Source organism: Mytilus californianus, unplaced genomic scaffold (genome assembly GCF_021869535.1).
Source record: "Mytilus californianus isolate M0D057914Y unplaced genomic scaffold, xbMytCali1.0.p SCAF_2, whole genome shotgun sequence".
Classification (NCBI taxonomy): Eukaryota; Metazoa; Mollusca; class Bivalvia; order Mytilida; family Mytilidae; genus Mytilus; species Mytilus californianus.
The window spans coordinates 24,122,203-24,266,381 of NW_026262668.1; the positions used below are offsets into that span (position 1 = coordinate 24,122,203).

A 144,179-nucleotide genomic window follows, 5' to 3' on the forward strand; every position below is an offset into this window, starting at 1 on the left:
AATTTACCATGGCAATTTTCTATTCACAAATTATCCTTTTTGGTCATATAGCTCTCCAACTGTTTCGGTTACCTATATATTCTTGGCTTTCAAATATTCGGCTTGGAGCGTGCCTGATTAAGGCAAATCCAGAAAAAACGCTTCGGATGAATGACATTTATGAAGTGTTGTTTTTCTTTAATTTTCTATGGTATTAGATGCATACTTTAATGGTTTTACACGTTTGTTACACATGAATTTTTGTCTCCTAGTTCATCAAAAGCAAAGTAATCAGTGATTAAAAAACAAATTGTATCATGTTTTGAATAAAATATGATGGAATAATTTAATCTCAATTTCTAATTTCCAACCCTATACAGGATGAATGTGGACATCTTTATCCGAATTAGAGTTTTATTTTTAAACAGCTCAATAGTCAGCGCTTCGATACTGGCATGGTTTATAACTTACTACTCCTAAACTCTCTGTTGAACATCGATGAATGTGACTATATATTTTTTTGTTTTTATTTGGTCATAAGACATTTTCACTATTTTCGGACTAAATACATCCTTGATTTCCTAATATAGTTTTGATTGTTCCTGATGAATTTAAACAAGAAAGGCGCTTTGGGCGTACTAAATTGACAAGCTTGACAAAAGCAGTCATCTCCGTTCCAGAATCTATGACAAACGAGACTATTCTAATTTTGAAATTATATATCGCCCCATCTCAGCAGCAATATTCCAACTACACTTGCATACGAGATATACATTTCCCAACTCATTCGGTATTCAATAGCTTGCAGCTGCTTCTCAAACTTTTTAAACGTCACCAGTATCTGAGCAGAAAGTTGATGAATCAGGGTTATGTCAAGGAAAGTCTCTTCCTTTTTCTAAAAACAAAAGTCATAGGAAGATACCAAGACCTTGTTGCTATATATTTCCCATTAACTTCACAAATAATACACGATTGTCTTGAAGTATAGATTCTAGGTACAGGCGTTGTTTGTCATCTTAATTACGTGTCATAGATTACTTTTTATTACTTTGTATATTTTTAACCTTTAATGTTTAGTCCATTTTTGGTAATATCCTTTTTGCGTGGCTCGGTATTTATACATCCCGCCATTGTGTTATTGTAGTATGGTCATTCTTTGTATTCTTTTCATTCATTTTTGCTTATGTGCTTAGCTATAGAGTGTGTTTATGCCATTTTGTTTTCCTTTGTTGGCATAGTTATTTGTTTTTATATTGATTAAGATGATAACACAATGTTGATTGCTGTACCCAAATTTTGGACATTTTTACCTATTATGTCTTTGTTTTGCTCACACTTTGTTGTCAATATAATTGAATTCTATGCGACTTTCATACAAGTGAGAGGTTTCGTATAGGAACGTGTATTGACGTTGTGTTAGCACTCAGTTATGTGTCTTAGATTACTTTAGCCGTATTTCGCACAACTTTTAGGAATTTTGGGTCCTCAATGCTCTTCAACTTTGTACTTGTTTGGCTTTCTAACTATTTTGATCTGAACATCACTGATGAGTCTTATGTAGACGAAACGCGCGTCGGCGTATCAAATTATAAGCCTGGTACCTTTGATAACTATTTAACAATATATTTATTGTTGTTTGCTTAAATTCTAGGAGCAAAATATTCATGACAATAAAAAAAATACTAATAACAATTAATCTAATTGCTAGGTTATCGAGGGTATCACCAGCCCAGTAGTCAGCACTTCGATGTTGACATGAATATCAATTATATGGTCATTTTTATAAATTAACTGTTTGCAAAAGTATGAATTATTCGAAATACTAAGGATTTTCTTATCCCAGGCATAGATTACCTAAGCCGTATTTTGCACAACTTTTTGGAATTTTGGGTCCTCAATGCTCTTCAACTTTATACTTGTTTGGCTTTCTAACTTTTTTGATCAGAGTGTCACTGATGAGTCTTATGTAGATGAAACGCGCGTCTGGCGTATCAAATTATAAGCATGGTACCTTTGATAACTATTTACAAAGTGAAGAGAGTGATATTGAAGGGGGGGTTGTCTACTGCAAAAAGGGTATGTATGATAGAGGCGTTACTAAAGATCACCTTAGATCACTTCAAGAGCTGTCACAGGGTTTTTTGAAGTACAGAAGGAATGGCACTCTACCAAAGCGAGGAGTTAGATTAAACGTTCACATTCCCACTAGACGCGACTGCATGTTAATACATCCCGTTTTCCAATCAGACACCCCTCTGTATTACTGGTTTCACTACCGTATGTGAGGAGTCCAAGATAACTGATTGACTGGTGTATGTTATATTTACCGGTTCTATAATGCAACTCTCATAGGTGAAAAAGTGTTTGTCTCGATTTGTATTTTCCTTGATAGTGTACGATAAGAGTTGCAATCAACAACTAACAGAAATTAAAGCTGAAGGGAAGCTACCTTAAATAAGACCTCATTTAGAAACACAGAATATTACAATCTGATTGGAAAACTGATCATGTGTCCACTCTACGCTTATAAAGATCTGACAACACTCCGTCCTACTGCCTCGGAATTTTTGAGGAGTGTATCATAACATTACGACAAAACCGGAGAATCCAAAAAGGGCGTTTCAACAGAAAGGAACATGGAGCGTTTTCAGATCCTTGTAAGCAAAGTGTGAACACATGTATTTTTATCATATTATAAAACATAATATATTTTGCAACAAGCTATTTCTCAAACAACTATAAATTAGATACCACTGGCTTATAGAGAAATGACAGCATTAACCATTGCGTTGCGTTGCGATAGCCTTATCAACTCTTTTATTAAGGGTAGACCTGGGTTTGAGGAGTAGGAAGTCATGAAATCGGTAAGGAGTTTGTAATAGAGAGTTTTATCATTGCTTTGTAAGCATCAATGTGAAAGAGAATTAAATCAAAAGAATCTGAATACTTAGAAGCTTTCGATATACTTATGAAAATGGTTATATACCAGTAGTTTTTATCAGTTCTGTACCTTAACATAGTTTCTTCTTTTGATAACGTGTTAAAACTGTTATGTTTTATGAAAATTATTGTATTGTCAAATCAAATTATAAAACAAATGTTAGTTTATTGAAATGAGTAATGTTAAGCTTATAACACTGATGCTGTTGTTGGATTTTATATTTGTTTTACAAGTATAAAGAGCAGTTGCATTCGCATATTTGTTAACGTTGTGACGTTTTAAGCTACCATTCTTCATATATATGTATGAGCAAATAAGTATGAACAATTAGTAAATATTTTGATGTTTTAAGCTATTGTGCACCACATTCCACATTGCGATATATGTATACGTATAAGGAGTATGAACAAGCGCATTCATGCTGTTATCTAAATCAGCGAGTCCGATATCATTGCAAACGAGTTTAAGATGTAAACCAGAATGTTACATCAGTATTCAGTGTACCCGATTCCCAGCAGTATCAGTAGACGTTTTGTTTTCTGCACCAAACGACATTAGACATTGATTAATCTGATAACAAAATATCATATATTCTTGCACAACTGTTGATCTTTTACTTGTTATTATGTTTGCGTGTCGATGTTCATCAGTCAGTTGTAAAACCAAGATAATTGTCACAAATTTAAAATAATATGTAGTAATACAAGCAGGTCATGGATAAACAGTTGAAAATAAGGTCAATAGAGCATTGAGTCCTTCCATGTTTCCATAATTCAAACAGTGTGTGATTATTTAAAAGGTTTTGGAGAACAATTATATATGTATATACTATCTATCTTTTTTGCAGTGGCGTAACAGTCCGTACCAAGCGCTGTCATACATCACGTACTTAAATGCAGAAAATTAAATCGAATCACAACACCGTTACTTTTTTACAGTTTGAAACGAGAGAAAAATCTGAACAAACAAGCAAACGAAATACCCCAAACAAGCACAAAAAAAAATGAGAAGCTAATCTGGTTTTACGATTATCATAGAATTTGTAAGAAAACTCCGATTCAAACACAAAGTTTTCGTACGATAGATTACTGTCGTATGATATCAACAGTATAGGTGTCTACCACAGTGAATTGCGTAAGAACATAGTAACTGTCACACATATAAAAAAAAATTAAGCTTAAACTTGTATAGACACATTTTCCTAAGAAAATCACAAATGATACATTTATAAGTGAGTATTCTAATTTTTAGAACCTATACATAAATAAAATTATCATATACATCACTCCAAAAACAATATAAACTTCTTGCACACCTTTTTAGTTGTATGCCACGTTTACTATTGGAAGTACATGGGGCTTCAAACTGTCATCTAAATCCCATTTTGTAAACAGATCGACACCTTAAGTCGCCCATAATCAATCAAAAACATTTTCATAAATTTTGTTCATTCATTCCGTTGGTTAATAAAGTCAAACTTTCGACTTTGTACGTTTTTCTGGACTTCCCCTTTTTGAATTTATCTTGGAGTTAGTTTGTTTTTGTTATACTATCTTCCTCAGAAATCACTGTGGCAATTTGATCTAAATCAAAAGTAGTCCATCATCAGATTTTGTCTAGTCAAAGAATTGATTCGGATATTTACCCTCGTCCAACCATCATGATCACCGTTATCCTAAAAACGAAATCGTATATATGTCGAAAATAATCATTTCATAAAACGTCATTATAATGAGGCCCCTCATGGGGGTGTGCAAGTAATCACATAATCACAAATTTTTTACCAATATAATCACATAATCATTAATTATTTTTTTAAACAAGATAAATCAAATAATCAAAAATACAGTCCTAGGTTATCAAATAATCAAATAGTCATGAAATATTTGGTCTGGTAATCAAATAATCACTATAAAAACGGCCAAGTAATCAAATAATCAAAAACCCCACGAGGAGGCTCTATAATACTTTTATTAAATAAATACAAATATTCTAAAACTTTCTTAAATAAATAAATAAATACAAAACGAATACCACGCTCAAATGTCAATTCATTTTAAGCACAACCATGATGGGCAACAAAAGTAACAAAAACCCTGGACTGATTAGAATGATAAGTTTCAGTATCATATTTTTATGTGGTAAGATCAAATATTTTTTTATTGAAATTAACACGATTTCATTTCCTTACACTTTATATGTTTGATAAGATATCCTCTATATTGTAGTTCTTTGAAATATTGATAAGCATTGATTATGTCGAATGCCAATCAATGTATGAGCGGTTAAAACTAACAGTGCAATATGAAAACAAGTTGCGTTCTTTAAAAAAAGAAATGCAATCGTGAACCTAAATGCCTGTTTGGAATGAAAGATCAGATAATTGTTTTATAAAGATTTTACGTCATTTCTTTTTTTATATAAGATGTAGATAAACTGACATGGATTTTTTATGAAACTGATGGTCTGCGTGGACATAATTTTCTTGTTAAAGAAATAATTTCTCTCTCTCTCCCATCCCTCAGTCGCTTCCAATAGATAACATTACAACATGATAAATAAGAGGCAACCACTATATGTTAATTCCTTTCAGATGTACTATTTTGGGAATTAGAGGTAGCTTCCTGGCTGAAGTCTTAATGTAACTGTGAAAACAGTCTTTGTTGTAAAGAAGTTTAATGAAATGAATCATGATTATTAGTTGTTTTAGCCTGTTTGAAAATAGTTCAAACCCCTAAGCTATATTCTTATTTGTTAATCCCGAACTAAAACCATTTTGGAAAACCAATTACTATTGGTCATTGGCAAGCATATACAAGATATGCTTGATCTCAATTTATTTATACTCCAGGCAACAAACTCCAAGCAGGTATTTAGAGAAGAAACAGTTTGAAACCTAAACTTTATACTTAAATCAGTTTGTTCAAACAAATCTCATTTTTTTCATTTGATAACATGTCCTTTTGTTAATTAGCCAAATTTAAATGAAGTTGTTCATTTGTTGTTTTTATACGAGTGTCCGACAGACAGAGGGAAGCAGGAATAATAGTGTTTAGCTCATGTCCAGTACGCAATTTAAAAATCATGAGTTTGCAATCGCATGTCCATTGAATACGGATATTGATTTTAAGAAAAAATAACTTGTTACTAAGTTGTGCTATTTTTTCTTATGAATACAAACGTTTTTGTATTGTCTAATTTGTTATTATATCGTTCTATTTTGTAGCCAAAAACGCTGTGGGCCTCTGTCTACTAGACACTCTAAATTCGCTTATGAATACAGATTGCCTCGACTTCTTGAAAACAAATTGGCGGAATTCCCAGAAACTTGCACTGATTCTTCTTTAGGGTGGACATGAAGTTGTGCACCAACTACTTCAACTTTAAATCTGATTTTTTTATTTAATTGGGGGGGGGGGGGGGGGGGAGTAGGTTGTTGGGGGAGGGTTACATACCAACAACAAAATAATTGACTATGCCATTTATATCTATATTTTTTGGAGAGAGTAGTCGACACACATTCTTTGGAAAACTCGCACATTTTCCTATAAAAAATTAACATACTCATCTCTAATTTTAAAAATAATCTGGAATAGATAATATTAATCTTCTTGTTATTAAAATTCTTTGGACAATTGCTAATATTTTCGCAGTCACATACCGTTAGTAACTTAAGTATAATATTTTTCAATCCAAACATCGATGAATATATCAGACCTCATTTTCTTATTTCATAGACCATACGTTTTAAATGAATAGAAAATCATCACCTCAACTCCAAAGAATATCACTCAGTGTCTGTGAATCGTTTCTTATCTATAGAATTATTTTAAGGACTCAAACGCATATTCGCTTATGAACTATTTCTGCATTTAACAAAACTAAAAGGTGCCTTTAAATTTCGTCATAATTTCCAGGGTTGACTAGTATTTTGCAATAAGATTAAGTATGGTTTCTTTATATAAAAAAGAAGATGTGGTATGATGGTATGATTGCCAATGAGACAATTCACCACAAGAGACCAAATGACACAGAAACTGTAGGTCACCGTATGGCCTTTAACAATGAACAAAATCCATACTACATAGTAAGCTACAAAATGCCCCGAAATGACAAATGTAAAACAATTCATATGAGAAAACTAACTGCCTGATTTCATTGCGTTGTCTTTTATTCTAATTGCTTTTCCCCCTTTATTTATATTTAGGTTTGATACAAATGTAGAGCCTTAATTAATATAAATAGAAATTCATTATCTTATCTCTGACTGTATCTATCATCACACTGACCCTGTATTAGTATTTCATTCCTGCTATTGTATAATTTATGCATAATCAACTTTTCTGTTATCCGTCATCTCAGATATGAAGCCTTAAAATTTGATTATTCTTTCAGAATCCTCATCATACCGATGAAAATATTTTAATAAGTTAAATGATTATCAAAAATGAAATATCTCATATCTGTATTTCACACATCTCAACGATTCCTTAAAGTACAGTTTGTTTTTCTCTAATTTATTTTCTTTTTATTTCAATTTGTATTTTGATAATGATAAAAGATATTTTGTTCCAATATTTTAGCTATTAATACTGGTTCTCTGTAACAATTTAAACTCTTATATAGGGAGTGTGGCACGCATGGTCATGGATTTTCTTCAAACTTCACACACTTACTAGTCTTGATGAAACAAACCAAAAATGGCAAAATTTTGGTTGCTAAGCATATCGGTTGCCATAGCAACTGATGACCAGTTTTACCTCTTCTGAATATCTATGATTTTAAGCTGAAAAAGGCTATTTTCAACATAATTTTTCATAATAAATAATCAAGAGAATGAATATTGTTTTATGATTTTATTAAATATATGCATTCTATTAATGTAATTTAATAACTGATATTTTCATATTCTATTTCAATCATAATCACATATACCCCCCTTTTTGTGTGGTTTGCATTAGGTAAAAAATACCCTTTTGAGGTAATTTTTGAATGCTCACCATAATTGTTTGCGGACACCTGAGTTAAAGTCAACCATGAATTCATAAATATCATAGTCTTATCTTATCAATGATGCGAAAAAGTAATGGGGAAGTATGTCTCAATATTTTGTTACCATGGATACAAAATGCTTAGTTTTCATTTTTTCAAAAAAATGTTTTAAAACCTAATTATGCAGTCAGAAAAAAATAAATAAATATACAATATGTAGAAATTATTGTAATCATCAAAATTTTAAACATATTCATACATAACGGTATTATAGTTTAAACTGTGTTGCTATGAATACAATTTTATTTTGATACACAAGTTTAAAACAATTTTGAAAAAAGTTTCAGTTAGTTTCTTAAATGTGCACAAAAGTAGGAAAACTAAAACACTTATTAAGTTTCACTGTATACACACATGTGTATATATAAATGATTTTGCTAGTACAGTATTTCGATAATGGTGTTACCACTTGAAAGAAACAAACACAATTTCTCTATTCTGGTGGAGGGTAAGATTTTGTAAAAATGAAATGATCGATAGTTATGGTTTGCTTTGTGTCCAGTGTCAAATATCTCATGCATATTTCAGAAGAGAACAAAATCAATAAATTTAATAGGAACATTGTTGGTCCAGTGCTAGTCTACTGACCCAAAATTAATTAAAGGCAATAATGTGATACACTTCAACACAATAAAAAATAGAACAAAAAGAGTCAGACGTTGGTCCTCTAAGTAAATGATAATTGACCATCTAACCTTTCTTTCTATAAAGGAAAAAATACCTATATTATGAGCTGTTTATTTTTCTTATTCATTATTAAACTCAATGTTGAAATGGCAAAACATGTATAGCTTTACGTTTTGAATATTATGGTATAATTGGATGATGAGTATCTACATGAAGATCATTTTTGAGGTGAAGTTGAAAAAAATAGACAATTTCAAAAAGGTCCGGCAATATGGGTAGGCTGGGATGAAGGCGGACAATTTGAAAATCACTGGAAATCGGGATCAATTGGACAAGGACAGAAATTTCAATAGGTCAACTTGGGTGCCCCTAAAAGAATTAACGCAAGGGTTCTTTAGCAAACAAAGGGCGTAACCAACAAGGGCGGGTAATGTCGGCCGTTGACCCGATGGTCCCTGCTATCCATCCGACACATTTCTTGTTTGCCGTTCTGTCCGGGGTGGAATTTTCGAGATATTGTAAAAAGATTCGTTTCCCTACGAGGACCCGCGGAAAATCTGTCAGATGGTGGCTGCGGGTCGTAAAACGAGCAGTGGAGGGAAATATACCATCTGGACAATTTTCATATAACGGGTCCCACTGACTGCCTAAATAGATGGCCCGCTACATTTATGCTTCAGTGATTCCATATGTAATCAACCAAATATTTCCAATAAATAAGGAGGGGACGGGCCCTCAGGGCCCCTGGATCCGCCTATGGTAGCACTATCTTAACATTAGTATTAGGCATTGGATGATTGAAATTTGAGAAAATAACAATTATCTTAAGTTTATGGATTTTTAGCAGCAAATTAAAAAATATTGACCATAAATTACGATAACTCTTTACCGTGAAAGGATTACTTTAAAAGAATTATATACATGTACATATAATTTGATTTTCACTGAACATTCTGAAAGCCCATTACAGAAAGATGTTTCTCAAAATTAGTATATTGTCTTTCTTTTAACAAAAAAAATAGATTTTACTTTGAAACAGGACTCAATGTTTATAACATATAATACATGTGACTTTTGTCCTTGACTTTTTGTCTGTGACTTTCTGTCCTATATTCTGACCGTTATCATGACCAGGAAAAAGGACTTTATACCTATTTATATGTAATAGGCTTTGCATCAAATTTATAGAAACACTTAGATTGAACCATTAATTTTATCAAATAAGAAAATATAAAATGCTTTTCAAACATGTTAGCAAACGATAAATGTATTGACTTTAGAGAACATTTGGCATACCTCAAGTTAAGTCGTTGAATATGTTTACTTATATTTTATTAGAATATTTTAAACTACCAAGATATCGTGCATGCAGGGGTTCGGGCATACCTCAAGTAGTCCGCGAAATGTTTATTTTTTTTATGAAAATATTTAAAACTACCAAGATATCCTACACAAGGCTCGGGCATACCTTAAGTTGTACGTGGAAATAATTATTTACTGTTATGAAAATATTAAAAAACAATTATATTGGATTTATCAACTTACATGTATTTTTGGCCTACTTCACACCTTTTGTGTGTTACTTTATATTTGTGATCAAACGTGTCAAATTATAACCGGTAATATACAACATAATTTACAACACAGCAAAATACAATATACTACTCAATACCATAAAAAGTTTAAATAACCTGGTGCCCGTCACAGTACCCTAAACTGTTTTTCCCAGTTTTTTTTATTATTTGATAAAGACTTTACCATTCAATCTTAATGGTTTTTTTTATATAAATTTTAAGCAAATCCTATAAGATATAAATAGGTATTATGTAGTACAACGATCAGGACACAGTCAACGTTGGTCATGTCAAGTTTTTTTTTACCCAAAAACATATATTTTCCCCCTTTTTTTAATGATACAAAATAGCACAGAAATTTTCATCGGTTAGGTCGTTGCTGTTGTTGGTCAGGTCATTGTCAACGTTAGAAGGGTCACGTTTTCGGAATTTTTCGGAATTTTTTAATATTTTTTTCTTTTTTTTTCATACAGTTATATATTAAATGATCAAATTTTATTATATTTCAAATTTAACATAAATCCTTTAAGAAATAAAAAAAGTAATGACCATTTTCATTTGGTCCTGTCATTGTCAGCGTTGGTCAGGTCACGTTTTATGAAGATTTAAAAGTTTTCTATATTTTTTCTTGTATTTATGTATTAAACGGACTAAATTTATAGCAATTCAAATTTGACAAAATTTTTAAGAAATAAAAAAGTTATTAACATTTTCGTTTTGGTCCAGCCATTAGTGTAACCCGTCAAAGGGAGATAATTCGTATTGTGAGGAATATTGCACAATAGCCATTTTTTAGAAATTAATTTCAGATGTTTCTAGGTAGATTCCCCATAACTTTTTTTGATTTTTGATAAGAACAAGGTTGAAATTAATTGTTTTTGTGTTTCCTTTTAATAGATGTAGCCGCATAATTTCACAACACTACACCAAATATTGTATTTTTCTCAAAATTCCCAACTTTCTCCGCTGTTACCATGGTAACCAACCAGTATATATATCGGTTGGCATTATTTTTCTGACTAGGCTAACAGGATATACATATCAGCCAATTTTCAGAAAGATCGGTGACTATGTGTGCTGAAAAAGTTTAAGTGGTTACAGAGAATGAGTATTAAATAATAGGATTATAATAATTCCGTTTTTGCTATTTTAATTAAAATAGTAACATTTTTTTTAAAAACTCCTTAATTACTGCATAAACGCTCTTTTTTAATTTCGCTAAAATGGCTCAGTTTTAAAATCTTAAAAACGCCTAACCATTGACGATAACTTTTTCGCTTAAAATCTAATGTCCAATGTTTACACAGCTTGTATTTCAGAAAACTTAACATATGGGACTTTAATTTAGTTAACTACTGACACTTATCTCTATAGCAACTGTTAGACGCTATACATATTCATTAGGTAAATTAATTACCTATTACGCAGGTGGCCATAGAAAAGATCAGATGTATTCCGAAAAGACAATAGGCATTTCCGGTATTCCGAAAGACTACAACATCAATCAATATATATGCGCAATATTCAGTTTATTCTGAGACATAATATATTAGTATACTATTCCCAGATTTATTCCCACAATGCACAATGCACAATAGCACGTTGTATTAAATACTACACACACAACGCACACAGGGGCCGTCTCAAAGCATGAATTATATAATTGCGTTATCATTGTACTTGATATTTAATAAACATTCTGATTATGTCGCATTATTAAAAACGCATTTGTTCTACCAAAAGGCAAGTAGGTGGCAATATACAAATGATTTTTTTTATTGCAATCGAGTCTTTTTTTTTTTTTCATTTTCCGATCTACAAATGAACTTCGATTATTGAACTATACAATGTCACGTGGTAGCCTATCCATAGCGGGATCGTATCAAAGACATAAACAACTACCTGTATAAATGATCGAATGGCCCATATAAGCTTCCAAAACTCGTCAATATATAAGCGTGAATCCCTCAGGGGGTTCACGCAAAAAAATCAATGTTTACCAATGTTCTAATCTCATAAAGAAGATAAAAATAGAGATACACAAGACAGAGGGAATCGCATGAACTCCAGATGGAGCTAGCCCACTTGTGGCGACAGGGTGAACTCATCGAAGATACATGGTTTATAGCTTAGGACGCAAGACAAGCGTTTCATCTACATAAGACTCATCGATGTCACTCGAACCAAACTAGTTGGGAGGCTTACTGAAATACGACATTGAGGAGCATAAAATCCGATATTTCCGAAAAGTTGTGCCAAAAACGAATAAAGCAATTTATGTCTAGTGTAGAAAAAACCTCGTGACTTCATTGAACAGTTACCACTGTAAACGTCTACGATGGGCGCCAAGGCATATGAGGAATAATTCAAAAGACTTTATTCCCTTGGTTGAATATGTTTTACTTCATAGTTTTCTTCCTAATAATTATCAAATGTTTATTACTAGCACAATACCACCTTTTAAGTATGTAATGAAAATATGGAAATCAACAATAAATAATATGTTCTACAAAATTAGATATCATTAGGAAAAATGGATTTACCAAAAAGAACCCGAGTGTTTATTCTCGAAAAATTGGTAGAATCATCTCGCTTAAGGTACTTCAGCAATCGGTTTGAGGGTTTATCAGTTAGACTAAATTAACAGGATGTGCTTCTTAGGTTAATAGACATTTTCGAAAACTCGTCTACACAGACACTTACACCGAAACCGATACCTACACGGACTACAAAAATATAGGGACCGTATCAAAATGTCGAAACAAACTGAATGAATGACCTCGTAAAACTTGGTTGCAGATATCAAAAATACATCCGATTCTTTATTCGGAATCGGAGCTAGAAACGTCGAATGCTCTCACTAGTTTTGAATTATTTTAAGCAATGAATTTGAGATATTACATCCTGTTTTTTTTATTGTCTCCGTTTGCAACAATTCAAATGGAATACACTGTTGCCGTAAATTATACAATTAGAGAATTGAATTGCTAGAAAGCATTCGAAATCTTATCTTTAATTTCTTATGAAGCAAGCGTTTATTAAATCAATGTAAATCAACAGGTCTATTGATTTGTAATGGACGTTTCGGTGACTCAAGCATAAAATAAAAATGGCTGTAGTGTAAAATTTTACCAAAAATAAAATGCCAAAATTAAAAAAAGTAAAAACGAAATTCAAAAAGTAATAAACAAATTCAAAAATTGCAAATAAAACAAAATTTTGCCAAAAAATGTTGTTGTCGAAATTCAAAATGCAATTTCCCAAAACTAAACATAAAAATAATATTTTGACACCCCTTCCCCCCACCTTTACAAAAAAAAAATCCATATGTATATTTAAGTTATATTTGACAACGCGCAGCAACACCCGTGTTGAATTGTGAAGTGGATATTCCTTATAAGAATTTTTCAATTTTATACCCAGGTATGAAAAGTAGAAAAGGAAGTTTTATGAGAAATGAATTCGTTTTCTTGGTGTTATCAGGGGTGTACAGAATTTTACAATGTATTTTCAATACGTTCCGTTTCACGCTTTAAAAGACTCGACACGTTCCTGTTTCTGATGTAAAGTTTCACTAATTTTCTTCCGAAGTACAATATTAAGATCAGTCAATTTTCAGCTACTAAACAGAGCTAATAAAGTAGCAAATCATTCAAAATAAAAGTTTTATACATTATCTTATATTGTATAAAATGTAAATTAGAAAAAAATACAATATACATTTCTGTGGTCGTTGTACCTATTGAGATGACCGCTTCTCAAAAAGGTTACCTGTAGGCATAGGTGTAGGTGTAAGCGTCGGTATCGAATAGTTTTCGAAAATGTCTAATAATTAACAACCGAAATCGACACTACATCGTTAGGAGTTATTGACCGATACGACTTGTCCTATTTCTCAACTTCCAAGAAACATGTTTTCGGGGTCTTTGGTCTTTGGTCTTTGAAAACTCAAAAAAAGTCTGTATATTTACCGACATATTGTTTTTTTCTTTCTCTAGCGAGAACGTTAGACTTATTTTGGATTTGCTTTCCAATTGATGCATGCATAGAAGGAGACGCTTGCCCTCTTACTTTATCAACGCATCCGGTTTCGCTCCGTTTTGCAGTTCCCTTAGTTTGTGTTATCTTGATTGTGTATATTCGAAACCTGTAATCTAAACTTCTGCCTCTTTTCGTGCGAATTTCGTAAAAATTCCTGTCCTGTGAATTCTACTACAAAATTAAAAGACTGAGTAGCTGATATGTATGATATATAAAGTACAATTATGTGTTTGCTTAATGCGATTAAATGTCACCTTTTTCGTTATATTACTTCAATTAGGTTAGTACTGTACTTGAGGACTTAAAGTTCCTTTTTGACCTTTTCGTCAGTGGCCAATTTGTTTATATTGGCCTGTTATTAAATAATACATTTTGACTGAACATTCAGTTTATGAAAAACTAATTTTCACTTGCGTATAAAGTTGATCCGTATGTCATGATAGACATTGTGTATGCCCTTATATTTTACAGTTATGGGGTTTTTGCTTGTGAGAGAGCTGTCAACTAATAGTTTTTATTATGATTTTTTTTTATATCTTTAAATTTAAATTTATGTTACATACACTTCATTTGAACTTTGGTGGATAGCTGTCTCATTGGCAATCATACCACATCTCCTTATTGTTATATTATATAATTCATATGTTGTGATCCAACCAAATTTTTTTTTATCCATAGAAAAATGTTGCTACTTTAGTAGTGATAACTTAAAACAGTCATGTCGAATTCGCAGTATTAAAAGTGTTTTTCTAAACCAACGTTTAGTAAGAACACTTAAAAAAAAAATGCCGAAAAGACTCAGACTTATGCATGGTAACGAAAGTCACATTTGTATGACGTACAATACCATGCATGTTATTGCAATGAAAACATGTTTTCATAATGAAAAACGTTTATCTCATGAAATTAATAACTGTATAATTTGAATATTTGTGACATTCATTGGTGTTACTTGGAGGCTGTTAAATGTATTATGAAAATCAAACGGAGTTGTTCCAGCAGTGCTTGCATATAGAATATATATCTCCAGGTTGATACAATATTTCAGATCGTGCGTTTCCCATCAGGATTTTTTCTTGACAACGAATTCTTGCTTACACGGAAGCTATTCAACAAACAGTACCGAGCCGTAAACCTGCAGTATTTCCTTTGAAAGGTTTAAGAACCTAATCATGCTTTGGTTGATCGTAAAGGGTACCTTGATCAAGTTATAGATGACCACAGATATTTTACAATTGACGTCGCCACAATTCAGTCTTATTTTCCACGACTGGCATCCCCGTATGCGACTTGTCACATTATTTATGCTTGCCAGGAGCAACATCACGGGTGAAACAAGCGAAACCGAATCTGCTCACTCTTACATAGCACCTTAGATCACCCCCGGCAATATGTTGGAATAGTGATGCTAAGTCATTATATTCAGCGTAGTGTTGTGTAGACTGTGGCTTGTACCGTCAAATCCACAATTGACATGATGTAACCTAGAAGTAAGCTGACATATTGAATTTGCTAAAATCTAGTATACACTTCAATTTTTATAAACTATGAAAACAAAACGGTTCTATTCATATCTAGACAAAAAAAAAGAGGAACAATTTTTATAATATTATTTTGTCAATTGTTATTTGATTTTGTTGTCAATTGTCATGTCACATTACATGTTTACCATTGCCAAAGTCAAATGTCAAATGACAAAATTAAAGTAAGTATTACTTTAATAAAGGCAACAGTAGTATACCGCTGTTCGAAACTCATAAATCGATAGAGATAAAAACAAATCCGGGTTACAAACTAAAACTGAGGGAAACGCATCAAATATAAGAGGAGAACAACGACACAACAAAAACACAACATTAAAATGTAACACACACAGAAACGAACTATAATATTACAATGGCCATTTTTCTGACTTGGTACAGGACATTTTAAGAAAAAAATGGTGGGTTGAACCTGGTTTTGTGACATGCCAAACCTCCCGCTTTTATGGCAACGTCAAACACAACACCAAAACGACAACATCACATGACAGGACCACAATACAAATAAATGGGAGAACATATAGGACAAAGAAACACACGAATAATAGTTAACAAAAGGTACTAGGCTTAAAATTCAAAACGCCAGACGTGCGTCTCGTCCACACAAGACCAACCAGTGACGCTCAGATGAAAAAAGTTTGAAAGCCAAAACAAGTACAAAGCCGAAGAGCACCGAGGACCAAAACTTCCAAAAAAGTTGCGCCTAACACGGCCAGGGTTTTCTGCCTGGGACAAGAACATCCTTATTATTTAGAATAATTTATAATTATGCAAACAGTAAATTTTATAAAATGACTATATAATAGATATACATGATAAAACCGAAGTGGGGACTAACTACAGAATAAAAACGGATACATTACATAAAACAACTAAATCCAACACATAAAAATACACAGCCGAGTTAGCCAAAGCCTCAACGCACAAAGTGACGTCACATTTGAAATTCTAAATAAACACACAAAGTGACGTCACATTTGAATTTGTAAAAATATTTCCCAAAAATAATAGGATTAGGATTGATTCAAGATTAGATTTGTAATACTGACATTACATTTATTAATAACAATGAAAATAATAAATTTAAAATATATAAACCATTTTCTGTTTCAAAACTTGCACTCTATTTATGGATTTATTTTTTACAAAGTCTTCTGTTGATTGAAATATACAAACTCGTGCCTATTGTGACACGGAGATAACCATGTCTAATATACCATCATTTATCCAATATTTTTTTCATAAATATGTTCCTATGAAATCACTTGAGCTATTTGAAACAAAAGTAGCAATAGTTATCCATTTTGTCTGTTTCAAAATTCAAACGGATATCATGCCTCCCAACAATCATGACTGTCGTTAATATAAATAACTCTAACGTAGCGGCAAGTTAAGACGACGGTGGTATACCGATGTTGAAATATTATAAGTCTTTTAAGAAAAGACAAATCAAGATAACAAAGAAAAACTCAAAAAGGAGCAAGACCGGTTGCGTCGACAGATCAAACGTATCTGAATATCTAATTCGTCTTTGGCTTTATCTAAAACCTCTTTGAATCAATAAATACATAGGAAATAATTACTAAGTAATATGTCAGTTTTGTTTCAATACATTGTTGGATTTAACTGCAGTCACACACCATGAAAATGATGATTTTTGTCATTATAAACCAGATAGATGATTATTAACTTAATCAATGCCATTTGATTTTTCAATATGCAACGGTTCAGAGTCCCTCGCATGATAATCCAGCAGTGGACAATGCTTCGAACTTATTCGCAGTCCATGCTCTACTATTACCATCAGACTTTTGCTCGTGACGAGTAACAATCTGATCATGTCACTTGGTAAGAAAGTATGGCGAATTGCAGCTATAACTAATGGAACACGCCCGTTATTATCTGTGACACGGATATTCAATATCAGTCAACGAAATCACGATGGTGTTCATAAAAATTTCATAAAGCGGACTGCAACTCTACTAATAGGAAACTTAAGCCTCGCGCGAGCTTTTACCCTGTATCAAGGAAGTCCTGACAGGAAACGCAAGCCTTGAACTGATTGCAAGGGGATAAACATTTAATTATTTATTGATATATATATGTTGTACCCTAAGTCCCCGTGTTTGTGTCTTAAGACAAATATTGACAAAAAAAAATGAACTAGAAAAAAATGCCAATATCAATAAAAGTATTAAATATTAACAGTATTCGGCACTTTTTTTAATACACCTTTTTATTCAATTTCAGTATCCATTAATGTGGCTAGATCAAATGTGTTTTTCTGTTGAAATGAACACGATTACTTCTACTTTTACTTAATATGTTTGATAAAATATCCTTTATATTGGTTTTCTCTGAAAAATTGATGACCATTAATCCTGTTGACTGTCAATAACCGCGTCGATGATTGAAAATGAACAGTAAAAACAAAAATACAAAAAAAATATGTTCTGCAATGCAAAATGCCTTCAAATAAAAAAACGCATTTATGTATTGATATAATGAAAGCGAACTATAGTTTAATCATTATAACAAAAGATGATGTTTATCATTGGAATGAACCTTATACAAACAAGAGTAGTGTTCATTTCTTCTCCCGTGACGTAAACAGCTCCAATCACACCTCTCAATCTCTATTGTTGTTGCGAAATCATAGGAAGACTTAATTGCCCGTTATATTCATAAAAATAGAGATGGAAGATACGAAATGAAAACAAAAGTTTGTTTAAAATAATCACAAGCAAACAAATTTTGAACTGAAATGGTCATTCTGACCTTAACAACTTTTAAAAGACTGAACAATATTTCATTTAGTAATTTTCAGCCTTTCAGTGAATTTTCATATCTATCTACTGCGGTAAATTCAGTACTATTCAGAAAATTCGCTTGCAGTTAATTTAGATCTGCTCAGTCTCTGGTCAGACATTTCAGTAGTTGTTAATTTCCTGTACACAATAACGTTTCACTGAACTGTCTGAAAAGCTAATGAGCCGTATACTGCACTGACTTCAATCGAGTTGTCTGAACAATACTGAATTTACTGCAGTGGATAAATCTGAAAATGGACAAAGACTTTCTTTAAGTACCTGTCCCGAGTCAGGAGCCTGTAGTTCAGTGGTTGTCGTTGGTTCATGTCTGTTTGACTTGTTTTTCGTTAATTGTTTTGTTATCAATTAGGCTGTTAGTTTTCTCAAATGAATTGTTTCATAATTTTCATGTCGGGGCAATTTATAGCCGACTATATGGTATGGGTTTTTCTCATTGTTGAAGGCCGTAAGGTTGCCTATAATTGCTTACATCCACTTCATTTGAACTTTGGTGGATAGTTGACTTATTGGCAATCATACCACATCTCCTTATTTTTATATATGTATGAAAGACTGAACATGCATGACACATCTATTGTTTGTTTTCACTTTGGATGATGTGAAGATCAAAATTGGTTACTAGTGAATAAAATTACTAAGGCAAAAGACGAATCAAAAGTCGACGAGAGGTCAACAAAATCATAGTAAAAAAACGAAAAAGGACAGAAATACCAAATACTGTCTACAAAACACAACATAAAAATAAGCAACATGAACCCCAGCGAAAACCGGTGTTGATATCAGGTCCTCCGGGAAGGTAAACATACTTGCTCCACATGTGTCACCCGTCGTGTTGCTTATTGTAAATACAGATCCAATGTTCAGAATGCGTTTAGTTTCCATGCTTCAATAAGTTGTTGTGCAAGCTGAGATCAATATAATGCGTACATTAATTAGAGAAACCGACAATTGACCAAACATACAAAAAGAGGGAGAAATGCCCTGAACTAGCTAAATCGGGACTTTCATTTGATTTCAGCTTCACTTCCAAATATTGGTAAAAACTCATCAAAATTAATATAAGATGGTTTATAATTTTGTAAGCCAGACATGCATTTTGTCTACATAAGACTTGCCAGTGGCGTTTGAATCAAAACAGTTGATAGGCCAAATTAAATAAGAAGTTAAACAGCATTTTAAACCGAAAAATCTAAACAGTTGTGCCAAAATACAGCTAAGCCAATATATTCCTGTTGATATAAAAACCTTAGTATTTTGAATTATTTAACATTTTATAAACAGTTAATTTGCAGAAAATAACATTTCAATGATATTTAATTTCAAAACAAAAGTCCTGAACACTGTGTGGTGATACACTCGGGGACGTAACGTACACCAGCAGTGGCATCGACCTAGTGTTTGTAAAAATCATCACAGATGCCAGGCTTATAATCTGGTACGCCAGACGCGCGGTTACTACTTTACGGAGAAGATATAAATAAATGTCTACGATGTCTTTTGAGATTAAAGACGTCAAGTTGTTGTTTCAAATTATATATTAAAAAAATCCACGAATATATATGCAATCGTGCAAACATATATCTTCAAAAACCCAAATTTTGTTGAACACCTTGTAACCTACATTTGGTTTGTCTATAAATTTTAGACGAGTCGTTATAGATTCAGGGGGGGGGGGGGGGTATCTATTAAAGAGATAATGAACGTTGAATGTTTGGTTTGTTACTTGTTTTGTTTCCGAAAATCGGAGTTTTATAACATTTTAAAGTTGTCGGGAAATTTCGTCGTTCTTCTTGTCAAGATGTAATGCCTTCTGTCATTGGATATTCTATTTGCCTATATTCACCTTCATATTTCTATTGACCTATATGCACTCTCGTCTTTTCTCATCGTATTTCTATTGTCCTATATGCACCTCCGTATTTTTTTGTCCAATTTACGTTTTCGTATTTGTATTGCCAAATATGCACTTTCGTCTTTTCTCATTGTATTTATGTAAGCCTGAGGCCATATTAACAGGCAGATATTGACCCACAGCCTAGAACACTCGAGCCCCGAGTAACGTTAATTAAAATAACACTTTATTGAATTTGTTCCTCCAAACTATTTTTTGTGTAAGCCTGGTTTATTTTATTTTTATTCGGTCTTATTCAATAATACTCCATATCATCCTGAATGTGTATCTTACATTTCATTGCAGGTTAATAGATGATACAGAACGATAGAAACATAATTACAACCACTAGTCCATCGACACAATAGTTTTCTGCTTCAACCTGAGTTTTCCATGACTCAAATTAATTTGAAATGCATTCGACCAATCAAAATTTAGCTTCTTTGTGGATAAAAAAATCTACACAATGTATGTCTTAATTATCACAGTTTAGTTTCCTGTCATTGAGAATTTTGACAGCATTTGATTTCTCAATTCAGGTAAAATAATTACTCGTGTAATAAATTAACCACCTGGATTTTCACAGTGGTTTATCTTATATCATCAGACTTAACTCTGCAGCAACAGAAAACATTATCGTTTATTTACCATCCAGTTGTCATTACAGTGGCGAAGGTCCATTTGTTCTCTGTCACGTGACCTAATTGAACCGGGAATTTAAAGGAAAATAAATGTTGAATTTAGAAGATCCAAAGAAATAACGGAAATTGTTTTAATTAAATAAGAAATATCCATGCTGAGCGTAACCAATGATCATGTTCTTCCTCAATTTGCAGAACGGTCCCAGAATTGTTTTTGCTAACGTTTTCTCTCATGCAGTTTGTTGAAAAAATAAGTGCATCCATTTGTTCATTAGTTAATCAAAGTTTAATTATTGTGTCAACTATCTTCATCAGGAACATGGTGGCCCAAACATTGAGGTAGAATTAGATGGATAAGTACACAGAGAACTCTAGATAATAAAACGGTAACAAAGAATTGACGACAGAAAAACTTATAATGTTTTGAAGATTGTTGACAACTTGAATACAAATTTGATCAAAATAAGTACATATATATCAACTCCTTTTAAAAGACATTTAATGACATCACAAGTCAACAACAGTTGCAAATTTGAAACTAGAGTTGGGCATGTACAGGTATCGATCTGAAAAACTAGGAAACTGTATCAAAGATTAGTAGAACTGTGTTTGCAATTGCACTAGATGAAACCGTAAATGTTACTGCTTGATAATCATTTTAATGCATGTATTTGATATTGCGAATCTGCAAACATATACCGTTGTCATGGTTGTTCGATGCTAGACAATGTGTTTCATCTCCATAATTTAATTGATCTTAACAACAAAATTACGAATCATATAAGTTTTACTTTTATACTTTTTTATATAAAGTATCGAATCATCCCTTATTACTAACTAACTACTATATTATTAACAATGTTTGCTATCGTGTTTGAAAAGAAAATCTTTCGTTTTCTTCTGATGATCTATGAATAAGAAATATCCATGGTGAGCGTAACCAATGATCATGTTCTTCATCAATTTGCAGAACAGTCCCAGAATTGATTTTACTAACGTTTTCTCTTATGCAGTTTGTTCAAAAAATAAGTGCATCCATTTGTTCTTTAGTTAATCAAAGTTTAATTATTGTGTCAACTATCTTCATCAGGAACATGGTGGCCCAAACATTGATATGGAACGCCAAAACTGTCTTATAATGCCCATTTACCTTTATATGATGTGCACTTATCATTATATGATGTGCAAACACCTTTATATGGTGTCCAGTTGACTGAGGTAGAATTAGATGGATAAGTACACAGAGAACTGTAAATGATAAAACGGTAACAAAGAACAGAAGAAACTTATAATGTTTTGAAGATTGTTGACATCTTGAATACAAATTTGATCAAAATAAGTACATATATATCAACTCCTTTTGAAAGACATTTAATGACATCACAAGTCAACAACAGTTGCAAATTTGAAACTAGAGTTGCGCATGTACAGGTATAGATCTGAAAAACTAGGAAACTGTATCAAAGATACGTTGAACTGTGTTTGCAATTGTAATTGATGAAACCGTAAATGTTACTGCTTGATAATCATTTTAATGCATGTATTTGTTATTGCGAATCTGCAAACATATACCGTTGTCATGGTTGTTTGATAAAAAACAATGTGTTTCATCTCCATAATTTAATTGATCTTAACAACAAAATTACGAATCATATAAGTTTTACTTTTATACTTTTTTATATAAATTATCGAATCATCCCTTATTAACAATGTTTGCTATCGTGTTTGAAAAGAACATCTTTCGTTTTCTTCTTATGATTTATGAATTGTGCATTTAACATCAAGTTTGAAGATTGATTGATTGATCTATTGGTTTTTAACGCAATTTGCAGCGCTATTGTCTATATCGTGGCGGCCAGCGTTTATTGGTGGACGAGATAGGAGTGTCCGGAGAGAACCAACGACATTAGACAGGACAACTGATAATCCTAGTCAATGAAGATTGGCCTGCCACGTGGGTGATTGGAACTCACAAACTCAGTGTTTGCAGGCTAGTAAGTTGTAGAACTACTTAGACCACTCGGCCACCATGGGACTTCAAACCTGTTCAAAATGTAACAATCAGGCAAATTATCAGGAATATGACGGTTGTTATCCATTCGTTTGAAGTGTTTGAGCTTTTGATTTTGCCATTTGAATATGGACTTTCCTTTTTGAATTTTCCTCGGAGTTCAGTATTTTTGTGATTTTACTTTTTAAAACCCAAATAAATAAGAAATTTAATGTTGATAATTCTTTTATTCAGTATAAATACTATACTGCTGTATTATTGCGTATTATTCCACTCAACTTCGTCATTTACCAACAAACTCTTATATTTGGATAACAAACACAGATATGTCCGCAATAATGAGCCGCTAGCATGTCTAATGAAACAAATTCTTCATATATTCCTGGTGGCAGAATACTTCAAAATAAAATATTTGATTTATAAGAAATATTCACTAAATATGTTGACAAATTCGTTATATATTTATCTCTGTTATAAAAGCGTTACAGCAATGACAATGACAATAAAACGCATAACCAACCAGCTTAAAGTTTGACGAAGTCTTTTATGAATACGGAGATCATAAAATTAACTTATTTTCTCCGAGATTGTTTCGGACGAAGGAATTGAATTTACAAAATGAAACGAAGTGCCAACTTGCAGCTAAAAAATAGGCATATTAAAAGTAAAACAAAATCTGTGGTAGGGCGAATTTCTTCTAAATTCGTTTCTATCTCAGGGTAAAATCTGACACAAACATATGAAGATGCTATATCATGAATTTTAGTAAAGATTGGAAGACTTTCGTCAAATGGCACCGGTGTGATATAATTTCAGCGGAAATTAGTCCTACGTCTGTATTTTTGTAGTAAAACCGAAACGATAAAAGATTGAACAAGAAGAACACCAATAAAAAGCAAATCTTAGCATGATAAGAAATGTTAACTAAAGGTTTAATGTATAAAAATAAAATTTCTCTCCTCTACCAACAAGTTTAATATATAACGTGGACATTAATGGTACAAAAAAATCAAAATTAAAGACAAAGCTTAGAATTAAATAATATTTTTTGTCGAGACTGGTGGCATTATTAAACTGACGATTTCGTGTTAAGAATCCATCAATTGTTTCTTCATTAGAGGAATAACAACATCTACAACTCAAGGGAGTCTGAAGTATTATTTTTTACAAACAGTTTCATACTTAAAGTTATCCCTTTCTATCTTACGATAATTCTTTTTATCCTATTCGAATTAAGCTATTCCAATAAAACAGTTAAACATGTATTTCGTTTCAACCTCGTTTTGGACTAATTGTTTTTGTCTTAATATCCAGTACACTCATCATAGATACCCGGTTTAAAATTTTGTACGTTAGACGCGCGTTTTGATCGTCTCCAAAAGACTCTACACTGACGCTTGAATAAAAAAGTCAACATTCTTTTTCATAAATACAACACGTGCTTTTCTAAACATAGGAATCAGTTGCTGTAGTAGGTGGTACATATATTAATGATATTATATCATCACTCGACAAACATCTGCCTTTATCTGAAATCTCAGACATAAAATCATCAATTATTTGTTTGCGGTCTGAATGACCATAATGCAATTCGAAACCGCCATATTTCAGACCAGCTCGACAACGTTGAAATATAATATACTTTTTGATACTGTATCCCTTTTATGCAAAAGCTTTTCACTTCAACACTTTGTCGTTATAAATCCGAGTGATTGATTAACCTAGGATTTTGTCGACTAAAGTATTGCTGATAAATTTACTAGGTTGTATACGTTTTATTCTGACTATCCGTTTCTTCACAATGCTTGTCACATAAATTTGTTTCGAAATAAAGAGGAATATTTCAGAAGCTTGTCATGATCCTTGGGGATTAAATGTCATAATAAATGTATTGTGACAGATAGGTCAAAAACGTTGTGTCATCCTCATGCATATCATTATTTTGGGACTTATGTTCAGTTGGGATCTATCTAGCGCTTTGTTAGCGCATTTTAAGAACTAATTATTCTGTCCGTTCGATCAGAAATTTTAAAAGCTGGATATTTATTTTTTTCATATTTTATTTAGAATAAATTGTGAAATAAAGACCGGTCTAATCTATATTATAATCCTGATATTTATGATGAGTTTATTTTCAATCACTGAGTCAATGCCACTGTTGGGGGTTTCCTCCCCAAGTGTATCGCCAACTCAGTAGTCAACATGACATGAATTGTCATTGATATGGTCATAATTATTAATTGACTGTTTACACACTTTGAAGTTTTTGTAATACCATGGAAGAAAATATCAATATGATACTTCTATGGTAATACTAAGTATTTTTACCCCAGGAATAGATTACCTAAACGGTATTTGGGAAAAACTTTCGGAATTTTGGGTCCTCAGTGCTCTTCAAATTTGTACTTTATTTGGTCTTTTTAACTTTATTGATTCGAGCGTCACTGAAGAGTCATTTGTAGACGAAACGCGCGTCTGGTGTAGAAAATTTTAATCCTGGTATCTTTGTTGAGTTTATTGGCCGATTGTGTCTAATTCCCTATTATGACACCTTGGACTAAATCTGTGTTCGCATAGAGGATGATGCATGCATAACAGGAGACGCTTACCAACATAGAAATATTTTGTTTAAGGAAGGGACAAATAATCCTTTGTACAACTAAACCTTTGATTCGAACAAAAAATTTCTAAAACGAAACTGCATGACATCTTTATAATGCTTGATTTCTAGATTGACAACATATTTGTTACGTTTGGTTGACGTGTTTTTCTACGGACAGTCGGCATTTCTATGGGAACTAACTAGGACCCTCTTTCTGTCGCCTTGTTCCGTTACTTGTACGAAGCAGAATCTATACCGGAGCTTCTGAAGAATATTAAAACTAGCATTATAATTTAACTTCACGTTCTGCTTAATATAGAATAACCTCTCATGAAGGTCGATCGGGAGCTAAATTTTACGACACAAATATGATCGAACCCATGATTACTGTCGATAAAGTTGAAGCCATCATGATTTGGTTGACTACAGATATGTTCCTTTTGTCGAAGCCACAATTCCGTCCGCTTTCCCCGATAATGACATTTCCGAATGTACCACATTATTACGTGCCTAAATAACCACGACGATTGATACTGGAGGAAAAGGAACTGCTTACCCTTCTGGAACATATCAGTGCATCCTTTTTTTCAAAATTGTTCATGTTGCTTTTGCTAATGATATGTTTAAAGCGTTTGATTTTGCTTTTTTGGGAGGAGGGGTTCAATTTTTGTGTTGTGTTAATCTGTAACAGTCTTTTCGGGGACTTTTTATTGCTTGTTGTGCGGTATGGATTTTGCTCATTGTTGAAGGCAATATGCTAAAACCATCTTCGTCATTTGGTCACTGGTAGAGAGTTGTCTCATTGGCAATCATACCACATCTTCTTATTTTTTTTTTTTGTCTATCCTTTGTAATGGAAAACCTAATTTCATTTCAAACGTTCAGTTTTGGTAAAGTTTTAGGGTGAGAGAGAATGTATTGATGTTTTCTGAATTTGGTCATATTTAGGGTTAGAGACATTTTCCTTTGTATAATACTAGAATGGTTTCCATATTCCAATTTGATTTGCAAATTTAAAACATTAGACAAACTATGTAGCCTCTTGTTTATATTTACCAGTCGTACATTTTTACCCCTTCCCATCGCTTGTGACATCGGGTCCCTTATCTGTGTGTGTTTTGGTTCTATACTAACCGTCTACTTTTCGATGAATCATATGAAAGCTTAAACAAATGTTAATGCAGAAAACATGGTACCCTCCCAACACGTCTTTTTGGATTTAACTTAAGATGACAGCGTGATTTTTGTCCAAGCACAGCTAAATAGAACTCTTTTTCATCTTTTTCAAAGTTATATACCATAACGGTTTCTTAGATATTGTATATAGTTTAAATGTGCCTTCATTTTTACATGTTCAATATTATAATGTTATTGTCGCCCAACAAATGATAGTCTTTAAAGTATAACTTCACTAGTCATCGTATTTAATTTACTTAATATACTTATACTTCATATATATTGAATAACAAAAGATACGGTGACGATGATACACATGAGACAGACACATAAAGTATTCTCTTTGTTTGCCGAATTGTTGAGAAGTCTTAAGATCTTAGTGAAAGTAAGGGCTACAGATTGATTGGTACAAGTGTCTTTCCTTTGATACGTAATAGTTTGTGTTGACTTGTCATTGTACGACTATCTTGCATCATTCTTTCGGGGGGAAAAGTTTAAAAAGAATTTTCATCACTATTTTTTAAATTCAACTCTTTTATTCTATATCAAATGTTTATGAAAACATCAATACATTTATACGCGTATAATCAATGACTCATCAGATTCCAATAAAAATAATATTCTATTACTAAAAAAGGTTTTACAACAAGGATAAAGATATCATAAATTGATCAATAATTTTACTTACTGTTATCATAGAAAAGTCACAGGATTTGAGAAAAGCAGGTACTGTGATTTTCATATCCATATTTTCATGGAAATATAATTTATCAAGCACATTGTCCTTTAAATATTTTCGTCTGTCCTTACAAAATAACAATGGGTACGTGTTAAGTTTGGTGACTATGTTAAACGCTTCTATCCAAAAATTACCACTGATACATTTGAGTGTGCCTCATATCTTGGCTTTCATTTAGAAAGTGACAAATGAGGGTCGGTTAAGAACAAAACTTTATTACACTGGGATGATCGTTGTCGTGGTGTTGTCAATTTATTAAAAAATGTTGTCGTGGTGTTGTCAGTTTATTAAAAAAAGTTGTCGTCGTGTTGTCAGTTTATTAAAAACCGTTGTTGTGGTGTTGTCAGTTGATTAAAAACCGTTGTCGTGGTGCTGTCAGTTTATTAAAAACGTTGTGGGGTTGTCAGTTTATTAAAAATTCTGTCGTGGTGTTGTCAATTTTTTAACAATTATGTCGTGGTGATGTCAGTTTATTAAAAAAAACTTTGTCGTGGTGTTGTCAGTTTATTAAAAAATTCTGTCGTGGTGTTGTCAGTTTATTAAAATATCGTTGTCGTGGTGTTGTCAGTTTATTAAAAAAAACATTGTCGTGGTGTTGTCAGTTTATTTAAAAAAAACGTTGTCGTGGTGTTGTCAGTTTATTAAAAAAACGTTGTCGTGGTGTTGTTAGTTTATTAAAAAAAAAAACGTTGTCGTGATGTTGTCAGTTTATTAAAAAAAACGTTCTCGTGGTGTTGTCAGGTTATTTTAAAACACTTTGTCGTGGTGTTGTCAGTTTATTATAAAAACTTTGTCGTGGTGTTGTTAGTTTATTAAAAAAAAAGTTGTCGTGGTCTTGTCAGTTTATTTTAAAATGTTGTCGCGTTGTTGTCAGTTTATTAAAAAACGTTGTCGTGGTGTTGTCAGTTTACTAAAAAGTGTTGACAGTTTCTTAAAAAACGTTGTCGTGGTGTTGTCAGTTTATTAAAAAGTGTTGTTAGTTTATTAAAAAAAAATGTTATCATTGTGTTGTCAGTTTATTAAAAAAAACGTTGTCGTGGTGTTGTCAGTTTATTCAAAAAACGTTGTCGTGGTGTTGTCAGTTTATTAAAAAAAACGTTGTCGTGGTGTTGTCAGTTTATTCAAAAAACGTTGTCGTGGTGTTGTCAGTTTATTAAAAAAACGTTGTCGTGGTGTTATTAGTTTATTAAAAAAAAAACGTTGTCGTGGTGTTGTCAGCTTATTAAAAAAACGTTGTCGTGGTGTTGTTAGTTTATTAAAAAAAACGTTGTCGTGGTGTTGTCAGTTAATTAAAAAAACGTTGTCGTGGTGTTGTCAGTTAATTAAAAAAACGTTGTCGTGGTGTTGTCAGTTAATTAAAAGAAACGTTGTCGTGGTGTTGTTAGTTTATTAAAAAAACGTTGTCGTGGTCTTGTCAGTTTATTAAAAAAAAAACATTGTCGTGGTGTTGTTAGTTTATTAAAAAAAAACGTTGTCGTGGTGTTGTCAGTTTATAAAAAAAACGTTGTCGTTGTGTTGTCAGTTTATTAAAAAACCCTTTGTCGTGCTGTTGTTAGTTTATTAAAAAAAAAAACGTTGTCGTGGTATTGTCAGCTTATTAAAAAAACCTTGTCGTGGTGTTGTTAGTTTATTAAAAAAACGTTGTCGTGGTGTTGTCAGTTAATTTAAAAAACGTTGTCGTGGTGTTGTTGATTTATTTAAAAAAAAAGTTCTCGTGGTGTTGTCAGTTAATTAAAAAAACGTTATCGTGGTGTTGTTAGTTTATTAAAAAACGTTGTCATGGTGTTGTCAGTTTATTAAAAAAAAACATTGTCGCGGTGTTGTTAGTTTATTAAAAAAACGTTGTCGTGGTGTTGTCAGTTTATTAAAAAAATGTTGTCGTGGTGTTGTCAGTTTATTAAAAAAATGTTGTCGTGGTGTTGTCAGTTTATTAAAAAAAAAAACATTGTCGCGGTGTTGTTAGTTTATTAAAAAAACGTTGTCATGGTGTTGTCAGTTAATTAAAAAAACGTTGTCGTGGTGTTGTTAGTTTATTAAAAAAGGCGTTGTCGTGGTGTTGTTAGTTTATTAAAAACTTAACAATGCTTTTAGATTACTATGTCAATTGGAACTGCTTTGATACATAAACTGCCCTTGAATGTTTACTAGAGAACATTTTTGTTCGATATTGAGATTCCGTATATCGTCAAGTTATCGGAATTCCAATGAGAACTAACTGTGCACCACTTATTGCGGACCTGTTTCTGTATTGTAATGAGTTACAATTTATGACTAAAATCAGCAAAGACCAATCGAAACAACAGCTGATACAAAAATTTAGTAACACTTTTAGATATTTGAATGATGATATATTGGCTCTCAATAATGACGACTTCAGTATGTATGTACACTAAAGAGATTTATCCTGCTGAACTGACTTTAAATAAAGCTAATACTAATAATGAACACTGCTCTTTCCTGGATCTTGAAATCTATGTTTTTAACGTAAAGCTTAATACTAAAATTTACTATAAAAGAGATAATTTGTTATTTCCTATTGTTAATTATCCATTTTTAGATGGTGACGTACCTTGGCACCATCCTATTGTGTTTATATATCTCTATTTGTTCGATTCGCTCGTGTATGTAACAACGTATTTGATTTAAACGAAAGAAAAATCTGTATTACTTAAAAATATCACAAACTTGTCAAAACATTTACTAAATTTTATCATCGATACAAGTAAATCATTCGTAATTATAAATCACCGTGCAGACATCTTAGACAATTCACTTGGAAACTCAACATATACCCTCACGACACTTACCAAAGAGGAAATCCTAGATAAGCATAGGTCTGTTCTATGTTCCTTTGGAATTTCAACCAAAGACGAAGAACTGGATCTTCCATCACTGTATTGGATACCTAAACTACATAAGTGTCCTTACAAACAACGGTATATTGCTGGGTCTTCCAAGTGCTCCACGAAACCTCTTTCTAAATTATTAACATCTATTTTATCAGCAATCAAAGCCGGGCTCCAAAGTTATTGTGAAACTGCCTATTCTAGAGGTGGCGTGAATCAGATGTGGATACTAAAAAATTCCAAAGATCTTTTAGAGTACATACAATCTAAGACTCTCTCATCTTGCAATAGTATTAAAACATTTGACTTTTCTACACTTTACACAAGTATTCCCCATTCCAAACTAAAAGACAAATTGAAAGAGTTGGTATTACTTTGTTTCATTAAAAAGAATGGCGAACGTAGATACAAGTATCTTGTCTTGGGGAGGGATAAATCCTACTTTGTAAAGAATCACTCTGATTCAAACAAAAAATTCTCTGAAACTGACATTATCAAGATGCTTGATTTCTTGATTGACAACATATTTGTTACGTTTGGAGGACGTGTTTTTCAACAGACTGTCGGAATTCCAATGGGAACCAATTGTGCCCCTCTTCTTGCCGACTTGTTTCTTTATTATTATGAGGCTGACTTCATACAGGAGCTTCTTAGGAAGAGAGATAAGAAGTTAGCAATATCCTTTAACTCTACGTTCCGCTATATAGATGATGTTCTCTCACTAAATAATACAAAATTTGGTGACTATGTTGAACGAATCTATCCCATCGAACTAGAGATAAAGGATACAACAGATACAGTTAAGTCTGCCTCATATCTTGACTTACATCTAGAAATTGACAATGAGGGTCGGTTGAAAACAAAACTTTACGACAAAAGAGATGATTTCAGCTTCCCAATTGTGAACTTTCCATTTCTATGTAGCAACATTCCAGCAGCGCCTGCATACGGAGTATATATCTCCCAATTGATACGATATTCCCGGGCTTGTGTTTCCTATCATGATTTCCTTGATAGAGGATTGCTGCTCACAAGGAAGCTATTAAACCAAGAGTTCCAAATGGTGAAGTTGAAGTCATCCCTTCGTAAATTTTACGGACGCCATCACGAGTTGGTTGACCGTTATGGAATAACCGTTTCACAGATGATATCGGATATGTTCCTTATGTCGTAACTACAATACCCTTCCCTTTTCACGAATGTGACTTACCAAATTAGACTATTTACCGGATTTGTAATAACATAAGCAACTCGACGGGTGCCACATGTGGAGCAGGATCTGCTTACCCTTCCGGAGCACCTGAGATCACCCCCAGTTTTTGGTGGGGTTCGTGTTGCTTAGTCTTTAGTTTTCTATGTTGTGTCATCTGTAATATTATTTGTCTGATTGTCTTTTTATTTTTGGCCATGACGTTGTCAGTTTGTTTTCGATCTATGAGTTTGACTGTCCCTCTGGTATCTTTCGTCCCTCTTTTATAAGTTCAGGTATTTCACGTCCAATCTTTTATGGTAATATTCTATACAAAGCACAAAAATGTCGTCATTCACCTCAAAAGCTAACCAAACCTTTAAACAGACTTATTCAGAAGGGATATAGTTACGATACTGTTGTCAGGTCATTAAAGATGGCATATTTGGAATTAATATTGATTCACTCATAGAGTTTTTGCATCGGAAATAAACACATTTATTCTAAAACCAGTTGTTGGCATGATACGGGTAACGTTTTTCTTGAGTATTTTATGATGGTTTAATACTAAACCCCTAACGGGAGGGATTGTGCTTGATTTTCACATGATGAAGACACAATCTTTCAATCAGTTTGATTGAGGTCTGGAGCTGGCATGTCAGTAACTTCTAGAATTCCTTTGTTAATTTATGTTGATTATTGTCATTTTGCTTAGTTTCTTCTGTTACCTATTCTAACATCGGACTCGGACTTCTTTTGAACTGAATTTTACTGTGCGTATTGCTGTGTGTTTGTTTATTCCACATTGGCTAGAGGTATAGGGGGAGGGTTGAGATCTCACAAAACATGTTTAACTCCGCCGCATTTTCCCAAGTCAGGAACCTCGACTTTGTTAGTCTTGTATGTTTTTCTTTTTTGTTTTGCTTCATTTATATGTTTGGGAGTTTAGTGTGACGTCCATTAGCTGAACTAGTATACATTATTGTTTAGGGGCCAGCTGAAGCCCGCCTCCGGATGCGGGATTTTCTCGCTGTGTTGAAGACCCATTGGTGGACTTGGGCTGTGTTCTGCTCTTTGGTCGGGTTGTTGTCTCTTTGACGCATTTCCCGATTCCATTCTCAATATTATTATCTTATCAGTTTATCTTTGTATCTTGTATCTTCCACGTATTCTTTACTAATAAAAAGAAAATCTTAGAAATAATTGAACAGTTCTTTCATAGATAAACAAGAGCATTTTCCTTCCTTTTTTGGACCTGTTTTAATTTAAACCATTTTTTATTTAATTTTCATAGCAATTTTGCATTCATTGCTTTTATCTGAACTCATTTTATCAGGATCTCTGCTCCGTATCTCTAGATCTTGTCATTTCACCAATAGAGGTGAAAAATATATAACGTTTGAATACTCACAAAATTTATTTGATACATGTACTAGATATATAGTGCTTGATATATGCTAAAGACATGGATTTTTCTGAACTGATTTTTATTTGGAGCTCTGCTCTGTTTCTCAATTCAAATTCACAAAATTAATTAAATACATTTACTTGATATATAATGCTTGACATATGCTAAAGATATATGTTTTCTGAACTAATGTTCATTTGGAGCTCTGCTCTGTTTCGCTTGTCATTTCACCAATAGAAGTGAAAATGAGGACGTTTGAATACTCACAAATTACTTTAATACATGCACTTGTAATGTAAGGCTTGACATATACTGACAGCATATCTCTATTGTTTATTATTTTATGATACCTCTGGATGGGTTGTGTTGTTGTGTTTCCGTCTCATTGACGCATATTTCTAATTTCTTTTTTTTTCATTTATACCGTTTTGTGTTTTTTTTTAAATCTTAACTTTGTTTTCTGAATTTGTCGTGCGTCAAACACAAATATGAATGCATACAGATAAAAATATTCGAATGAGATGTGATTGTACAAACACGAGAGTGTTTTGATAAAATGGCCATTTTGAGATGGTTAGATTCGAATTATTATGTTTCTTAGTTTTGATTTGGTTTTCTGTGATACAGCAAAAAAAATTAAAACAAGTGTCGGTATTTTCTGATTTGATACATTTTGCAATTGGTGCATTTTACTTGTGTCTTTTTCTTTCTTCAACTGATAGAAAAAAAATCATTTACTTGGCAAAAGATGAATGGATTTTAAACGTTCATTGGGTAATTTTTCTAAAATATTTAGAAACGAGACCATGTTAAAATGGTATGAATGTGAATCTTATTTTTTTTATAGTTTAGAGTTTTTTTTACTTGGTATTTAATGAATCCCATGTTACTCTGCACATTTTGGTTATTTGAACGACCCCCGTATCTTCAAGAAAGTGCGGCGGCGGATTTGCAAATGAATGTTTTGCAAATTTAAAGTGTTCAGTGTTATATGTCAAATTATACTTTATAATAATCTTAGTAAAAGTCCGCTTGATAACATCTCAATCTATGGGCCCTTACAGATTATTCCGATCCCAAGTATATATGGCATTACCCTATGCCTTATTGCCAAATGATAGGCGAAAATTTGATATTTATCAAATAGCAATGTTTCTCAGTTTGACTTGTTCAAAGCCACAACTGCCGGATATCGCACTCGATGTGATATCAGGAGGGGAACACTGTAACTGTTCATAGCCAAAGGAACAGTTATTTGATAAGAAAATGAATTGCTATCGCTATTAATATGCAGGAAAATTTTCCTTAAAAGCATGAATATGATTAAAAGGAAATATGTGTTATATGTCAATGAAGATGTCAATGAAGATAACAAAATCATACAAAAATATGATACTTCCTGACACTATCTTGATATCATGTCAACATTCACGCGTCAAGTAAAATGGACTTACCTTTTATTACAGAAGCGCTTCAAAATAAAATAAACTTAAACCTAAACTGGAAAACAATATAATGAATATTTTATTGAAGAATTTGGCAGAAAGTATGATAAGAGTAAATGTTTTCCGTAAACAACGACTATTGTTTCTCTTGATTTCCTAGACAATTCGTATTTTTTTTAGATATTCCTTGAAAGGATCATTTGATTTCCTTATCTCCTCTTTCATAGAATCTAACGAAAGATGTTTGAAAGGTAAAATATGAAAGTTTACACTTAAGACGGGGTATTGACAATCATACCACATCTCCTTACATTTATATACATTTAATGCATGCTGATTGAAAGCAGAGATGTTCAAAGATTGCATACCACCACCCGAAACTTAACCGACAAAACACGTGCATCGCATTGATTCTTTACATGCAACAGATATATAAACTTCTACTGGTGATAAACAATGGGGACTTCGTTTAATTAAACGGACATTATTACGAAAAACCTACACGAAGCTAAGACAAAAAAACAAAGCAAACAAACACAATTTTACAGCACCAAAAGTAATATATAATACCAGTTCAAACAGTGCAAATTTGAAAACTTGATCTTTTTATAATGAAATCTTCCTATTTATACTCAAATATTGGCCACTGTATTTTGTTTGTTTTCAGTATTAGCATCTATTCAGTCAACTGGTGAGAACCAAAGTGCAACACCTTTATATATTCAAAATGTTATCAAGTGAATTCAAGCAAATCGAACACGAAACTGATGATATGAGCATGGCGAAAAATATAATTTCGACGTTTCAGAATCCTAAGAGATATAGGTAACTATATTGTCGGTACACTAAAATAAATAAAAAAAACAACGCTTTAACCAATCACAACGTTTTGGTGCACGTTTTTGAAAATATTCTCAATAATGTATTTAGATTCTGAAACGGTCAATATAAGACGAATGTGGTCATCACAATCATAAAATAGATTTATTGGTTTTGTGCAAATGGTTTAGTTGGTTCTTTTCCAGAATTTGACTTCAAAGAAACAGATAAGACAGAAAAAGTATGGAACTGCATACGTTATTCTTAATTCTACAAAATATAGCTTTTTCAGACAGAATGACGAATGTAAATTAGGAAAACATAAATTTCTATTCTAAATTGACAAGTCTAATCGTGGTTTCTTACAACTTCAAAGAGGTTATGAAATATAAGCATCTTGTAGTAATTTACTTAAGATATATTTAATGTCTGTGTTTATTACGTTATTATATTAATTTATTTTCATATCATTTTATAATTAATTATTCCCTATTAATTAATTTTATCTTGTTTTAATCATATACTATGAAATAGACTTGCGCAATGAATTATGATACATGGAATGATTAAAGAAAAATTATCAATTTAAATTCAAATCGTGCTACATGTATCAGAAGTCATTAAATCGAAAGACAAAATGAAAAAAAGACCAAGACAACAAAAGTATACACAATAATAAGTCTTTCATATCGGATATATGCCCGTGTGCTCCGGGAAGGTATAAGCATTACCTGTTCACTATACCAATATACAGACCCTGCCAAATTACTCGTTCATGTTTAATCAAAAGATATGAAACAAAGATAAAAAGAGACGGAAGGATTATGGCTGACGACAATAATGGTAATTTCTATATAAACTATTGATTCCAAATGTGGAGCATGATCTATTACCCTTCCGGAGTATCTGAGATCACCCCGGCTTTGGTGGGGTTCGTGTTGTTCAGTATTTAGTTTTCTTTGTTGTTTTTTGTATACTGGTGTTTGTCTTTTGGTCGCGTTTTGCTTTTTGCCATGGCATTGCTAGTTTGTTTTCAATTTATAAGTTTGAATGTCCATGCATTTGGTATCTTTCTCCTTTCGTTTTGAAGCGATGACTGCAGTGCCTCTAAGGACCCTTGTTTGAGTAGTTTCCTGGTAAGTAACCATCCTTTTTAAAGGAAGATCTGTCATAAAACTCAAGCTCCGGAATATCGTATTTACTGAGAGCTATATATATAGTGAACTCCAGGTGTTGCGGGAATCCTGCTGTATTTAAACGGAAAGTTTACAATTAGAATATAGAAGTCAATTTATTTTATATCGTAATGTTTTGTTGTAAACCTGTCCACGCTTGAGTTTCATATGTACGTTGAAGATATGAAGAAAGCATAGTTTTATCAGATATATCCTTTATTGCAAATATTTATATAAAAATAGGCAGATGTGGTATATTGCAAATGAGACAACTCTCCACAAGAGACCACATGACATAGAAGATAACAATTATAGGTCACCGTAGGACCTTCAATAATGAGCAGAACTTATATCGCATAGTATAAGCTATAAATGGCCACGAAATGACAAATTTGAACCAATTCAAACGAGAAAACTAAGTTTTCTTTATGTGAAATTATCAATGTAAATAGTAGTTTAAAAGCACATGTGGACTCCATAAAGAAGCCAGCATACGGTTATCTTAATGCTGGACAGGCGTCCATAACATGACTTAAACTAGTCTATACAGTTTGGAAATAAATTCAAATTAACAAATATGAGGTGAAAGTAAACTAATTTTGTATTGCTTTGTGTTATCTTAAAATACTGATAAATAAAGAAATTCACCTGTATTGATATTTTTTTGTAATTTAAAAGAACAAACTTTCTAAAATTTTAACAAAAATCTACCGTTTCCTTTTCTAATAATTCTGATTAATATTTTCAAAAGCGTACTTTGTGATTGGCTAACAACGATCTAAACAATGGAAATTCAACCTATGATGTCACGATATTTTCATTTTGGGAAACGGACAATGAAATGACCAATAGTTCTTTAGATTCTAAAACTACGAATTTTGCGTCGTTTATACGCAATTCTTCTTTTCGTCATATGTGTTTGGAATGATTATCATTTTTTTATAAAAACTTCTTCAATTATTCTGTTTACAGTACCATCTTTTGACGTGACCACAATACTAACAAATACTACGTATACAAATGCTAATATTTAAGGTTGCTTGACATAACTACAGTAAATGCACTTTGACCTCTTTTATATAAAACATGCAGTCATTTCCTGTTTTTGTATAGTATTTATAGATATATATTATGTATATTCTTTCCGTATGCTATTATCCAATGAATCACATAGAAAAGTAATTAGATTCCTTCAAGCTACTGACAATGTAATTGTTCATAAAAAAAAATATTCAGAAACTGGACTAAAAAGTTTGTTTTGAAGTTGTATAGTTTACTTAGAAAATATGTGAAATACCTTACTTACTTCAGTACATTTCTAGATATCTGATTGTTCGCTGCCTTGGTTGATGAATGAGTTTCTGTGCACATAAAGCAGCAAACAATCAGATATCTCGAAATGCACTGAAATAAGGTACTCCACAGATCGAAAACCTGCCAGGTAATCGGTTTTGTTTTCATTCATGTATATCGTATACTGTCTTTATCTCAGAAGGGTGCATTTAGAATTATTCCGATACCATTCTATGATATAAGGGGTAATGTGCCGCTTATAGCATAGATAAGAAACATTATATCATTAAAGACATATTAATCATTACACGTTCGTTGGAGCTATGAAAGATAAGTCAGAGAACCTTAGGAAATGGGGTGTCGTCTCGTTCGAGTAATTATTGATGGGTCTGTAGAGTAAATCAGCACGGGTATTTTCACTCTCCATGTCAATCTTGAAAGGAAAAATCTATCAAATGTTATACTTATGAAGAACCTCTCATATTGATAAATGCTATTTAACAGTGCGTGTTCTGAAATCAAAGGAAAAAATATAAGTTTAGGGATATTTTGTATTGACATATCGATGGCCTTTCGTCTACTGTACTTTAATTTGGAACGCGAAACGACTGAGAACTATCTAACGTCTCGCCCGATTCTTTTATTTTTTTAGATTTTTTTAGAGTGATGATATTGGTAAATATGTCTAAGAATCAGATTTTATCATTAATTGTAATCGGAATAGGGGCAAACTAACTACAAACTACATGACATACTCCCGTACGTAATGCAGTTACAATAGTTCGTAGGTTGATTAAAATGATAAATTTCGAGCGTTGTGTTTGACGACCTCTTCTTATTTTCATATGAGTCGGAGTTCCTTCAGACACTTGTCAAAAAACAAGAAGTTCATAGAAGCCAGATCATTTAATTTCACATTCAGATATATTGATGATGTTCTTTGCATTATTAATCCTGATTTCTGATTGGGTTCCATTAATATATACTCCAGAACTAGAAATTAAAGAAACAATAGACACGGCTTCCTCCGCCTCATGTTTATGCTTATACCTCGAATTTGACACCAATCTCCGGCACCGAGTTCATATCTGTTCCGTACATGCTCCACAATACTACACTAATATAAGTGTAGTGTTACGTAGTATCGAACGGAACGGATATGATCTCTGCGCCGGAGATTGATTTGATATAAGCGGTCATCTCAGTACCAGAATCTATGACAAACGAGACCATTTTAATTTTATTAATAATAGATTTCCCCCACCCTAGCAGCAATATGCAAACTTCACCTGCGTATGGGATATACATTTCCCAACCCAGTCGGTATTCAAGAGCTGCTACTCAGACTTTAAAAAACGTCACCAGTGTCTTAGCAGAAAGTTGAAGAACCGGGGTTAAGACAAAGAACGTCTCGTTCTTTTTCTAAATAAGTTCATCGGAAGATACCAAGACCTTGTTGATGAATTTTCCGTATCTACCTCACAAATAATACATGATGGTCTTGAAGTATAGATTCTAGGTACTGACGTTATTTATCATCTTAATTACGTGTTATAGTGTTCTCTTTATTTGTCTTTATATATTTTTAACCTTTATTGTTTAGTCCATTTTTGGTACTAAGTAATATCCTTTTGGCGTGGCTTGGTATTCATACATCCCGCCATTGTGTTATTGTGCTATGGTCAATTTTTGTATTGTTGTCTTTCATTTTGCTTTCTCTATAGAGTGTCTATATGCCGAATGTAGAACAGAAAGTGACAGGACAAAAAGTCATAGACAAAAAGTCACGGACAAAAAGTCACAGGACAAAAAGTCACAATTCAGTTTTGAGATTATATTTTTTTAAACAAGAAAACACTAATTTAAAAAATTAAATTTTTGTTTTTTCTTGAACTATTATATGTGAAGCAACTTTTTAATTAAAATTTATTCAATAAATATCAATAATGATCAAATAATTGTTATGAAAACAAAATGTCAAAGTGGCTTGGTACTTAAATGGCTTCATTGTGCCAAGAAATATTTCATTTGCATGATTAAAATTTAATAAATTTTCATTTATCAAGGCTTATGAACAATTTCCTAAACTTAAAAATGAATATATGTAATAAAAAGAAAATATTTCAAGATCTTTCTCTTATATATTCAAACAATTGTCAACAAATTATTTGTGACTTTTTGTCCTATCAAATTTGTGACTTTATGTCCTGTGACTTTTTGTCCTGTAACTTTCTGTCCGTTTACCTATATGCCATAGTGTTTTTCTTTGTTGAAATAGTTATTTGTTTTTATAGTGATTAAGTTTATAACACAATGTTGACTGCAATATCCCAATTTTTGACATTTTTACCGATTATGTCTGTTTGTTTTGCGCACACATTGTTGTCAATATAATGGAATTATATGCGACTGTCATACAAGTGAGAGGTGTAGCTAGCTATAAAACCAGGTTTAATCCACCAATTTCTACTTAAGGAAATGCCTGTACCAAGTCATGAATATGACAGTTGTTTTCCATTCGTTTGATGTGTTTGCGCTTTTTATTTTGCCATTTGATAAAGGACTTTCCGTTTTGGATTTTCCTTGGAGTTCGGTATTTTTGTTATTTTACTTTTTTTTATAAGGTCATGGAACTAATACTGCCATATACGTTGTTTCCGCATTGTCCTTCTCTTTTGTAAAGATGTGTTCCTTGCTCTTTGGCTTTGATACTTTTCTATGTCTTATTCGGTAAAAAAAAACTGTTTAACCTATGAAAAGGTTGTAGAACAAGAGGCGAACAAGAAATATTTAAAGAAATACGTTTTTGTAGTTAAGTTTAAAATGGAAGTCAATTTCTTTTGGTAGATCCATAAAAACGATTCGGGTTCCATTACATATGATTTTGTCGTACATACTATGATGACTATTTGATGAAATATTTATGTCCCTTTATATATTTCTAAAGTATTTCTGTAATTTTTCATCATTATTTCATCTTATTTTATGAATAGATTTAAATGATGATAATTTAATTTACATATAATATGTAAGTAAACAAACAAAACAGTAACGTTTTCCATTTTATCTTTTAAGTTGTTCCGTTAATCGGAGATGAGATGGCTGACAATCTTCCGCGAGTCTTTTCCTTTCGTCCTTGTAGCAGTCCGTAATTTTTCCTCATTCTAGATTCATCTCTGGTTCTAGCGCGGGTACTTCGGCTGCAGGGCAGCAGATGTGGAGCAGTAATTATTGACCAATTTGGGAAACTGCAGTGTTGTCGTTTATTTGTCCTTTTGGTATTTCAAACTTTTCTTACTAACAGTGTTTATCAATATGCCTCACGTACTTAAGAAGCTAGTAAAAATGCCAGTTCATTTTTTTATCATCTGCCACTTTCAAGTAGATATAGGAAGATGTGGTATGAGTGCCAATGAGACAACTCTCCATCCAAGTTACAATTTATAAAAGGTTTACAAATTGATTCAAGGATGAAGGCTAGAATATAACTATTTCACACTATTTAAAATCTCCAAAGCAATTTTGTATTTATTTCGGCAGCATGTGCATTTGCAGTCCTTGATTGTTCCGATCAAGTACAGAAAGGAACTTAAACGCATTCAGTTCGAAAAACCAATCAATTTTAACTAAAATTAATGTATTTTTCTACATAATCAATTTCTCTTTCGTACTTTTATGTTTTCGGGATCTTAGAGTTTAATTAAACTGTCGTAGAATTATTATTAACCATACAATGGAAATCAATACTATATCTTATTATGTGAAGAAAAAAGTCTTAATACAAGATTTTCCATAAATTTAAATTGGGAATTGCGAAATCAACAAGAGACCAAATTCATCGCATAAGTCACTTTATCTGTGAAATTAATCCTTATAAGCCTCGGTTTGAGTAACATTTCCTATATATCACTGACAGACATTTTTTCGCAAGAATACACACTTCTTATCGTATTGTTGTGCCAGCTACCAACTCTCTAATCTAGTAAAGCATTTATGAGGCTCACGAAGGGATTTAAGAGTAACACGTCATTTAGTTATGATTGTCCTATTTAAAATTGCTATCAACCGTGTCGAATTAGGAACGAACGATAGGATAGGAATTAGGACCAAAACAATATAAAACACGTGTCAACATAACAAATGTACCCTAAAGAGTTTCATTAATAGGTTTTCTACCAATGTCTTGTTTCATTTAAATTGGAGAAGATACCAATGAATGACAACAACTCATTATACAGCCAACACCATGGTTTAAAGAAACCCGTGGAAGACATAAAACAGCCCACAAAATACTACTGAAATACTGATAGCGCAGCACAAACCTTGTGTGACCTCCAGTGCAATGGAAGGGCCAATAGTTATTGCTCCACTGTTGACGCCTGTCGTGTTACTTCTGTGAAAATACGTTGATATTCGATGATTACGCATCAATGTGTTCGCTTTTCCTCGACTGTGGCTTCACCGAATGATTCTTATCACCGGATATTTACTTACCATTAGCAACAAGATGGGTCTCACTTGTGGAACATAATCTGCTTACCCTTTTAAATTAACAGAAATCAACCCCAGATTTAAAGTGGGGTTTGTGTCCTTTGTATTTTATGTAGTGTTATGTAAACTGTTGTTTGTCTCTTCGTCGGTTTTTTTTTTCATATGGTTTTGTCAGTTTCTTTTCGATTATTAGATTAATTTCTATTGGCCTGTTGGTATCTTCCACCTTTTTATACAATAGCAGATTGGTGAATATCTTTTCTCTTACAAAAAGACAAACCATCAATTTCAAAAACCAATGATAAAAGTATATTCTCGGATCCCAAAGCTTGACCAATTTGAAAATTATAAATGAAAACACTTTTTATAGGACAAAGGATATACCACAGGTATACCGGAAGAACAACACAGACTATAAAAAAAATAAAAAGGACAAAATGTAATACTGAAAATTTAAGCAAAGGAAACCAAGGAACACTTTAAAAAAAAATGAGGCGTGAACCCATGTACTCCGGAAAATACTGCTTCTATGACAATCGGAATATATCCGTGGTCATCTGTGAGAGAGATTTTGCATAACAGTCAACCAGATTCTTTTGTTAACCTTCCAAGGGATGGCTTCAACTAACTAATTTTTATGAACCCTTGTTTCAATAGTTTCCTTGTAAGCAGCAGCCATTTATCCAGAATATCATGATAGGATACGCAAATCCTTGAATATTGTACCAACTTACAGACATATCTTCAAATCATATATAGGTGCTGCTGAAATGTTGTTAAATAGAAATGCAAGTTCAAAACAAGAAAGTTGAAATCATCTCTTTCGGTTAAAAGTTGGGTTATCATCCTTGACCCTTATTTCTAGGTGCACGTCAAAATGTGAAGCCGACTTAAGTGTAAAAAAACGTATATGTTGTATCATTTGTCTCAAGTTCAATAGGATAAAAACGAGCAATATTCTTATATTGTCCCCAAACTGGAACTATTTATTGAGAGAGGAGGAAATCATCTATATAGCCGTAGGTAAACATTCATGATAATGCTACCTTTATTTCATTCTTCTTGGGAAGCCCCTGTAAAAAATATGTCCCATACGAACAAGTTGGAAAGATGAGGAGCACATTATGTTTGCATAGGAATGCGGACTGTCTATTGGAAAACACTGTAATGAGGGTATTTTGCATCCAAGGAATTAAATGGTGATAGTTCCAGGGTTAAGACCATGATCATTTTTCAAAACTACTAATTGATTGCCAATGATATTGAAAAATAGAAATGTTGGTTCAATCAATACCACTAGCTTATTTCTATGTTATTGTAAATACCATTGCTAAGGAGGTAACCACGATACCAGAATATAAATAAAAACATACATTCATAGTACTAAGGACACCGAAAATATAGTTGTAACCGTCACATATTCGTAACCTGTGCAAATACACAGGCACGACCCATTGAGGTCATGCAAAATAAGTTGGTCCGAATAGTTCACTTTATTTGAGTTTTTTCTTCGCATTTTTAATTTTAATTTGTCTGAGGGAAAGATCTATGAAATTTTGCGTTTAAATCAAAATCCATATATATTCAAAATTTTTGCTTTTCCCTATTCTCATCAACCGACTACGTCCTCGTTCTTTTGTTTCTGGTGGACATTTGTCTCATTGGCAATTATTCCACATCTCCTTTTATTTTTGTATAAAGCATAGTCCAAACAAATACCGTGCAATATGGTATAGTGAATCTTCAGACACATCTGTTAGTGATGTTCTATATTTCAATAGTCATTCATAATAATTATTTCATAAGTAAGCATCATTTTTGTAAACGGAAAAAATTGCGTGGTAAACGCCAATGTCGGGACTTCGAAGGAACTTTGGTGCTAGTAGCGATTTCATGGTGCTCGTTATATTGATCTATTACATAATCCGTATGCAATGTCTCCAAAATATTTAACTCATTATAAATAATCCCTTTTTACAACTCCTCTAGGAAACCCTGGGATAAAGGATTTTGCTATAGTTTCTGATGGATACAACATTTTTGGAATGCTCGTCCGTTTGACAGCGTAGGATGTATAAATACGCAACCACTACCGATCGGAATGGGACGTTAAATTCGATTTTAACATTGGTGACAACGAAATATGGTGATTTCATCATTTAAAAAAAAGATATTTCACATGTGATATAAATCCTCTATATCACTGCTCTGGTGTTGACAACGAAGTAGCAACAAAACTAAGTTATAACTTGTACAAATATATCGTTGTTTGTATTTTCTACTAAGTAAACAATAATAATCAATGTATAAAAAAGAATGACTTATCAAAATAATCGAATATCGAAAAAAATTAACTCGTTATCAAACAATACTCTGATATCAAACTAATAATTCGCTCATGCGATATGCACATTCTTAAATCATGTGTTGCTTGTTGAATATTCTCGGACATTCGAAAAGAGAGGCGGAAGATACCAAATGGATATTCAATATAAAAAAGAAGATGTGGCATGATTGCCAATGAGACAACTCTCCACAAGAGACCAAATGACAAAGAAATTAACAACTATAGGTCATCGTAAGGCCTTCAACAATGAGCAAAGTCCATATTGCATAGTCAGCTATAAAAGGCCCCGAAATGACAAATATAAAACAATTCAAACGAGAAAACTAACCGCCTAATTTATGTACAAAATAATGAACGAAAAACGAATATGTAACACAGCAACAAACGACAACCACTGAATTACAGGCGCATACAGAATGTGGCGGGGTTTAAGCTCATAGGTCGAAGACAAACTGACAATGTCCTGTCAAAGAACGAGAAGCAACGAAAAGACAAACCAAAAACTAAAGAATGAACAACAAGAAATCCTCCTAAAAACGTGAATGATCTCAGGTTCTCTGGAAGAGTAATCAGATCCTGCTCCACGTGTTGCTCGTCGTGTTATTGTATAAGTTATTCTATAAGCCTCTTTTATGGAAAGTACCACGTTCTCTGCACATACAGTAAAACTTGCCACAACTCTGATTGGTTTGTAGGGGGCATGATGCAAGGCAATATGTCTACACCTATATCTGACATCCTCTAATTCTCCCATTGTAGTACAAATTATTCGTCCTCCATGTTGATCGATGCATTTTGCCAAGCTTACTTTTCAGATTTACAAAATGTATATCTACGGCTGGCCTCTAATGCCATAACAGCTTGAGTTTGAAATCCTCTGAGGGGATGATATATATTATATATATTATATATTTGCAAGTGCAAAAATGCAAAAATGTACTTCTAGCATTAAATGACAAGTAACATATTCATATCCTTAATGATAAATGAACTTAAAGAGGAATAAAAGAGGAACTTCATTCATAAAATTACCAAACCACAATGTATTATGTACTGTATTACAATGCTAAGTTAAGCCGACTATGAAATACATCACCAAACTAAAATTATATTTGATATAGCCAATTGGTCTAAGGCGTTGGATAAAGTGCAGGAGGTTTGCCGTTGTTGTCTGAACTGAATAATTTGAGTTCGAATCCAACCTAGCGAATGATATAATTTTGTAGACGAAAATTCAGTTCTAACATCAAATATAACAATAGAATAAGTAATGCATCTAAATCTTGGTTAAGAAGGAGCTAATGCAATATTTCTCTAAATTGCGTCGCTGTTAAAATATGGTCATTAACTAACCATTTCAAATGAACAAATAACAACAAACAAAAGCAAAAACAAAGGCATCATTTTTTTTTCGTTGTTCATGTGTTGAAGGGTTGTTGTCTCATTGGCGTATACCCCACACCATTTTTATTCATATCCAAAATAATTTCAGAATTTCATTTTTTAAAGAAAAAGTCGACGGGGCGCGCTAGATCTTGACATCGTAATTTCAGTTCCCAAAGAAAAATGATGTGTTAAATCTGGTTTTTATGCTGTGGAATACCAATCTTATATGAAGTCTTTTAATATAACAACAGTTTGAACGTTTTTGGATAACAAACCAAGAGAAAAAACACACCCAACCTATCGAGTAAACATGCGCCAACCTGACATATTTAATTCAACGCAATCAACAACTTAAATCAAAAGTCTACTCTGGAAAATGAAGTAATTAATAAAAGACTGTACACAGAAGTTGAATACATATATAGGACCTTACAAAAAACTTCGATGGCACAGCCAAAAAAATACCTATAAATCTGAGCATCCAACAAAAGTTTAGTAGCAATTCATGAAGCTTTAATTTAGGCACACCAAATAATTTCTTAATTAAATCCATCACATCATTCGTAGTATGTATGTGATATTGGATAAATTACAAAGGAAAATCCTGAATAATTTCGATTATGAATTTTGTAGTAATATTCTAATAATCCATTAAATGTATTGAGAAATATTTCTTACATGTTTCGTCATGTATGTTTAACGGATTTCCAAATCAGAAACAAGATATGGGTATGTGCGAAAATATATTTGTTGTTGCGAACCTTTCAATTTTAGGAACGAAACTTCTAATTTTATAAACGGTTGCAAATTTTCTAATATTAGTAACGGTTGCTTTTCTAATATTACTAGTAACGGTTGCAAACATGTTGCGAGCATGTAAATTATTCGGAACGATTTATAGTTTGACTTATTTAGACACCGGTCTATCATTGAATACCGCATGTTAACCTATGGATATCTTTGGTTTTCTAATGATAGTTTAATGTTTCTCTGACTATAGCCCTTTACTCCTTTTATTCAATTATGATTAGCATTTTTGAGCAGATATTCATTTTTTAATATTAGATATATTTATTTCATAAAGGTGAGTTTTTGTTAGGCAGACAGCTAGATTTGAGTATGCCTGGAACTTTGTTAGTTTATTAGAGGACAGGAGAAAGATACCAAAGGTACATTCAAATCCAAAAGTCGAAAACGAACTGACAACGACATGGCAAATAAACGAAAATTGACAACAACAGTACACAAAACACAACATAGAAAATGAAAGACTGAGCAACATGAACCCCACTAAAAACTGGTGGTTTCAAGCGCTCTGGAATTGTAAGAAGATCCTGCTCCACAGTTGCCACCCGTCGTGTTGCTCACGGAAGTAAACATCCGGTGATAAGTGGTTATCTTTCATTATGTCTTATGTTGTTTATCATTTCAGACATTTAGTATTGATATCAGATATGTGATAGTCTGTTTTTGTTTACTATCTTTCTAGACTGTAGCGATATATTATAGTTAGACGCATTATACAGGTCATTTTTTTTTATCACAATATTTGTTTTGGCGTTGGGTTGTTGTATAATTGGCCTAAACCCAACATCTTTATATTCCCACTGTACATTCAATTTTTTTTTGTATGAGTGTGTTGCAACGACAAAAAAAAACAATATATTATACAAATGTATAATAATTTTAAAATTTTAATTGTGGTTTGACTCGACTTCCAATATATTAATTATGCATACTTATAGCGTACTACTGGATATAAATATCTCTTGGGTATATTTGTCGTGAATTTTTTATCACACCGACGCATACCCAGCATTTTGAAACGTTAATCAGATGCAGATCTAGAATTCTGAAAAAGGGGTCCAGCGGGCACCCAAATTAGAAAAACATTGGGGTGGTATAGGTTAAAAGTCAGGATTAACCATAAATGTAGCTCCATAAAGGGGACGGGCACCCCGCCCCCTAAATCCGCCTCTGTTATTCTATTATTAAGTAAACTTCTGAAGCATGTTTATACCACATACATAAATCATATAAAGAGATTTTTTTAAATCTAATTCAAATGATTTCCGCAAAAATGACATGATGTTAAAACTGAGATATATTATCTGCTGAAGGAAAAAACATTCCCGTCTTTCTGAATATGAATGAAATTTCTTTCCACTGGGCGGTCACCAAATAACAAAAAAATATATATCTTCCTAAAAAAAAACAAATACAAAACAGTGGTTAAAATATCCCATCTAAAAACTTTGACAAAAAAATCCTTCAAAAATCACGAATGACCAGTTTCTACAAAAATTCTGGTAAAATGGTATGTGTGTGATCCTCTTTTAGAAAAATGGTTGCAACAAACCAAAAACAATTCTTAGAAAAGAACAAATATTCAGTCATACAAGCAATCGGAATCAAACAATAAGAAGAACTGCCAATATAATCGGACAGGTACAAGCCCAAAATGTAGTGAGAAGGGTGATTGATTAATTGCTGGCGTTAAAAACCCCACTTTCAGCCCTATAAGCTATTTCGTGGCTGTCAGTTTTTTGTTGGTGGAGGAAGTCGGATTGTCCGGAGAAAAACCATCGACCTTCGACAAGAAAACTGACAATCCTAGTTGATTAAGGTTGGAATCGAACAAACCACCAACGTGCTGGGTTCGAACTCACAGCCTCAGTGTTGACAAGCTATTCAAACCACTCGGCCTAAGAGGCCCTAAGAATGATGATGATGATGATGATATATTTGGTTGAATGTTAGTGTTTATCTCCGCTTTCAACACTCTGAGCTATATCATGGCAGACAATCTTTTTTGTATGGAGGATGCCGGAAAGAACCACCGACCTTCTGAAGGAAACCTTGTCATCCTAAGTCAATTAAGATCCGTGTCGTGCACACCTCGCCCCGAGTGGGGTTCGAAATCACCTCAATGTTGTAATGCTAGTGATCACTGTAGATTATTACTACTTCTAGGACCACTCGACCACCGATGACGATATAATGACACAGGCGACAGTGAATGTCTGATGCAATTCGAATTAGATGGTGATGGATTGTGGTTTAACGTCAAGCGGTAAATGAAATGCATATTGAGGAAAACATGTTAATGCAATATGGATATGAATCCTATACTTTGTACTAGACCGACAAGCTGAGCCGGATTTTTAAAGTGCTAGTTCACAAGGAAATAGTCCGCAGGAAGACTTGTCACCCTAGCCGGACACATTATTCTGACTCCGAGCTGCCCAGTCTTTGCTCTTATTCGTTAATGCCGCGTGCTAGGCAGAGAAGCAGCAATAACCAATCCTAGTTTTTTTGTTTAATCCGGCAGTGGATCGAACCCAAGACCTCCCACACTCCTTTTTTTATCAAAAATCTTAGATAAAAGTTCTTGTATTCAAAGGCAAAATAGTCTAACACCGTAGTACATGGCTCATTCGAAACCACAATCCCGTCGTCTTTTCCTCGAATGTGACCTAGCGAATTAGACTTTAACCATGTTTGTACTTACATGAGCAACATGACGAGTGCAAAATGTGAAGCAGGATCTGTTTACCCTTCCGTAACACCTGAGATCACCCCCGGTTTTTTAAAAGGTTCGTGATGTTTAGTTTAGTTTTCTACTTTATGTTTTGTATAATGTTGTTTGTCTTTTGATAGTTTGTTTATGCGATGGCATTGTCATTTGTTTTTGACTTATGAGTTTTTATATCCCTTCGGTATCTTTCGAGTCTCTTCTGCGAACTCTTATCCTTATGATTTCGGATTATCGGGTTTTTCGAAAGAAATAATTTGCTTACACTTGAAGATTGGTTATTTTCCACCCATACCGGAAAACAGGTCTTTTTTCGTTTGCATTCTAAACCAACGAAGACAAAATTTCGCACATTCGTGGATGACCTGTGAACACAAGTACTTTATTTAAGAAATAAAGGGTTGTATAGCCTTACGTTGAATCATGAATGTGTTGTCCTTAATTATCCGAAGGCTGATTAGAAAATTCTGTTTTCTGGTTATAATGAACCCTCCTTGAGGTCCCAGCTACTTATTCAAAATGGTGAAAAGTTGATTCATATATTGTATGCTCATTGTCAAGTCTATAAAAGTACCTAAGTCAGTAAACGGAAATTAGAAATGAAAAAAAAATAATAAATAAAGCAAAACACGGATGTATAAGCAACCATCCATAACTAAAAAAATATAAAGTTCGGTCAACAAAATCATGAACGCTAAATATTGAAAGCTCCGGAGGTGTTCTCCTGACCAACTTAAATTCGGCACTCGTTATATAATATCATTTTCTAATGCAATCTAATAGTATGATAATTTTAAACTAGAATAAAAATTAAATTAGTAATTTAAAATTCAAATTAGCAATTATTTTGTTGTTTGAGATATAGCTTTTTAGTCCACATAACCTCTCTTTGTGATGCTCGGGATTTGTTGAGGAAACGTAGGTACAATTAATTATAGCAAAATACAGATAACATTTCAAAACTCTAAAATCTTTATCTATCATTAATTACGGTATAAATTAATTTCCAAGAGAAATGCCTACAATGCCTCGTAAATATACTTTTATTTTCTACAAAATGCATATTTACCAATAATCTCAAAGCTATTGTAATTATAACCCTTTGGAACCTTCCTGGAAAATTTTCATTTGGTGTGCTTTGGAAACGCATCTATTTTCCTTGGCAGAAGATTATTTATTGCTTGTTTATAAAGAACAAACGTCTTTCATCTTCACAGAAGCCATAAAATATAATATTTATCCAGAAAATTACTCTTCTTCAAACAAAAGCATAATTCTATTTAAGAAGGATTTTTGTCTTCCTAACTTTAACTAATACGCATATTGTATTAAAAACGCAACACATGCGAAATAAATCACACTTTTTTGTCATATGGAAGTTAAAGGACTTAAGATTTTCCGTAGAGTTTGATGGAAACGCGTTTAAGGGATAAAGTTATATTTTTATATGATATTTTTGGTGATTCAAAATAATTTTTGCTATGCAATAAACGTGGATCCTTTCAATTTGCGTATTTTCTTTTAAGTTTTTGTAATTTTGTCATATTATTTGCGAAATGAGATAAATTACAATATAACCCTGAATAATATCGACAAAGAGGCTTTTCGAGCAAGGTTGTAATTATCTTTTAAAATTTTGGTGATTATTATGAAATATTTTTGCATTTCTTTTTATCCTACGTTTATAACGAAATTATTTCCAATAGAAAATATTGGTATGTATAAGAGCAGAGACGCGTGTATAAATGTTGGTTGACCCATGTAAATATATTCCTAATATTATTATCACTTTTAAAAACTTAAAATCCTTTAAAAACAGCTTATGTTTTTATAATGTCATTCAAATTTCACTTATCGATACAATACCATCCGATGTAACACTCTCAATTTTCAAACTCAGTATTTTTAAATGAATAAAATAATTCGAACAAATGAATAAATCTATATGAAACGATATATATCGTTTAATCTCATAAAACTGTTCATTTTCTGCTAAACAACAATACAAAAATCTCATTACTATAAAATATATGTAATGTAGACGTCCTCGTGAAGAAAAATAATTTTAAACATCGAGATCTGATTGGTTAAAAGCCATAAAGATTATCTGGCCATAAAAAGAATGAGAGATCGGCGGGAATGGGTTTTTCGTCAATGTAGCAAAAGCTTGTACAGTGAGAAGATTTACGACTTTCTACCGTAAGTTAATAGTTTTAAATATTAGTGTTGTTATTTATTTTACTGTGTCTTAATGTGTATGGCTGGCAATAAAACAGTCGAGAAGAGAGTCTGCTGTTGAGATTTTCTACATGGTCAAAATGACTCTACAAGTGGTCGCAGCATTTTATGGGTTGCACATTAGTGTAATTACCGCATCGTTCTAATTTTTCATCATTGACTTTCTTAAATTGATTAAAGAGTTTTTGAAGTTGGTCGAAAGGTCACGAATGTTATAAATTATTTTTAATCAATGATAAATTATTTGTATACTCAAAACAGAAATTCTCGAAAGAGGAAGAAATCTAGTTCAATTTTGAATAGATCTGCAAAATGATTGTTGTTTTTAGAGTGATTTATATTTAATTCTGTTTGGAAGTTTATTGTTTTTGTGGGAATTGTGACCGCTTGTGGTTCGCTACAAAGAGGTAATAAACAATTGTTGTATGCATGAATGCTCTGTTGTTTAAATAAATAAATAAATCATGGAAAAATATGAACATTGGTGCATTACAATCAGAGGAAAATATCTGATATTTTTATGAGATAAACGATAATGAAAAAAACATATGCATTGATAAGACGGCGTAAAAATGCATTCGCGTTTGAATGGTTTTACACTAGTAGTTTTTGGGTCCCTTTATAGCTTGCTGTTCGGTGTGAGCCAAGGCTCCGTGTTGAAGACCGTACTTTGACCTATAATGGTTTATTTTTATAAATTTTGACTTGGATGGAGAGTTGTCTCATTGGCACTTATACCACATCTTCTTATATCTATAAATAGTATTTTTCAGATAAAATAACCTTACCGGAGTAGTAACTCTTAAAACTATGCTTGAAATAATACATAAATTAAGTCTTAATATTAAATTTTAAAAATATGACAAATGTAAAGTAAGTAGCTATATTTATATAAGAATATCAAAAGCTATTAATAATTTGAAAATATTCTTTTATCTGCTATATAATCGACATTTAAACAGAAATCAACCCACAAGAATCGAAAACCACATAAATGAAATAAATAAATTATTTACACTAAATGAAATTGAAAACCATGATTTTATACAGTTAAGAGTTGTACACGCTACACTTTGTTGTTTATTCATTGTGTATTTATATATAAATATATTAAATTTCCATTATACTGAAAATACACGTTATAATGGTAATGCTAAAAACTAATTTATTTTAATTGCATTTTAAAGAGCCGGTATTTATTTTATGTGTTTATTTAAATTATTCTTACTGCAGAAAAAAATGCAGTGTCAAAAAATATGACTAAAAAATATGAGTTTTGACACTGCATCGGCAAATTCCTTTCGTTTGATAAACAATGTATACAGCTCTCGTTTATCTAATTTGTCGTCAAAATTAATTAGAAGATATAGTAAATATTTGTGGTGAAAGTGAAACATTATTTCTCTGACAGATATGATAACCTTCAGGTGACAACACTAAGACCTTAAGGAGAAAGACAATACACACGACATATATGTATGGCAGATAATCACAGTTATTTATGTGTTGACTTTTTACATTACTCAGTCTCAATGTTTTACTTATTGTAAAACAATTTTAGGGTAATAATCTTACGATTATCATATGTTGAGGGCAATAATTTCTATATTATCTGTAGTTGATTTGTACTGTCTCAATATTCAGTAACGGTAATGGATATTGTCTCAATATTGAGTACCGGTAATGGTCATTGTGATTGGTTAACTTTTAGTCCTATTTTGAGTGAAACTGGCGATACATTATACAAAATATAGAATGCAAAACTTCGAGGATAAAATGACAGAAATAGTTAAGAAAAAAGTTACTGATTATTTTTCTGATACGAACTATAAATTTGACCAACACACCATTTAACCTTTTGCCCAGAAGTAAGGCCAAATGTTGCTTATTATGCTAAAAGGGATTAAAAGGGGAAACCAGTACAATGTGTACATCAAACGTCAGAAGATTGATAAAGTTTGTAATATCTGCCACAATAGATATCCAGAAAATTTTATTATTCAATTTATAATACATTTATATTTATACTATATGATTTTCTTATTAAAGATAGTATAATATTTTCTTTTTGATTTTTTTTTATATATTCTCTGATAGTCAATATTTGTATTTGTATGCAAATAAAATGAGCAAAAATTTAAATTCCCGAAATAAGTTATTTCAATTTCATCCAACATGTAAAAACCACAGACAAAGGAAAATGTACTTAAATAATAGGTCAGTTTTGGTAACAGTATGCTTCATAAAAAAGTTGTACAATATATTAAAAATCTTTTGCAAATGTTTGGGTTTCTGGTGTATTTAACGACCTTGACTGTCTATAACGCCCTCGCAAGGTCGTCTGTTTATGTTTTACAATTGACCAACTATTTCTTACGGGATATTAAAAATCATAGCAGTTCAGGTCAATGTTATAATTTTTCATGGAATTTTCTATCCATTTTGAATTAATAGAATATACTCCCCTTTTCTTATTTTAGTAGACTTGTATTATACTTGCCATTTTTAGGTTCTTTGCCAAGTTAAGAAATATTTTTATATAAAAAAAATCTGCAACAGCGGAGGAAATAAAGATATTTGTTATATAAAACTACAAATTACATACTTGTAACTATGATTACAAATATCATGAAATCAATGATAAATGTTTATCAAATTATGATATATGATATAAAATAATGAAATTTAGATCCTTGGTGTTAAAAATAAATCAATTCGATGAATAGTATTGCTAGGGGAATGAGATAGGAATATTAAATGCATATACATGTTGGATGAAAATGTAATTACTTATTCCACGAAATTAAAGTTTTTGCTCATTTTATTCCCATGGGAATATATTGAAACGCGTAGGAAATCTTATGTGAATGTGTTATAAATCACAATTTATCCAATCAACAACTTACCTAATAGCTGGCATGAAATATTCATACGCCTTTAATAACTCTGATTAAGTCAACTTTATGTTGCAAGATATGCTAATTTTGTGTAGTTAAAATCATACAAGCATATAAAATCGACGTCATTTCTTTCTATTTTAGACTTCTTATCGATTTTGATAGCAGAAGACGTTGCATTACGGGAAGTGATTTAATTTCAGAAAAATGCAATATTGAAGATTAATTATGTTTTATTTCGATTATTAGTGTAGAAAGAATAGAGACAGTAAAACCTTTTGTTTAATTATATTTAAGAAATGATGAATTATAAATTGCATGATCTGAAAAGAAAACGAATCCATTTCCTTAGAAGGGAAATTCAGTGAAACTGGATAGTTATTATTCAAATTAAAACTCAATTATTTAGTGTGTATTTGTCTTATGCACAAAACAGGAAGTGTATGGTATTTGTCTATCTCATTAAATTTTACATATAAATAAATTTATATTATAAATATTGACCAGTAACTGTTATTTGAGTGAGAAAATCTCTCTCTCTCTCTCTCTCTCTCTCTCTCTCTCTCTTCGTGTTTATATAAATCCACACACACTCACACACAATTAAAAAGAAATAGAAAGCGTGCAAATCTATAATCCATTATGTTTTCATTTATACTCAAAACTTTGCTTTTTTTTGTCTTGTAGAAAACTTTTTTTATATAAGATATATATAGAAAGGAAATATTTAAACTACAAAAACTTATGCAGAAATAAAACTGTATACAAAATTTTGGTCCACTTTTATATAAAAAAAAACTTTGGTCCACTCCACATACAAAAGTCTATATAAGATTAATTCTAAGTATACATTTGAAACACAATTCAAGACCTATCTTATCTTAAATAGTTCAATTATAATTTGTAAAATAAATTCGTGTATGCCCATATAATAAACGGAAACGTTATTGATATAAGTAAAATAACAGAACCTTATGCATTGCTTACATCATATGTAATGGACCGCGGTCCATTACTTGACTATGTGTACTTTCCATGTTATTGAAAAGGCTTAAATGCCTTGGCGTTGTCAGTTTATTTTCGACATATGAGTTTGAATGTCCCTTTGGTATCTTTCGGCTCTCTTTTTGAACAAAAATATGTCAAAATTCCCACGTTCGAAAAGCATTCATCTTTTTTATATATTGTTGATCTTTTTTTTTATAATAATGACCTTAAAAGTTTGAGCCGTTTTGACTGCAGTTTTGAATTTACAGGTTTGTAAATATAACCTTTAACATATTAACTTGCTGTATGGATCTTTTCCCAACAGTTAATTTTAGATGTGTACTGGTAACGGTGACATCCTTTTTTTATGTCGCTTATGTAATTCAATCTTAATCCTATAGCCAGTTTAGGTTATTCCCCTTGGTATTTAGCAACATGGCACTGCATGTTTTTCACTTGTTGTGGCGTCCTGAATATGCACGAGATTTTCGCTAATGAACTTCATTAATCATTTCCTTTTTGTTGCTCATTGTCCAAATTCCACCACTAGCAAAATTAATGCCAGCTTTGAAGTTGTTGAATCAAGCAGATAAAAACAAAACGTATACATTTATATTTAAACATCACGTGGAAGAAACACAACAGTGTTTTGCGTATGTTTTTCGTTTGTTTCGGTTAATTGGGTAGTTGCCTAAAAGCTGGGGAAATGGATTAACAGGTAACATTGCATGTTTTTATAAAACATTCTATTTTTTTCCAAACCCCCTAGTTTATGAAAAAAATTCTGATAGTGGTTCTAGTACTCAGTGTAATCTGTGGTTAAGAAATAATGATTAGGATTTAAGTCACCATCTTTGGAGTTAGCTAATAACAAGATAAGACAAAATATGAAATCGGGCAAAAATACTTTAAAAAGCTTAAGCGAACCTATAATAATGCTAAATATATGCAAAAGTCAAACAGCATTTAACATATTTAAAAGACTCACATGTACATTTTTTAATTTTCAATATTGCATGGTATCCCAATAACGCAGATTGTACTCTTATAGGCTCTCGTTTATACGGCAAAATTTAATTTAATAGTTCCCATTGACTGTAATTGTTGAACAGATTTACATAATTACAGTGTATATAAAAGACTCTCTTATCAATCTTACCTTCAGAATGAATGTCAAAACCTGCACAAGTGTAGCTGGAACTTATTACCCTTCCAGAGCACCTAATCTCCTTCCCAGTTTTTTATCGGTTTCACGTTGATCAATTTTTCGTTTTCTGTCTGGTGTTTTATGGGGCTCGTGTTGATTGATCTTTCGTTTTCTATTCATGTGGTGTTTTATGGACTGATATTTGCCTGTTCTTTGTTTTTCTGGAGTTAGTACCGATCTGTTTAGTCAAGCCCTTTTCAATCACAGTTATTTCAAAGGGTTTATTGTTCAGCACTGTCCAATGTTCGGGGAGAATTGTGCATGTGGTCCAGTGATTGTTGTTTATGTGCTGGCTGTAATAATACAAAGTAAAATACAAAAATACCGAACTCCACGGAAAGTCTTTCATCAAAAGACAAAATCAAAAGCTCAAACACATCAAACGAATGAAAAACAACTGTCATAATCCTGACTTGGTACAGACATTTCCTTATGTAGAAAATGATGGATTTTACCTGGTCTTATAGGTAGTGTTTGTATCAGGTTATCATCCCGTTTTTTGGGGTCTTATATTGCTTAATATACGGTTTGGATATTGCTCATTGGTAAAGACCGTCAATTGGCCTTTGGTGTTTGGAGGAAAGTTGTCTTATTCACAATAATACCACAACTTAGGACAACAAAGACTTAGACAATCTCAACTCTTAGACCTTGGAACTATTGTCGAAACACACAATCACCGGTGGTCATGTCTAGTTCGTTAACTTAACTTCCTTGTATTTTGTAACGCTGCTTGATAATTACTTCGAACGACCAAAAGATCTCACAACACCCAAACGTATTCGTTATCCACTATGCCTTGCAATTATTAAATGTTTAAACCATTCAATTATATGATAAAAGATGTAGGGGATATCATTATACACAATTACTGCTCTTAATGCACAATTGTGCAAAAAATGAAAGCGTTCGAATGCTTGAAATAAACATTGCACAGTTACATAATCAGTCACTTCAAATGTTCGGAAAATATCAAAGGCCATGGCTAAAAGCAATTGTGAATATTTCATTGTACAAATACCCTCTAAAACATGCTGCTGTTAAAAATAGAACCTGCATAAATAATGAAGGCATAATATAGGCAAGAGTAGTTTAGACATGCAAACATGTAACCAGTTTGATAGCACAAAGCAAGGATAAATGAAATGTTGTTATTGTCGGGAACGTATTATTTGTAATTATGGTCAACTATGAATAAACAAACAGACTTATTAATTAAAAAAAGGAGAATTGCAACATCAGCAACAAAAAGGTTAGAAACAATTCGCCGTTTCAGAATCAAATGACGTGACGTGGTTTTCATTATGCATGGGTACTAACAAAGAAATGACCCAGATTCCTTTAGATTCTGAAACGGCAAATTTTATCTACCATTTCAATCGAGTCTTAAATAAAGTTAACTTTCCGTAGTTACCAAGTACTGCTTAAACGTTTGGTTCCTGCGCCGAACATTCTGTTAACATGGTATTTGTTAGCTCTCAGTTAACAGGTTACAGGAAAAAAAACACTCATAAACGTTTTTAACATGAAAACAACAAACATTCTAAACAGCTAAGCTACTTGTCGTCTCATATGGAGAAGAGCGTAGACAAATCAACAACACATGATTGATACTCGTTAAATAGAACTCGCAATTCGACTATTTGGACAGACCAATCTGTATACGATGATTTCTACGGACAAATTAGGTTATTGATTAAAGGTTAAATTAATTTAGGGCAATTTGCAGTGTCTCAGTTCCAGCGGCCAAGTAAAACATTGCTTGTTTAGATGGAAAAATCGCAATCAGGTCGCAGTTGGCAAATTGAATTATCTATTAGTTAAAAGAAAGCAACAGTAATTGAACAGAATATGGCTGTCAATTTTGGATTCATGCCTCTTTAATATTTTTTTCTTCTAAAAACTTATAGTTGCAGTTTCAACAACCGAAGTTTACCTAAATACGTCATTTGGTATCTGGTTGATATTTGTCTCATTGGCAATCCTACCATACCTCGTATATTACGATATAGGCCTAGGTAGGCAAAGAGTGAGGGTGCACACATACCACAGACTTTACCCCACCACAGTTTTTGCCTGTTTCAAAGAAGGATATCTGTACCATGTGTTGTTCATTGTTGCTTGTATTTGTTTGTTATTCTGTTTTTGGAATAGTCGTGTGTTGTTGGTTGGTTTGGTCTGTTGAACTGTCCAATGATTAAGTTCATTCATGTTATCCTTTATATCTATTATTGTATAGTGTTTATATGCAATGCCGAGTGTATAGGTTCGGTCTACAAAACAATCAAACTTTTACCCAACTTAAGTACAGGTTAGTTTTCCGTGTTTTAAACACAGATTATAAAAATATAAAGTAATTGTTTTAAAAGCGTGGGATAAAAGACATGGAATATATCATTAAATAAATCTTAAAGATTCCGTGTTCTATTATATGAATATTAATTTTGACATAGCAACAAAGTATATTATGGGTTAACCAATTACCAGAACATTTCTTTTATCTCGTAAAATGCAACAACGTCAAGTTTTATGTTTTAGATACTACTATAGAAGTGTGCAAACCAATAAACGTGTCACTATTTATTCTATCTCTAGACATTATTCATTTTCTCAATGTTTACAAGGGTCTTGCAGATAAATTGAAGAACTCTGTTGTGTTTGATTAAATTTTGTATTAGTCGACAAAATACATTCATTATGGTCGTTATTGTTGACATTTCATCTCTCTCGTGTCCTCCCAATTTAAAACACTTTGGAGATTAAGTTTCAAGCGTTTTCGTTCTTTATCAAATCTCCGGAAACTTCACCACGTCATTCCAGGTTTGGGTCTGGATTATGTTTCTGTATTGCAAACATTACAAACAATGTCTCAACATCTAAAACAAAAGCAAGATAATTAATGAAGTTTGTCGATAAAGAAAGGGGCTAATTATCCACTTAAATGCTGGAATACTTTAATTTAATATAAAAACGACCAAAATGACACAAAATAAAACAATGCTGAAAAAGATATGGGAAAACACTCTATTGAACATGGTTTGGATTTTGAGTCAAGAAAATGATTCAACTTAATCAACAAACACTATCTTAGCCCTGTTATGATTACATAGCAGCTTTAAAGAAGTTCACGATGTTGATGTCAGGGCGTTAGATAAGTTTTAATATAAACATCCATAAGTATCATTTAATTCACAAACGATTTGTTGAGGGAAAACTACAAATTAAATGCAAAAATCAAACTTCGTAAAATTACTTGAAGTGTACATAGACATGTGTCATTGTTTGCTGTTTTGGTCTTTGGTGGGTAGTTTTCTCATTACTAATGTTAACCATTCTCATACTTTTATTTATCCAAAGACTTCAGAGGTGTACTCTTTGAATACAAGTACATCGAATGATAAGTTTTCAGGTAAACTCTGATATATATTTTAAAAATCATGCAGGGAAAATTTTCTTATCATGATTCTTATCTTACAGTTCATAATTTTCCCCGAAATGAAGACATAACAGTTGGCTTTAGCATACATTATCTTCCATATTTTAGTTGTGTGAGATTTTTTTATTTTATTTTTTTTGTTAAATCTCTTAACACTTATAACGATGTGTTAACTAGTAAAAAGGACATATTTTAAAATGTCTTGGGAATTTTGTAAGACGTTAACAAAAAATAAAAGTGTTTCCAACGAAATCTCAGACGGATGTTAGAAGTAGTAATGGGTTTATTCACTGCTGTAATTTTTTTTGGCACAGAGTATTTTTGTCTAACATTCCTTAAACTTAAATATCAGTGCTGATCGACTCCTTACTGACTCTGGTTGCCATCAGAAATAATTTAAAACTACTTTATTCAATAAGCTCTTGTCCAAAACTTATCAAAACATTTTTTTAATTGTAATAAATTTCTTTTAAAATCTTGAGACTATTTTTGTTTTGAACTAAGCCTAACCTTTGCAATAGGGCGTGTATGATTTGATAATATGCAACCCGCGCCTAGCTTTGGTCGTTCACCTGCTTTACAACGTGGTGAGTCTACGATTGACCATGAATTGAAGCAACAGTTGTTTCCTAAACTGTTCTAAACACAAGTTGGTAACATAGTGACATAAGAAATGTAAGAGGGTCTGGAATGGGGTCCTTCATTTCTGTTTTTTTTTTTTTTTATTCTTTATGCCATTTTTCTCTATTCTTTATACTTTTTGCCCATTATTTACTATTCTTTACATTTTAGCACCTCATTATTCTCTATTCTTTATTTTGATGGTCCATTTTTCTCTATTCTTTATTTTTTTGCCCATTATTCTGTATTCTGCAAACCCCCATCCACACCCTCATGTAAGGAAGTCAGCAAAAGTTTCCCATTCTTCATTCTTCTACAGTATACAACAGAATATTTTCCGAGGCACTATATACTTAAGTAAATTCCAACTTTGTGATTGGTTACCCGTATTGTATTTGATTTCACGTATTGAGCAAAAATCATGCGACTGAAGTTCCATCAATTTTGGGCAAAAAAGTTATGTAAATATGTTCAACTAGATGTAACATGCAGTTTTGTTTGAATTGCCGTCGCTAAATGGGTTTGTAAGTTTAAACTTTCATGTTTTTTAATGTTTGCATTCCAAACTCTTGGCACCGAACATTGTGATGACATCAATTCGTACCGAGCGACAAATACTGTCTCTGTTTTTGTTTACAATATAGATAGTAACTAATAAACAAGGTATTATTTTGATTATTGGTTATTGCACCGTTATCTGCCTCTACTAATAACCCATTAACCGAAGAAGAAAGAATGGAACATTAATAATCGATAACATTATAATCAATATAACTTAAAAACTAATAAAACACAGACATAATGTGCGATGCATGGTTTCGAATACGATAGTTTCCCTCCCCCTAAAAGGTCCAATTACTCCAACCCCTTGAAAGAAATAGCACTATCAGATAAGCCAATGTATTTACAGTCGCAACGTTGTTAGTTCCTGTTGACTGATCAGCATGACTTTACCTCTTACTTTCAACAGTGCATCATATTATATAATTGATGACTCGTTAAATTCGATTTTTAGATGACTTGACATAATAATACCCTTGTATCCCATCCGTTCAGTAGCATACAATTAAACATTAAACAAAAAAAAAGCCAAACAAACCCAATTGAATGTAAAATTTCAGTATATAAACAGAGACATATATACTCTGATATAAATAACTACATTGACATGTTTTTTGTCCTGAACATATATTATTTCTCACTGGACATTCATCATAAATCAATCACTTAATTAATCATTGCACATAATAAAGTGAAAAATCTGGAAGATTATATTAGACACAAATTTCCCTAGTTTTAATTTTAATGGACGTCGTGAGTTGTAAATTCAGAAAGCCATTTAATAAAAAAAAAAGAGAATTGGGGTTTTTTTACATCTTGTTTTTCACCCTTTTACATACTAGTTTTGTAGTGAAAAATAGAGAGCTGCTTCATTCAATGCGAATGTAATAATTTCTTTGTTTAAAATTGAGAATGGAAATGGGGAATGTGTCAAAGAGACAACAACCCGACCATAGAGCAGATAACAGCCGAAGGCCACCAATGGGTCTTCAATGTATACTTATTTTTTTTCCGGATGTGACGCTGATATTTTGTCTTTTGTTTTCCTAGTTCAATTTGAATAGGTTCATTGGTTTACTGATACACCAAGATTCTTTGTATTATTCAAGTAAACGGAGAGCAATTAGTGGCGGGCTTTGTGTCTCCTTAATATAATACACACACTTGTTTCATTTATTAACTTTTACAAGGAGTATTTTATCTCCGCTATCAGATTTATATTTAAGAACAGAGACATATTATTATAAAATTGTTTCCGTCTTATATGCGATTAAATAGTTCAATATATATTTGTGTACTTTCTAATATTTGTGACTTGAGTCTCGTAATGACATAAAAATCCTTCGATTATTTACTCAAGCAGATTCTTACCGTCTTTGATCTGGAAATGAAAACAAAAAGAGTACTTATGCAAATTACGAGAAAGATCAAAAAGCGATGGTATCATTATTACATTTGTCGCCAAAAGAACATATTCTTTAAAGCTGATAATGTAACACAGTTAGCAAGCTTGGCATTTAATGGAGCGTACAGAGTTGATAAAATGGAAAATCTGATCAAAGACCTCATGCTTTCTGTTTATTGCTGGAAAAGTATTGTGAAAAATAGCGATGCGTATTAAACGGTGACCAATAAAATCGAATAATAATTCGGATTTCATTACAAACCATTTGCTCAATTTATCTGCATGATGATTTTTCAATTTTCTCAAAATATACGCTTTACATAATTGGCGTTCATAAATCAAAGGCAGGAACGTAACAATATACACGTGTTAATCAAATGACGCGAACATGGCTACGTAACAGAAGGCTTCAGCAGAAATCCGCTGTAATCTACAACGTAGGGCGGTTTTATAGCCGAAATCGACGACGCCTACTTTATGTAGATCGATCCTAATGAATGTTCAAACAATTAGGTAATCAATTACTATTGTTAAGTATTAAAATGTATTCTATATAAAATCAGAGTATATTGGAATCCGTGTGAAAAATTTGAATTTTTGTTATGTCTTGTTCAGCATTACAACAGCTTGAATGCATTTACGAGTTTTTGCTGAACGACTTAAAGATCTTAAATTTTCTTTTTATTGTGCATAGAATGCCTTAGTTCATGGTATGTTAAATCTCGAAAAGCCTATCATAACATTATCGATTAAAACGATGTTTAATGGGGATTTCATCATAGATCAAAAGACTTACATCAAACGCAACTAACATTTACTCCTGATTTCAGGTGCGCATGCGTAACAATGACATTTCTCAATTGTTAACAAAATATTTCTCTTATGCAAACTGGGTATTCAACTAAAAACGCGACGTAAAAAAAAACCAGGTTAAGACTTAAATCCAATTTCATCATCATGCTTAATATATCGAGTTCGTCTTTTTTGTATGTAACACATTGTATTTCTCATCTGAGGTCATAACTTACATCTCACAAAGGGAAGAGAAAGTTATTGGGTTTTAATACCATATATCAAAGGTCAAGGTAATTTTTTATATTTATTGCTATTCGTGCTCTGCCGTTTTTTTTTTGTAATCTCTGTACATTTATGAAAATGGAGAGAACCAAAAAACCATAAATCAGACAACACCATGTCGAACTGAAAGAAAAAAGACAAACAGCAAAAGCAAACAGCAAACAGCAACAGCCAACAAAACACTACATAGACAACTACAGATTGAGCAACACGAACTTTTGATAAAGCAAGGGGTGGACGATGATGTCTGCTGTTAAATAATCCATCTTCCCTGGTATGTTCCGAATGATAAGATGAAATCAAAATTAACGCAAAAATTGTTTTTTTTTTTTTTTTTTTTTAAATATTATGTCAATTGGTTTGTGAAGAACAATTTTCTATTGACATCTATACCTTATTTGCTTATTTTCTTAAGTTAGATTAAATTAAATTTGAGCCGAATTATGAATTAGAAATATAATATTTATAAATGAGACAGAAAGAAAGAAAAGTGCCCTGATGAAGTAATTTTTACGTTACAGTATTTTAAGATCTATAACATTGCGTACAAATCCTGACTGCAAAAAAAAACCCCTATATTTTTACTTATAAATCAGAAGGCCTTCTGGATCGAATAGTTGTTTAATGATACCAACAATCATGTCTAAATGACACATATAAATTACGGACACGTGATTTGATGTGTTTGAAAATCTATCAGGAATAACATTTGGAAAAGCCAAAGAAGGCAAAAATCCTTGGAGTAACAATCACAAAGGAATAAAAAATGGAAAAAAACAAACCATCTTGTGCTAACTTTGAAATCATGGTTCTAGCAAATGATACTAATCATCTACAGAAAATGGCTTACATGCTACCTTGACCTTAAGATAATGGTGAGAACCTTTCTTTTTTGCCAATATTTTATATTTTCCCAGAAATTCGATCATGACAGTTGTCTTCTAACAGGAATCTTACTTTATCATAATCATTACGGAAATGCTGAGTAATTTGATAAAACGGTTGCATTTTTCTTGTGTTTTACTGACGGCTAATGTAATAAATATTTTCTAGGGAATGTATGAAATCAGTTATTTACTAAAACGACATAAATATAGTCTAAATTGAATACAAACATTTCTCCCAGAGCATAAATTAGCGGACTAACATTATATTTATGTGGTAGGATGTGAACAGATGTTATGTTATGTTCTGATTTATTAGAATAATTTTTATCAGGTGTTCACTAAATATATCCACCCAGTCCAAACTACTGTATGTTATTCAGTTATATATTACATCTTTCTCAACAGTAGACATATGTTCGGTCATTCACCAAGCTATACGCTGTAGATTGCAAACAACAATTGAATTCTCCATAGGCGACAATAGTAGCCTTTTCAAGATACAGACTTTAGAAAGTTGTTTTTAGAACGAAAACTTGATAGAAATTTAAGAAAACATTATTGGGACAGTATTTTTAGTGCAAAAAATATAGGTTTCCCTTTGCTTTTCTAAACGCAATTTGTACTTGCCTAATAGTTTTGCACTTAAAAATACGTGTTTCGTCACAGCGTAGAAAAGACTTCTCATGTCCTTTAGGGCTAAGGAAAATATATGATTTTGACTTTGGTATAATGCAAAGTGCACGAAGTGTCGAGTAATAAACCAATATCGGCTGCACACAACGACTAATCAGATCAGATTAAGCCATTCTTTAAATTCGGAATATCATGTTATCTTTATAAAATTGGCGCTCCCATATTATTTAATGGTTATTGTAACTTGTAGAATGTGCTTGTGCTTATATAATATGAAGAACCAAATCTCTTCAAAACAAAAATCGTGTAATTACCTTTCTTTTTTGCCAATATTTTATATTTTCTTACTTTTTTATCATATAGCCGTTCACGTGTTTAGGTAGTTATACATCTTGGAACTTCATTTTTGGGGTACGAGATTCCTGACGAAGGTTAATACGGAAAAGCGCTTCGGACTCAACAAATTTACAAAGAGTAATTTTCATTTCTTATCAATTTGATTACAAAAGGAATCAAACCATTTAAGGCCTCATAGACACTACACGACTAAACTAAAGTAGCAAAATTACAACCCCTGAGACACCTAAAATCTTAAACAACCCCTAAAGATAAATCTAGTAAATAACAAAAATGCCAAAACTCCATATATAGACAGTATAAGAAACTATCAGACTGAATTACCTAAGACTTAAACAGTAGAATCACAACATGTCAACACTTCCTTAGACGCTACAAGATACGTTATATCAAGGTACAATTTCTGAACATACCTTATCGCTGTAGTTGATATTTTACCACACTTGATTCGAGATTTTGCGATATTTATCTTTTCACGCCATACAACAATTAATTTTTAAGCATATTCCCAAATAAGTTCTCTAATAACTCTAAAATAAACTACAATATAACTAGCATACGAGTATCAAGTAGTGGTGGTCTACTTCGGTAAGAAAAAACAATGCAAGCAAGATTATTTATAAGTTCTTATTTTTTATCTCAAATTTTTTGTCGTCTGTTTAGAAAACATTTAAAATGATTTCGATTGATATTGTTCAATTTTTTACCATGCTATCCACCTTAATTTTCTGCTAATTTACAATAAACATCATTTGCTTAACTTTGTTAACTTGTAAAAGAAAACAAATCATATAAACAACAATTTCAAGGCGGCCAACGCCCGTGCATGTTGTTACTTGGTTCCATAAACCATATCTGAATGGCAAAACCTTTTCAAAGTTACAAAATATGAACTAACTTATTACGTCGATACACGCAAGATGTTGGCAGAACCTTCATGTCTAATTGTGTAGAAAAAAGACAGTAGTTAGCAGTTAGCGAATATAGAACATAACCAGACTGGCAACATGTCAAAAGAGACATTGGCATTCTGTGTGGTGTTCATTTTGAGAATCAATGATAATAAATGTTGACCATCGAAGAATAGCAGCTTTCTGATATAAGATAAAGTTGTATTCAAGTATGTTTTATAATTTAGTAATATAAAAAAAGATAACAAGAATTACTAAAAAATTTGGAATCCACTGCAATCATTACCTGTTACTTTGGTTAAATACCGTAATGATTTTGTACCTGAAAAATTGGTGTTAATCTAATCACAACTATTGTGACAAACTATATATATATATATATATATATATATATATATATATAATAGACACCTGACTATGACGGAAAACTAACCTCATCAAAGAAACCAGGCTTATATTTTTATGCGCGTTTCGTCTACAAAAGACTACTAGTGATGCTAAAATAAAAAAAAATAAAAAGCCAAATCAAGAAAGAAGTTGAAGAGTATTGAGGACACAAAAATTGCGGAAGGCTTTGCCAAATACAACCAAGGTAATCTATTCCAGGGGTAGAAGATCGTATGCTTGACTCTAGATGTCTTTGAGTTTTAAGTGTCCTTGGGTTGCTGTCTTATTTAAGTATGACCACATCTTTTCATTACAATCATCTATTCGATAGGTTGAATAAATGTGATGTTGTAATAGCCAGAAATGAGTTATGCCCGAAATGGAGTCAAATTTGGTTTACAAATAGGACACATTTGGAACAAATGTCTCGATGCAATCACAATTGAGACATTAACTGTTTAATAGTGTACTTACCCGTATTTGCGCCTTTTGGTATTGTCTGTGACACAATTTTGTTGTTGTACCTGTTTTTTTCTTCTTCCGCGTTTATCGTAAATAAACTTTAAATTGTTAACTGTCATTTAGAAAGAAAAATGAATTTCGAAAAGCTCGGAATTGAAAGACCGGATTTGTATTCTTATATGTTTAACTCAATCGACGGACGTTCGTCGTTTGAAATCTAGGAATGATAATTTTAATCGGAAAGGCGGACTTAAGTCTATAAAATGAAGATGAGTGATTTTCAAATTCTGAGAAAAAAGTAAAATCACAAAAAAAAAATGAACTAAAAAAATTCAAAACGGAATGTCCGTAATCAAATGGCAAAATCAAAAGCTCAAACACATCAAACGAATGGATAACAACTGTCATATTATGTATGTGTGATTAATTTCAAATTGGTTAGTGTTTGGCAATATACAGTATATTAGTTTTTAAGCAAGCAGCTATTCTGAATCCTTAAAAACAGAGTTCTTAAATAATTTAAACCAAAGTAAACAATCTAATCTCTCTCCTTTGCAATTGTCGACCTTAAAATGAATAGAATCAGTCTTCCTTCAAGAACATTTAGGATTATGTACGAAGTAAGCGTTGAACATTATGAAACACCCACACTTTTATATACTTATATTGCCATACATATACTTGTAATCTCTTATAATAGTGCACTATTTTGTAAATTTAGTAAAATCCGTTTGTAGTATTTAGGATTACATTGCGCTCTCTATTGTAAAATCCAGGCAAGTGGAAGTAAAAACACAACAACTGGCGACAATAATAACAAATCCATTTTAAAACAAACAATTTCAAAAGAATTAAAGAAAGAAATTGTATTTAATATCAAATTGTCAAAACAATTATTTTACTAGGGGAATTATTCATTTCCTACATTCTGAATGCTTATTGTATTCCCAGTTTTTATTTATTCGTTATTCATTGAACAATAATTCGTTAATTGATAACTGAGTATTTCATAAATAAATAATATTTGTTTAATACGAATTTCATTAAATAAGAGTATTTATTTACCAATTTCGAATTCATGTTTTATTACCATATTTTCAACGCAGGTTCCTTAATTTTCAAGTTTACATTTGTAGTAATAGTGAATCAATAAATTCATGTTTCCACTGATCGTGTATAACTTAAATCCGTGCAGATTATTTTAAATATATAGATTGAAACCTTTATTGATATGCGATATTTGTTTCTTTAATTTTCCGGATACAGAATGTAAATATATATATATATATATATATATATATATATATATATATATATATACAATCAAAATTCTATTTATGAAATAGGTAACCATACCTTTTGTTAAAGCAAATGTGGTTCAAATATAACAATTATATATTGTTTATGTTGAAGAAAGTGTTCTATGACGAGCATAGCAAATAATTATCTTACAAAATGATAATTTAGGGAATATTTAAAGCTCTTCATTCTTACTGTCTTGTACTTTGTCTAAATAGTGTGACATTTTGTTTGGTTTGTATTTCATTTAGTTCAATTAAAACATTGAGCATAGAAAAACAATTATGCAAAAATTCTCATTCCTGACAAATTCACAGATTCTTTGTTTTTTAATCTGACTCGTAAATAAAAATGATTAAAAAAACGTAAATGATAATCCCACGACGATGTAAAGTATACATATATTCACTAAATTTGAGCAATAAAAATTGAGAAAAAAATTAAAGTTTTTCATGACTTGTCGATTGAGGTTCAGAACCTGTACAAAAACGGGTCCATTTAGATAAAAGAGACACTCACTCATTAGCAAGGGTTTGACTATCATGTATTACACCATATTTCTACTTCCAATCAGCTGTTTGGATTAGTAATATTTCATTTATACTCCCAGCAAGCACAACATAATTGACAACTTATCTCTGAGATTTTTGTTCCCAATTCACAGCAAATCATTGAGTTATTATTCGCCCTAGATTGGAAAACCTTTTACATCTGTTCATTTAAAAGAGACTTGCCCCTAAGAATGGTAACGCAAATATAAATTCCTCTAATTAAAGCAAGAAACTTTTTTTTTGAAGAATCACACTGGTTCAAAAAAACAAATACAACATTTTGTTCGATCTGAGGGCTTGATATATAACATGCAAGCAGATGCTATACAAAAGTGCACCCATGTATAGCTGAATAGTTTTTGAACTCATATGAAGTAAACTTTAATACAAGACTATCCTAAAGACTAGAAGAAAAACATATTGCAATATTCTTTAATTCAACTCTCAGATATACTGGTCTTATCATCTTACTTAATAATCCGTTTTTGCAGTGGTTGCTTACATATATTGTATCCCTTTACATTTGAAACTGAAGGTCTGCTTCATGTGTACGTGTAATACTAAGTAGATGCGGGTTGAATATGACAAGCACCACGATTTCCCCTTTCCTATAGTCAACGTTTCATTCTTGATTTATAACGTAATACCAAACAAATTATCAGTTGATAAGATATGTTTGAGGTTTTTCTCATTTTAGCATTTTACCTTCAGATACCTGTTCTTTACAAAATAAACTACAGCACTATAGATACACATAAAAAAGAACAACTGAAATAATCACTTCATACGTTCGTCGTGAATCATGAATTAGTTGATTGTAACAATTTCTCATTGTTAACACTATCAAAAATTCTAAATGTTCATTTTTTTTTTTGAAAATTTGACGTATTTTCGGAGTTATTAAGACACTAATCAGTGGATTTTTATTTATGTGACGGGTTGCAAATGTCTTATCCTATTCTCCGTTTGGAAATATGTGTTATTCCGTTTTATGTTTTCACTCTCATTTTTAAAGTTTATACCTGGACTTCCGATATATTAACGTAGCACCTCACCACGCGTGTCAACCAATGCCGCAAACCTGAAATAATTCAAATGTATTAGTATTTTTAAAGTTTGTCACTATCGTTCTATTCAACGATCATTTTCATACAAGAAAGAAACTTTTTTTTAATATAGAAGAATTGAAGAAATTTGATTTTTCTGTATGAGAATAAGTAGTTGAGACAAATGATTCCAAAGATTGAAGTTGATATAACAACAGTCAACCCTGATTTTGAACCACACATTTTCTATTCAACCTTTGATGGAGCGGTACTTTAAAACGCTAAAAATTGGAAAGTCTGAAATGGTTGATCATGTTATTTGTAATTCTTTGAGTCGACCCAATTCAGTGGCATTGGTTGTAAGTGCAAGGTACGAGTTGACGACGGTATACCTGTTTGCGCTGATCCAATTAGGTATAACATGACTTTTAATGTGACATATTGCAAAAAGTAATGTTCATTATCATGGATAAAAAGAATTTTTATATCCCAAATCATGTTTAGTGCAAAATTAGAACATTTATATACTGATATATAGTTTGCTAGAAAAATTGTTGAATAATTTTGGAAGTAAAACCTGGAACTGAAATGTGTATATTATTTAGGTTTTTTTTGTTGGGTTTTTTTTTTTTTTTTTGCTTTTTTTCCTGGCCAATTGGTAGGTTTGGAATTTTAACTTGGCGTAAAACAGATTAAGAAACTGACATTGCCTTACATAGTTTATCTGCACTTGAATGTTGAATTGTGAATAATTTTCGATGGTCCTTTCATCAATCTGACTGTTTGGTTTTGTTGTGTTTTCTTCTAATGGAACGGTAAGTTTTCAGTTTTGTATCAATTGATTTTCTTAAAATCCTTACTGTTCATTTGTTTTATATTGGTCTTTAGTTTAGTATAATACGAATAAGTTTGCAATGCAGAATATCTCTTAACGATCAGATTGATAGCGAAGCTTGCGGTATAGCGAAGCTTGTGGAATAACTAAGACTAACCTATCACCCAGGGATGACTGAACTTTAATAATATCTTATTTTCAATGAGCCGGGGATTTTTTTTACTTTATCCGAACATTATCGGTGCCTCCTCTGTCTCAAAATGAAGATAAAATTACTTTCAATTTTAACGATTTAATGTAGCATTGAGAACCTTTGAAGCTAAAGATATTAATCACATACTATGAATTCGTCATTATTCATGGGATACCAATTTTCATGGATTTCATGGGTATACGTTAACCACGAATTTAAATATTCAACGAATTAAAAATTTGTAAGACTTTGTCATAACCACGAAAATGCCAAATTTTCTCAATCCATGAAAATTGATATCCACGAACTAAAAATGAATCCACTGTATTTTAATAAAAAAAAAACAATTGTGTTGATACCAATATTTGTTATTTTCACCTTAACATAGTGTACCTGTTGTAGAGGCAGTACTTTTTTTGTAAGGATTCATGAACACTGACATTTCTAATCAGGAATAACGTTTTGCGTTTTTCACGTTTGTCTGGTAATCGTAAACATTTCCCCCCCATACAGCAGTCTGCTGTTTATTTAATGAAGAATCGGACATTGCACATGTATACATGAAATTCGGATTTTCTTTTAAGAAACAAAATTGAAAAAATTTGTATATACCCAAGTTAATTGTATGCATTAAGGATATAACAAAAACAATACATTAATCGTTAGTGAAACCAATATCCCCATGAAATATGTTTTAGTCTAGAGTCACTGCTGAGTCTTATGTAGACGAAACGCGCGTCTGGCGTACACAATTTTAATCCTGGTATCTATGCCGAGTTTATTTTCCAAACCATCTTATTTCATTTCTTAAAACAAGTGTTGAACCTATTCTAATTAACTAGCAAATGTTCCATCCAACTTATTTAGCGGACGAAGACAAAAAACATATCAGATAAAAAGTTAACATGCATGTGAAATAAATCCTTCATATCATTTTTGATCCATCTTAATCGAAATTTGTATTTCCTTATTACAATAACTTTGCTTTTTTCAAATTTATTACTGGCTCAGACATTATCAACAACCAAGAGTAACAATAATTTTGTGATCTGAACAATCAATACCGCTTCTGAAAGGCCAATGAAATCACTAAGGATTAGAGAATATAACACGACGTGAAATTTGGGTGTTACCATCAGAACTCAAAGGCAATCAAAAATATATTAAGACATGGACGTCATTACTTCTGTCACGTTATTTACTTAAAATATGGAAATTGTTTTTACAATTGTAATTATAACTATAGAATTCGTCTGGATAATTTTCCTATTGAGAGAGTTTCTGCGAAATATGAAGTAATGTCTCAGTAAAGTACAGAAATATCGCTCCTTTCAATTTTATTCTCGTAAAATTGTTTTAAGTATAAATTGTTCCCAGTTCTTTAAAGTCCATACTTGTAATACTTTCTCTTAGAATCGAGAATCTTATAGTCAATACTGATATTACTAACTCTTAGAATCCAATACTTGTGTTATTTACTCGTAGAATCAAAAATTTTAGAGTCTACTTGTATTACCTACCCTTATTATCGTGCATTTTAAAGTCGATACTTGTATTACTTACTCCTAGAATCGTGACGTGTAAAGTCAATACTACTTACTCTTAGAATCTTTCATCATAAAATCATACTTGTATTGCTTACTATTTGACATGGAACTTTATGAATGTCTTATGTTGATGAAAACATTATATGCAGTGATGGCAATATTGTGTCTGGTACTTACAGCATTAAATGCAGTGGTCACAATATTGTTTGCAGTGGTCATATATGGTGCTGTGACCACTGCATATAATGCTTTGACCACTGCATATAATATTGTAAGTATACCCCATATGATGGTGTCACCACTGCATATAATTATGATCATCAACCACTGGTGTCAACGTGATGATCGTAACTGCAATTACGATCATCCCAATATGGCGGAAACAAATTCAGGTAAATTTTATAAGGCCGATTTCTCCACTCTGGCAGCTTTTATTTTCAGATTTGCATTATGTCAAGAAACATCTTTATAAGCATTGCCATTGAATGTTTTTTTCCTAAATGATGGAAAAGCAACCAGAAGAACGAAAATCGAGATACAAAAAAACACGATGATGATCGTAACTTTTATTTATTTTTATCAACGATGATCGTAACTTTTACTTAAGATGATCGTAGCTGTCTATTCCAACGAAGCATTTTCTGATAAATATAGCTGTCTGGTATGTGAAAAGGGGTACGTAATCAGCTAACATTGTGATAATAATGAGGAAGAATCACTGGAGGGGAGGGTAACATCTTTTTGATTGGTATACCGGTAAGTGCACAAATTTGGGTTATGATTTTACGAGATCTTATAACTTTTGAATCTAATTCTATATCAAAATGCATTGGACAACTTTATATTGATTTCATATATCTTATATAAATAAGGTATTGGACATTTCATATTAATGGCCAGTTTGGTAAAATTTGAGATTGTTTTCCTGTGGAACAAACTGTAAACGTCATTTTTTGAGTGTGGGTATTAAATCACAATATTCTATATAAGTAAAGGTCATTCATACATGTATTTATTTAAGTATTGATACCAAATTTCTGTGAATGCTATATACAAATTGATACATTTTTAAAGCAGAAGTGGCACATCCCTACACAAAAATCGAAGTAACTAAGCAATTACAGTTTGAAAAAAACATAGAATTTATTTAATCTAATATGAACGCGTATACCATTTATTTCGGCTTTTCCTTCATTACATAAAGAGCCTACCCGTGGTAAATATAGGCAACAGTAGTCTACCAATGTTTCATAGTCATAGTTCGATTAAGAAAATACAAAACCAGGCACCAAGCTAAAACCGAGGGAAACACATCAAAATAATGTAACTTCATGCCTACCATTACTTATTTCTAAAATATTTTATTAATTTTCAGTGAAAATTTTGCCCTGCAATCTTAAACTGTATCATGAGGATGATATTTCTATTTACTTCATATAATCGTATTCCATTTTGAACATTAACTAAATTACTCATTAGAAAAAAATATTGATAACATTTGCAAATAAGCCGGCTAATTCCCCCTTATGTCATTTCTTTTTGACAAATTGCGGTGTCCATTAACGCTCATTTTGTTCAGTTTTGAAATCTAACTATTTTCAGTGATACCAATATATCGTAACTGCTAAATAGGATGTTCATTTATAAAAGAAGAAATACATTGTAAATTTTGAGTTACGATCATCTTAATATAAAAACAAGTCCAAGTTACGATCATCATCGTATCTCGATTTTCGTTCTTCTGGTTGCTTTTCCATCATTTAGGGAAAAAAATATTCAATGGCAATGCTTATAAAGATGTTTCTTGACATAATACAAATCTGAAAATAAGCTGTTAAAGTGGAGAAATCGGCCTTATAAAATTTACCTGAATTTGTTTCCGCCATATGGTCCGAGTACACAGTTATTTCGTAGTGCATTTCTTTTAGACAATAAATGAAAATTAAAAAAATCCCACCTGCGCTTTCCCAATAATATTTTTACAGTGTGTTGTACTACTTTTGGGACAAATTATATCAAAATTATAGAAAACTTCATCGGCTCTAACTCAAAATATGGACAATTTCATGTTGAGGGGGTCTTCAAATCTTTTGACAGCTTCCGAAGTGCTAATTTTTAACCTTTTTCAGCTGGACCAAATCACTACTTTACTTTAAAATTCATGACCCAAATTTTTTTACAGTGTCATTTCACCCCCCTACTTACTATTTGAGTCATAAAACATGGAGAAATAAATTTGGAAGGGGTATAAAAAAAATCGACAAGTAACACACTGTCCACACTAGGGACTATATTCGATAACTGTGTACCCGGACCATATTGGGATGATCGTAATTGCAGTTACGATCATCACGGTGACACCAGTGATCAACAGACTTTAAGTCGATGCATTTTAAAGCATGTTTTGCTATTACGAGACTTGTCCTCTTAACGTAACTGGTTATGGTTACCACTATTCCTTGTAACTCTTAAAACAGGACACACCATATTGTTTGATTCATTTGTTTATTATATATTAATTGATGCGCTGACCACGTTCACCATGTGTTGCTACGAATTAAAATATTTTACTTCAGTAGCTTTGGTACCAATATAATATTTGAGTGATATAGGTGGCAGTTCACGGTTCCAATTAGTACTAAAGTTTTTTTGGGTGGACTGTCGAGTAGAATACCAATAGAAATTATGTTGCTTTTTTATTGAAACCGCAATAGAAAGCAACGTTGAAATGTGCCCTTAATAGAATATATCAAAGTTTTCTTCCGTCTTATATACAGATCATAGTGTATATAATACCTTTTTGGAACTAACCCTCTGCCGCGTATCATTGCAGTGTACTAGTTTATGAAATATTTACATTGGTGGAGAACATTGGAGGAGAAAACCAGTGAATGAAATTAAACTATTGGACAATTGGACTAAAGAAACAATTATATTCACATTTTTGGTAAATATACTCTGTTTGACGTCGTTTCTCTTAGACATTACAACTAACGTAAATTTGATAATAACCGCTTATTTGAGGTGCTAGCACTAAAGAGTGCTGATACCAAAGTCTATTTAAACAAAAAACATTTTATCTCGATCGTGATAAAATACATAAAGATCCATGAACTGAAATCATTTATAAATTAAAATGTTAACAGAATGACAGATACAGCTGTCTAAGTCAGCCACCTGAATTTCAAGATGTTTGATATATGAATTTGCCTTTGAAGTCCGAATAGTTTGATCGATTTCTACTAGGAGTATGGAATCAAATTTAATGACGAATCTTCAGTTATTTCATTCCATATTGAATGGTATTTTATGTACTGTAATTCATTTACATACTATCGGGGGTGGGGGTAGTTGTAGGTTTATGCTAATTAGATGAAATATATATGTGAATATTAAAAGGTAAATTTTTTTTAACTCAAATACCAACGATAATTAAACAGCACCCAACAATGAATCAACAGAATTGCTAAAATACGTTTCAGTTCAACTTTGCCTAAGTGAATATCAACCTCAGCTCTTTTGAAAATAAATAATTGATCAACTGAAAATATTCATTTATTTATGTTCATTTACAAAATCTAAGTACCGACATACTGATTTCAGGCGAATGGTACCCTCAAGGAATGATATGGGGTCTTCAATTCGAGGTGCCCCGATGTGTAATACATGCAGTCCTCACTCTTCAGAGATAATATACTATACATAATTCATTTCAAGTGTACACGTAAGGAATGTCACAACACAACATTGTAACTTCATTCATTCGCGCCAATTATTAACTAACACTATGGTTTGTCCAGTTATATCATGAAAGGGTTTATTTCTGTGCTTATGTTTTGTTCTTTGATCAAATGGTTTCATGCCAGCAACATAAGTAACCAGTTCCTATTATCAGTATCATTTTAAAGAGCAATGGTATTTATTGCTTTGTAAATAGGCTTTTATAATTGAAAGTAATTGTCAACACTTGAAGATGCTACTTTAGGCATGTTGCTGTAGCTGATTTCTTGTCCTGTGTAAGATTTATTATCATTTAATGGGTATTTCTTCACATTTTTCCCTTCTTGATATTTGTATAATTTGATAAGCTGTTTGAACTCTCCCTTAACATTCTAGTTCAGTATATAGAATTCAGAAAACACATTTGTCGTAATCCAAAATACTAGATATATGTATTCTGTAATTTTTACACGGATGACCTTGAAGTTATGTATGGCGTAGAATTAACGGACTACTTTTTGGTTTCTAAAACACGTTACCCAAAATCTGAAGATTTCACAAACTTATCGCTGGGTTTCAAGATGTCTTATTTTATGCGTCATTTTCTAATACTTTTGAAATGCATAATAAAGGTTAAATTCCATGACCTAGGTTTAATTCCATGACCTAGGTTTATTTCATAGCCTATGTTTAATTTCATGACTTAATTTCAAAACATAGGCTGAATTCAACGCCTTAGGTTTAATTCCACATACGATAGCACTGTTGATGAATGAAACATTATGACTTAGTATACTGTAAAATTTGACCTAGGAGGAGTTCAGCATAGACGTCTTATGATTAAGAATGGCTAATTTGATGGCTCTTGTTGCAGGATATATATATATTCTCTGGTCAATTGGTTTAAAAGACAAAACCTAATATTAAGTTAATCTCTCTAAGACTGATGCTCACATATTTCCACATAAAACAACCATTTATTACAGAAATAGAGCAGTTATTTGTATGTTATTTCTGTAAAACTGCAGCCAATGTAGCCTGTTTTAAATCTTTGATCTTTTCCTCAAGATATTTTCAAAATCTTTTTTTTTAACTACATGTAACATATATGCATCTGTAAAATATGTCGCATGTACAACGATTCCTAGTGTTTTTTTTCGCAAATGTATTCATCCATTTTTTGGTGTTTTTTTTTATAACAAATTGAAATAATCAGGAAACGTTCTGTGGGATAAATATACCTCGTTTTTAAACAATGGTGAAGAAAGTATTGATAAGACCGTTATTCCGTGATAGCTAGGATGTTTTTTTCCTTATTCGTCAACACATACCCATATTCTGATTTTTCCAGATAGATCCTTCTGAGTAATGTCGCGTGAAAAGAAGAATGATATAACTTCATATATATTCCTGATGCGAATACTGATATTCTGGGGGTAATAAGATTAAGATATGTGATATGGTTTGACAGCAACTAAACTTATATTGCGACTTCTAATATTCCTACATGGCTTAGATTTATTATTCAAACATTTTCACTTATGACCTTTTACAAAATCTATGCTGCAGATAGTACTTGATGGTCTTTAAGACAATCAGTGCAGTTGATCTTGAACTATTGTTGATAGATACACGATATCATCCGAGTGACCATTATATTTTTGTTTTATACATTGTGGTTTGATCTTTTTCAATTTGGGTTTGTTTTTGTCTATTTTGGTTTGTGTGTTTTTTTTTCAATAAGGAGAGACTTGTCTGATCAATAGCTGCACTATATAAAAGTAAAACCATCTACAAATATGCCTGTAAAACGATAGATTGAATTGCTACTATTCTGTTTTCATATGTTATGAAATAAGTTAGTACTTCTATCTAAATGAAAGAGAAAAAAACACTTCATACATATCGTGCGTCCGAAGACCTAAAACCTTAATATTTGAAAACCAGGGATGGGAGCTTTATGACTAAATAAACTCATCATAGATACCAGGATTAAAATTTCTTACGCCAGACGCGCGTTTCGTCTACAAAAGACTCAGCAGTGACGCTCGAATCAAAAAAATTTAAAAGGCCAAATAAAATAAAAAGGGACATAATAAAGAATATATATAGAAATTCATCTAAAGCCTGATGAAGTTGGAACCTTAGTTCTAAATAATTGTTTAATTTATCAAGTGTATTTGAGAAATGTATTTTAAAAATGATCTACGTGCCGAAGCAATTACTACTAATCTGATTATATCTCGTGGACTACCAGTCCACCAGCAGAGAAATCGACCTATGCAGTGCTAGTAAATTTATCAATAGATGTTAATTGTACGTACGGGGCAAAATCTCAAACCTACAATTTGCTATACAATCACATTTACTTGTCAATTGTTCACTTATTGCTACAAGCAAGATCAGAAGCTATAGTTTTTTTTTTTAAATTTCTAATTAATATTTCATCTGATATTAATGAAACTCTTCCGGTGTAGGAGTTTCATGACCTTCCCCCGTTCTTAAATAATCTAGAGTGCTAAGAACCTGTGTAGTATTATCAACCTAGATGCATAACACTCTACACTGTTCTTAACCTAGGTTCATAACTATTCTATAGACATTGTTGAGTTGTTGTCTTATTGGCAATCGATACATATCTCATTTTTCTTCCGTCAAATCGGATTGTGTATATGTATTGATGGTGGCGGATGATGAAGTCTGAACAAATATTATGTGAGTTAGTTAGTCCACAAGAATGTTTTTAAAAATTGTGATTGTAGTTGCAACTAATTATTGTCAAAGTATCTTTCATGGAAATATTGTGAGCTTGACGGGGAGAGCTTAGAGCTAACTATCAGTTCAAACACACAGAGTTTATGGTAGGTTAAACTCTGCAGTGTTATGAATCTAAGATTCGTTGCACTAAAGAATTTTCGAAACTACTAGCACCTTTATAGTGTTTTTAAATACAAGATATTCTGGAAATTATTATCTAAAATGTGAATTGATAAAGTTTACCAAGTTTCTGATAAATTATCAAAAACAACTATCTTAACTAAAGTTTTCAAGCAAGCGAATGCACAGAGCTTAAAAGAAAAGAATCAGACCTTAGATAAAAAATAATATTATCATGGAAGAAAGGGCCAAATAAATTGAAAAAAGTCTTTCTAAGGAATTATGAATGGAAAATTGTAAATCGATAGACGATATGAGTACATTAACGTTCAGTTTGACTACTGCCTCTTGTATATGGTTTCAAGTCTTGCTTAATAAGGTAAAAAATTCCAAACTTATACTGATTGAAGTTGCAAATTGTTTTACAGCTATTGTATTGGTATTTTGGTCATCCATGTAAGGACATTTCCAGTTCGTGTAAAAAAGCACATAGGAGTGTTAATATGACATCAATAAAATGAGTTTTTAAATATTTCTTCTATATGTCCATATTAATCAAAATTGTATAAAAGATTTTTTTCGAGAAGGAAGTCGTTTGAGAGCAAATCAAAACAAGTTAATGACAACACATTGAAGACCGTTATTAAAAGGGGCGCCGATTAAAATTCAGGTAGACATTTTTTTTATACATTTTATATCAAATTATTCATCTGTTGTTCTATTCTAATTACTATTGACGTCATAATATCCTCAGTATATTATATATCAAATGAAGCACTTATAAAATTGAGAAAAGTATGTTAATTTACCTACAATATGCACAGAATGCAAGCTTGATTTACAAAAACTGCACGCTTTCTAAATACAGTGTACCATATTGCAAATTTTGTATAGAATCATACTGATCTCTTTAGCCTTGACGGTGATCATAGCGTTGTACTTTATGGTAAGATTTAATGAATATTTGATACGTGTGGAATAATTTACACTTAAATTTACCCGCAGAAGTAATGTAATACGAATCTAGTCCATAATAAGTTTGTATTGTTATCATTATATATTTGTCATTACGGTGTAATATGTATTAAACATACTCTATGGACATTCATAAGTGTGAGTATTAATAATAAAAACACTTTATTCTTATTAAAGTTAATATATTTTGTAATTGTTTGTTAGTTAACCGTATTACATATTTTGTTTTAAATATCTGTATTTTTGTAAAGTACATGTTTTTATAAAAAAAAATTGTCACGCGTTTGACTATTCGGATGAAGAAAGACGCATATATCTGCTAGGGGAAATAAGGCGACCGGAAAATAATTTATTAAACGAATTGAATCATTTGAAAATTCGGTTAAAAGGGTTTTGAAAAAAGAGCAATGTTTTGAGATTTTATGCTTTTACTGTAGATGATCTTACGTCCTCAAGACAACGGGACACATAAATTTAATTTAACAAGAAAATATAAGCGACAATGAATCTTAAATGGGAATTTGTAAAACGTTGACATTTATATTTGTTCTTGTAATATTCTATTTCACATTTTGATTAATATGTCCAATCAAAATTATATTTGTACAAATGTAAAATTTCCACATTAATATTTTTCTTTAAAAAAAAACTTTAATCTAACAAAATCAAAACGCTTTTAAATTCCTAAGCCTATTAAAAAGAAGATTTTAATATGCGCACTACTTTTCTTTTCAAAGTAGAAGTAATGCTTGTCGGGCAGATATTTATCAAACTTATTTTTCATTGGAAATAAAAATTTGTTTTTCATTCAGCCATGTAACTGGAAACTTACCAAGACCCGCCCACCTTTGAAACACGCTAGTAATTGATACCCCTTCATCAACCGTATAACACTCAACACGTTAAAAAGTCTTAGCAATTATTTTCAAAAGATTGATTTAGAAATCGGAGGGCTTTTCATTTTGGTAAGTATCGCATGTAATGCAATTTATCAATGTTTACATAAATTAGAAAAAAATAAATTGGAATAGAAGACAACAGAGTTAGAGTTAGAACAAAGTTTGTTTGTTCACAAAAATGTAAACATTGCGTTTTTTTAACCAAGATTAATTTGTAATAGGGAAAAATATAATCTTACGGTTATAAAATACGATTCTGTGATAACAATTGGACAATACCAGGTGATATTGTAAAGATATTTATTAATGGATATAATCAGGAATATCTCATTATTTATCTGGATAATAATTTACTCGTATGACAGACAGGTCTATATTTTCTTTACAATGCCTTTCAATTGTGTGCTGTTATATTATCTTATTTTAGATTTAGTGTAAATTTCACAATAGCAATAAACTTAAACAATAGAATAAACCTTCTCGTCGTAATACTCAACTTTATAACATTTTATCAAGTTTTTAGTTTTAGATAAAATGCTTTTCTTTCCAGCAATGCATTAAATATTGTTTCAATTGAAACTTATTTGTTCTATAAATATAATCATTCGATTTAAGTTATCAAATATTCCTCCAAATTCATATAACTGTTAATGTCCTTACAAACTTTGTATTCGTTATTTTGATAACAATACTCTATAGTCAGTTTTAATATGAAGCGAGTTATCAAAAATATTTATGAATGGGTGCATGGAATTTTAATTTCTTTTTTAACAAAAGACTGAACAGTTTTGATTTATATCCTCTAAATACAAATTTAAAGTTTGTATTCTTGCATTTCCGTAAGTTAAGCCAACGAAAGCAGACTTTGCCTGTTTTATATTTTCAAAATCCTAATCTTAAAAAATCTTATATTTTTGTCGTATCAAAAGCAACAAACGGTTTACTCCCTAGCAGCAAAACGCATACATTTTATCCCCTAAAAATACAGTGCCTGATACAGTACTTGTATACTTACGTTTGTACCGTTCATTTTCTTTTCAAGTTGGGGAGGGGGGATACATAAAAGGGCCTCAATGTATCAATTTCGAAAAAAAAATTTAAGCACGAATGTTCTAATTTGAAGTTATTCTATTAAACCTTTGTATTAGAAAGCTAACCTCGACTGAAAGGATGAAAGAAAAAAACCTCGGCGAAATCGAAAGATCATACTTCTGTGCTTTCCTAGAAAGTTCACAGATTGATTTGCTTTGAATGTGTCTTTAGAACGAACAAATTGCTATAAAAAGAAACAAATGAATAAATAATAGAAATTATTATAAAAAATTGTTTAAATAATAAATTTCTATCCAAGGCTTCAGTTGCAATGAATTATATGTTTTACAATTTTAAGTGAAACAGTTTTGTTTTGTTTCTAATTTTATTTATTTACATTTTGCTGTTTTTTTAATTATAATTTAATTTATATATTCATTTGTTTATGCGCATGGATTATATCCAGTTTGAACTTGGTTTTTTTTTGGCAATAAGTTTTCGTGGTAAATATTTCCTTCTTTGTGTATCTCTCATAAACACAAAGGTTGTAAACGTACAAAAAGGTTCCATTATTTTAACTCATTCATTAATAATTTCAAGAGATAGTGAACCTGTTCCACTGCATAATTTACTGATATTAATCATATCATAATACATGACATAAATTATTTAAAATTTTCTCTGCTTTTTTATTCGAATGATATATTGACAAAACTAAAGTACTTTTTGTTTTTCCTGGTTTTTGTTTTTGTTTTTTCTTTCTTCACTTTTTAGATTAAGAGACAAACAGACTATCTTAATAACAACTGCGTCATGGGTCTTCCTTGGAGAAAATTGTAACCATTAAACTTTTTGAAATAAACGAGTTAAATCTTAAAACTTAATATTGGAATGGGGATTGGATTTCAGAAAATTCGACATTTCATTTCCTTAGTGATTGTGTTGGAACTTTCCCATGCCTTTTTAATACAATGTAAGAATTCGTTTTCGTTTGATGAATTTGAAATGCATTTGTATGCCGAATTCTTGAGCAAGTGAAATAGATTTCAAATATATTTCCCTCGACGTTTAATCATTCCAATACGAACGCTCTAGTGAATCAAATAAAGCTTTGTGAGTCAGAAAAAAATAAATGTCTTTTTCTTAGAGTGTAGTAATTTCGGTCAATACTTTAGCAGCTATTGTCCAGTAACCGCCATTACTGGTTGCAGACGTGAGGTCAAGTCTCGCGAGATTGTAATTATTTTCCTAAAAGGAAGATACATGGGTTTTAGGGCGAGAAATAATAAAGAAAAAGGTATTATTAACAACCATTTTTCAAGAACAATCCGACATGTTTCAAAGTTCTATCGGCGTTTCTTAAGAAATACATTTATCATTCGCATTCCATTGCTGAGAAGGTTCCATGGTTTGCGTTCGTTTCTCGTCTCCAATGATTAAATTTTTCGCTTCGGGAAGCAAATAAGTTTGTCCAATTTGTGTAGAAATGAAAAATCACTTTTAACCTTATGAAAGTGAAATAAGTGTTCGCACAAGAAATTAGTTTATCGTTTTAATACGTTAGACTTGAAAACTTCTTGTCATTTCATCCAAATGAAATGAATTTTTGTTTGTTAATTATTTTCTTCGAGCTCTTGCAGGATAACATCTTAAACAGAATTTTAATTTACATAGTTGCTAAAGTTATTTTTATAATTATTCTGGCGAAAAAAATGCAAGGTGCCTAGTACAATTAAGAACCCAATTTTTATCTGAGCAAATTTGAATATGCTGGTATTTTTAAATGACGTAAACTTGACAACTTTGAGCAGCAGTAAATTATTTTCTTTCACAGGTTTGTTTCTTTTCTTTTGACTTCCATGAACTGATAAAAATAATAAATTTACAATTATACGGTCCAATCTGCTATTCGATACGGACACTTATGGGTTCCTCTATTCTTCTTGATGTATGTTATCCGTGAAATTTTCTGTCAAAGTAGTTTGTTTAAAACCTTACATAAATTATTCTTATATTTATTGTAACAAATCCGTGTCAAATAGTATTGTCTAAGTTTTCACAACATCCGATCACACCTCTTTTTTGTTAAAATCCATGAACAGTTAAAATGCGTCAAATTGCTTTAACACACGAGAAATATTAAAATTCCTCTCGTATTTTCTGCTTCACCGTAAAAAGATAATTGACTCCGGAGTCTGAATACGTCGAGAAAGATTTAGAGACAATAAATTTTGTAAAAATGTTTCTTCCGACAACGCTAATATTTCTATCTACTTGAAAACCCGTAAAGCCAATGCGATGAACATAAAATCGCTCTCGTTATGGGCTATTCACATTGTCTGGGGGACTAATTTATCGGCCAGAAAATTGCTAGTTTATGCTTATTGTGATATCCAAGTGTAAACTGAGCTTCAATAACGATACATGTCGTTGGTTTTCAATTATAACTGTGGTTTAAACACTGTAACATTTTAAATGGACATTCACAGATACACTGACGAGCTAATTTTACATGTTAATACCATTTATTGCTTAGCTTTGCATCACAATTTAATTTTGACAAAAAGATCTTTTTTTTTTCGGTTGTTGTTTTGTGTATATTTTCTTGTGTACACTAGTTTGTATTTGTTGTTTTTTTTTTTTTATTAAACGAGAAAAAGTTATTTAGAGTTAATTGACCTAAGATATATGATTAAAAAATGGATCAAAATATTTTGTTAACTGACTTTTAACAGTTTAATTCATCTCGATTGTTTTCAGTACGGTAGATTTTAAAAAAAATATTCTTCAATGCTTTTCCTGTGTAAAGTACGGACTATATAGCTATTCAATCATGAATGTGGTTGTCTGTTCACCATAATTTAAAGTCGGTGTTCGCATACAAAATTCAAATACACACGTATCCATACTTGTCTGTTTTATCTTTTCGGAGCACCTATTATCACTACCATATTTGGTTAGAATCATGCATTTATATACGTCATTCCTGGTTTATTTACCCATGTAATGTAAGTTTTAGTTCGAAAATATTACATCTCCCCTTCTCCATGTAATTAGTACTGATTCTTTTCCCCATTGTTTTGTAACGTCCAAAGTAAAGATTGTTTAATCTTTTGTTACATATGTATTTTAACAGAGTTAAAAATTAAATATACAATTGATGTATTCCCATCAGCAATTGAAAACTTATTATTGTAATAATCGAGCAGTCCTCAGATAGTGATCCCATGCAGCTTTAGTTGCTACGTGATCCCTCAGTGTTTGAAAAACAATATTATTATCAATACAGATGTATTGTTTTCTAATACATTATATAAATAAATCTATCGCAATTGAACAATTAATAAATGAACCCCAGGGATAGTAAGGTTTATGAAAGTGTGACCATAAAACAGTGCATTAAATAAACTTTCTATTGATTCGAACAGATTTTTAATGTTGATAAACACAGTTTTATTAATACGGTGTCATTGGAACAAATAATGTATCATGCAGAAAAAAAAACATCATTTGTACTATGTGCAATTGTCTTGGAAAGATTAAACGGTTGTAATACAGTAGGGACTTTGAAGTGATTATGTAATGATAACCGCAATGAGAGGTTGCGATAAACTAGTATGATATTAAATGTTGATACAAAGTGAGAATAAATTCAAAACTTAAAGATTTTTCTTATGTCGATTGATCGAACAATCGATATGTGAAACATACGAATTGTGCTCTACTGAGATATGTATCCTAACATCCATCTACTAAGATCAACATGCGCAAAATGGAGATGCTTTCGATTTGAAAATAGAATCTGATAGTTTCTTTGGTTTGTTTAGCTGCATAAGCATAGTTTGATTTGGTTTGTTTAGCTGCATTGCCATATTTTTATTTTGTTTGTTTAGCTGCATTACCATAGTTTTATTTGGATTGTTTAGCTGCATTACCATAGGTTTATTTGAATTGTTTAGCTGCATTACCATAGTTTTATTTGGTTTGTTTAGCTGAATTGCCAAAGTTTGATTTGGATTATCAACAATTAATTTAGACATGGTTTGTTTCAGGGTCAAAATATAAGTATCTCTTTTCGTATTCTTGTTTCGTCGTGGGGATATTTTTGAATATGAAGCTCCTCCAACATCAAGTAACTAAGCAAATTTGCGCATGCTCTTCTGCAAGAATAATTTTAAAAACCTTTGCTGGTCTCTAGTCGTATCTTAATCGGTTTCCCATAAGGAAGGATTGTGGAAAAACTTGACGATTCATAGAAGTTTTAATCTTGTCCTTTTTTTTTTTTTGTTAAAGTATCAAAAGTATACAACCAATTACTTGAAAAAAGAAAGAAAATAACATTCATTGAAATATCTCTTTTCATTTACAAAAAGACGGGTAAGCAGATCCTGCTCCACATCCCGCCAACATCGTTAGTTTTTCGTTCAGACTTAATGTTCTTTATTGTTCTTTATTGTCTCCTTAATTGGATGTTTATACTCTTTCTATTAAACAAGTGTCACATTTGGAGCAGGATCTGCTTACCCTGCCAGATCACCTGAGATCACCTCGATTTTTGGTTGGGTTCGTGTTGCTCAGTCTTTAGTTTTCTGTGTTGTTTTTTGTGTACTGTTGTTTGTCTTTGTCATTTTTCATTTTTTTGTCATGGCATTGTCAGTTTGTTTTCGACATATGAGTTTGAATGTCCCTTTGGTATCTTTCGCCTCTCTTTTACAAAAGAAGCAGAAATCTATCATAAGTTTTAAATGAATGATGTAGCATTTTAATGTTGATTGTTATGTGAAGAATTTTATTTGTTTCTTGGTGACAAGGATACCGTGCAATCTAATTCATTGCATGGTGAATCTTAGGACTATAGTATTCACTAGGTCAATGCGTCATTTGGAAAAATTCATACCTTTGAAACTTTAGGCAAACTACGTCATAATTGTAGTTTTTAGTTTGTTTGATTTCCTAAGCATTTACAAGGTAGTGTTGGAAATACAATTCCACTGTATCGAAAAGATTAAATTTGTTGATGATATAGCATTTATAATTTAACAACAAAGGGTTTCAAAAATGTCTGACTAAAGCATAACTGTCAGGGCATATTAAAAATGCAGAGAAAAAAAGAGATACATATTGTGTGTGTGTGTGTGTGTGTGTGTGTGTGTGTGTTAGTTTAGAAACAAGAAGATGCAGTATGGTTGCAAATGAGACACTAGAGACCAAATGACGCAGATTAAAGCAACTATTGGTCACCGTATGGCCATCCTTCGACAATGAGCAACCCATACCTTATTGTGTTCAGTTGTCTATAATTCCTGTAATTTTTTATTTGGTATAGATATTTTCTAATTGGTATATTTAAAGATAAAATTCGTGTCCGAGGATAGGTATGTCGAAAACTGAAAAGTAAAAGAAAATATACTGGATAATATAAACATATGAAGAAGAAAAAAACATGCTTTCTTTGGACGTGTTCTGTAGAATACCGATCAGGTGTGATCCACTATACCAACACTAAAAACTCAGAATGCATAAAATCTTTATGAGCATCAAACCTAAAATAAAATAAAATGATGTCTTTAGGTATTTATTGCTGCAAAATTAATGCAATATGTAAAAGGTGAAAAGAATGACCAAAAACTTAAAAGTAAAGACGGAAAATTTAAAAAGAAAATAAGTGACAAAATATTCTTATGATCATGTCGTGGTTATAAAAATCACAAATTATTTTCAACTTACAAGTTAAATTTGTACAGAAGGAGGAATTTAAAAGAACTTTGTATATTAACAGAGATTGGAAAATGATGAATGTTTAATGGATCTTAAAAACGTCGTAATGTATATACTAAGACCTTTTCAAATGTGTTATCCATTGAAAATCGTTTGGCCGAGTAAATTGTTCCAGATCGATGGATAATAAATGTTCATTTCTCCAAAGTCTGATTTGTTCAAACACATTTTGCAATCATTTGATAAAAATATAAGAAGGACAAAAGCAAACAATGGGCTATAAATAAGAATTTTACTTTGATAAACGTATGACTTTTTTTCAAAGGTGACTAAAATGTGTAACATTGTGGAAAATTGTAAATAATCGTAGATTTGAAAGAAACTGGATTTTAAAATACGCTATATTGTTTCAATATGAGATTTTGTAGAATAGGATATACAAAAAGATTTTAAAAGAGTATGTAAGGGGAATGCGTTGGGATAATGTATTGTGTATAACGAAGGGAAAGTTATACGTTTTTGATTTCATTTGTATCATTTTTGGATATATATATATATATATATATGCAAACATTTCAAAATAAATTCAAACGATTTAAACTCAATTACAAATCTAGGTGTCAAATGACGATATATATATATAGAAAACATAAATTTTGTCGCTTTTTTCTACACACCTTTATCAAAGATGACAAAAAACATTCTTTTTAACTATACAACTAGATATATAGCTAGACATGCCTTTTTCTTGTGTTTGTAAATCAATGTAGCGGTAATTTCTTTCAAGTGTATACATACATTTCTCCACTTAAGAGTTGATTTATTTCTCTCATTTTAGAGGCAACTGACCGAAACAACTTTTCTGTTTAAAAAGATTATTGTATACTTAAGATTTTCAGTTGTAAGTTGTGAAAAGGTATGAATGGGCATATCTTGAGAACATCAAAATATTATAATATGGTCGTCAAAATCGCATTAACTATGAATATACATACTTAGTAGAGTCGTCCAAGGAACAGCTTCTTTTATCATACTTCAGCTAGTTGACTCGCAATAATTTATCATCGGCATCATAAAAACATTTTACACGAGTAAACTGGTTGGAAATGTGTCTTTTTATAAGTGGGCTAATGTTAGTTGTAAATGACTTTTCCTCGACGTAAATTTGTAAGCTAGAAATATTAAACAGAGCGCAGATTATGCACACATTAATATATTCTTAGATTTAGTTTTTGGTAGATTTTTGTCGGTTTTTGTAAAAATGGTACGAAGATCGTTTTCATTGGGTAATATGTCGTAATCAGTGACCCATACGAAGTGTAAGTTTATGCCCACGTGGGTTGAAAGATCGACAGATCAAGTTTTATTTACACGGTAAAGACTGATAGTGTACACTTGTTAAATAATGTCGGGATGTGCAAACTATAAAAACAAGGGACACGGTCTAACTGTTCAAGGACAGGTAAAGTATAAATTTGTTATAATTAATTAATTTAATGGGTTACGTTAAATTTTGAAAACCTTGATTAAAATTTATCGCTCTTATGTTGACATGTGAATCCATAAACCTGCATTTAAAATTGATTTACTATTGGATATTTTAACTCACGTGATCAAAATGGCTTCATTTCAGTGGCGACTGCAGTTAAAGTCAAAGAGGCATCCCATAAACGAAGAAATTGACATAATTCATCCTCGTCCGACCCTGACCGCATTAGACAGTTTTACGATCTGAAAATAAAACACTATTATACCAAATGAGTTCCTACTTCGTCAATTCACTGTCTACATGTTACGGACAGACAGTTGGATTGGAAAGTTGTGCCGAAGGAAATTTTCACAGAAATGGAACATTTCAACATTCCGGAGGAATATACCCCAGTTTCCACGGATCCAGATACCCGTTTTCTGCAAAAGACGAACGATCAGAAGATCACAGTGTGGACTATTATGCTACACAGCGATTGAGTCATATGCCGCATTCTAGCCCGTGTTCGTCACCCCATAGTATCCATGGAGGGACTCCAAATATACAGAATGTTCATCACATGCATTCATCAAATGACCGGTCGTGCAACATAAGAACATCTTCAAATAGTAATAGTTCGTACTACCCAAACGGTCAACTGACAAACGTGGACAGAAATAGATCGCCACCATCGCAACAACCACCCCCGATATCACCCCTTCCTCAACAATCTCAGACACCACACTCACCCAGACCAGCTGACCAGAGCTACGGAGGATCTCCACAAATTTATCCATGGATGAGACGAATGCAGTATGCACAAGGTAAGGGTGTTTCTTATTTAGTCATTTATATTTCAACCCAACAGTTGTTTTGTGACTTCCTGTCAGCTGGGGTAGTGAAAAATAGACATGTTGTTGTACTCATGATTTGAAAACTTCCATCTAAAACAATTACAAAGTGTACAATATGTAATTTTTTGAATTCTGCAGTTTTATTAAGTGTACATTTATTTCAGTTAAATGATATTAAATAATTGTTATACAGATTTGATATTTTATTGAATATAACTTACTATTACTTTATTTTAAAATTGTTTTCCTACCTAACATGCCCATATAAAATTGCTTTCAATTTTGTAATTATTTTTTTAACAGTTCGACAGAAAGATATAACTTGCCCTCATTTATATACAAAGTAAAAAAATATATATAAAACATAATAAATTCAAATAAACTAAATAATTGATGTTTTGATTCTAGGTCTTAGAATAAGTAACACTTCTAAAATAGCAAATACAAATTTTAATATTGGTTTAAAACAAAATTTGGGGATGGATTTTTGTAATGCATCTTTAATAATATAAAAATTCTCGAGATGAATCTGGTATGGCTTTGGCCATTCAAGTCTTACTTGTCCACAATTATATTCTGAAAGTGTTTCGTTTGATATAAAATGCTGTATTGTTGAACTTTTTAACAAACTGGTGAAATAATACATACACAAATTTCATAAAATTGTTTTATTAGAACCCCGATTATCGTACAAAATGTGTTTTGTTCTCATTACGAAGTTTGTTAATGGCCGACTTCATCGGGGATTGTTTACAAAAATACTCGTGTCTGTAACGAATATTACCAACCAAAAATATATCTGTCCAGATTTAGATTTTTACACATCTAAAATACTTATCGTTTGAATAAAACCTTACGTTTTAATCGCATGTGTTCTAAATGAGATGAAATATAGAATAAATATAAAGATTCTGTTTTTCATAAGAAAACTACGATATAGTGTTGATTTTGCTTCTTATTATGTAGACACGTGCACACAAGATAATAAATTTTCTCGTAACAACTAATGACCAATAAAAAAGAATTTATAATAAAATATGTTCAGTATTACTAATGCAATCGAATTGTCATTAGAGGAAATTTACAAGCTAAATTCGAAAATCATGAGGAATATTTTAGCTTCAAAGCATTTTCAAAAGTAAAAATACTCCCAATATCTTTATGAGATCAGAAGTAGTAAATCCGTTCCGCCTTGTCATACTATATGGACATAATTGAATATTTAACTGTATATGACACCAGAGACATATGTCTCTGATGACACCTAAAGCCTTTAAGACCACTGATGGATGAAAATAAGAAATATACAAGGAAATTGACATTGGACTGTCCGACAACGGTGTACAATTTCACAAGTAAATTATCAATGACCAAATGTAGGAATAACAGTGTAAAATTACACAAAAACTTATTTTGTAAATAAAATATATTTGAAAGTGTAAGTGTACCTTTATACCTGCGGTTTTTTTAATAAATAAAAATATCAAACTTTTTTTTTAAATCCCAAACACGTTATATATTGAAGATAAGATTTCTTTTTAAAATTGTATGTCGTATTTTCTGATGGATTGAATAAGTTACAATTGCTAAAACCTTGACATAGCAAATTTTAAAATTTTACCATATCACATTGATTTCCTGTGCATGTATCTGTAAGTCAGTGTCTTTAAAAAGGTCGCTCCATGTCTGTTCAAATTTGATAAAATTCTAAACACTTTACTCCACATGATTTTTCGGTAATTTAATGAATTTAAAAAGGTGGCGATAGTGAGAATTTTCCAGTATGTACTCAACATCTCATTTATAGTGGAGTTTCTTGCTGTGCAAAGCGTAATGCTTTTGTAATCGTCGTACCTAAATATTATAATACGAGCTACTTGTCAAAAGTGATTTATGTCCTGAATAAAGAACTCTCTAGGCAATGAAGTTAAAAAAGTCCATTACAACGCTAGCTTGATCACTTTTAAATATAAACCTCAAAGAGAATTTGATGCTTGAATTATTATTCTCTTGATGTCTTATTTTAGCCTCATATTTTTTTTGTTTTAGAACTAATGTTAGTGAATTAAAAGATTTTTAATTAAGTGAAGTTGTATCTATTCAGATAAAAATAAGATTTTTTAATAACTGCACTATAGTGTTTGATTAATTTTCAAACGAAGAAAACAAATTATAATTTGAATAATTTCTATTTATCAATTTAAAAATACTACTTCTACTAAAACCCCATTTACTCATTTATGTTATTGAAAATATTAAAGTTTCAATATTATTGCAGTGTATTGTAAACACCTTAAATGTAAACAGATTCCAACAAAATGCATAGTTGAATCACGAAAAACAATAACATGAACCAAATAAAGCTGCAGATTAGCAATGTTCCATTATAGTAAATTAAAACTACTCAAGCATGACAATGACAAAAGTTGTATGCAAAGTTTAAAACATATCTTCAAGATTGAATTAAGTAAATTGACAGAAGGTCATTATTTAATAAATCAAAACAAAAAGATACAGTTTACAGATAAGGTCTTTTCCGTTCACGCTACGTAACGTTACTCTAAAAAATATGCCTTTGGAAATATAAATAACAACGTTCATGATTTTAAACTTGCTAATTAGATTAATTGTTTAGACTGTACATGTGCCTGATTTCGTCCTATATATGTCGTATTCATTAGTATTTCATCTCGTTTTCGTTAAACATGCATTGTCATTTTATTCCCTCGCCTTTTCCGTGTGAAATTGTAAAAAGAACAGAAAGTAGGCTAATGGGTATTAATATTGGATTTTCAAATTATTCAAAGATAAAAAGAAATGTTGTTTAATTTGTAGGTTAATGTATTATTGATTATTATTGAACAAGCACTAGTAAGATAAACACTAAATGTTCCATATATAAAAAAAAACAGTTGATAACCAAACGATTGGACCAAATAATAACGAACGTTTGAGTCGTCTGCTCAATTGTGTTCTTTTCGGTATTTGGTCATTCAATGGCCGGTCAAATGTGTAGACGGTAGTAATTATCTTTTCATACATTTAGATTTGCTTTTCATTGATTTTTGTTTGTTTTAAGTAAAGAGAATGAGAAACAAATAACTCGTCTCCTAAAATAATACCAAACAAATCAATGATATAAAGCCATAATTTATATTTCTGTCAGTGAAAGAAAAAGTAGAAATGAAACCATTTACGTCTTAGAAAAACGATAAAAGATGGTGCAATAATCAATATTCATTTAACATTTCGCACATATTCCAGACATTACATTTTTTAAATGTATACGATTTTTATTGTGATTCATTAAAGCAAGCAAGTTGTAAGTCCCAAACAATAATTAATAATATATTGAATAACATAAATAAAATTTTTTAAAAAGTTAAGTATAAAATAAATACGAAATGAATGTACTATCAAGTATGCATTATTTACTTGAATATGTGGACTAAATAATTTATCACAATCGAAATAACAACTCATTGCAGCTAAATAATTTATCACTTTCGAAATAAATTATTGTTTCTTTCTGTTCCAAAATTGAAAATAGGTCGCATCACCTTGATACATGAATATATCAAAATAAATATTTTTCTGGTTGCATTTTTCTTAGATTTAGCAGGTCGTAAATACATTTATTTTCCCAAATTCCCACGATTAGAAACAATTTAGAATTGTTCATGTGTTGTATATCCTTTTATCTTATCCTATATAAGATGGACTGTAAATCATAGCAAAACTAAACAAAGTGGAAAAAAGAAACAGACTTTCTAAGACAGATTGTTGAAAGGATTGATTTATACAAATCAGATATATTGTTACATTTCCGTGAGAAATCAAGGAATTTATTTCAAATATTTAATGCTCAATTTTGCCAAATAATAGTTCAGAAATGCTAACTAAACTACTGTAAAATTGTCAAAGAGGTCGGAGTCTGCGATGCTCCTTTTGTGCTGTGATGTATAGTTTTGTTTGATGTTATGTGATAAATTTTCTGTTTGACGTAAAATCGATGATGAAAACTACATAATAACATTAAACATAACTGCTTATTATTGCATTAACACAAAAATAAAAGATAAGTTACATGTTTGATGTTTTAATAGTAGAATAACGATTTTTATAGATTTTTATCTAACACCAAAAGATTTGTTGAAATTATTTCTAAAATTTATATATATATTGCTTTGAATTACATAAAAAAAAATAAGGATGGGAGGTTACTTTTTTTTATTTTTTGGTTATTTGTTTTGTTTATTTAATTGTTTTGATTAATTACTTGTTTATTTATTGTGTTTAAAACTTACCGATAAATGAAAATTCAATAAAATGTGATAAATTAAATCTAAATTTTGGTCTTTTCAAATGTTCACCAATATTTATTATCCTATTTTTATTCTACGGAATGGCTTTTGTTTTAGGTATTTCTTTTTTAATGGCATACCAATAACAAATATTTAAAAAGCAAATATAAATCAAACGAGCAACATCGTTTAGATATAAAATATAATTTTTTAGTAACCAGTCAGTTTGTTAGCTAAATATTATTCAGGTGATCTAGGTCGCTGTAACTAAATATTATATAATATTGTTTCCATCTAGAATAAATACTAAAATGCATCTCACATTTGTTTCCTAGAAGTATTGTTGATGTAATTCTACAAAACCATTCTTTTGTATTCATATTTAAGTTTTAAATAATTCTGATACAATGAGATTCCTCTACTTTTGATAATTGTTTTAAGTTTCTAGTTTTTATGTATGTACATTTGTTTTGTAATTGGTTGATACATTTTCCCCGGAACGTACGGGTTCGTTGCAATGGTCAATAAAGGTGAAAAGTGAATACACATAAGTATTTTTGACTGACGAGACATAAAAGAAATTTATAAATTCAATATATCAGTATTATAGGAAAATTGTCACGGGAATATCTTCATTGAGTTTCATTTCATTACAACACCCCATCCCCAAATCATAAATTCATATCCAAATTTGGAATTCCTGCAATGACAATCTAAATAGGGATGTGACTGCAGTGCAATAAAGGTTCTTACAATTTATGTGGACGGGGTTGATTGCAACTGTCATAGTCGGTAACGTTTAGAAAAACCACTCGAGCGTTTCTTTGGTCCTTTTAATCGATTGCACTGGATTTCTATATACATATTGATGATTTTTTGTGGTGGTCAAAACGCTTTATTTTTACACAATAATTTAAACCAGAGTTAAACACCCTAAGAGGGAATAATAAACAATTGGTCAGTACAGACAATACCCCTTTTGAATACAAATTTACTGCAATAAATTTTCCCTTTGGTTTGGATTATGATTTTTATTTTCATTGTGTATTTATTATGTTCATTATGTCACAAATCTTTTATGATTTATAAGACAATAAAGTGTTTGATTTGTTTTGTTTTGATTTAAATGCTCGATTTAACTTTATGTGTTGTCAGTGATGCACCAAAGCATCTATTAAAGTATAAAACATTAAAGAACAATTACCCCCCCCCCCCCTCCCGCCCCTAATTTTTTTTTTAAAAACTCGCAAGAATTGCAAAGGAACGCCTTTCTCTTTCCTTTCTAACATTTTCATTTACTTTTTAATGTATGGACACTGTTATTACAAGTGCATACATCTATCCAACTTTTCATATAAGTGGACAAAACAAGCAAAAGACAGTCCCCCTTTTTTTGATAAGATTAGTAGGTCAAGGTTTTATATTTCTGGATAATTAATTATGTTACACAAGTATGCAGATATGACAGACATTGCTGAATGACGTCTTTAATGAGATATACTTACCTACCATTAGCGTTCGCCTACTCTAATTTTTTACCAAGTCTGAAAATGCTGTTGTACTAGGCAACTGTTTTGATGTAAGTTAGAAGTAGTATACACCATCTTTAATTATGATGATTTCGTCATTTGTGCTCTCGTTATTACTCATCATATATCTTTTCAATCTTAGCTTAATCATACTAGTCTTTCTTTACGTTTGTCAGTTCGGGGCCTTTTATAGCTTGCTATTTGTATGCAGTATTGATTTTGCTCATTGTTGAAGGCCATAGTACGATGACCTATAGTTGCCAACTTCTACGTCAATTGGTATCTGTGTGAGAGTTGTCTCATTGTCAATCATACTATGTTAATAATTCTTGTCTCATTACAGAATTTGAAAGCCAATAGCTATGATCTGCTTAAATGTGTAATATACTATTGTTATTATTATGTTATTACAATTAATCCAAGTAACCTGTATGTAACTGTGTGTGCAGCAAATGTCTGAAAATAATTTCATCAGAAACGGTTTGGCCAAAAGAATTGGAAGTTAAATACGAATAAAAAAAAAACGAATATTGAATGTCCAGATTTTTTTTTCCCTCGGTTGCCTGTGTTGTTTGGCGGCTTTTTTGGTTGACGTGAATCCCTGTGTCTCTTCTATTCTTATTAGGAACAAATAATTGAACGTCTGAACAAAGTATTGTGTTAAATTTTGATATCTTCATGTACCTTTATACTTGTCCTTATGGGTTCAGTATCCCGTCCACTTATTTGTATGCCAAAAGCAGCTCCCTTCAGATTGATCGTCAGACAGATATGTAATTTATCCAGACATATCAATATATGAATTTAAGACTTTTCGAAACATGTTATTGACACCACTGCTGATTGATTTATAAGATCATTAACCTGCACCATGTAAAAATAAATGTAGGTATTCAACTAAATACAGACATACTTAAATACAACAATAGAATTGTTTTTGAAAACATCTTGTACCGTGAAAATGAACCTTATTTGGTGCTTGAAACATGAAATTTCTTTTCTTTTCGCCCGTTTTCTTTTTTTCTTGGCTTTTTAATTTCGGTTTTTCTTTGACGTTTTGCTTGTGATTGCCCCCACCCCACGCCGTCTTTATAACAGCCCCAATTCAGCTTTTTTAAACATATTTGGAATTGATAAAAAATAAATAAAACACTGCATTCAAGTTCATCATGCTTGCTCCTTTTACAGACGCCTGTCTGTTAATTATAGCATTGTATAAACGAGTCAACAAAAAGTGAACAATGTATATTTTATGCTAAGGTTCCAACTCCGTCAAGCAAAGTTGAATTTAAATGATTTTTGTAGGTTCCTTTTGATCATATAGCTCTTCACTCTTTAGAATTGACACATCCTATGCTTTCAAATGTTTGGGTCTGGCCGTTCCCGGAGAGGCTGGGTCTTTAAGCACACTTTGGACGCAAGAAATTAATAAAGTGTTATTTTCATTTAAAAGACTAGAAACACACTGAAACAACAAAACTAGAATCAAAATGTACTCAAATGCAAAGTGGACATCAAGAGAAAGACATCACAATAACACGTAGAAATATAAAGTACAACAAGACAGACATCTGGTGAATACCGTCCCAGAATAATACACATGTGTCTTGGTAACTGAAATCAGCACTTATGTTTTGCCAGTATAAAACTGTTGCAAAATTCTTCTCATTTGCTTCTACTTTTACTACAAAAAATTTAAGTAGCTTTTGTGAAGGGAATTTCGTATTTGACACAACTCTTGTTTAGCCAACAACTGTAAAATGTTAAATCGTGTAGCCTTTAGCATTATCTCTACCCTTTTTATTCAGTTTGGTTTTATACTCACTATATTTTTTTTCTCTTCTGAAAACTATAGATACATATCCTCTTTAATAATCGTTCTTAAAGAGGCATTGACGCATTCAACATTTGATTTATCAAAAGTTCGAACATTGTTATATGGATAATATCTTTTATATATTGAGATTACAAATTATTCATTAGAGACATGGCGTGTTCCAATTTTTTACTCCCTTCAAAGCCGTCAGTCGAGTAACTGGTTTCATGAATGAGGCCCTGCTTTAAACACTTGACAGACATTGGAATCGACAACTCTTTGAAACGGTATACTGATACAGTTGGAGTCGAGTTTGATTGGTGTTCAATATTTCCTAAATTCAGTAACCCAAAAATACTGTCAATACTTTAGATCCGCATAAATCACAATCGGTGTTTGGGAATAAGGGGAAAGCAAGAGAAACATATACATAAAATATACCTTCTTCATACAGGTGTCAAAATTGACACAAATTATGATGGAGTTCCTTAAAATTTTCTGGATCTGTGCCTGTTATGTTATCGTTATTTTTTGCTGAGTTTCATTCGAGAAAGACATGATTTAAAAGGTTTTTAAACTTTGAATTCTTATTGAGTTTTAGCCTGAAGTTTTAACAAAAATTTCCCAAAACCAAAAACAAGCTATGTCGTATGCCTATACGTTAATGCCACGTGATAATAAAAGCGGTCTGCTGACTTGTCAAAAAGTTATCTCCCTTATGTGTTGTGTGTAGGATGGTCTTTTCTGTATTTTCCTTTGCAGTGTTTGCTCAAACTTCAATTTGTAAAAGGCAAGAGACAAGTAAATCCAATAATTGTTTAGAGAAACTTATAAATATCATAAGGGAAATGTTAAAAGAAATATAGGTATTACATTTTGTACATTGAAGAAAAAGGGTAATATTAGAAAGTTGCTCTAATACATTCTTTGTGAAACAGCTGCGGTAATCATCAATGATTAAAAACTCTTAACATTAAACAATAAATCCATGAAGAGTTTTTGTAAAACGGAGATTATATAGTCATGGTTTAAATGGGAAACAATTAAATGTAATCATTTGCACATTTGAACAATTACAACACTTTGAGCGTGTTTTACAATAAGACATCATTAATATATTATCGAATGTTTAAGAACATAATTTGTTAGTTCATCAACCTGTTAACATTTATGCAAATAAGGTCCGCCTGTTGATGATTTACATTTGTCTCGTAAAATCTAAATTTAATATAAGTTTGTATCATATTTCATCATAAATGATCAAAACGTCATTAACATTCAACCTTCGTTTGTCAAATAAATGTTAGTATTCTATAATTGAAAGGCATTAAAGTATATGTAACCTTTATGTGTGATGTGTGACATTCTGGGGAAAAAACATACATCCTATTATATAACCTTTAAACACATTTTGCCGTTATATCGTAGCCGTTTTGATGATGCGATGAAAATTAAACACCAATCAATCAATCAATCAATCAATCAAAACACACATATTAATCATGTTTACTTTTATATCATTGGAACATTCTTCCTTTTCTCAGTTCAAAAATTTCTGAGAACTATTTTATTTTTCAAAAGCAATTGTTTTCACAAAGTATTAACTGGAAAATTTGTTGATGATAATAAACATGAACACGAAACTATATTTTATAGTACCCCTTATAACAGTAAATAATGCCAGTTTTGTTAGAACAAAAACAAAGAATATTAACCACTGTTTCCAGTTCATTCCATTTTTGCCATTATAAAATTTCTTCATAGAAATCTTTTGCCTGTCCTAAGACATGGACCTTTTTCTCTTTAAAGTGACAATTTTATGAAAGTTTTATCACAAATATCTTGACGGGCATCAATCTATGTACTAATTTTTTAAGTGATGAAAAAAATCGCCTAATCACTAATCATTCTTACGATTCTTACGCCTTTAGATGTGATTACGTCTACTTAAGAATTACTTCTATTTATACATAGCCAAGTAATCTAAAAAAAAATAATTTAATGACTTCAAGATTTACTTAAATAAAAATGTGAATGCATATTCTCTGATTTGTCTTAATTTATTCCGTCTTCTTACATGACATCAATCTTATGAAGTGGCGGCCATTTATCAGATAGCATACGGCTATATTTCAATTTTATGTATTCCTAATTGAAGAAACTAAAGTGAATCTCAAGTTAAGGCCCATAAAACAGATTGTCGTCGATACAAAGGCTACGTAGAATGTCAGATACGAGGGAACATTTATAACTTCTTTAAGCTTTATGTTGATCGCTAATGGGAGTTGAAATGCCTGATACTTATGATATCTTTAATTTTCATCTCATTAACATAGATTGTGTTTGGCTAATTATCACATATTAAAAAAACTGTATGTTTTAACGTCATGTATATGAGGGAGGAAGTCCATACCATATTTATGGCTTTTTATTTCTTTATTTTTGAACTAAATTCTATAGATCAAAGGTTTTGGGTATAAACATTAAAAGTATTATGCAAAAATATTTGAAACATGAGTTATTAAAAAATTTTAAACCACTAAGGCCAAGGGAGAGATGAATTATTCAAATGTAATGTACTGTGGATTAAAAGATAGCAAAATCTTCTGTAGCATCTAGAAAATATTATTAATGTTCACTTTCTTCTGAAATTTATTTCAAAATCCCTCAGTGTTTTAATTTGTGGTTTATTTTCGTTTCCCTTTTTTCATATTGTCGTCACCAAATATTTTAATAACGGATGCAGGCGTCATTTTCATAAATTTCTTATGCAATGTCTGTTGTTTTCTAAATAAATATAGGGGTGGAAGAAAAAATTCAAATCTACCATAGCATTGTCAGGTTGATTGTGTAGGTCCAAATAAGTTATGAATAATGTTGGAAGTGATATAATCTGTTTCCATAACGATTTAAAGAAAAACTCCGGGTGAAAAATTCCGAATAGATTTGGCGGGAAATCACACGCGACAATCTGTTGTTTATTCAAAATATATCCAACTGCATGATCAGAACTGGTTCAAATGCACGAAAAACTAACAGATAGTTATATAGGTTTCTATAACATTTTCGCCTTTAAGCTCAAAGCCCTCCAAATCAACGTAAATTCAGAAATGCTACAATAAAAAAGGGTACGCTTCACTATGATAGCGAAAGTAAATAAGACATTTCTTTTCTTCAGTCTTGGTCAAAGTTGTATATCCATCTACTTTAAAATTTCTATGATTGATTGTGGTTTCTTTCGTATGTGTTATACACCTTTTTTATAAATTGAACGCCCTTGCATTTTGCACTCTATTTATGAGATGTCTTTGCAAAAGAACAGAAATTAATAATAGCAATTTATCTTCCAGAGTTCACTGTTTGAATTTTGATATGATAAATAGTTAAACTTCAACTGATTAGTAAATCGCTTTGGCTAACACTTAGGTTTTAGAAAAATAAGTTTTCGTTATGCTAGAAGATAAAAAAATACTATGCGATGAATTGAAACAGTAACTTATTTTTTCTGTTCGAGTGAGAGACGCCAGTCAAACAATTTATCTTCTCCGGTTAGACATTTCCAAATTGCAGAAAACATTTTGGTATGTTAACAATCTTCCAAATCATTTACAATTTGTATTGTAAGTGTTTTAAAATACATCCCAGAATACATCCCAAGTCATCGAAATATTTCTTTGTCTATTAATGAAATACTTTGACTTATTGAGGTGACTTTTCCAAATTTTTCCGTTGCTTACAATTTGTTTTCTTTGAACAGTAGTATTACATCGCATATATATGTGGTCAGTGCATGATCCTAAATCCTAAATCCAAAATATGGCACATTTACATAACGAACATAATAAATGGTCCGCAGGTTAAGACAAAACCGCAGAAATGGCCACTGTAAAGTGAACATATATTAAATGACCTTAAGTATCTTGATGTATCCAATATTTTTGTAGCTTATAATTAATGAACTTAATTTTGGATCTTCCAAAGCATGGGATAAAGTGTTTCCTCTCTTATTCCATTATGTTAAAGTGGTCAAAAATTAGTTACTTTTGTCGTAACCCACTGTAACTTTATGTACTAACAATTAGTTAAAACATTTCATGAGTCAGTCATACCTTGCCCAGTACTGCTGGCAATGGTATATAGGGGGGAGGGAATCCAATACAAAGCAAAACACTTCTGAACTACATGGTGACAAATATTACTTGCCTACTTATTGGACATTATGTATCTTTCCTACATTGTGTAATTGGTGTTTTCATGCCAAATTTTTTAGAGAGTTATCTCCCATTTGTATAGTTCTCCCGAACTTATTAGGGCCCCGCCGAATGGCGGACGCCCTATAGTGATCAGTCTGTCCGTCGTCCGTCCGTCCGTCCGTAACAAATTGTGTCCGCTCTATATCTAGAGAACCGTTATGATTTCAAAGTTTATACTTGACCTGTATATTAACCAACACCAGAGGGTGTGTCATAATGTATGTACAACTTCCTACGTCAAAGGTCAAGGTCAAAAACTTTGGTTTTAGTTAACAACCTCATGTCCTATGGTAAAGATCGTGTCCGCTTTATATCTTGAGAACCGTTATGATTTCAAAATTTATACTTGACATGTATATAAACCAACACCAGAGGGTGTGTCATAATTTATGTACAACTTCCTAAGTCAAAGGTCAAGGTCAAATACTTTGGTTTCAGTTGACAACCCCATGTCCAATGATAAAGATACAAATTTTTACCACACATTATTCACAGCGGGGCCCACAGAGATGGCTCCCATCTCAATGATATCTAGTTTAGCTTGTTCGGGGCCCTCTTTTGTCCCTAATACTTTTAAATCTTGATAACCCATACAAACGAACTTTATTTTGAAGAAAGTTTATAGAGAAAAATCCTTCCAAATTTTGTATGTGGTATAACAAAATTTTGAAGTGAATAAAATTTAGCTTTTTTGTTTCAACATGTTAAGTAGAAAGGCTATTAATTAAACTTCAGATTTCAAATACTTATGCCGGAATCCATATTGCATTAAAAGGGTTGTTATAAATCGTTTACTTTAACAACAGGTGTTTTGTGGAAGAAAAACTGTTTACCTGAAGTTCTGACATATATGGTGGCATCTAATTTATCTTTTTAAAATATTAACATTAACACATAATAAATGTTTCACTGCCCTATTACACCTTTAAGTAATTAATATCGGCATATAAACGGAGTAAAACAATACTTCAGAGAATTCACTGACATTGTGAATAAATGTTTTGCTTAAAGTAAAAATGATGTCACCATTAATAATTTAATAGTAGCTAGTATAACATATTGTTGAAACAAAACCAATATAAATCAATTGAAATTTAATTTAGATTATTATTCATTCTGATGCAGATATTACTTGAAATACAATGCGCATTTAACAAAAGGGCAACTATAACAAATATTGTGGTATCGTAGTATCAATAGCTCCAGCAAGTATGAAGATACCTATATAGGGAATCAAAATCAAATGTTTAAGAAAGATAGGCAAAACAAAGCATAAAATAAAACGACGAAGAGACAAACAACGCCAAAACAAAACAATACATTAAAATAGATTGATCATAATTTAGACGTATTTACACTTTTTGGTATTTATTTTAGCTGAATTTTCGCAAAATTGCCCTATATCTAGCTACGCATTACTACCTGATGTCTTGCAATAATTACTTTTTTTAATTTTGGCGTCGAAAGATTTTATTTGCAATGGGAGCTTGTGTGATTTTAAGTAATGGCAAAAAAATGTGCATACAAGTGTAAATACGTCAATTGACCCCATTGAGAACCCGAATGAAGAAAGGTGATTGGTCAACAGTTCCTGCTCCACTATTAAACTCGTTGTGTTGCTCATGTTAAAATGCGATGACAATTCCTAATCTTTGATAATGCTTCATAGCTAAATGGCATACGTCTATTGTTGGTACATGCTAATTCTCCTAAACTGAATTTATATGAAATAATACATTAAAAGGATAATAGGAATTAAACAACAATAAGTTTGAAATGGAAACACTAATTATTCTGGGAGCGAAAGGTAAAAAGACACGACAAAATATCGCAAAATATAACAACAAATAAAAAACATCAGGAACTTAACAAAAAAGACGAGGATCAATCCATGGTGTTCAAGAACGGTAGGCAGTACCTACTCCACTAGTTGATTTCGTCGCGTTGTAAGTCAAAAATAAAAAAATCAGGTGATAAATTGTACTTTGTTCTTAGTCATAAACCAGGACAACATATTTTATTATACTTCACGTTAAAATGCCATATTTTGATTGGCTAATACGAGGGTGTTAATTTACTCTATTACCCTTCATGGAGACGCTTGATCAAGTGTGCGCTTTATTAAATACGGATGGTTGTTATGTGCAAGACGTCATAGTTTATTACTTTGAATTTGAAATTAAATCGACAGTAATAACAGAACATTCAGTATAATAAATTAAATAACACATATCTGAGAGGGTGATAGAGCAGATTGTTACCCCTCGAAAAGACATTGTCAACCTTGGCTTCGCCTCAGTTGACAATGTTTTCTCGGGGTAACAATCTGCTCTATCACCCTCTCAGCTATGTGTTATTTATAAAGTGGTTACAGCATTGGAGAAATAAGCGATCATCTGTGACGCAGATTCCCTTACATAACGGTCAACCAAGTCATAATGACGTCCGTAAACGTTTGAAGTGGTGACTTCAACCTTATCATTCAGAACCCTTGGTTCAGTATAGCTTCATTTTGAACAACAGGTCTCTATCAAGTAAACCCTAATAGAAAAATCTTGAATTTCGTATCAACTATAAGATGAAAAATCGAATTGAAGGTTCTGCTTCCGACGTTGCTTCTTAAAAATGGAAAATTCTCAATGAGAAACATTTGAAGCATCTTTTTATTTTTGTAAAGATTAAGATAAACATTGTCTATTTTTTTTTAAGTCAAGGTATGTAACAATCTGTACTGTAAATGTTACCTCTTTTATTTTAGAACCAATGGCGTGTGGCGATCAAGTTGATCAACAGTCAACAAACTATGCATATTCAATGAAAAGACATCCATATAGCGAAACGTTAGCTTCTTAATGAAATTAAAAAATTTGCATCTTTAGCATGAAACCTACTTAAAGTTAATGTTATCTTAATTTCGCTTTATTACGTAGGTTGGTATCGTACTATGGTCTACATTCAGATCAGCGTAATGCTTCTCTCTTTTGAAATCTTTTAAGGACAAAGCAGATTAAAGCTAGTTTCAGAATTTGTTTTGGATTCAAAAAATCACACTATTGTATTGTTTAAAACCTGGGTTTAGTGGTTTTCAGATCAATTGTAATATGTTTATTCTGTTTGAATGAAATAGGATAAAGGGATAACAATCTGTCTGTCTATCCTGATCGGTTTGGCTCTAACACATAATATAATCCTTTATATTATAAGCATCAAGGACTAAAAAGAGAATCGGAAGTTAAAATAGTCAGTATTAGTTCATTTGAATTTTTGTAAAATGTATGAAGCATTGGAGTTTTATTTTTTTTTAATCTGGAATTACAAATAAGATAAGTTTAAGAAATCCATTAATGTATAGATTAATTTTATTATGTATAGAATGTAAGCAAATTTGCATTTTCGGCTCTTGATAATCTGAGAAACCGTTGTTTCTGATGATACCGAAGAAGCATCTGATTTCCCCTTTAACGTGCATTCAAAATTTTGTAATTTCCAAAGTTTGGAGTATTTCCTCACTTTTGTTTCAAATGCTTTTAAAAAATATTGTCATGACATACGCTGAAAACGAAACGATGCTTACATATTATTCGTGCCTGTAAATAGGGTAAAACCTTGATAATAACAATGATGTTGAATTTTGATTTTACATTGAAAGGGATAACCACATCAGTTTATCTTTAAGATGTATACTAACCATGGTCACTTACATATAAGTATCGAGGCATTTTATTCTAATTACCATTGGTATTTTTATGGTTCACTTAGTGGCTATCGAAATCGACCATCGCAGTCTTTACTGAATCAGACATAATCTTTACAGATGTATCAGAATTCATGTGTATAATTGTCTTAAAAACAAAGAACATATTGAACCAATGAAACCATTTTTTAAATCAAAATCGGATGATTATTTTTTAATGCAATATTCTCATGAACAGGTGAACATATTCACATTTGTGATGAATGGAAAGGTTGCTTGTATAATGCCATTAGGTGGTGGAATAATTTATGACTAATGATACAACATTGAGGAAGTTACAATATCAGAGTCATAGAAGCAAGATACAAAAAGTAAATCAAATATTCAAAATCTCCCAAGACAGACAATGTCATTATCAAAAGAAAAAAGGAGTAAGAGAAAATACTAGTAGTCTATGATATAAAAATTGGTTAAGATACCAAGGGGGCAACAAAAACCATAAGTCGAAGATGGCTAAAAATAAAAATGACGAAACGACAAACAACATTCCACAAACCAATATACAAAAAATTTCTAGATTGAGCAGCTTGGAACTCCGTCATAAACCGGCAAAGGAAAACGAAATTAAAGATTGATCAATAGCAACCCATTAAAACAATAAAATTTAACTGGATTCAAAGCAAAAAGATAGGAAAACAAATTGGTAAAAGTTAGCTCTACTATACAGTTTTCGTCAATTATCGCTCTTCTAACCAGCCATCATCATCAACAACAATACTCCTAGATATGGATATCATGGAATATTTACTATAATGGATCTTCCCAAATTTTATGTAGAAAAATGCATGACTTTACTTTTTGAATAACACTAAGTCCGACTAGTTTCCTCATAACATTTCTTAACTCTCATTTAAAGATAACCTTGCTTATCAAATAATTTAAAAAAAATATTGCATTAATTAATTTATAAAAAATTGAATACTAAATAGAACAAATTATATATATAACAGTCAAGTAATAGGCATGTACAAAATTAGGTTAACAACATAATGACTTCTACAATTAAGGATCAATCAATCAACATACTAATAAATATTCTAGTGTTTTACTAAAAAGTACAACTGACTTATAAAAAATCGTCAGCGAGTCTGTAACTACGCCTCAAAAATTCGCATTCATTAATGGTCACTTCAAAGTCAACTTCCTAATAATGACGGAAGAGGTCTTATTGTGCGAGGTTTGACATTGATTTGATTGGTAATACATCATTTTTGTTTTTCTTTTTTTGACAAATTACGGCAGACAATTCCGGAAAATGAGGATTTTCTGCTTTACATGTCCTTTCATTTCATCAAGCATCTAAGTGATTATGCAAAGTCCACAATGCGATTAAGTAAGGGTTAGAGTATTTGGTAAAAAATAAAACTTTTATCTCAGAACCTTGTCTGACAGTCTCTGATCTTAACAATGCAATGGATGAAATTTGTCACAAGCATAATTCATTTATCAAGATTTTTAGAATTATCTAATGTCAAAAATTTACATTTATATTTCTTAAAATTGTCCGATACCTGTTGAATGTGTTGCAATTAATCAAAATTAATAATTTATCATTAATTAAAATCTCAACAACAGATGGAAGAAGGTATTGATAAAATCGGAATCAGTACAAAACAAAGTTACGCAATAGCTTAACATATGATTTTTAGTGACTAAATGATTGATGCAGATTTTTAATACTAGTCTCATATTGCATAAACCAGCCCTATTTTTTAAAAAACATAAACCATAATCGTTGGGTGTCAATAGGGAGTCTTGTGAAATCGTGTCCTCAAGTACAAGAAGCAATAAGTATAGAGTGAGGAAACCAAAGGGACAATCCGAATCAGTGAATCGACGAATTAACAACACCTTTGCATGTTTAGAACAGAAAAAAATCCAAGACGAATAACAACAAAAAAAGGTTGATAAATTCCCAGTTTTATAACACTTTTTAATAATTACCATTTTCCTACATGTTGTTCAATCCAGTCTATCTTTTTTTTTAATTTTGCACTTCAAAGTAATGTGTCACTCATATTGATTCTGTGGCTGTAGGATAAAGCAATCGTTGAATCGTGATGAACATAAAGTTGATACATACGTTATATCATTTTGTATGATAACTACTTTTTTTTCGTTGACCTTCAGAGGACAAATTTTGAAATGGTACATGCATTAAGGAAACAGTATTGTTTCTGTAACAAAACTGCAGTGCATCATGTCATCATCACATGACTATAAAAGTCACCCTATACTTTTTATTATGTAATAATTTCAAAACATTAACCTTTGAAAAGTGTTAGATGTTAGGACTGCTTGATTCGATCTATACATGACAGCAAGTAATTAACAGATTGCAATTCGGCCTTCGTCATTATTTTAACACTACTTGTGGGATCTAGATACATTTTACATAAGCGAACATTATGGTATCATGCATTAGCTATCACAAAACTGGATATGCGATCGGAATCACATGCGAATTCCGAACCGGTTCCGGATATTAAAATACTTCAACGGTTGGAGAAAATCAGTTCAGAAGGGGAGACAACTTTTATTTAACTTAACCCACAAATTAGTGGCTTTTTGTCAACTGAATTTAAATTACGTAAAGTAATAATTCATTCTGTTAATAACAAGCGTGAATTAAGATAACCTAAAACCCTATAAATCAGATCCGACTTCGTTCTTACTGTCCTTTCATTCTCCTAGATTAATTTTGTGAAAAAAGAAAACAAAAAGATTCAATTAAATGAAGTGTCCAATCGTTATAGATGTGTTTTCTCGTCTTTATTAGTGAACGACAGAAGGACATAAATTTTAACACGATCACGTAATCAGTGGATGATAACAGATGCAGCAGAAAGATATTTAGAATCACGTTTCACGCTTGATATACTCTCATTCTGATTTTTTTATTTCATATTTGACTTATCTAAAGTCCAAGATGAATTCAAACAATCGTAGTCCTAGCATTTCATACTATAATATATTTATTGATGTACGGTGTGTTGGTGTCGTTTGTAAGTTGTCTCATCAACGTATATATTGTAGTAGGTTCATATTGTATGTTGTTTCTCAAAGTTTTAGGAAACTAACTGTCCCTTCGCTGAAACACATTGCTTTGGAGTAACCGAAGCACGGCGCTGTTATTACTGCTACTTCTCTTTAAGTCGCATTATGGTTAAAGCGGAAAGTACAGTCCACTTATTATGCCTGGGCTTTTATAGCCGACTATATGGTATGGGTTTTATTCATTGTTGAAGGCCGCACGGTTACCTATAATTGCTTACAACCACTTCATTTGAACTTTGGTCAATAGCTGTCTCATTGGTTATCATACCACATCTCCTTATTTTTATATGTTATTACAAAACCTCTACTTCTAATGCTTGACAGTGTGATTAGATGGAATATTGAAAATTTCTGTGTTTTTGTTTGTTTGTTTGAACTAACAACATATGTAGAAGGTATTTAATTAGTTTTGCAATTTTCGAGGTATGGCTGTAAATGAGTATATTTTAATTTTTGAAATGAACTATATCCTGGTATTAAAAAAAAATATTATCTTCTGCAAATTTTTTCTCATTCCACTGTTTTAGTATATTCTAAAGGGAAATGGTCTTGCATACTGCACAAAGATAATAAATAAAAAAATATGGATTCAAAGATAATAAAAATACAATCCATAAACAAAGAGCTAGTTTTGAGATATAACCAATATATTTAAAAGTGAACACACTAGAAAAAAAAAGACTAAAACATTATATTCTATTGTATTAATTAAGTTTATCTCTTTTTATATGGTGGTTTTAGTATGTTTTGGTGTTTTTACCTTTTAAATTGAGTGGTTTGCACTTAGGAAAGTTTTTGATTTTTGTGTTGTGTTGTATACTACATATAAAGTGCATACCGATATGATATTGATCAGGATCTACTATTAGAGTTTCCAAAACCCTGAAAGTATGATTCCATTTACTCTTGAATTGTCATATACATACACACATGTAGATCAGGCCCGTAGACAGGGGGTTCGAGGGGTTCGTACGAACCTCCTTTTGAAAAAAAAAACACTACTAAAGTCGACGTTGTGTTTGAACTGTGACTATTAAAGTTGAGATTTTGTTTTGTCGCGAGTCGATGTATCCCCCCAAAACCCCCCTTGAAAATGCCTGGCTACGGGCCTGTAGATTTCTGCTTTTTGGAGACACTCATGTGTATATAGACACGTCTGTAAAACACATATATGATAGGGAAATTGTTTTATATAAATATAACGCGCAATGAGGATATAAAATTCAATATAGCAAATATTTAAAATATAATTTAGACATAAGCATTTGTGAAAAATATAAACTATAATAAACTTTACACAGTGCCTCGAATTACATGTACTAGATACTATTCGTCTCGAGTTTGTTTGATGGATCATATGTTGGACGAAACATCAACATAATGAGCTCCATGGCTTTGGAATGTTGAACTTAAATTTTCTTTTAACCTTTGTACAAAAATGTAAAGTAGAACTTAATGATTTTCTATATTTACACAGTGGTTTAAAACCTGATACATTTCGTCGAACGTGAGGATATGTTAAATTATGTCTTATTTCATTCCTGTTCATCGGTTGCATGTCGAAGTAGGCTAGATACCTTGTAAATCGTATTTTTACATGATATAACAATATACTAAGTACAGACAATTTGTGTTTTTATCAGTAACTGGGATTTGTAATAGGAAATCTGGTAAACAATTGTTAATCATGTGTCTTTCTCCCTTTCTGTGTCATTAGTTCAGACAGTTGTTAATTTCTATGTCATTTGGTCTCTGGTGGAGAGTTGTCTCGATCATTGGCTACCATACCACATCTTCTTATTTTTATATCTAACTAAAAAAGAATTTGTGATGTTTAATTTGCTGTCATAGTTATTTTGAATATTACTTTTTTTTTATATCTGATAAAATTATTAAGGGGCCTGCTTATCGAAAATGTCCTATGATCTGTTCGAAGATATATCTTAGGACATAATGATTTAGGATGATCTTAGTACTGTCTTACGACATGGCATGCACATCGATGCTCGCCTTTCAAAACATTTGCATGACTAACAAATGAATAAATACTTATTTTCAAATAAATAAACACGACATTCACTAACATGAACCTTGTGTAAAATGTATTTTTTAAAGCCAATCAGACAGTCTGATCATAAACACAATGCATGTGTATCCTATTCTTGATATTTTCATTTCAATTTTCACAATACTCTTAAAATTTGCTTGTCATATTCTGGTACGATTTCTAATACAACACTTGTTTTGAATTGTAAATAGATAACTATGCAAATTTTGATAAGCTGTAAATCAATTTAGTGTAAAAGTACATGTTAGAAGGCTTTTGTTTTATAATTCTGTGCACAAATGTGTTGGAATGAAGTAACATATGTACTCATGTTTACCCATTCTGGTTGTGAGAAAAATGGTTCAAGGGCTTATAAGTCCACACTGAGGCTGATATGCTACTTTTGGGGCCCTCGCTACTTTCATATCTATAATTCAAGTCCAGTCACATAGGACATGAACATTCATACAAGTGCCTTTTCATGTAAATTAATATAAGTGCAAAATGCAGAGTTTTCAGTCATGAGTTGATTGATGTCGCATGCAAATTAATCAACACAAAAAGTTATCATAGTAATCAAATTTTCAAAACAGACTCGTTCAAAATGGTAACTTGGGACCCTGACTCACTACTCGCCAGCGAAGCGGAACTAGCAAAGATTGAATTGGGATTCTAGGCCAGGTTTTATTTGCAATACTTTCTTCGGTACTCTTCAAGTCTTAATTCCTCTTGCGTGTAAACTTTATGGCAACTACTGGTTACTTTTCTGCAGCTGGTCAAGCCACAATCATGTGCTACGATTTGAAACACCTTGCTGGTTAAATGTTGTGATTTAGACGTCTTTTAGATTAGTTGACACTTCTCACTGACAATTATTATCCTACGGTGAGAAAATGAGGCCGTAAATTCTACATAAATGGACTGTAATGTTAATTACAAGGACATAAAACAATTCACGCGTGATGAAATATGTGACTCTAGTCTGCTCTTCCCTTTGTCAATAGCGGATCATTGAATATAAGTTATGTTCATTTTAGCGGCATTTTGTGACCCTTTTCATTGGCCGATTACAGTTTTTATTACATCGCGATGACCATGAGGTCATTTCGATGTATTGCTATCGCCTAAATTTCCATTATGCAAATTAGTTTTGGGTTTTCAACCGATCTATAAAAATTATAGATCCGCGGTCATTATCTAGTGCAAAATAACATTACTTATCGCTTGTTTCAAAATTCATTTTTTCAATGGATACTCCTATAAATATTTTTTATTAAAACACAAATTAATAATATGAAAATGTGTTGTCGTTAGTTATATATATAAAAGTAAAAAATCATTGATGATATTTATGCACACGTACCGAAAAATTGTGTTAAAGCTTACGGAAGGATATCTCAAGAACGTTTTGCGACACTCCCGGCAAGGACCGATAACTCTGTTATTGTTTTGCGGGAAAATATGAATGGCTTCTAATATCCAACCTTTTAGAAAAATCGATTTTTTTTACAGAAGAGTGTCCACCATGCACTTGTACTGCACTATAATTAGAATAGTAGAATAAAATGATATACAAATAGATGAAAATTATATATACATGCAACCGTAATATTAATATAATATATAACAACAAACCAGTGTATACTCTGGGACTATTATTATATTAGTATAATGGTCCCAGGTATACTGATTTGTATTACTACAATATAATAGGTATTACAGTGCGGTTGAATTTCCTGTCATTTATTCATCGTCCATGCACGAACTTGTATCAGAAAAAAATATATCTCTGTAAATTAACCTCAGTTTCAGGTATAGAGATGTGATCTATTTCTGTGACATGTGCTTTTGACCATCCACAAGAACCTGCGGTCATCCGATGTTCAGTACTTCAGTACTTTGATTTTTATTTATGATTAATGGAATTTTAGAAGTATATCATTTTACAGATTGAATGTGTTTCGATTGCCTTAAAAACACTAATAATTTTTAAGCATAATTTAGAAAAAAAAAATATATATATTAATTCAGAAACGTATACGCATGAACGTAAAACTTCACTGCATTAATAATGTTTAGTTTCTTTCCTTGAAAAGTACATTTAAAATATATCTGATTTATACAACCTAATATCAAACATTTGAACATTCAGACCAACCATAAAACCCGAGGGACTAGATACATTGAAATAAATATTTTCGAACGCCACGCAGTTAAATATGATTTGTAGATTTGATTAGAATTGTGCCGATGCTGTGACGAATGACAGCAATAGTTCACATTTTAAGTTAAACGAATTCAACAATGCACTTTTTTATTCAATTATGAGTAAAATAAATGTTTGATCTTAAAAGTCTTGTTTCGTTTTTATTAAATATCAATTTATTTTAAGGTCTCTATAATCAGACTGTAGTTATGCCAAGTATGTGTTTATATACGTTTTCGTACCTGCTATAAGTGTGCACAACAACAAAATATCAATCATTTTTTGTGAACAAGGAAATGAACCATTTGACTTAATACACATGTTAATTGGCTTTTAACAGCCTATACCTGTTAATTATTAATGATTATTGAAACACACCTTATATTTTCACCCAAAAATAGAGAAGTTTAGTTTCTGAAATAGAGCGATCAACCTTATTACGTTACGTGTCGCTGTACAGCCTAGAAATAGATATAGTTGTGATTATAATCTTGTAAAAATAAGGTATATTGTTAATTCATATGTAATAATTCATATTTGTTGAATATTGAGGTCAGGTAATTAATCTAAATAACACCTACTGGTACCTTTGATGTTGTGAAATATGACCTTGCCAATAGAATAATAGTTCTAGGCTTTGATATGCTTATCAGTACTGCAGACAAAAACAAGAAATCTATTCTGTTTAACTCTAATTAAATAAAGCTTGATGTCTGTTGTCTGACTGATATACTCTCAAAATACCCTATCACTCTGAAAGTGTAATAAATAAAATTATATGAAATATATTGTATACAACATTAATGAAATAAGAAATGAAAATGATTTGTTGGGTGTTATTTGATAAAAGTCCAGTGGCAAATGTTTCATGAATATTCAGGTCAAAAAGTAGAAATGAAATGAAAATTTTAAAAAATCACCTTATCTTCAATCATTTGTGAATAACCATCATATACAGTGAAAGAAAGTTATGTGCGAATAGTTGATTTAAGTAGACACTAAATTCTTAATTATTTGAAAAATTATACACACAAAATTATACAAATCAAAATTTGAAGAAATAGGTGATAATAATCAACTTATGGTATAAAAAGCATTGAAACAAGATGTTTAAATTTAAACATATTTACATTCAAATGTATTTGAAAATAGATGTTATAACACCAAGCTAAGACACAGTGGTCATAATTTGTTGATTGAAAAGGGTAGACTTCTAAGAAACTAAGAAAAAGCAGTCCTGTAATACAATTGAAGATGATGAGAAAATCTTTTAAGTTGAATTATAAGGTTTAGAGATAATTGTCGACTAAGTAAACATTTCTTCATGCTTGTAGTAAGCAAATCATATCAGTTGATTAAGATGTCAATTAATTTTGAATTTGAATTTAAGTAATATTCAGTAACCAAATTATAAAATTTTAACACCCCCCTCCCATAGGTTTTATTTAAATAATAAAACATAATCATCAGCTTATGTGTAAAAAAAAGGTTGTCACGCTTGATATTTTTTGTTTTTTTTTGTTTTATTAAAACAACAAAACACCAATTGAATATATTCGACATAGTAAAGTACATTTAAACTAAAACAAGTTTAAACTAAAACAAGAAAATGAAATAGCCTACCTACAAAACAAGAGGTTAAAAAGTGACTATACATCATAATATAGAATACATGAATGTTTAAGTTGACAAATAATCATACTAAGTGTAATCTTATTTCCCGAAAACACATAAATTCTAGACAACCAAATGGAATTTTATAACAACTTGTCATTTTACTCATAAGATATCCATAAATGTATATTAGAAAATGGCACGTCTTATGTGAATTCATCAGTTTGGTCCGATGCGTGGAGACATTTCTGTCCAAAGGCAAAACCTACAGAACTCTCTTGTGGTTACGGTTGTCAAAATGACTAGACCTTTTTGTAATTTCTGAGAGTATACTTTGCTGTTTTCTCAGGTTTTCAGATGAATTTATTTATATTTAATATTCATACATTCATGATATGAAGAAATAAAAATGTCTATATCTCGAAAAAATACCCATCATATTAAACTAGTATAAAATATATGCCCATCCTTTCCAATTTCTTTTTAATGCTTAATTGGTATTACTGTAATGTTGGGGTTTTTCCTTGTTCTAAAAATATCTTATTTACATTTTCAGATGGTGCAGACGCTGACTCAAAAAGGTCACGGACATCTTACACGAGACACCAAACATTAGAGTTAGAAAAAGAATTTCACTACAACAAGTACCTCACAAGACGACGAAGAATTGAAATTGCGCATGCGCTAAATCTGACAGAGAGGCAAATAAAAATTTGGTTTCAAAATCGCCGGATGAAATGGAAGAAAGAACACAAACTTTCACATATTGCCAAGAACATGAACTTTTGCAACGCGCTAGAGAAAGCATCTCAACAACGTGACCATGAAATGAAAAGTGCATTGTAGGATATATTATGTAAATTATGTTGCTAGTGGCTCTCCATAGGAGAACATATTTAAGTAAGAAACAGTCCCCGAGTGAATATTGAGAGCTATAAGTGCTATTTGTAATTGTTATTAAATAGACTGAGAATTGACAGGAAATATTGAACACTGTATAGTGGGACTGTTTAAAGCACGTGATATGGACAAACCAAGGCAGAGCATGATTCTACTATCATTTTATCATTTGAAATCCATTGATATTATACGAGAACACCAAGGTTGTACGGGTACTACTAATAAAGACTGCATTTGTAAAATGGTCCAGTCAAATAGACCACTTGAAAAGAAGTATTACTACTTGATAAAACGGCACCTTTTGTATACAGCTAATAGATCATATATGAATGATTTGTCAAAATATTTTTTCTCGCATCTGAAGTTGCCCCCATAGTTGCCCGTTTATTTTATTCTTGGAAAACGACCGAAATACCTAATTCATAGAGAGAAAAAATAAACATAGTTATGTAAAAATAAATATGTACCATTTAGGTACGCAGCTGTATTGGAAACAATGAAAACTTGGTCGTTTACATATTTTCAATGATGACGAGTACGCCATTATCATTTGAAATAGTCTTCATAGTCTCTTTTCCATTCGTCTTCATGCCATTACAATATATCAAATATCTAGGGTAGTAAGCTACAGCCTCGGTTCCAAATCAGGGTAAACAAACATTTTGATGAATAAGAATATGTTGTTATATGTAATAGAATGTTATTTTTGTGTATGGTCGGTGATGTTTCTTAATATGTCATATTAGATCCGGTATATGATATCAGCAATTATTATATTTTAGTTTTACTACAAATCGATTGTCAGTTTTATATGAATTATCTCCCTTCAATTGTTCAATATTTCATTTACAATCGAAAACATGTTTTTTCAAATTCTTGTATATATGTATTTGGCATGTGTCCTTTACTTGGAATATTACTTTTGCTTACACGAGAAATGTAAGCAAATGTCTGTAATTATGTGTTGACTTTATAATTTTGACAGGTAGCCGGAGCAGTGCATGTACATGTAGGTTCTGGGAGCACAAGCCAGAAAACGTTGGATGTCAGTCTTACGTGTATTCTTTATTCCTTAAATACAAAGTATTTCTATGTTGCAATTTGTGTCACAATGATTATGTCTTTTACAAATACACATGTACCTTTTCCGGGGTGTTGAACGAGTTTGTTTTTCAATTTAAAAGATGGAAACGGTTTCTCCGGTCAAAAGTAACGACAGTTTAAACCGTTTCGAATTCAAATTATCATAGAATTAAGGATACTCGAAAACATCAGTTTTGTTTTATTTGTACCGTTTGTCCGTTTCATGGAAATAAAATCAACATTGTGTTGTCACATTTATCGTTAAAAAATGGTGTTATTGTAAAACTTAACAAACAAAATCTATACGGAGGTTCTAAAATTTTGTTGCTGTGCACCAAATTATAGCATTGTAGTTTTGCAAATACTCAGAAACCAGTTGAGAGCCAGTTGAGAGTATATAGTAACACTCACTTTATTATTATAAAATACGATATATTATTTTCCTCGCAGTACGCAAGGAAATGTACCCTAAAGACCAGAATATTATGTAAAAAGACACGTTTTTTGTGTAATTTATGTTTACTTGTTTGTTTGTTTATTTTGTTTTTGACAGTCAATTGTCTACGATGATAGATTAATGTTATATTTTACTTTTTAAACCATTAACTGCCAATGACTACTTCAAATAAAAAAATGAATTGTAATTCTTATATATCATTTGCCATATCATCTTTTCCTCCAATGTGACCTACTGACTTCTCAACGGGTTTGTACTTACATGTGCAACACGACTGGTGCCACATGTGAAGCAAGATCTGCGAACCCTTCCGGAACAACTGAGATCAAACCCGGTTTTTTGTTGGGTCCGTGTTGCTTAGTCTATATTTTTCTATGTAGTGTAATGTATACTGTTGTTTGTCTTTTGGTCGTTTTTCGTTTTTTGCCATGGCGTTGTCAGTTTGTTTTCGACTAATGAGTTTGAATGTCTCTTTGGTATCGTTTGCCAGAAAGAACGATAATCATTACCTCTTCTTAAATTTATTATGTTTATTGCTTCCCAAACTTTTGGTCTTGTTCGTACTTGATGAAGGTAATTCTAGGATACCGGTATCATAGGATAATACATAAAAATGACAAGAGGACCTACAAAAGATTTTGGACAGAAGACCACACAAATCACCAAATTCGACAGAAAAAAAAGGCTAAGAAAGACAGAAAAAAGACTAAGAAAGACAGAAAAAAAGACTAAGAAAGACAGAAAAATATTTAAACAAAACATACTTTTATAAAAAAAAAATGTATTCTACAAAGAAGTCTTTCGGTACATAAGTGACGTTCGGTCTTCTTAAAAAATAAAGCAGGTATAACAGCTGATCGTGGTTATAGTGTATTGTGCTGTCTCTCTGACAGTCTCGGTTTTGTTTCTACAGTTCTGTAGGTTTACTTTTGAGAAAAGATTGTCTGTAGGGATAAGGAAAACAGTTCTCGCTGACAAATTCTGGAACATCAATAATTTGGTGTTTTTAATATTTTCTAGATATTGAGAGTAAATTGTTGATTTTGGTTTAAAATAGTCGCTGATGTGCTGTTTAACAAGAATTTGCGTGATTTATTTAAAAAACATTCATAGAGTTCACATTTCACCAATATTATTCATTCAAAAATTCAAATTCTTTTAATTTTGTAAAATAGTATGTCAAATATTTCATATTAGGATTCAGTAGAATTTGCTCAGTTACAATTTAACGACCAATTAAGCAATTTGATTTCTCAATGGACAATAGTAAGTTTTAAGTATCATCACGCAATTTTAAACTCCACCATTTGACTGTGACAAAATTGTAACACTTTTCTTGCAGGTGAAAGGACCTTGTTAATTCTTTATTGCATGACATTTAGCTTTGATACATATTAATTATATGTTACTTATTGTCCTTGTTGGTCTGGCATTTGACACAGAGGCAATCGTGACATGGCCGAGGTCATGCATCCCGATGCTCTGTGTAATGAAGTAGGAAGTGTTCCGGATGTCACCTATTTCATAACTTCGGTCATAATGTGAAATTATTATATAGCACGCTCGTGTCATAGAAAATTGACATAGGACACAGGAGTACACTTTTGTTTGGCAAAGCAAACACATTTTTATCAACTTTTGTGTTCTGCAGGTGAACCTTTTGTTAAAAAGTACCCATAGTCTACAGAACTATGCTTTGTCAACTATAAAAAAAGTGTTTGTGAGTTATCAGTTCCATGTTTAGACACTGACAATTCATCTTTTGCGGGGAGGGGGAGGGACATTTTTTCAAATAAGTTGTTGTTTTCTAAATGTCTTGTAAAAAATTGTCGCTGCAGAAGGGAAGAGAAAAAAATTGTTCGTTTCAATTGAAAATCAGGGGGAAATAAATTTCAATTTGAGTTTGGAACAAAACATTCTTGTTATTAGATATAAGAAGATGTGGTATGAGTGCCAATGAGACAACTCTCCATCCAAGTAAAAATTTATAAAAGTAAACCATTATAGGTCACAGTATTGAATGTTAATAAGAAATATATACATGTAAATGTATATATATATAAGCAGTTTATACAAAACACAAAAGATGAATGGTCGATTCCTTATATATATATAATAACGGTTACATTAGAGGATGTTGCACACCAATGTTCTCGCTGCGTTGAAGACCCATTGGTGGCCTTCGGCTGTTATCTGTTCTTTGGTCGGGTTGTTGTCTCTTTGACATATTCCCCATTTCCATTCTCAATTTTATATAGCTTGTCAAACGCATATACAGACATTCTACAGAAGTTTAAGCTTATAACAGAATTGTTAAAGTAAGACCAAAGTCATATTATAAATGCCTACGAAGATCCCATATTTATAGCTGTTATTAAGTCATTTCTGGGCAGATTTCTATAGGTCGCAAATCAGAATTTAATCTTTGAAATAGAACTTAGTGTAATATGGAATCCTTTTTAATTGAAAAAAAGTTTCGTCATGACAGGGTAAAGAACACTAGACCGCAGGGGCCTGTGATTTAGTGGTTGTCGTTTGTTGCTGTATATCATATTTTCATTTCGTTTGTTGTTTGTTTTTTTTTTTGTGTACATAAGTCATGCCGTTGGTTTTCTCGATTGATTTGTTTTGCGTTTTTTTTTTCTCAGGGCCTTTTATAGTTTACTATGCGGTCTTGATTTTGCCGTTCGGTGACCTAGTATTGTTAACATCTACGTCATTTGGTCTGTAGTGGACAGTTGTCTCATTGGCAATCATACCACGTCTTCTTATTTTATTCTTATTCTTACATGTATTTTATACGAGCAATAATAAAGCTATCCACCGTCTTTGGCAGAGTCTCCTTTTTCAGTGAAGAGACGGTAACCTCTGGTATATATTTATTCTAATGTCAAATGAAGCATAGGTACATTCAATTGTAATACAGAAAGAAAAAAAATAAGAAATCAAGATCTCAAACGTATCAAATTAAGATCGGGAGATAATGGGGAGTATTGGCCTGTAAAACTAGTTAAACCGGCCAACATTTTTAGTATTAGTGCATGTATGTTCTACGTTGAGTTATTCCAAAGTCTGCAATTTGTTTTTATGAAAAAATAGTTGTTTTCTTTGTGTTTAAATTGAGCTGTCATCAAGGAAAAACAAAACTTCTACTTTCAAAAATTCAACCAGTGCAACGGAGTTTCGGCATTTCCTCATATTATGTCTGTCATAATCGTCTTAGGTTAAACAGAGTCACCGCTGAATGTGATATCACCACAGACCAAATGTATTTGATCAAACCCCGAAACAATGGTGACGTCGCTACGCTAATCTAAGCCAGCGTCGTGTAGCAGAGACGATATTAACACTGGTTTGAGTTTGATAGTTAATACCTTCATTATAAAAGTCACGGCGAATAGACAAATCAAAGTGGTCATGAACAATTTGTGATCTTTGGTAAGAAATCTTAGGTGGTAGACAAATTGAACCGCCGCCGCTTAACATGACCAATTAGAAAATTTATTAAATGCAGATTTCTCTAGAAAGTGGCCAAATGATCAGTTTGGTGCATATAAGAGTAAAATAAGAAAATCTTGAAACAACCGAAAGACAAGTTCATATATGAATGAATTCACTTGTCATAATTTCGCTTAAATTGACACCATTTATTTATTTGTCTCTAAGTGTCATTTTTAAAACGATTGCACAAAAAATCTGAATAAATCAGTGTAAGAAGAAACACACGATAACGATGTTCTTACTCAACACTATAGGTTGCTTCAGGACAAATGGATTTGCTCTATCACAGAAGTTTCTTGTACTTATTACAGAGGACCTGTGTGTGATTTTTCTGAATTCAGAACTGAATAAAATGTATATTATTGACTGAAGGGAGATGCCTTTATACGCAATATTAAAAGCGGAAATTATTCCACTTGTTTTTACTTGCAGCAATACCCATTAGATGTGTCCCTGAAGAAACATTTTTGAAATTCTCATTTGTTGCATCAAGTTCCCTTTCGTTTTCCTTCGTTTTTCACTAATCCTATCATTAACCGGTATCCGAGATGTCAATGTATGTACTCTATGCAATAGTCATTTAAAACAAGTAAAGAACCCGACATATGTGTAATATAGCTTCTGATGACATCCGTATTATTGCCATGGTCTCTATGGTTTTGGAAATTTATAGTTGGATAAGCGAAAATCTATGTAAACCCTCAAAATATGCCATATCATGCAAATTGATAAATGTGCCGACTGCAGTGTTCGGAAACATCTTTGGTAATCATTTCCCAAAAGGTTCAAGTTGACCGTCCCTTTCGTCAGGTTTGCAACTTTCCGATCTACAAATACTCTTCATGTAATCTGGAACATGTTAAACAAATACATACACAAAGCACACTCCAACTGAGTATATATTGGATCATAACAGTAGCAAACACTATAACATTTGTAATTTCAAAAACTAGTTTCATAGTACGAACATTAAGTATCCTATGTCGTGGGCTTCAATCCTTCTATTATCTTGGGGACTAATGAATTGAAGACACGTTGCTTATACAAACATATTTATATCTAACCCCCTTGTTTCATTAATTTTGTATTTACATTGTGTCATAGATCAAATTTATTCGTTCAGTGTATGTTCACTAGTTTTTGTTAATATGTCTTTTGATTGAGTTAAGCCATTTCAATTGATATTTTATAGTGTGTCTTTTTATGTTGTGATGTTACACTATTGTTTCAGGTAGGGTGAAGGTTGGCGCCTATTAAAACGTTTAAACCCGCTGCATTTGTTTGCACCTGTCCTAAGTCACGAACCTGATGTTCAGTGGTTGTCGTTTGTTGATAAGTGTTTCTCGTTTTTCGTTTTTTATATAGATTAGACCGTTGGTTTTCCTGTTTGAAAGGTTTTACACTAGTCATTTTTGGGGCCCTTTATAGCTTGCTGTTCGGTGCGAGCCAAGGCTCCGTGTTGAAGGCCGTACTTTGACCTATAATGGTTTACTTTTACAAATTGTGACTTGGATGGAGAGTTATCTCATTGGCACTCATACCACATCTTCTTATATTTATATAACATACAAACAGCTAAGTAATGTCCTACAGTTCACGCAACCAAAATTACTCAAATAGAGGTACTAGTATACAACAATTAGACCAAACTTTCAATGTAAATTTTAACTGTAGTCGATGAAGTGTGGAATATATTTTCCATAGTAACCAACTATTGGTTGGTATTTGATATATCCCGATGTCTAGCCAACTCCTACCTCCAATTTGTAAAGTCTGTTTATCCATTGTCAAGGTATTATGATGGATTGGTTGATTGTAGTTTACCCATCGTCCAGTTGCAAATATTTCATAATTATTCAAGTGACAGAGAGATGGAAATATATATAAAAAAATAAGAGTATATGACCATAACATCTGTCGAATGCAATATAACATCAATATTATCATTACAACTAGGCTGATTGTCATTTGCTTATCGTCCATTGGCAAATATTTCATAAATATTAAAGCGTGAGAGAGACAGAGAGATATGAATATGTGTAATGGGGTATTTGACTCTGTATAATGCAACATAACACCAATAATATCATTGCAACTAGGTTGATCGTCGTTTCCACAACATCCAGTGGCAAATATTCCATGATCATTCAAGCGCGAGAGAGACAAAGAGATATAGATACATAAAAAAAGTATAGGACTCTGTCTAATGCAACATAAAAATATCATCAAGAGAGACAGCGAGAGATATACATATTTAAAAAGGTGTATAGGACTCTGTCTATACTGCAACATAACAACAAAATTATCATTATACAACTACTTTAACGATTGTCGTTTGTTTATCGTCCGGTGGCAAATATTTCATAAACATTCAAGCTAGAGAGACAGAGAGAGATATAAATATAGGACTCTATCTAATGCAAGATAACAACAATATTATCATTACAACTACTTTAACGGCTATGAACTAAGATGCATCGTATATATCATCGAAATGCACTTAATAGGGTCAAAATTATTGTCTGTTGCGTATCATGTATATCTTAATCTTGAAATAACAATCCAAGTAGAAATGAAGTAATACTACTAATTTATGACCCCTTTCAACGCATAGCTAACGCAATCTTTGACAAGCTTCAAATTGTGCTAATTTAGTGTCATATTTTTGATAAAAAGGCAAATTGTTTACTTTTATAAAAGGGAATAAATCTTTAGTGTAAGAGTATTCCTGACGCTTTCAATTCAACATGTAAATAATTCATAGGGGAAAATGAAACCATCTTGTGATAACAGTGTCGTCATTTAGTGATAACGAGGCTGGAACCGACAGAGTACTTAGTACGGAGAGTTTTTTGGGTATAAATAATGATGTCATTTTCCCCTGCCAAACACTGATTATAAATATCATCTTTCCCTTCTGATTTGAATTTAAAAATTAAATCCGAAGATCAAGAGATAGGTCATTTTTTTTTGGTTTTTATAGATAAGCCTTTCACTTCTTATATGATTGATTAATTGTTGCTTGATTTACGTCCAGTGGCAAATATTTCGTGCTTATTCAAAACAACAAATTAATGTTTGATATGCAAAGTAGGACAACCGGAATCATTTGCGGAATACTTGGTTTGACTAGAGGAAATGAAGGTATATTGAACAAGGACAGAACTCGCAACAAACCACCTACGGACCCCTCAAAGGGTTGTCGCAAGCGTGACACTCTCTTTACACGAGGCATCATATATATCTCGTCTCCATTATGAACGCCCATCGCTGCTTATATATCAATACACTCCGCAGAGCCCCAGTCATCATTTGTATTATATGGAAATAAAGATTTAAAAGGGGTTGATCAAAATAATAATTTGAGTTAAGACACACAACGAAATGAGAAACAACAGTTTACCCAAAAAAAGAAGAAAATAAGCCAAACAACTTAAGATTGAGCCACACAATCCCACAAAAAAAACGTTACTATAAGTTACTACGAAAGGCTAAGCTCCATTTGAAATTTTATATTCGAAGCTTTGTCTTCTTTAATAATATGAATGTTCTTTTTCTGGCCATTTTTTTCTGTGTTTCATTGTTAAACTTTCCCTATGCTCACCGCGTAGATGGATAGGATTGGGCCGAGACTGTCGCTCCCAAATTTGGACGATGGTCCATAATACATAGCTAATTGGAACTGAAATTACTTTCATGCAATTGTGAGGTTGGATGCTGAAAATCTGATTTAAACCACCACTTTCATTTTAATATGTCTGTACCAAGTCAGGACTGGATGTTATATTTTCATATAATATGAGGATTAAGACAGGAATTTTGTCATCTGATGTTGCTGTGTCTTCTTTCCATATTTGACCCTAGATTTAAAACATGTCAGATTCTAGCTCGTCTCTGATCAATTTGTTCCAAACTGTTTACATGGTTTATGGCTTCACATTTTGTTTAGTTGCTTGGTGAGGGCAATGAATTTTGATAACTTCTTATATTCGGTCAATGAAACATTGATTATCACTAACCCCACATCTCCATTTATGACTATATTAAGCCTTATGGCTAAACTTTCAAACCAAGACAATTTTTTTTTAATTTCCCTCATTGTTTGTTAAACTAGCTTCACGGATTTATAACTATGCATTATCTGTAAAAATTAACACTAAGCCGTTCAATGAACTTTTTACAGATCTATAAATAAGTTTTTAAATGAACATACAAAATAATAATTAAAAATACAAAAATAAACCGTCTTTACGCTCAATTAATATTATCCCCACTTAAAGCTGATTGTATTCCATTTTCTATTCTTTCATAGTAATAATGGAGCGAAAAATATTGCATGATAGTTAAATCTTATCGACTATCGTGTGTCGCACCTCGTAAATTTAAAAAATACTTTTTGGTTCAAATCATGAAAAGGACAAAACCATTCTGTTATTTAACACTGTCAATCAAAATTGCAGGTGCAAATGACTACTCGGTTAGAAAATTTGACTTTTTATATACATATCTACCCCTGGTGTCATTACGGGCAGATTGATCACCGATAAGGAAGAATCTCGTGAGAGGATATGACGGGTCTTAATATGAATTCGTACAAATAAAAAGAAACACGCCGTTTATAACATTTGTGACCTGTTGTATTGAACAATCAATCAACAGACAATAGATTATCTGCCCTTTGAAGATGTGCGCGTCAAATCTCGTTTATTTTAATCTCACGAGATCTCTATCTGTAATATTTTGTAATTAGCAAAGATTCTTTATTTGGCAGTACAATGAAATAACAGTTGAAACTAAAGTTTAAAAATAATAAGGGATTTCTCTCCCATTCCCTTTTCAGACGTTTTTTTTTTTAAATAGACAATACTTTCCTGTCATATTCAAGTATATTTCATTTGGTCCTTTAGGTAAATGTATTCATACGATTTATAAAGAAATTTAAATTTCTTTAAACGATTTAGCTTATTGATTGATTGAAAGAATGAATGACAGAACGAATAACTAAACATGAATTAACTAATTTCAGACAGGATTATTACTGACATCATATGAGGGTCTGGATTGGGAGGGTGAGGGGGTCCTTCATTTCTGTTTTCTTTAATTTTTTAGGCCATTGTCCTATATTCTTTATAATTTTTGCTCATTATTCTCTATTCTTTATATTTTAGCACCTCATTATTTTCTATTCTTTATTTTTTGGTCCATTTTGCGCTATTCTTTATATTTTTTGCCCATTATTCTGTATTCTGTAAATCCCCATCCTCACCCTCTCATATGCTTTAAAGAATATATTATTTATTTATAACACATATTTCTCTTTCATCATACATAATCTAGTATCCGTTTGCACTAATGATAAATATTCAACCTTTTAGAAAAGAGCAAAAACTGAATTGGACCTGAGAAAGAACTTATATTTAAGTGCAGATCCAGGATTCTCTAATTCTTCGTCAATTTATCCCTTTCTGCACCATTGTATAAAAAAAATTTAATCAACGTGTGGTTCGTTTCATCTAAGTTCTTCATTGGTTAAAATCCGATTATGACGTCGAATTTACCTGCTTTCCTCTGAATTTCCTTTTGTGACGGCATGAAAAAAGGCGACCATGCCTGATGACGTCACATAGAAAGAACACATCTTTTTACAGATCATTCGAAAAGACGGAATAAGTTTGCCTGCATATTGTTTTAAAATCATTAGAGAAACAGATTCTACCACCAAATCTCGTGTAATACGATATTTATCCACTCTCGACAGTTAAATTTTAAATATTTAAAACGCTCGGCGAGCCTCGCGTTTTAAATTTGAAAATTTAACTGTCTCGAGTGGATAAATATCGTATCACACTCGATGCAGTGGTAGAATCTATATTTTTATTTAAGGAATGACTGTAACATTTTTTTCTGTGTATGAAGAAAAAACATCAAGAATGTGATGCACACTGAATAAGGGGTTATCTAAAAGTGTGCACCACATTTTTGAGGTTATTTCGAATAGACAGCCATTCATTATAATTTAATTCTAAATTCCATTTTTAAGGAGTAAATCATGAAAAAAACGTTGATTACGTCACGATTACATGACAAAATTATGTCTATGAGCTGATAGACAAAAAACTTTCAGCCAATCAGAAGACGTGTTACATCCAAAATTAAATTATTTGAGAGTGTGAAACACAATCAAATATTTTCACGTAAAACAAAAAGTTTTGTCATTTAGAACCTTTGTTCAACTTTGTACAAATAATAAAAATTGAAAGTTCTTTGCCATATTAAGGCACCCCTTACAATAGATTTCTCTACAATGCATGTGCATTCTGCGCATGTTTGACGTGCGAATCCGCTTAAGGACTTGTTAACTATAACTTCTGTTAAGAGACTTCATTTCCGACTTTTTATCTGTTAAAAATTTTAAGTGCAAAACAGTCAAGTATATTCATATACAATTTTGTATAATTTTTTTCTAATCCAAGTACCAGTACACTGACCACCCAGACATTTCCTTTCAAGTTGAAGAACATGTAACACTGCTTTTAATGGGATGTTTCGAAAGCCGACACATTTTACCTACAAATATACTAAACAAATTACAAATACCGATTCCATGTCACACAAACTCCAGGTATATGTTGACTTCAGGAAAACATTACAAATATACAATAAGTAATGGGCGACTACATCTTGTTACGTCTGTCAATAGTACATGGTAGAAGACGTAGGAACAGTTTAATCTGACCCCATCGTGTCACGTGTCAGACTTAACAATTCTTTATTTTCCATTGACGTGTGGCTTACGTGTTTTAACAATACTGTACTGCACCTTTTAGTACATGATTCCCCCTTTAATCTTTTTTACTATCTTTGTTCTGTAATATTTCTGGTATTGAACTGTGTTTTGTTTTTTGCTTGACCCACATGGATTAAATACTGCTATGCTAATAAAGTTATTGTTATATTTTATTTGTTCTGATTCGTGCTGTTAAACTAGTTTAAGTCCACATCGTGAAACCGCCTAGTGTCATGTCTTCCAAAATCCGATGGATACATTCACGCACCGCTGTATACTTAACTTGAAGATCGTGTCAGAAATCGGTATGTAATTCATTTTATTTTCTTCTTATAATTGTTTTTTTAAGTGACCGAAGTTTTGTTTTACATTTAATTTAAAATAATATGACATGATCTTTATTTCAAAAAAGTGATTCTATGACCTTTTTAAATAATGATTAAAGCAAACATAATCCCTTTTTTCAGCAACCAGTTAAGATATAAGCTAACAAGTTTTCGATAAATGAACGTTTTTATTTACACGAACAAACTCCTTGAAACTAGTGGTCTATTATCGTTTATTTAAAATGCATACGGAGACTTAGACTACATCATGTAGCGTCGAATTCACGGACGATCCATATTGTATCATTGCCATCATTGGCGACTGTAAAAGGGATCTGTTCAAAAACCTGAAATGAACAGTATGGTCACGGTGAAATCTACTTTATCTTTACTTATAACTTATATGTGTTGTATTATTTCGACAATATTCAGCCTATTTCATTAAAAAAATTAAAAAATAAAAATTAATTGCAAAATTTCTAGTTTTTTGTGCTCTATTACATCAGCGGTGCATGTTCGTATCAAAATGATAAGTGTCGGTTGTACGATGTGAAGTCATTAGTCGTTTTCTGAATGTCAGAATTTTCGTTTTATTTTTTTCTAGAATCTATCCCAGAAATGGTGTTGCAACCCTTCGATGTGTTTCTGTTATTTGATAAGGGACTTTCCGTTTTGAATTTTCCCTGGAGTTCGGTATTTTCGTTTTTTACTATTTATACAGAAATAATTGCACTATACTTCGTATACACATGCATAATGGTTATCTATGGAACGCCAACTTGCACAAACCTTGTATTACGTATTGACAGATTTTGAAACCGTTTTTTTTTGCCTGGTACAATTTCGGCTGTAAAATACTTCTCAACAAAATGAAGTTAAAACAAGCGAAAGCAGAAAATTAGAAATGTGTTTGTTTCAGGACGAATACTATGAAAATGATGAATACAATAATAGCTAATACAAACAATTATAATGTCTATTACAAAATATATTCTTTCGATACAGATGAATTTCGACATATACAGAAACGTGAACTGTATACATGTATCGTGAAAATGATCTAAGGCAATATTGAAAGATTGTAAAAACAGTTCACCGTACTAACTTAGTAAATGTCAAAATTAAAATAATAATATATCATAAATTTTACAAATTAAACCGCTAACACACGAACCTTTATAAGAAGATTGTTGTTATTTCTTGTAATTTTTAAGGATATGTAGCTTTTTTTTATTGCAATTAAGAAATGTATTTACCACAATCTTTTTAATCTACGTTACTTGTCAATAGCTGTTTGCTTTGCATACAATAATGTGTTTTCCCTAAATTACTACTAATAATTTTGATTAACCTGATTGTGTATGATTAAACAATCACTTTAAAGGGTCGTTCTAGAAAAGGAAAATAGTTTTAATGATTTACACTATCTTACTTACATAATATATAAGTACTCATTGTATAAATATAAAAATGATATAATAGATATAGGAAGATGTGGTATGAGTGCCAATGAGACAACTCTCCATCCAAGTTACAATTTATAAAAGTAAACCATTATAGGTCAAGGTACGGCCTTCAACACGGAGCATTGGCTCACACCGAACAGCAAGCTATAAAGGGCCCCAAAATGACTAGTGTAAAACAATTCAAACGGAAAAACCAACGGTCTAATCTATATAAAAACGAGAAACGAGAAACACGTATGAACTACATAAACAGACGACAACTACTGTAATCAGATTCCTGACTTAGGACAGGTGCAAACATTTGCAGCGGGATTAAACGTTTTAATGGTACCAAACCTTCTCCCTTTTCTGAAACAATAGTATAACATCACAACATAGAAAAACACACTATAAAATATCAATTATAATTTGGTTAAAAAATGTAAAATCCAATTCTTGGTTCTTTAGAGGAAAATCAAACATACTAATAACAGATATTTTGTTGATTCATTGATTGTTGTTTGCTTAATATCCAAGCGACAAATCAGAGATTCAAAAAATAAAAATAACAAAGAATCGAATGATTGATTGTCGTTTGATTAATGTTCAGTGGCAAATGTTTCATTTATATTCTGGACCAATCACAACAACAAAACAAAAAAGAAACGAATAACATAGAATAAAAAAAGAAGGGCGTTGCAAAGAATATGTTTGTGTAATTTTTGTTTAAAAATCAAATTTGAATAATCAAACATAAAAATCAAATTTGAATAATCAAACAGGAAACTACAACATGTTATATGGATCTTGTATGCTGCAATTTTCCAGAAATATTATTCACAGTTAGATTATTTTGTTTTAAAGTTTGTGTTTAACATTTCAGTTAATTTGGGTTTTTTTTTTACATTTGTTGTTCAAATCTATATCAGAATTTAAATGGTCCTAAATGTGCGAATGGTTTGCCACTATTTAGGCTGATCTGTTTGTAGGCAATTTTAAAAATAGATAAAATATGCGCGCAATAAGCCACAATTATAAAAATAAGAAGATGTGGTATGATTGCCAAAGAGAAAATTCTCCACCAGAGACCAAATGACATAGAAGTTAACAATAGTAAGTCACCGTACGGGCTTCAACAATTATTAAAGTCATACAGCATAGTAAGGCCCCGAAATGACAAATGTAAAACAATTCAAACGAGAAAACTAACGGCCTGATTTATGTACAAAACAATAAACGAAAATCAAATATCATATACAGGAACAAACGATAACCACTGAGTTACAGGCTCCTGACTTCCACAAGGAATGTTTTTTCCTCACTATCATCAAAACAAAATATGAACACTTCAGTTGTAGTGCTTAGGCCCATTTTGGCCTACAATATACAAGTATAACCAAACTAGGTTATTTTACCTACAACATAATCGTTATAAGTATGAGGACAGTTTAGGATGTAATTTCTTTTTAATATCATCAATATTTAAATAGATTTTATAGTCTGAAGATAATAATATTTCAATTTTTTTTAACAAAAAAGACAAAATTTGCATATCTTCACCGATAATTGTTATTGGGAAATATTGAGCGCAAACAAGTACCATATAATATTGACACAAAAGTTGTTGTTCATATAGACACACATTATGGTAAATATTTAAGTTGATACATCTCTGTTTACTTGCATGAGCTCTACATTTGCGGGTCCAAAAAATATGCAAAAAATGACCAAAATCTTTGTGATTTCACGAAGACACGAATAAGGGCATTGTTTTGTGACGTCAAGGGTAAAAAACTCTTGGTAATTAATTTTGCTATACATCAACTTTGAAACAGACATAAATTGAAATCTTTAATTAAAAGATCAAATTTCAGTAAAAAGATAGGCCAAATATGGCCCTTATATCGCACCCTGCCGTTTCAGAGATAATATTTTTATAATAAATGATTTCAAAATGTTTTTCTTATTTGTCTTTTGTACACATTTTGTATAAATTTTACTTACTATATGTCTGTACATTTTATTTTTTACAATGCTTATTATCTAGTAGACGACAATTAAATGTTATACATGCATAGTGTTATACTGTTAAAAAATAACCACAATTATTTGCTTGGAATGTCATTGAAAATTAAGCATTTTGAGTCATTCAATGAAGAGGTTTGTCAAATCAAATGGAACCGTCAAAACAATATACACAAACCACAGTAGCCCTTTTTGCACTAGCTATTTAGCAGTAGCCCTTTTTGCACTAGCTATTTAGTAGTGTAATCATTTTATAGACTATAAACCAAAGTGTTTTCAGGCTAGTAACCAAGTAATCGTTGTTTTCATGCACACATTATTTACCACTAATCTCGCTCAGTAGTCCAAATCTCATACAACTTCTTATGTTCGATTTATCTAATATAGCGATTCTTTTGAGTCATTTCCGGTAATGATCTAAAATGAAATGACTGAAAATTGTTCGGCCCCAATTTGTACATGCTGTCTTAAAGTTCATAGTGTTACAAGTACTGGTTCCTAGTTTTTGTCGTATCTAATTTACATTAAACATATGATTTGTTCACGGTTGCCTGTGATTATTGTTTATGAGCTGCAAATATGCACAGCTTGCAAATATGAAATTTAACCCCAAACCACTAAACAATTTTAACACATCAACACGCTTCAGTTGATAGACATATCGTTGTGCATATCGTTTTAAATTTAAGATATTATCATGAGAAGTCTACAGGAAACGCAATTTTTATCCAAGATCCTCCATGTGACCTCGGTTTCAATATAGTAACTTGTAACTACTGGTACGGGTTTGGAACACGCACAGATGTAATATCTTTAAAAGTGTCAACGCTTTTTTGGAAACAATGGCTTTTTACAGTCAATGGTATACTGGTAACCTAATATTGCAGTATAGACTGACACGTAACACAAATTACAGCATATGACAATTGGTTTTTAAAAATGCGACCATTCAATCGTAAGCAAGAGTTTTAACGCTAGCTTGCACAATGTCACATAGTGCACATTGATACACGTATGATACGGTTATGTAAAAAGTAAATAATTATCCAATTCCATGTCAACAATAATAGCACTTGAAATGAAATGTACACCCAATTATCACTGACATGTCGACGATTGTAATATAATGAAAGGAACTGGTTTCATCACAGGTGAATTCCAGTCCAGTTATTCCTGGAACAAAACCATGCAGTACACATTAGTACAAGGAGACGTGGAATATCAATGAAACAGTTTGCTTCTATCGATTTGAAAAAAAACCTTGATTATGCATATTGCAGTGGAAAAAGGATATCAATTATGAGCATTTTATGATAAACAAAACATGCAAACACACAGAAGATTCCTTGAAATTTCGAACTGAAGATACATACAATATTTGCCACTGGACATTCAGCAATTATTTATCAATCAAACCTCGGTTGGTACTTTATTGATATATAAAAAGCATGACTTTACTGCCAGTATCAATTATGCATGCCTTCCTTTCAAAAAATAATTAAATAAATTAGATAAATAAATGATTTTGGAACTCTAAATGTACGCCTTAAATTGATAACGCAAGTTTAGAAAGATCATAAATACCTCAAAATGCCCTGAATGAATGAAAATCAGCAATAATTTGTCTAGATTGTATTAATTGATATATCCTATTTCATTTTTTTTTTTGTAAAAAATCATTCCAAACATTAAATTTTCCCAACATTTCACACTAAACCTCCGTTTAGTTGTCATACAAATAACAAACTAATGAATTAGCCCTTTTTTTTTTTAAATTCCCCTCCTGAACATGTTATATCTGTTAAAAATTCCATGTAATTATATTGTTGCTTGGCTGTCAAGACGTTAGAAAAGGTAGCAGCATTTAATTAAAGGCACAAGTGACCAATCGTTTCCATGAAGGATAAACAAGGCATATACGTTTTGGCAAATACCATGCACGGCAGAGAAGATACAAAGGACATATCCTTGTGCATATCCACCGGCGGCGGTGAAATTGAACGATACATGCGTATATATATTTTTGATAAAACAAAACATATGAAAATTACACTGGCTATCAAGCAAACAAAATCCAGCGTCTAAAGTGTAATTTTTATGTATACGCGGGTAAAGGATTCCGCTCGAACCGGTGCTAGGCGTCGTTTTAAACTTGTAGTGAGGTGAGAGGTTTTGCTCCGTGTTGGTGGACTCATTGTGACTTTGAGATGAAGAACAGCAATAAGCGCTGTTCCTTTGCTTTTTGTGTGTTTTTTGCTGTGCATGTACTGATTTTGTGTCATGGATGGATACCCAATATCCTTTCTTTTCTATCAAAAATAATAATTACCTGCAAACAAACGACAATCTGCACGTTTACTATGATTCGGACTTGGTCATTTATAGTACATGGCTCCTGCTCCATACTTTTGTACATTACAATTATATGTCAAGAAAGGGCTTGAAAGATGATTTAATAACATCTTATCATAGTCTTAACTATTGTGAATTTATAACATGAGTAGATAAAAACAAATTTGTAAAATAAACATGATAAATCGCAAATTCAAAGGTCAAAGGTCAAGATATCCTAAATCTCAAAAACAGAAAGGCGCTGAAAGCAAACCTTCTTTTAGACAAACACGGGGAAAATAATACTAAGGCAAACACGTGAGAGAGATATAATATTAGAGATCCGGAGGTGTATGCATTTTTTGTTGCGCATGTAACATCTGTCATATTTGACTTGATCAGTATTGTACCTACTTCGTATGTTACAATCAACTGCAATAGATAAACCACACTTGAAAAAGCCTTTGTAGTCATGGCAAATTCCAAAAAAGCTATAGCAGTCGGTAATAATCGATCTTCAATTCATATTTTTCTATTTTGATACATTTAAAAGAATTACAATTCTGCTTTTCTCGTTAGAACCCGTCGCAATCCGTTTTGTTTTTTGACGATCAACTTGTTCACGAATGCACGAGGAAAGTTCACTGATACGATTGCAATCGATATAATTATTCACTTGTTGATTGGTTCGATTACATTCAATACGATTGTTCACATTAGTTTTTGAAGCAATCGTATTTTGGGTGAGACTTTTAAACCTCATTTTCGTCGACCTAAAAATATTGATTGCAGCCATCCTTTTTGTAATACATGTACTTAATAAGCAAAAATCGTATGGAGTCGGTCGGGTTCTACTTTTATATTCACACTTGTATCATTCGAAATCGATTCATCTAAAATCTGTTGTGTTTCACACTTCAAAGATTGCAGTAGATCATGCTAGAAGCTGATTTTCTTTGCTCTTATTTGAATCGATCATAATCGACAGCTATCGATTCCTACTTATTTTCTTGATGGCGAGCAATCACAACCTTTTATTTTCATTACGCTTTGCATTCTTTTTAATCGCGTGTATGTTAATGTTGTTGTCTTCAGTTGTTCGAAAGAATCATAAATTTATATAAATTTGTATAATTTAGTTTAACAAGAGAAACTCTTTACTAAAATTTGCGACAAATAAATAAAATAATGTTCCCTTTTGATACTTGTTTGTTTCTGGATGATGATGTACATTTGGTCCCTTCTTTGTAGATTTCCCTATTCGTTTGATATGTCCGTGTCTATAAAGTGACGTTTTAGATTTCAATAATATATGTATCGGTAAATTTTTAAGTCAGGGATTTCGATACCTCTTCATACACCCTTAGCTAAATTTCTTTCATATATATAGACACACAGATTTGGTTTGGAACTTTGGCTGTACCTACACGTAGAAATCGTATTACAAACAGTATGTTTTTACAGTGATGTTACTTATAGAGCTCGTAAATTAAGATACGTTATAGATTATTAATCCTTTGAATAAACTTATTCTTAAAGGTTATCAATTTATCATTGTGGTAAATTCTTTGAATATAGTCTTTATTGGTATTTTGTTTTCTATAATCTAATACACAATTAAACATGTATTGCTATCCAGTTATTGGATTGTATTTTGTTATTTAATGTTACTTATTCAATGTTATATCTAGTCTCACTATTTTTTAATATATACCACCTTTGATAAGTGTTTAGTATGACGATAAATTTTCACTTTTGTTCTCGTACTAGGAACAACAAAATTATTTATTTTGTAAAATTTATTTCCGTACTCCATGTATACCTTACAACAAAATTATTTTTATTTATCTGTGTACATTATTTTATTTGGCGGCATTTTGTCCAAGGTTATGGTTGTCTTTGTGATATTGTTTTAAATTTAACCCCCTTGTTTTATTAATTTTTGTATTTATATTGTGTCATAGATCAAATTTATTCGTTCAGTGTATGTTCACTTGTTTTTGTTAATATGTCTTTTGATTGAGTTAAGCCATTTCAATTGATATTTTATAGTGTGTCTTTCTATGTTGTGATGTTACACTATTGTTTCAGGTAGGATTAAGGCTGGCGCCTATCAAAACGTTTAAACCCGCTGCATTTGTTTGCACCTGTTCTAAGTCAGGAACCTGATGTTCAGTGGTTGTCGTTTGTTAATGTGGTTCATAAGTGTTTCTCGTTTCTCGTTTCTCGTTTTTATATAGATTAGACCGATTGGTTTTCCTGTTTGAATGGTTTTACACTAGTCATTTTTGGGGCCCTCTATAGCTTGCTGTTTGGTGTGAGCCAAGGCTCCGTGTTGAAGGCCGTACTTTGACCTATAATGGTTTACTTTTACTAATTGTGACTTGGATGGAGAGTTGTCTCATTGGCACTCATACCACATCTTCTTATATCTATTTAAACGTATGTGGTCATCCATCCTGTTAATACTTATATTTGGCAGCATTGGACAATGTCGTGCTTTTCTCAGACTGCGTATGACATTTTTACATTATAACAGTTGGAGGTGTTTTAATTTGTATTCTGAGAAAATTATAAACATTTATTAATGGAAGATGGCTTTAGACAAGCTAGTCTGCTACTTTGAGTACTTTTAGGCAGGTACTGTGTGTCTTTTGTCATTACGTTTGTTGTGTTTGTATTATGTACAAATTCGATAAGTTGAACCTTTTTCCAACTGATTTTTATAGTTTTTTTTCTTCTAATTTTGTGTTGTTGTACCACTTTTCCAGGTTATGGGAGGGTTGAGCTATGTTCTAAACCTTGGGTTGTAGTCTTGTATAGATGTCGCTGTTTGCATGTAGTCTGTTTTATATTTTGTTTTTCGTTTATTGTTGTTAGCTTAAACAAAGCCATACGTATTCTCTTTATTGTTTCACGTTTTGTTATCCGGTGCCTTTACGTTATGGGTTTACCTTCATTGTTGAAGATTGTACAATGACGTGTAGTTGTTTTCATCCTTGTCCTTTGCATGGTCTTTATGGGACAAACGCCTCATTCGTAATCATATCTCATTTTCTTATTCATATATTAATAGGAATATGAAAGTACGGAGAATATTATATTGCATATTGTAACACACTAAAGAGATAATAATACATAGGAATAATGTACGAATTCAAATAAAAGTTTAAGTTTGGGTTTTGTTCAATTTAAAAACTTATAAATATAAAGTTATATCTGCACAACTTTCTAACGCCTTGTGTATGCTTGCTGGCTTGCTGGCTTACTTGTCTACTTGCGTTAAGAAAAACCATTGCACTCACACTAACTGCATGCAGAACATTCGCATGCTCAAGACTTTATCTTTAATCTTATGCAAATTATGTACATCAGAAAATAAAGATTATATGCACACTTGTGTTTTTTTTTATAACATTGACATTTTAAAAGCCTAATCATCACTTTATCTTGTAAACACTTAAACATTCGTTCATGTTCCATTCTGCTTTTTTACGTTTGGGACAATGCAAAAGGAACAAATGTATTTCTTATCGGTAATTCTTTCTGTCAATCATTAAACAATGAGTTCTACTCTGTAATATCATTTTCTTATTTCACTTTTTAATTTAGGCTTATTAAGAATATTTAAAAACCCATTAATTCGATAGTAATCTTTTTGGTTACTTTGGTCTTTCGCATTGCCATTATAAGTGTTAAGAGCTAAATGTTCCTCGGGTTATCATTCCGAACGATTTAATTTCGGATTATGAAAACGTCTTTTATGTTATACAATTCCCTTCAAAAGCAGATCTGACATTTTACTCTAATATAATAATCAGGAATTCTTTTAAACATTTCTATAAAGAAAACAAACGTCCTCCATGTACTGTTGAATGTTTATAAACACTTGATTGACATTTGTGCAATTGGTTGTCGATTTTGTTCTAACCGGAAGTGTATAATTGGTAGATTATTAAAAGATGATTACAGCGATATCGATATTTAAAGAAAATAAAAAACGAAAAGAAGAATTAAATTGTTAAATTCTGAGTGTTCCATTATATCTTTTTATATAAAATCATAATTGCTATGTATTTGCTAGAGAAGTTTTATATTTGAGTATAAATATGATGGCCATGAGTTCTACTATCTTGGCAAAAGTACATTCAAGATATTTCTTCTTTTGGGAGCAACAACTTGTACTTAATAATTTTATTTACCCCTAAAGAATGGAAACACAACGTTGGTTATTCATTTCGCGAGAGTACCATAAGACCAGTAGTCAGTACTTCGGTTCTGACACGAAAATACGAATATTGTTTTATTGAAATATGCCGTTATAAAATTTTCGAAATCATTTCAGATTAAAGAAATGTATCTCACTTGTGTATAGCTCTGATTATTTGAGCGAGTTTGGTATACATTTTGCTTTTATCATATTCTTCAATGTTTGTATTAGGTTTTGCATTTTCAAATATTTTGGTGTCGAGCATCACCGAAGAGACATTCATTGCTATTCCTACTGCTTATATATTTTTTTCAAGGAACTGTAAGACATTATTCAAGAAATGAAATACATACAAAATATCAAAGGAGAAGGCTTAGCCTTTCAACATCCTTGAATGCCAGCCTTCATGAAATGATTTAGTCCTTGCAAACTCCCACATATAAATACAGCGTTCCAAAAAGGGTTGGTGCACAAATGGTCACAAATAATTCTAAGTTATAACACGTATTGTGTATATGTATTAATATAAAGAGAAAACGATGAACTTGATAGATACAAAACCAACAGTAGGTTTTAAATACTGAATTAGTGTCACCGTGTGTGCACTTTGCGATGACAGCTTTAATTTGATAGATGTAGGACTTCTCATGGTAAAATCTCTAACAAATCCGTTGTGTTCGATATTAAAGACGTTTGATAATAATAAAAAGAAGATGTGACGTAAATCTCACATTTTCTTTTATTCATAGATATAACGAGAATAAAATTTGTTAACTTGATAATCAACAATATTGGAATAACCTTAAAGGTCTAAAGGTCCTAATTTGAATTCAAAGCTAAAGCAAAAATGTTATCTTCATTCGCACATAATGAAAACCAACTTACTATAGTACTTTAGCGAATATTCTTTCGTCTTAAGTTTTGGAAGCCGACTTCAGGACCCTTTTTAGTAACGATTTTCGTCCATGTGACCTTGGTTCTATTGAGGTCACGTTTTGGTCATTAAACTCCTCTGGTGTTCATGTATTTATACATCATTGGTTCATAGTTCGGTTTGAGCGTTCCTGATGATGGTAAACCTAGAAATCCGCTCCGGACGCAGCAGATCTAAAAATGTTATTTTTATTTTTGGTGTATTCATATACCAGTATATCTTGACATATTGCGACGAATTGCATTCACGTTATTTTTCAACATGGACAACTTGCGTAATTAAATCGAAATTTAAATGATTTAATTTGTAAGTCTAAAACAAATCACAATGCCATGGCAAAAAAAAGAAAAAGACCAAAAGACAAACAACAAAACACAACATAGAATACTCAAAAATCAAGCAAACTGAACCCCACCTAAAACCGGGGGTTATCGCAGGTTCTCCGGAAGGGTGAGCAGATCCTGCTTCATATGTGGCACCCATTGTGTTGCTCATGCAGGTACAACATGTCCCAAAACACTTCCAAATGTTTCTGTTTCAAACGCAACAATCATGTTATCAATAGGGAAAACATCTATTTGATGTCAGTTCAGAATTTTGGGAAGAAACAGTTTGTTTTTAACAAAAGTATGATTAATTTCTTGATAAACAAATTATTTATAGGTATCTATGTATAGTTCCTAGTTTTTTTAAACAAAATTTCTCCGCTGCTTTCAATCGGTCTTTTGAAGTTGGATTGAGGAATACATGCGTTTAGGGTGCATGAATCACATTGTTTAAATAGTATTGCATGATACAATAGAGATATGATACTTCAATTTGTTTGTATAATGTAACATTTCTTTGATTTTTTTAGAATTTACAATGCTTAATGTTGAAGATAAAAACCATTCAAAGAAAATAAAAAATAGAATGAATGCAAATGTTACAATATCATGACTAGAATACAAATTAGATAAGTAGTCAGGAACTACTAGTCCAAGCAATAAGTACATGCGTACCTGCTTATTAGAAAAATCATGTATGTATTAAATTATCTACAGGCAATAAATGTCATCCATGTTCAGTCAAATTCTTAATGTTAAGCCATCTGTCCATGTCACGTGATAATGTATTAACCAATAGGATTATTTATAATACATGTAAGGTATAATAATACATGTTATTCATGTTTCAAATTCTCAATGTTAAACAATTTTTCCACCAAATACGGGAAGGTTTGGAAAATCTCCTCTTTTAAGGATTTTATTAAAATAAAAAAACAATTGGGGCGTTTTCTATTTGAAAGTCCGAAAAGTAAAAATACAAAGCATATCCTATCCTTAAAGACAAAAACAGAAGAGACACAATCAATCAGAAAGAAATGTTTATACAATGCAATACACAACACTGAGGACTGACGTTTAAACAGTACAGTAAACTACAATTAAAAAGGCAGTTAAACTAGAAATTAAGGACGGTGACAAAATACTATTCCACGTGTGGTACCCGTTGTACTGCTCGAAAGTCAACGCCAATCATTTGTAACATCTAGTAAGAAGTCAAATCCAGAGTGAAAATGGCATATTACAGTGGTTTATCAAAAGGTAATGAAAGAATGATTGATTGTTTTTTTTTTATTTCACGCCAATTTCAGTACTATTGGCTTTTCCGTGGAGCCAGTTTTTATTGGTGGCGGAAACCGGAGTGACCGGAGAGAACCACCGCCCTTCGGTAGGAAAACTGGCAATCCTAGTCAATAAAGATTGGAGTCGAACGCAAATGTCACGTGCGGGGTTCGAATTCACAACCTCAGGATTAACAGGTAGATGATACAGTGATACAGTAGATGAACTACTTAGACAACTCGGCTACTTGAGGTGTCTGCGCATTTATATATACATCCCGCACAGCATAATGGGTCTAAATGACCATATTTCTTATTCTTAACCCCAGTATACCTTTGCGATTTCTTAGGGTTAGACAAGAGACATATACCAATCAACTATGGTATGAAACCGTATCAATGGCTGCAACTTTCCGGGTTTTATCATGGATGCCACTAATGAAGCAGGAACTTGATCAGTCTTAAGTTTACTGTGTAATGATTTGTGGTCTGCTTTTTATCTGTTCATCATTTTTCTTTTTTGCTGTAAACGATCTCTCTCTTTATTCTTCAACTATTTTTTTGTTGTCCCCCCCCCCCCCCCTTTTGTATCTTTTAAATATATTTGTTATATATTTTGGATAACAAATTTAAAAACATTGGTCCGCAGATGGGATTGTTCGTGTAGAGAGAGAATTCATGATATGCAAATTAAAAGCTGGATAAATATTTATATTTGATTGTATAAATATATATGCAGTGTATAACTACATTTGGGATGTATAGATAATTATCGGCGCGGGGGGCGGGGGGAGGGGGTTTGGTATCGGAAATAATTTTGGATAAAGAAAGTTAATGTCCTTCATGTAGATGGCATTAACAGAAACGCGTGATGTATTCATCAGAGATATTATTGTAATTGTAAATTTTTTGCATGTATAATTACATTTTTCAAACCTTCAGCTTTGAATTTTGTTTGTTTCTTTGTAGTCAAGATAAAGGATCAAAATTCAAAAATTAACTCATATCTAGTACTTTAACATACACCGGGAGTTACAATACCAATAGGGCTTAGTGAAATCAAAGCTGAATGAGGACAAGTAAAAAAAACCTAGTCTTGTACAAGAAACAAATAAAAAAAAATGTTTGTTTTCTTTTGTAACATACAAAGCGCAGTGACAAAGAGCGCCCTGCTTGATGATAAACTCGGAGACTAACAAGGTACTAGCTATGGAATTGATTCAGTGTTCGTAAATCATAGATTAAAACACCATACTGGATTTGTTTTCACTGTTTTCGGAGCGTTTGCTTTCTGGAGAAACCTCACGAAGAACGCTCATTCTCAAGCTTTTGAAAAGCAAGGATGCATAAAAATGAAATAAAAAAACACTATATAACCCAGGTCTGAAAAAAGTGTCAATATCGTCCATGAAAATTTAACGTTAGTATTGTAAAACGTTAAAAAGTCTTTTGGAAAAAATTACTTTTGGAGTGTCAAAAATTCGTTGGAAGTACTTAATAATTGAATGCTCATATTGATGATTTCGAATCTGTTCAAAGTTTTGATTTTTCTTCCCTATATACCACTTTGCTTCATAATCTTATTAAGAAAAAAAAATCACATACCTAATCAAATGAGCATTTAAAAAGTCAGAATGCGAATATATTTATTCAAACTCTTTCATGTGAATTTTTAGTAACAACAAACAAAAGAACTATGTCAATTGGACCTGCTTTATTACAATAACTGCACTTGAATTTTTACTAGATAACATTTTTGTTCGCCATGGAGATTCCGAATATCATCAATTTATCGGAATTCCAATGAGGACTAACTATGCACCACTTATTGTAGACCTGTTTCTGTTTTGTTAAGAGTTACAATTTATGACTAAAATCAGCAAAGACCCATCGAAACAACATCTGATACAAAAATGTAATAACACTTTTAGATATTTGGATGATACATTGTCTCTCAATTATAATGACGACTTCAGTATGTACACTAAAGAGATTTATCCTGCTGAACTGACTTTAAATAAAGCTAATACTAACAATGAACACTGCCCTTTCCTGGATCTTGATATCTATATCTTTAACGGGAAGCTTAATACCAAAATTTACGATTGAAGAGATGATTTTTCATTTCCTATAATTATTGTTAATTATCCATTTTTAGATGGTAACGTTCCCTTGTCACCAAATTATGGTGTTTATATATCACAACTTGTTCAATTCGCTCGTGTATGTAACACCGTATTTGATTTAAACGAAAGAAGTCTCTGTATTACTGAAAAGTTATTACACCAGGGTTTTCGATATCACAAACTTGTCAAAACATTAACTTAATTTTATCATCGGTACAAAGACATCATTCGTAAATACATATCAACGTGCAGACATCTGATACGTTCAGGTATTTCACATCCCATCTTTTATGGTAATATTCTATACAAAGATCAACATTGTCGTCATTCACCTCAAAAGCTAACCAAGCCTTTGAACAGACTTATTCAGAGGGGATATAGTTACGATACTGTTGTCAGGTCATTAAAGATGGCATTTTTGGAATTAATATTGATTCACTCATAGGTCTTTGCATCAGAAATACACATGTATTCTAGAACCAGTTGTTGTCATGATACGGGTTATGTTCTTCTCGTATATTTTATGATGGTATGATACTAAACCCCTAACGGGAGGGATTGTACTTGATTTTCATGAAGACATAATCTTTTAATCAGTTTAATTGGGGTCTGGAGCTGGCATGTCAGTAACTGCTAGTAGTCCTTTGTTAATTTATGCTGATCATTGTCATTTTGCTTAATTTCTGCTGGACCTCTTTGAAACCGAGTTTTGCTGAGTGTTTGTTTATTCTACGTTGGCTAGATTATAGGGGGAGGGTTTAGATCTCACAAAACATGTTTAACCCCGTCGCATTTTTTGTGCCTGTCCGAAGTCAGGAACCTCTGGCCTTAGTCTTGTATGTTTTTTTTTAATTTTAGTTCATTTATATGTTTCGGAGTTTAGTATGACGTCCATTTTCTCTGAACCAATATACATTTTTGTTTAGGGGTCAGCTAAAGCCCGCCTCCAGGTGCGGGATTTTCTCGCTGTGTTGAAGACCCATTGGTGGCCTTGAGCTGTGTTCTGCTCTTTGGTCGAGTTGTTGTCTCTTTGACACACTCTCTGTTTCCATTCTCAATTTTATTTCTGGGAATTTATTAAAATATGTATGATCAACCATGGTCACTGCCAAGCCATCGACCATGACAACTAACTTCGATTAGTTAAATTTATAACATATACATTTTGAAGATTTCCATATCGTTACTTAGCGACTTATGCACTTAAC

The 144,179-nt window shown here is 31.7% G+C and overlaps 1 protein-coding gene across 2 annotated transcripts; it reads left to right on the top strand.

Moving 5' to 3' along the window:
* The first annotated feature begins 51,700 nt into the window (after positions 1-51,700).
* Positions 51,701-117,867, top strand: LOC127729522 (homeobox protein Hox-B4-like). 2 transcript variants are annotated; one of them, XM_052237358.1, is made up of 3 exons: positions 51,701-51,779; positions 89,972-90,630; positions 115,797-117,867. In XM_052237358.1, the coding sequence occupies exons 2-3, from the start codon at positions 90,096-90,098 to the stop codon at positions 116,084-116,086; spliced, it is 825 nt and encodes a 274-aa protein (XP_052093318.1). In that variant the 5' UTR covers positions 51,701-51,779; positions 89,972-90,095; the 3' UTR covers positions 116,087-117,867. The 2 variants fall into 2 exon arrangements, with proteins under 2 accessions (XP_052093318.1, XP_052093319.1); XM_052237359.1 differs by lacking the exon at positions 51,701-51,779 and adding an exon at positions 81,627-81,654.
* Positions 117,868-144,179: the final 26,312 nt, after the last annotated feature.

Excerpts from the sequence above, each read along its gene's own strand:
- LOC127729522 (XM_052237358.1), top strand. The coding sequence starts at position 90,096 with ATGAGTTCCTACTTCGTCAATTCACTGTCTACATGTTACGGACAGACA. Across the intron at positions 90,631-115,796 it reads ACGAATGCAGTATGCACAAG|ATGGTGCAGACGCTGACTCA; the intron begins GTAAGGGTGTTT and ends TTACATTTTCAG.